The following is a 144,179-nucleotide window of genomic DNA, read 5'->3' as shown; positions in this document are numbered from 1 at the left end:
CCTATACTATATGGCCATACCAGGGGTAGGCTTTCTAACTGACAGCAACCTTAGGAAGATGTTTGAGATGATATGACGTCAGCTGCCCACAGCTTGTTGGGTATAACTATTGGAGAGGTACCTGGTGGGTTTTTTAGTCCATGTAAATCTATTATGCAAGTAATTGTGGAGATACCAGACCTGGTGGCTGGGTACACAAGTATCCAGTACCTTGCTGTTCCCACTGCTGGTTACTATGGCTTGTAAGTTTGACATCTTCTCACTGGCAATAGCATTGTCAGTCTATTTTGACCACCTGCATGAGAGTAGGAAAGACAATCTGGATCAGGCTAGTTACTCCTGCTGCCAGTTTTCGTGTATTTATCATTTTATCACTTCGATTAGCGACAGCGTGTTGAGACTCTCACTGTGGACTAGAGCCCCACTGTGCTACATGCTGTGCAAGGATAAAACAAGAAGATAGTCCTTGCCCTGAATACTTTACTTTTTCAAGATGAAAATCCATCCAGAGAGCAGAATGAGATAAAGGAACAATAGTTGTCAGCGCAATAGTGAAGCTTCAGGGTTATGGGTTAAGGATGTGGGTCTGTGCAGCAGTAGCCTTACGAAAGGATGAGGGCAGGATTGCTTTAGTCAAGCCAAAGCTAGAGAAATGGATCTTGCACCAACAGAGAAGTGAGATGATGGGGAACACGGTAAGATTCTCACTGGGTTATTGCTTCGTATTCTGTAAAATAAATTATGCAGAAAGAAAAGAGGGTGGAACCACGGGCAGAGCCTTGAAGCCCCAAAAGCTAAAGGAAGGACACAGAAGACTTTCCAGTTGCAGAGATGGGAAAAAACCACATTGCGAGTGATTGTGCCTACATTGAGAGTGATGGACAGGCCAAGATAAAGGAGGAGGAGAAGGGTGGAGTCCCGCCGTCTGATTTAGAACAGATCATTAAGGACTTGCCTGTAAATCCCTTGCTGACTCCTGTCTCTAGTGATATCTGAACACCAAAGATAGACAATTTCCATGTCCTCAGTTCCCATGTGTGAAGCAGAAAATGCTATTCACAGCCAGGTAGAATAAGCAGACATTTGCAGGGAAAGCAGCATCCCTGACTGAGGGCTGTGGCTGTGACTGTGCAGGAAAGAGGAAAGGGAGGGTTGAGAAGCAGATTATTCCCAGCTGCCCAGTGCAGGAAGGAGGGAGCCGCAGGGAGCTCTCCCAGAAGCCAAGAGCAGCCACAGTAATTGAAAGAGGAACTGGTGGGAGTCCAGGCATGATGCTGAGGTTACCAAAAGCATGTGGAAGAAGAAACATGAGAAAAACAATTGAAATGCCAACAATATCATTGGCAAGGTTGCTGCTGAAATCCACCAAGAGATCAAGAACATCAGGATGAGGAGGGAGAGGAAACGGTAAAAAAGATAAAGGGCAGGATCATGCCGACACATCCCTGTGTATGTGTGGACAACAGCCCCTGATTCCTGTGCTGTGTCCAACAATATCACTTCACTGTCTTCCCCAAGGAGGCTGGGCAGAGCAGACTCTGGATAAAGACCTCGACCGGGGCCAGAAGCCGCGGGGCTGGTGTCCAGTCAAAGGCTTGGTTCTGCTGTGATCTTCTCCCCCTGTTAATCACTCACCTCTGCCCCAAAGCACACACCTGAAATAGACCATTTTCTAGCTATTGTGCTTTTTTAACCTCATCCTACATTTTCCACTGATGGCTAATGACACAGGCCTGGTAGCATTCATATCCAGTTTTGTTTCTTCTCTATGTTTCTTCACATTTGGATTTACACCACAGCTTTGTGGTGTGTGAGATGGGGAGAGCCTTTATATAATATATGGCAGGCAATGTTTAGTAAGAAAAGAGAGAAAACGAAGGAGGAGTGAATGATTTGGTACAGCAACTCAATAAGCCAAAACGTATTTTACAAAAAAAACATCGGCAGTCGTGTAGTATAATATCACACACTGAGCAAAATTTGTGGCTATGCATAAGTTAGTGCACTACTTTGACAGATAAAAATATTAATGAAATCTTCTCTCTCTGCTCACAGAAAAAAATGATTCTCACGGACTCCCTTAAATCTCTCGTCGTTGCCAAACTCCCATTTTCCTTCTCTGTGAACTCAAAAGCTGGGGATGAAAAAGCATAGAGAAATTTTGCCAACCTCCAGCTTCATATTTTCTGGCATCGACATTTAATTATCTCTGCAGGCATGTGGCAGGCAAGTCTGTTGCCATACATTTTTTATATACAGAGGATGAAATTTCATGTGGTGATTAGAAGGTGGTACCTGAGGTGGGATGAGGCGGTTCATTGGCTTTTAAAATGATTGTCTGTGTATCAGCAAAAATGTGTAGGGCACTTTACATATGAAATAAGAAAATTTAGCTCACAGCAAGAGCTAAATATCTCAAGCCCCAGCTCTGCATCCATTCACATATGCACTCAAATTAACTTGCCTGTGCTGTTGGAGGTGACTGGGAAACCACTGGGCTCTATCCAGTAAGTCTCACGTTGATGTTTACAGCCAATTCAGATGCCCTTGGATAATGTGGTGGGGCTGCAGTTGGTGGCCTGGAGGCACCTGGGGTCCCCAGGCACTGCTCCACTTGCTCACAGTTTGCCCGTTTCTTGGGAACTGGAGAGGACCTTGGGCAGCACCAGAAAGGCCCCTGTCCCCGGGTTGCTTTGAAAGTCTAGCTGGATGGTGTTGAGCTCCCGGTGAGGGCAGAGGTTTTAGATGCCCACATGTGCTCGAAGTGCCTGGGCCAGACAATGGTTGGGGGACTGAGCTGGCCCAGAGGGTCAGGCTTTCCTCTGGAGCTGCTTTCACTTCCAGCCTGCTTTGTTAACACAGGGAACAATGATGGAGAGGGCTGAAAAGTGAACTTGACACCCGTTGCTTTCCCTTAGACAGGACCCAGCTGCAGCCTGGACAGCTGTTTTGTCTACGTTCTTGCTGGCTACATTTTCCTAAGCTGCTCATTGTTTTAAGTGCCCTGAGTTGTTTAAACCTTGTACTCCTTCACAGCTGCCCTTTCAGCAGCTCTATGGATTGAGAATCAGTTTTCCTTTGCTTTTTTTCCTATGTGAGAATAAAAATCGGAGTATTGAGCAGTTCAGTTTCATATTTACAAGACAGATAAATGCTGGCAGAATGAGTAGCTACACACCTTAAACAGTTCTCCTTTAGCACTTTCTGCCCCTCTTCCCCCAGCCCATAGTCACGTCTTTCTCCATGCAGGTGAAAAGGTGTCTTTCGTGAGGTTTGGTCCATTTGCCCAGAAGATCCAAATGATGAAGGAGCATGTGGCTACCACAAAGCAGCATCTGTAGTTTTTACGAAAGTCACACAGAGATAAATAGATGTGCTTTAGCAAACAAGACCCCAAAAGGGATTTTTTAAAATTTTGTATTATTTTATTTTTGGGTTTTGTTGTTTAAAAAATAACTCTGCTTTATTTGAATGTCCTTCCACTGGTAGTCTTTTTTTTTTTTTTTTCCCCCTGTGGAGGGAAAAAAAAAGTGAAAGAAAAGATGTAAAAATGTAAAATGATGTATTTTTCCCTGACGGAATAAACCAGAGCTGAACATTTTTAACCAATTCCCCTGACTCACATGGCTCTTTACAGTAAGTAAAAAGTGTAAAAATGCTTAACAGGCTCTCGCCTAGACAAATATAAAACAGTGAGCCCAAACTTTCCAGATGGGTGGGTCATGCTGTTATCCTGGTGTCAGGGTGGGCTGGGTGCCAGAACCATTTCTCATCTATCTGACGGGATCTCCTGCCGATGCATAATACAGTCTATTGCTGTAAATCCCAACCCCTCATCAAAGTATTGCACAAGCACAGGTCATTTGCAGTGCGTGCTGCTTGGGGACGGTGTGCAGTCCCCAACCCCGGCAGTCTGTAACAGCAGATTAGGTGAACATCTGACAGGGGGACTGTAGGTTTAGTATATGATGAAGCTTGATGGGCTTGATGGCTCGCAAGGTCCCTTCAACCATATGGTTGTGCGTGCTATCCACGATGTTCTTGCCATTCCTGGGGAGCCCCCAGGAGGTGGCCATCACTGGGACAATTAATGCTGCCAGGTCTTTACCACCCTCTTTCTGAGAAATGCCTTCAGAGCAGGCAGGCAGCAGTGCACTGTCTACTGTAGCTGCCCAGACAGCTACTGGGACAACTCCTCCTTGGTCATTCCTCAGAGAAAAGGTACCAGGATCAGGCTGTGGACCAGGTAAATAGTCTTGGTGGCCTGTATTTGGTCAACATACGAGCTGTGAGTTTGGTACTCCAGATGTGCATGCCTCAGGACCTCTCCAGGAGACTCACTAAGGTGCAAGTAAGAGCAACGCAGAGTAATAAGAGTGGAAAAGACCCACAAGAGACACTTGGAAGACAGACTTTGCTGGTGGATGTTGGGTGTTTTCTCGTCGTTAACCTAAGGAGTTAGCTGAATAAGTAGCTAGTGAGGAAGCTGCTCCAGAGACAAGAGGAATCAGGACAGATGGCACGAAGCTGGAGTGGGCAGCAGCATGCAGTTGTGCTTCTGGAAAAGCAACAAGGGAAAGAATTGAGGAGGAATGTGGTACAGGTATAGGGAAAAGCAGAGACAATGGGAACCAAAGTGACCTTTGGGATGTGATATAGAAAAGAAAGAAAAACGGTGCATAAGGTTCAGGCCTGGAGAGGACAAGGAAAGGTTAAAAAGCCAGAAAAAGAGGTTATCCATTATGCTGGCTTATGTGTGTGATGGATCAGGGAAGGATTATGGTTACTCTGTGAGGATGCGGGTGAGGTGACAGCAATAGCCCAGCAAGTGTGTGGCCCAATATGAAGTTGCAGGCTGTGTCCCTGTTTTAATGACTCTGAGAAACATCTGGCTAGGATTAGCATGTCCATGGCTAGGCAGCTCCATTAGCTGCCCCTTCAGGGTGGGCAAGCCAGTGGGCTGGCAGTGGCCAGCATGCAGGGAGAGGCAGGGATAGTGACTGAAACTAGTAACTTCATAGAATCATAGAAGGGTTAGGGTTGGAAGGGACCTCAAAGATCATCTAGTTCCAACCCCCCTGCCATGGGCAGGGAAACCCTCCACTACAACAGGCTGCCCAAAGCCTCATCCAACCTGGCCTTGAACACTTCCGGGGATGGGGCATCTACAACTTCTCTGGGCAATCTGTTCCAGTACCTCACCACCCTCAATGTAAAGAATTTTTTTCTTATATCTAACCTAAATCTGCCCTCTTCAGTTTGGATCCATTGCCCCTTGTCCTATCACTACATACCCTTGTAAAAAGTCCCTCTCCAGCTTTCCTGTAGGCCCCCTTTAAGTACTGGAAAGCTGCTATAAGATCACCCCGGAGCCTTCTCTTCTCCAGGCTGAACAGCCCCAACTCTCTCAGCCTGTCTTCATAGCAGAGGTGCTCCAGCCCTCTGATCATCTTCGTGGCCCTCCTCTGGACTCGTTCCAGTAGCTCCATGTCCTTCTTGTGTTGGGGAACATAAAGGAAGGGCCTTCCTCAGGACCTCCAGGCAGAACTTTAGAGGACCTCCCTGCTCTGCAAAGACCACAGGGCCATGCCTCCTGCCTCCAGCATTGCAGCATCCTCCGCCAGCTACACACTTCTGCGAGACTTGGATGGCTGGGAGGGCAGGCAGGGTGCCACACACTACCCTACCCCATCCCGCCTGTGTCAGTCGTTGATGGCCTTGCCCCGTCAGCACAAGCAACTGAAAGTCTTGGTCCCCTCATGGTTTTATGCACCCACATGGTTTGCAGAGAAACGGCAACACAAGTATCATCAGCAGGTCTGTCAACCCTGGCTTGGTCTGAGCAGTGCTCGAATTTGCAGGGTCCTTGATGAGTGCGTACTGCGGTAGCCAGTAAATGGTTTCCATATGCTATTCATGTTTGTATTGTTCTCCTGACAGGTGATACCTTTTTTTCCATTGAAATGGTATCCCTTCATTGGCAGGCTGTGGGTCAGCAAGAGGGAGACGTGGTCTCTTTCACTTAATTCTGTAATTGCCATCTAACTGCTGACAGAAAGCATTTGGGAAGCTTCTTAAGCAGCCTAATGATTTTACATTGTGTACACCTAGAGAAGCACTCAGCCTTTCCAGCTCTGCTGGTGCATTAACATGTCATATAATGAAACTATTCAGCTGAGATTAGAGGAAAGTTGTAGGGGCAGGCAGTGGGGAAATGGTTAAAGTTGCAACTGTGTCTTCCTGACACTTGTATTGCCAGGGTCGCAGAAGCAGGCAGAGTGGAGCATGAAATGAGTACATTGGTGATAATGTGTTAAAGAAAACGAATTGATATTAAGCCATCTAACAGAGAGAGTACAATTCCCCTCCAAACCCCAGCTATTGCAATGCCACCCTTATATTCCTATAAAGCACTTTTTGCTCCAAGATCTCAAAGCGCATCCTGGTCTGTGTGTTGTAATTCTCAGTTTGTGGATGGGAGTCAGGAGCTCAAGGATGGCAAGGTTTGACTGTTCACTGCCTGTCCACAACCTGAGAGCAAAGCTGGGCCTTCAGCAGGATTTTTGAGTGCTAGTTCAGTGCTGTAACTGAGAGGCCATCCTGCCTCGCTTGCCAAATGGGCAACAAATCATCTACTTTAAAGCACCCCCTATTCAATGATGTCCTTCAATTTGGACAAGGGTTAGCATTTCTGTACAGCATTCCTCAAAAACGCCTGCAGCTCAATAAATTGCAGTGGAATTAGATGGCAATTTCTATTCCACAACAGAAGCTCCCCCGTGCCTCGTTATTAATAGTTTTCAAATGTTGAAGTTAAGTCAACAAAATTGCAATTGTTTTTCCCCTAATCTTCCAGCCAAGGGAGGGAGTATTTACGCAGATATTGCTCAGAGTACTTGAGAAAATGTTTGTTTGCAGCTTTAAGTAAAGGACTGCAAATTTCCAGCAGAGCCCCCCATGGGTTATTTTACAGTCCTGTGCTTAGGGAACTCAGCCACGGTAGAGGGGGACAGCCTGCTGCAACCCTCGCAAGTGCCAGGCGGCTTGTGCTCCTGCCAGTAGCTCCCAGTAGATTCGAGGGACTATGTTTGTAAGCACCACTAAACATTCACGAGGATTGCAGAATTTGCCCTGGAAAGTCCAGTAGGGAAAACTCACCAAAGTGTTTTCTCAGTGCTCCAAACAGAAGATATCTTCTTTCTTTTGTTGTTTCATTCCTTCATTTCCTTCCTTCCCTCCTGTCCTCCCATCCTCCCTGGCTTGCTTTCTCTTCCTTCTCTTCTTTCTCTCTCTTCTTCAACACAGATAATTGAAAAACTGTCATTCTGGAATTCCTTTGTCCCTGCAGAAGGCACTGAATAGTGATTCCAAAATAGCCCAGCCTTTTCTTTTAATCCATAATTCATCATCCTAAATTGTTGTTCACTTGCTGCAACTCTGAACAAAATGTCACAGACGCAGCATAAAGAAAAGAAATCAAGCAAATGAAAAAGGGACAAGAGGAAATGCAGTAAGCCCCAGGGGTAACTGCAAAGAGAAATTATTTAATCCAAAAGGCTCCTCAGCTCTCATATAGGAAACCTGACTTATGCCATGTGTGTCACCATGTATTAGGGAAATGCAGGACCAGTCTTACGCCGAGATATGTTGCAGAGTGACTTAATGGGTGAAATAAAACAGGAACAGGACTGAGAAAGACACTAGGAAATAACTTTCTTTATACCTTCACAAGCAAGACTGCAGCGAGCAGCCATGCCTGGCTCTGTCATGACTTTCTCCAACCCACAGCAGACTCCCACCAACTGTGATTTGCTTCAGCCAGCACCAAGAGCTGGCACTGACTGAGCCCGACGGCTCTGCCCTGGTCCTCGTGAGGTATGTTAGCATCCATGAAAATGCTGGGAAATAGGGACAGCAAAGTGGGATAGGATCAAAGGAGGGGGATGGTGGTGTCTTCAGGCCTCTGAGACCTGTATCCAGAGCAAAACTCATCAAGCCCTCCCCAACATGCAGCGTGTGTCACAGTGCCACACACGCCAACCTGAACGTCATATTAATATGAGGTTTCTTGAAAGCACCTTCATCTGGAAGGAACCCAAAGAGGGCGTTTCATGACTTACAACCTGTAATCTGTCTTTAGCTCTAAGCACATCAAGCTCTGGCAGTCATCATTCGGAATCGGCTTCCTTCCATACCCTGTGTAGTGCCACTGGCTTCAGGAATAGGAGCAGTTTGGACAGGATAGTGAGAGGAGGCAGGTAGAAACCCAGTCAGGCAAGAAAAGATCTTGAAAGCTGAAATAATTGCATTAATATGTACGAGTCTGGTTGCCTGCTCCTGCTCCCATTGATGTCAGCAGGGAATTTTACTACGACCTCAGGGAAAACAGGATCAGGCGCACTTTTGGGAAGAGCAGATCGAAACCAGCGACAAAATGCTTGTACATGTGATTGTGCTGTGATTTGAATCTTGTTTTTTCCTGAAATGCCCATGCAAGAATGTTGGAGAAATCAGATTAAACAAAAAGATTTTAAGGTCCTCCTGACAAGAGAAATGGAATGGAGAAAGCCATGGGGTTAGTAAATGCAGTTATTATCCATTCATCCCAGTTATCCCCTTAGGCTTCTGACATTCACATTAGTTGTCTTTTATATCCACTGGTTTAAGGTAGTCTTGGTGCTCCAAATAATGCCAGCAAAGGAAAAAAAAAAAGATGATAAACATATTCAAAGCCTTTTAAAAGCTTGCTTAACTATGCGAAAGAGGGGTTAAGTCCTTGATCCAGCAAGGTTTTTAAACATATGCCCATATTTTAAGCGTGAGTGGTCCCATTGATTCATACTTAGGAATTCTGCTGAAGAGGGGGGTCTTTGGCCTCCGGCTCAGCAACGCAGTTACACACATGCGCGGCTTTTGGCGTGTGTAGCCCTGTGACTTTCCCGAGGAAACTCAGGTGCTTGGCCAGCTTGGGGCTGAGGAAAAGTCTTCAGGAGGTGGATGGCACTGCGACATGGCGAGCATTAGAGTGAAAAATGTCCCAGATCCGTGTCTCTGGCTCAGTCACCACCTCTCTCTTGACTTTTTAACTCTGTTTAACTGCTTGTAGCTTTGGGATAAGCCGTAGTGGCAAGAGAGTTTCTCAGGAAAAAAAACCACAAACTTTCACTCAACGTTTTGGCACTTAACAGTTCTAGCCTTCACCTGACATGGAAAAGAAAAGATGTAGCCAAGAAGTTTAGAGTCTTGAAGAAAAAGATACTATAAAAGTTTGGTTTTAATCAGGGAGAGGAATTTTGGGAAGCAGAGAGGAAACAACAATTTGGATCTAATTCTACTCTTTCTGACAAAATAGCCCCCTCCCGTGAGATCATTACTGTGGCTTTTCTCCAAGCTGATAACAGAAGTGCCTGGCTTGTACGCCTTGCTCACATGCTCAGATAAATCCCTTGCCAGTTTTGGGGCTAAAAGGGATTTCTCCTTCAGGTCAGACACTGACTTGGTTTCACACTTCTTTGGAGGGGAGGGCATCATCTGCTTCCCCAGATCGCTTAGGATGGTCTTCCAGCCCTTCTCCTGGGGCTGGCTTTCAGACTTTTACTACAAGACTTGAACTTATAGCGGGACAGTGGGAAGTATCGTAGGGCGAGGTGGACCATCCTTCTGCCCTAGGTCCTGCCATGTATCGCCTGTGATGCTGGGGCCTGGGCTCAGCAGCCCCAAGGTGGTCCCTTCCCACCCTATGTCCCTAAAATCCAGCTAACGTGTGTGTCACAGGGAGGAAGACCCATTACGAGCAGTAGCTGCTGGTGTGTTGGCAAGTAAATATTATCCCAGTAAGGGGATAAGGTGGATACATACACAGCATATGGTTTGTCGATTTGTTTTGACGGCAAAAATGTCTTCTGACTCACTGTCAATGCATAGTCCAAGCTCTACTTTCAAAGCAGAATGAAGCCTCTGTGCAGGGCACGCCACTAAAGCTTTGGTGGGAGCTGAGCAGCACAGGCAGCTTGATCAAACCACACGGAGAAATATCTGAGCACGCTGGGACACAGGAATGCTGGGGAAAGGATGATGGAGTTGTCTGGGATTCCAGCTCCTTGGGCCTGGCCCAAGATTTAACACTTTGTTTATATAATAGTAATCCCGAGCACTTCACGTGACAGATCCCCAGTGATACTTTTCAGGGGAGTTATGCTGATTTACACTGCCCCAGGCCTTGGCCTATATTTTCCAAAAGATTTTCCAAAATTTGCTAATGAAAAATACCAGACTGGTCTAATCAGCAGAGGGTTAGATTACCATGGCACCATGGGCTCAGGAGTGCAGGGACCCCCCTCTCCCCAGCACCCCCCAGGGAAGCCCTGGGTGCCATCTCTTCCAGCCTGCTGGGGGGTGCAGTATGATGTCTATAGGCACCCGGAGTTTATCTGCTGGCTCTCACCCCCTCTGGAAGGCTGTCTGTAATGCACTTAGCTCCCACTTTCAAAAGCTTTGAGGCACCCCTCATTTGGCTTAAGATTTAAAAGTCTCCACAATGATTAACTCCTTCAGCCCCAAACAGCACCCCAGAGATAGTCTCCTCCCTTTGCCTAAATTCAGCCCTGGGAGCAGCAGAAATGAGCTGACTGTGCTTTAGAGCCTACAAAACCCCATTCTCCCAAGTAAGATGAAGTAATAGTTGGGTCTTGACTTATTCTGCATGTTTCTGCTGCCGCACAGCTCAGAAACAGAGCACTGCCCTTGCCAGCGCCTACTGGAAGGAGCCATTTGGCAGGAGATAAGAAGGAGAGCAGGGGTGACCAGAGGGGTCAGAAGATGCTCTCTGTACTGCTGGAGCCTCAGATCCATCTCTATACATGAACAGCCCCGGCAGGTCAGCCTCAGGCTCCATCTCACCCAGGTTCCTGTTTCCAGCAGTGACCCTAGGTGAGCGTCATGCATACCAACCGCATCATCCTCCAGCTCCTTTTCCAAAACTTCCCCATGGAGTGCCGTGTTCCAGTGAGGTAAGGACCAGCACAACTGTAGGTAGCAACTGAGGATTGCTCTCCAGGTGGGAGGAATTTACTCCTGCTGCATTCATAGATCAATGGAGAAAGGGTGTAGGAGGAGAGAAGGGCTGATGAGAACACAGTATGAAATCTAAACCAGATTGTTTGTCAGGATTTCGAAGTCTGTGTAAACCATATTATTAATACCTAAACAAAGCTTGCTTTTTTCATTCTTCTTTTCTTTTTTTTTCTCTCTCCTCTCTTCCTGTTACAGGATTGCAAAACTCATTTCCAGACAGACTTCTTTCTTTCCTGTTACTAATAGCAGCAGAAGTGATTTATATGCACATTGGGGGAAAGAGCATATCTGAAAAGAAAAACCATCCATCCTTTCTTCCACCTGTATCTAAACTTACTGTTTTTTCTTCATCCTTCCTTCAGGGCTCAGACACGCGGTGCAGTTCCTGCTGTTTCTGGAGCTGCGGTGGTAACTTGATAGCCTGTCCTGGCCCAGGAAGAACCCAGCTTTAGCATTGTTCAAAGCAAAAGGTCCCCCTTTTTGTTTCAGTAGCTGGGAAAGGCTGAGATGGCAATTTAAGAACATTGCCAGCCTGCAGGCGGTGAGGTTTGGTCTGAAATTCACTGCCGCAGTAAGAATCTGTGTTGCTGGTTTTCACCTGGAATTCATTTCAATGATTACATCGTGCAAGCTCTAGCAAAACAAAGTTTATAATGGAAACACTGGCTTTGCTGTAGTGGGAACAATGAGAGGGTGATATCACTGGCTGTGATTATTTAAGCTTGTTTGGCTATTTTGGTTTTGGAAATATGAAAGTCTTCCTCAGAGGCCACAACCCAGCCTCAGATTGACATGTGGTGGCAGGGCCATGGATAGCACCTGTACCCATGATACAGCTGCTGGAGAGGGAGGCACAGAACGTGGCCAAACAAGCCCTGCAAAGTCAGTAGCCCTGCCTGAATGCTTTTCTGTGCAAGCAGTTTACAAACCAGTATAGAAGAGCTCACTGCTTGCACCATGTCCATGCAGTGGGAGAAGGGTCAGACTTAACTGAAAGGAGTTTCGGAGGTGAAGTGGGTTGCTAGGGAAGGGTTTTGTCAGGCTGGAATATAAGAAGATAACAGCAAGCGCTGTGCCTGATTTTGGTGGGAGGATTTTTTGTGTAAGGTTGGCAAGGGTATGTTAATGAGTATCATTTGAATTAGGTAACAACACGCTTCCATGTAGGGTTGCCTAACTCTCTTGCTGTGCTTTCAAGCTGAACATATGTTTTCAATTATTAACGTGATTAATGAGAAGGAGGTGGTTTGAATCCCAATGAGCTCTATCTTGCCATCACATGCAAAACCCACAATATGGGAATGTTTATGCAGTATAGAAGTGCATGATTTCCTACACCAAGAAGGGTCTTAGGAGGTCCAGCTGTCTAACCTTAGCAAGTTTAGAGATCCACAATTAAAGCCTATTGCTGTATTAAGTCCCTGGGCTCCTGCCCCTGCATCTCCAGGAGAGCGGGATGTGAAAACTCCTGTGCAGGAGCCAGTCCTCACTGTGGTGTCCCAGCTTGGCATGGGTTTTAGTCAGGAGTCTAAGAAGGGCTGGGAGACATAAAACCACCTTCTTCCCATTGTCATCTGGAAAAACCTGCAGGGTGCATAAATCTCTGGTTCAGCTGAGACTCTCCCACTGTTTTATGTGGACTCTGATCTTCCCTTTCCATTCGTGGTGGGCAAATTTTGCTAAGGTGTGCATCATTTTCACTCTGCCTCTTCCCTGTCTTTGGGAAGAGAATAAGATTCAGGATTTGGAACAAGAAAAACAGACCTGGAAATTCTTTTATTGTTTAATAAAACCGTCAGACCTAGAAATAATTATACTTGGACCCTTTTTTTCCCCATCAGTTAAGTCTTAGTCTAATTCCTTCTGATGTGATTAAATGTCACTCACCCAAAATCTGAAATCATATCTCTGGAAGTGAGACATTCAGCCCTTTAACAAACAGGAAGATGTTGGGTAGAAGCAAATTTGTACAGGATAAGTGTATTTGCTAGAAGTGGATGGAGGGACAACCTCCTTCAGATCAACAGAAACTAAGTTGTGCCATGAGCACTGGAAAGATTGGAGCCAGCCTTCCCATTGGTTCAGGTCTGGTGGTTGAGAGAAAGTTCCCATTTAAATTTTGCTAGGGTTGCTAGACTTTTAAATTTGCTGTCTCTTGCAGAATCCGTGGGTTAAAAGGAAGCTAAATTCATATTATAGCCTTTACCTCAGTCGTGATACAGATTGGGTCTTTCTTCTCTGTCTGGATGCCTATTTCTATGGATTCTGTAATAAACTAGCTATCTCCAGGTAAGGTTGGAGCTGCTAAAAAGGTTTGGGATTGCAAGGAGAGTAAGCAGGCAGAAGGAGGATGATTTCATAAATCATTATTTCCATGGGAAATGTGACTAAAATTGCTATACAAGTGCAAGTGCAGATGGTTTTTACAGTACCAGCAGTGTGCACATGTGTGTATGCAGATAGATGTACAGTATCAGTTAACATCAAGAAGCTATGTGACTAAATGTCCTTTTTAGTTTTGGAATATTCTCTCTATATATATGTACATATGCATATATACACATACATATAAATGACATCTGCCTGTCTGTCTCTACACGTATATATGGATGTGTTTTCCTGTATAAGCATTCTATGTATATTTAGACAGAGTATATAGCATTGTCAAATAGACTGGTGTATGATTATTTATCTTACCGCACTTCAGACGTATACATGCTTTTTCAGATTTACCAAATCAAACACATAGATTGCATATTAGGACTCCTGAATTCAGCCACTGAAAAGAGGCATATGTCTGTGTGTGTGTTAGTGTATGTGAATACGTGTGTGTAATAGGTGATGTACAGCCATACAAAGGTTGCACTCACTTAAGTGAGAGCCAGCTACAGGATATAAAAGCAGTAAGGCCACCCCAAATAAGCACCTATTGCCACAATGACTGCCACAGCCTGAGCGTCTGTGTGCTAGTGGATGGTCCCAAGCCACCTGTTCGTTCTCTGCCTTTCTGTGAGTAATTTTATTGTTAGCAAACACAAAAATTCATGTCATAGGTATAACCTGTGAGTGGTTATGGGTGGTATTTCCATGTGTGACTGTAACTGGGATCTGTACAAATGAAAACTTGCCTAGTAATATTCTGTGAGTTCTCAGACTGTAAAATACTTATAATTGGATCTGCACTCAACTGCTGTTTGGCTTGGGTGAGCTGCAGCGAAGGAGCATGGAGCATTACCAGTTAAGTAATGGCATGTTAGTAGAAAGCGTGGAATAGGCTCAACATCATTGCTGCTATGGGTGTGCAATCACACAGAAGTTGCCATCTAACAGGAACAATTTTTGGTAATTGCCAAGCACGGCGAGAGGCAATGATCCTCTATATTCCATTACCCATTCTCCCAGACATCCACTTTTGCTGAGGAAGGGATTTTAGAAACAGAACTTATATTTAAGGTCAATTGAAGTCTGAAGGGATTCCAATTTTTTTTAAAGTTGCTATTATTCAGTGTGATGCACTGCTGTGAGCATCTGGAAAAGGCAAGGCTGGGAGGGATGAGCTGCTCTTGGGCTAGGAGCATGGGCTGGCATCTGAAAGCAGAGAAGCTGCTTTTTGGTTGGGGCAAGGCAGGCCCAAACCAGGGACCTTAAATGAAAGCAAACGACTGTTTTTGAGAAAGCATGTGTCAAAGCGCGAGCCACTTTCCGCACGATGCTTCGCTTGCACCAGCTGGGCTAAAAAGGTTATTTATGGCAGGCTATGGGACTTCAAATGGAAAAGAGAAACTGCTTTAGCAGAGGGTGCTTGGGTGTCTCAGGCAGAAGGGCATGCTCTGACAAAGCGGGCTGACTCCCTCACGCTTGTCTTGTTTCTCTGTATGTAGCATGAAATAAATAAAACACGACAGCCTGGGTTTTAACATCAAATGCTCATCATTCCTGGGAGATGGGCACAGTTAAAGGTGAGCAGAGGGAGACTGTTGTGGGTCATGCAGCAGTGTTAGCTAGTGCCTAAACAGGTTGCAGGGTTTGTCCTCCTATTCTGGCACCAGTTTTTTGCTGGCAAACTTTCAAAAGTCTTGGTGCCTTTATGCCAAATCTTTGTCTTTCCTTATCAGCATCAGATTAATCTGGTAGTTGGACTTTTCTTTGACCTTGCCAGAACCTCAGTTCTTGAAAGATCTAAAGAAGATGGAGAAAGGAGGATTTCCAAAGATAGGTCTGAGGACTCATCAATCACACCAAGGCATGGTATGCAGCAGTGGGGGAACCACTGAGACCCCAAACCACCCCTGCTTAGAACCCAGTGCAGGCAATCCCCTGAGATGAGGGCTGTGAGCTGTGGTGGTGAGGAAGGAGTGGAGGCTGCTTTCTCCCACCCCTCCTTCTCCAACTCTTGGCAGGGGCTGGCAGCCCCAGCAAGTGGCCAGGGGAGAGCAGGGGGAGCATGGCAGCTGCTGCACGCGAGCCTACCTTTCCCACGCTTCCGTCACAGCCTTAATTCACCTCCAGAGTGAATTAAGATAAACTGAATTAGAGGCTCTCCATTTCTGAAGGAGAGTGTTTAATCTGCTGCTGATTATGTGTCAGCACCTAATCCGCTTCCAAAGTTAAATCAATTTAATTCTCCTGAATGTCCCCATACCAACAAGCCCTGAATGTGACTGAGATGAAACCACTCTTCTATGCCTAAGGTTGCTGGAGAGATACCAAGTTTAAGGAAGTTTAGGGCACCTGATGACCCTGAGGCAGATGTGAGGCAATGTAGTAACCTACTTCCTGAAAACGCTGTGAAGACTTCCCTGTGAAAATCCCTGTGTCCGTGTCGGTGGAGGTGTTCAGTGGCTTCAGCAGAGGAGCAAGAGCCAGAAGCCTGTGGGTGCTGGTGCTGGCTCGTGCTCAGCTCCAGCACTTCGCACGCCTGGAACACGTTCCTCCAGCTGAAGGCAGCGCCATGAACAAAACCACATTCTTCTGCTCACATTGTTTCCAGCTGCAGTAAATTTTAAGCAAAGTCAGATACTGTTTAATGAGGAAGGTTTACTGGTTTCACTTCTTCTTGCAGGTTTCAGTTTGCAAACAGTGCTTAAACCTCTGAATTAGAGTATTTTACAACTACGACGTGGCAGACCGTCAGCACAGCAAGTAGCGCTTTGGTGAATCCCAGTAGAGACATAGTGACCTGGAAGGGTGAAAAAGACCTCAAATTCAGTTCTGAAAGAACTGTGCAGATTTCACTAAAATACAGCTGTGTATCGATACTAATGTAGAGCTGACAATCTTGTGTTTGTTTGTTTTTTTTTGAGATAGAAGGACACTGAGAATACAGTGTTTATTACTGCCGTGCTGCTGTTTATAAGGGTCAAACTCAGCTAGTTCAGACAGAAGGATGAACTGCAGAGTGTTAGATGGGGAGTAAAAAGAAAAATGACGGTTTTGCTGTTGGAAAATGCACATCTACAACATCACAGCAGGGGACCTGTGTCATATTTTAAGTACTTTTAAATTAAATGTTTGTTTGAGAGTGCCATTTGCATGGCACCCCCTGAAAAGCCAGTAACTGCTCATCACAGGGCAGAACAGGGAAGTGTTTGGCAACCATCTTCGTAGCCCCCAGTAAGTATGTGTTGCAAGTTGCTGTGCGATGCACAGAGGGTAGGAGCGGTTGCAAATATGAAGAGGTGCAGTTCTTAGACAAACAGTAAATTTTCACTCAGAAAATAATGGAATTCATGGATGAGAACCGAGGCATTCATAAATTTCAGTCAAATTGGTCAAATCAAATATTTTTAAATACTTTGTGTTCATGGTTTTGAAGTTCAATGATTTGTTTGGGGAAATCTTGGGATTATTATTATTATTATTGTTGAACATCATTTGAGATGGAAACGAACTATTTTATTTCAAATAAACCAAAATATTTCAAGAAATTTCAGCTTGGGTGGGCTGTTATTTGTTTCACAAAACATCTAATTTGTTCTGGTTCACTTTTAGCTGAACCTGGAACTGTTTTTCTTCTTCCACCACCTCAGATTGCACACCACGCTGAAAATCCAGGTGCCGCAAACCCTAGATCCAGCTTACTTTCAGCTCTGTGTTTCTGCCATACAGTCCTCCTGGACTCAAAGGATGTGTCCATGACACAAGTCAGGTACGCCCTGCCTTCCAATCAAGGCAAACCCCACAAGCAGAAGGACTTGCCTCTGATGAGTGGATTTCATAAGACACCCTCTTTGCTGGTGCCTGGGTGTTTTGAAAAGAGCTGGTGGTTTTCATACTGAAGATCCCAGGTTCGCTCCCTCTGCCAGATGTTGGCCGAGAAGCTATTGTCATCTATTGATGTGGAAGTGCACTTTCTGAGATTCACATCATCTGGTCCAGACCCACCAATATATTGCAGCCAGTGCCTTTTATGTGAACAAGGTGAACAGGTCAGACGTCACCTACAGGAGATCTGCATTATAATCAGTGGGAGGTAAACATTCCTCTCTATAGAGTGATGGAAGACAAGACTGGATAACAAGTGATTTTCAATCTCAGCAGACGGCTTCTGCACTTTCTTTTCGCTCTCTGCTATACAGACAATAAACTTCTCTAACTCATTCATAAAAATACGAGTTCGTCCTCTGCAGATCTCCCTTCATGTGAAGTACAGAGTCAACTGTTCTGAGTAAATATTTATTAGATACTAATAACATGGTTCAGTATTTCCTAATTGTGTCTGCTAAAGAATAAAACTGTACTACTTGTGCCCATAACACAAGCATCTTATCACTTCTAATCCTTCTCTTCATTTCTCCATTCTTTCCTTATGTTTTTTTTTTTTTTTTTCTGGCACTTGATGATACGCCTTAAATCTGATTTAAATGTATTTGATTTAGAGACTTTTTCCCCATGTGCTTGTATGACAGCATGATTCTTGTCTGGCTATGGTATTAATAAGAATTACATGATATTTTCTTATCATCACAACAGGGAGGATATGACCCTGCGGTTTTACCCTGCCCCCAACGGAATTCTGTGGGAAATCACCCTTCTCTATGGCAGGAGCAAGCTTGAGTCCATTAAAATTTCAAGTCATCAGTATCACCCTTCAAGGTGTATACTGAGGGGCTCAGAGGTCCTGCTAGCTCAGGGCACAGCTCAGCTGCCTGGATGAATTTGCAGGGATGTCTTGTGATTTGTGCTGCTCTGGTCACAGCTGGAGACCAGAAGCTGAGCTAGAGGGATGGCTGGTTACTCGTTCCAACATAGTAATACTGGTTGCACTAGGTCAGTCAGTGGCTCTTAAATGTTTGCCTCAAGTGCCTGAATGTGAATAGCTGAGATGTCTATTGACAGCAAGTAGCTTCCAATCCAAGACACTGATTTGCAATATGAGATGCAGTTAATACCAGCTTGAACCAGCTGGTGTTCATCCGCTTGCCCGTAGCCCTGAATTATTTATCTATTACCAATTTCACAGCGTTTTATTGCTGCAGCTTACCCTTTTGTGCCTTGCACTCATTCTCAAAAGAATAGTACAGATCCACAGAAAAATCTCCCGTGTCAGTATCCTGCAACTAGAAATCCTTTGTTTCACTGCAGCAGTTTTGAACATGAGAAGAAAGGACAATTTCTAAGATAGATGTTGTTCCATCAGCACACGCTTTTGTACCTTCTGCACTCATCCAGACCTTTTATTTTCCCCCAGTCCTCTCTCACAAATAGCAAGTGATGCACAAGTCTGGCAGGTCATCAAGATGCAAAGGTTGGACTGTACGTTAAGAGAAGAATTCAGCTATCTTCAGTGCTTCAGTCATTATTCCCAGAACATCATTCTTTTGATTTATGGACCTACAATATAATCTGCCTGATAATTTATGTGCTATTTGACCTACCACTGTCTCAGATTATTGTTTTTATCACCCTGGAATAGCTGGTGAGAAGTAACAGTTACTTCACTGTAAGCTTCCAGTGGAAGTGTATTTCCCTGTGCTGAAGGCAACGTGCCATATCTAAGGGAATTCCACACACAAGTAATTTCTGTATATCGTTTTGGTTACGCTTCAACTTTTGTTATCATTATTTATTTATTGAGCATTGCCAATGAGCTCAGTTTTGTACACTGTGTAGGCAAAGCACACAGAGCCTGACTCTCAGCCAAGTTAAACTGGCATGTCGTACTCTGGTGAGTCTGGCTTTCACTCCCTTATCTTCAGGGCTTGCCATCAAAGGGTTTCACATGGGTGCATTAGGTACCAAGCTCTTCTTTGTTTCGTTTGCTAGCTGTACATTCAAACACCTTAGGGGATCTGGCCTTGCTGAGAAAATGGGACTTCAGTCAGCTGCAGTGGGAATTCCAGTACCCCATCCCTAAATCACATAGGTCTACTTTTCCTTTTATTTTCTCTCTCCAATTTTTTTTATCTCCTTTCTTGAGTGCTGAAAAGTGCTGTATCTTATCAGAAGCAAATGCCACAAGGCTTCTTTTATTCCTTTGAACACAATAGCAAAATTCCCCTGGAGATGAATAGCACAAAATCAGGGCACTTGGTGATGTGAGGTGTTGCACAATCAAAAAGTTAACCTGCGTTACATTATTCCCTGCTTGGACCTCTAAATCTTGCTCACCAAGGGACTACTAAAGGTCCCACTCCTCAGGGGATGATTATTTCCTTGTGAGCTCTGCAGGGTGCAGCCACAAGGCTATAATCCTGGGCATTTCGCAAACTTTGGGCAGAGATGTGCTGGGGTATCATGAGTTGTGGAGAAGGGATACATAAGGAAAGGGGGGGCAGTTCTCTCCACTGCCATTTATAGACAGAACCATTTCTCCTGGGAAAGACCTGGGAACATCCCCCTTTGGACTCCAGCAGAGTTTTTGTATTATTCAGAGTGTTCTGGAGCCATGCAGGATGGGGTAATGTACAGGTGGCTAAAGGCTGCCATGCCCTCATCCTGGAGGTGGTGAGCTCCCTGCTGTGCCTCTTGCAGCTACTTCACTATGCAAGGATGTGCTTACAGCTCACCTGGGCCTCCTGTAACTGTCACAGCATAGAGCAGAGCCACAGCTAAGTCCCCATGTGTTTATCAAGATACTGGACAGACTTTGCAGTCTAATAAACTCTTCCTAGCTGTAGTCCTACTGTTTTTAATACTGAGCTAATCTAAAACTAAGTGTTATATGAGCTGCAATTGGTACTCTGGCTTGTATCGTACCCACAGCTGGAGGGGTGGAGTACAGAAACTTATCTCAGCCTCAGGAGACATGAGCCAAAACTAGGAGCTGATGGGAAATGTGAAAAACGTTAGGGCTTCTGTGAGGACAATAACCAAAAGCAATAAACATATAAGTAAATAAATCAGTAAATGGCTGAAGAAACATATCCCTGGGTGTAGTTGAAAAGTAAGTGGAAGAAAGGATAGAACTAGAGAAAAAGACTGGAAGAGAAGGAAATGACAAGAGATGGGAAAAAAAAAGAGAATTTTACTGAGTGTTCATTTTTCTTAGGGGGAGTTTGGGATAGGGGACTAGGGAACGGGAAGAAAGAAAATAGAAAAATCAAGAGCTGTGAAAGGAATTAGAAAAAGGAAGATGCTTGAAGGATGTAAAAAATGTTAAAAATATCATGTTGAAGTTATGAGATGGGAAAACATAGACTGTGAATGGAAGTAAAAAGCAAATAGAATCAGACTTTACTGTCCTTACCCACAACATCTTGCTGTTCAGTGTGAGTAAGCCAGTGAGCCCAGGAGGATGCTCTACAGAGCAAAGGGCTTGTTTGCATGAGAGAAGGGATCAGAATCTGGCAGGAGGGTGAGGTAGATGGAGAATTGGATAGCTGAAAAAGTGCAAGAGAAAAGAAAAATCGATATTAATGTAGAAAGGTTGATGCCAGAATGTTGTGGAAACAAATTTTGATTTTTCACTTTCTGCAATGCATGACTGAGAGGCAGAAGAACTGGGCAGGTCTGGTGGTGACTGAGCGGTGTGCGCATGAGCCCCTGCACTTTGCGTGCAAGTGTGAATCTTCCTTTTCAGAAGTTTCCTTGAGCTTTCTTGTGGTGGTTAGGGCTCACCTGAGGGCATTCATGCAGCGACTTTTCTTGGTGCACACTGATGTCTCAGAAACTCAACAGCTTGTTATGAGCAGGTCGGAGTCCCACCAGGAGCCTTCCTTTTTTCTGAATTAAAATCTTTTTGGAACTAATAAAGTCTTCTGAAAATACAGGCAATTGCATGTTTTTTTATACTTTCCAAGAAAAGAATTACTTGCATGAAAGCTTCTACATTTTGCTCTACTACCTCTTCACACAGGTTTGGCTGTCTGTTGGAGTGAAGAGAGGATATTCTCCAACCATGACAAAAGCACTGTGGTGTGGTGCAAGGGGGATCTCCAGTCTGTTTACCTGCACAGATCTCAACCTTGAGGTTGCCACTCAGCTTTGCTCTCTGTGCTAGTTGCATTGCTGGGGTTTTCAGGCTGTGAACAAAATCATTTGTAAGAGCCACAGTGATGCAGGCCAAATCAGCCTGCGTGGTGCTTCAACCTCCTGCAGCTAAACCGTTTCTCATAAGTTGAAGTTATCTCACATACCTTGATACTGCACCACAGTCTGCAGCACACAACAGAGCAGAGACGCGGACAAATATTGCCCTTATTACTTCCCACCACTAAGCCAGGAAGGTGATGGTAATATCTTCGTTTTCTTGCCGCACAGGCACTTCCTTGTGCTGTATTACAAACCTGTGTGGAGGAAAGGATCTGGTCCTTTCCTCCAGGTCCCTGGATTGTAAAGTTGTTGCAGGTCTGCAGCACAGTGAGAGAGGGTGGATTTGCCAGGGGTGCTGGGCATTCGAGCTCTGGCAGAGACCTTTGTTTTACAGGACCCCTTGTGAAGCTGCATGCAGGGGACAAACTGGAACTATGCTGTGGATTCCTTATTTTCTGGGCCCCGGCAGGCAGGAATGTAGGACTCACAGTAGTTCAGGGCTCACACAGTACCTGCACAGCAGCCCATGGGTCAGGCTGGGAGGCTGCAGCATCCCACAGCTCAGGCTTTTCCTTCAGCAGGGTTGGTCCTGGGGTAGAGATTGAAGCCTGAGGGTCTTCATGGACAGCTGACCCCTGAATAAACCACCTCTACTTTCAGCGACAGAGAGGACAAAAATTCAGGTTGACCTAGAAAATGTTATGAGTAGAGTCTCATACCAGAACAAGATCTAGGAGTGACTGGAAAAGAGAGTATGTGTGGCCACTCAAGTGCACCCATGTCACATAACTGGAAACATACGCAGTGCACTGGGGAGAGAAGAGGGAATGCAACCCCCTCAGGACTCTCACTACTGGGAAGCCCATGTGTGCAAGCAGGGAGCAGAGTTAGATGATGAGAATAGTCCCTGCTTGTCCAACAAAAGCATGTGGAAGGAAAGATAGTCTGATCCTGAATTTGTAACTGCCAGAGTGTTGAAGGAACTGAAAAGCACCTGCAGCTCAGCTTCAACTCTGTGCTATTGCAAACAAAAAGTAACTGGACGGAGCAGTTGATGAAATAGGATTAAGAATGTTGAGAAGCTATATGAAACCACTGAGATAATTTCCCTCCTCCAAGTGGGATCAAATATACCTGTACAGCACTGCCAGATCTGTTCCTCAAATCCTCTGCTAGCATAGAGTCCCGAGTCTCCTTAAGGATTATTAGCCAGCCTTGAATTTTCCTGCAATATTTGACTGTCATTCTGCAGCATCTAGTGGATTCTTCCCTTGAAAACTGGGCAAGGGGAATAAATGATTGTTGTCCTTTTTTGGACAGTCTTTCACATACTGGAAAACTATTATCAAATCTCCCTTCTGAGCTTCTAGAGTGACCACCCTCATTATCTGAGCTGTTTCTGATAGGCCACATTCTCTAAATGTCTTATAGTCTTGTTGCTCTTTTTAAAAGCCACCCAGAACTAGATCCAATACTCCCGCTGGGTCTTCACCAGCGCCTTGCAGAGCTGAATAGTTCCCTGTTGCGTATGACTCTTCTGTAATAATACATCTCAGTATGAGATTTGCCTTTCAGGAAATTTACCTACTTTGCTTATATTTGCTTTGAGTCCTGCTGTAGCTCTCACATCCTTCTTTTTCAGTCCTTCCACCTCTTCTGTGATTCCTCATTTCATATTTGCGCATTTGATCTTTCACTTCTTCATGTATTGCTTTGTACGTGTTGTTACTAAATTCTGTCTTGCTAGTTTTACACTATTGCTCCAACATATTGAGATAATTTTGAATTCTGATCCCATCCTCTGAAGTGCTTGCATCCGCTCCCACCTTGGTGTCATCCACAAACTTTATAAGTGCACTCTCCACTCCATCATCTCAGAGGATGGCAAGAAAATACTGAACTAGATAATAAAACATTCTTTTTAAACCTTGCAAAGATAAATAGTGAGTTAAGCTCTGATAAAGAACACTTCAAGATGAAAAAGGTGTGAATATATCTTAGCTCTAGGACTTCTAATCCTGGTTTGTGTGAATAGTTCGCATGTGCTATGTGCTTGAGTAAAGATTGGAAAAATGCAATCCTAATTTTTGTGAGACGTTTTCTTCCTCTACCAGCCTAACCGCAAATAAAAAAGAATGCTGGTAAACTCAAGTATAAAAAGAGCCATATTGTATAGCACAAGATAGCACCAGAAAGAAGTTTAGTATTCAGGGAATGTACAGCACTAAAATACTTGTCAGTGTTGCAGTATTTTGACATATAAGTGGGACACATCTGAAGCCTTATCTTTGCCCTCCATTGCCTAGTGCAAAGAGTTGGCACAGTGACAGAATTCATCTTGCTCAGGAGTCAAGATATTACAAGAGCCATCTCTAGCAAAAAAAAAAAAAAAAAGAAAGAAAAAAAGAAATGGCAACACCTATAGATGTCTTGCAGCCCTGGATTGGCAATTGCATCTATCCTTTTGACAAGCCTGGGAGGTTTTGTCTGAACTCAGAAATGCACAATTTGTGAACTTGCTCTCTGAGGAAATGTCAAGAAGCACTGGACGAAAAGGATACTTTCCTTAGCCTTTGGGATGTTACCAGTTCTCCCAAACTGCTGTCTACCCTGTCGCTGCTTGTATGATTTTCCCATTTGTGTAATCAATTGACAAAATGTATCTTTTTGCTTCCAGAAGGTATTCATCTGCCCTTTACTTGATGCTGGTTTGTCTATGTAGGGTTGAGATCTAATTGGAACTATGAGATGAAAATACTGTAAATTCCAACTAGATCCGTTCTTTTTGTTTGTTTGGGTTTAGCAAATTTAATGGTTCTGAATGGTGCGAAATCAACAACCTCTGAAATGGTGTTGCTCTTCTTTTCCACAGAGCGGGTACAGGATCAGTGCTGGCTTTATTTACTAAGGCTTCCTTACTGGAGTGTATCTCAGCTCGGCAGCACTGAGAGCAGTGTACTCGCTCAGTTGTGGTCCCTGCCATAACTCAAAACACAGGTACCTGTTGCAAGTGCTACTGTCGATCATAACCTGCGCTATGGACTCTGATCTGCTAAGAGCAGCCTGAGACCAGCCCATTTCACAGACAGCTATTGAATGGCTTTGAGAGACTGAGCAGCCCAGCCAGTTCTCTCTGGCAGAGACTGGGAGCTCTGTGTGTTGTTACCAGCTGCCTGAGGCTGCCAGCTCTCCCAGCAGATGCGTGGAGAGCCTGCTTGTGGCAGGACCCGTCTGAATGCTTCTGGGCCTTTCTCAAGGAAGCAGAGGAAAATCTTGGCAGGGAGATTTACATGGGAAGAGGGTAACTGGTTACATGCCGAAAAGAGGCCTTGGCTCAGCTGATTTATTTATTCAAACTTTTCTCAGCTCTAGGTAATGTCGCTCCCCATGGGGTAAGAAGAATAAAAGCACAGCTCTGGCAGGGTTTCCTACATTGATGAGGTTCCTCTCTGAAGACTTCATTCTTCTTGGAAGGAGAAACTTCTTCACCTGGTAAATCACAAATGCAGATCTCTGTTGTGTTTGTAGGTGTGAGCCCTTTGGTTCTGCATTTCTTGGGATGTCAGAAGCACATTGACTCCTCTCAGACGTGTATCAGCTACTAACTCAAGAACCCACCAGGACCCAGCTTCCTTGGCTGAGGTAGTGGGGTATGGGAGTCCTGTCAGGACCTGTTCTGGCTCTTGGAGGTCCTTTATTTCAAGTCTTTTTCCTGTGCAACAGCACAGTACAATTTTTTAAGAACTAAAAGAATGATATGCACACTGACCCTGACAAGTGCTCGAGATCTGAATTTGTTCAGGTATTTCAAATGAAAACTCCCCATCTTTCCTCTCTCTTCATGAGCAATGATAGAGCTCATGGCTGATCAAATTCAGCAGCTGAAGTACCAATGAGATCCTGAAGTAATTCGGTGTCCCATCAAATTATTTGATATTGCCATACAACAGCTCAATGTTTTAGTGAGTAGAGGGAAAAAACAGCTCTCTTGAGTGTATTGGGCCTGCTGATGTTTTTTTGGCTTTTAGAACAGAAAATCTAACTAAAATAATAATCTTATGAACTTCCTCACTTTTCCTGTTTATTATTGTTACTCAAGCACATGGTATGCCTGAAGATAACCTAGCCAAGAAAGCAGTGTAGAGAGCAAGCAAACGCTACGGAGAGCCAGCACAGAGCACCACAGTCTAACCCAGGGAAACTCTGTCTGCTGGATTAATTATTGTTATTTAGTCATATGCCAGAAAACATGCGATTAACTGCAGTAAGAAAATGCACTGCCCTTCGTCGAATTTAAAAGGAGTCTGCCTGCCAGGAAGAAAGACAAAATATGTGAAGCCCATAAACTGAAAATGAAGCAGGAAAGAGCAAGATAAAAGCAAACTGTGGCCCTATGGCAGCTGAGGCTTCCCATTGCATCCAGCCCTTAGCAGGGTCCCATCAGAAAACAGGGAAAACCATGACACCCAGGCACAGAGGGCATTGCTTTTGTTCTGGCTGAAATCCTGTACCGGTGGCTTGACAGAGCCCTGAGGAAGTGTGGGAGCGCAGGGAGACATTTCTTAAGTGTAGGATTTCTCTGCAGGGTGTAGGCGTGTGCCCGGCTAACATGCAGTGACACAGTCCTCTTCCCGACGGGATCCTTGCCTTCAGGTGCGACGATGTCTGCTGTGTCTAGCTGCCAACCGCTCTGCACTCTCATCAGCAAGAGCTCTGGGTCTCAACCGCTCCAAGGCACATAGCGTGCAGGATCCTGAAAGGGCAGATGACTCAGACAAACAATGGTTTAGGTGAGGCAGTGCTAGGTTTGGCAGCAGCTGTACTGGTTAAAGGCAGATTCCTGCTGGTGCTCCGCATGGCATACGACCGCCAAGGTCAATATTGGGTATGCACATTTGTCTCGCCACTGTCATGCTGTACCTCTGCGGGTACATCTGTGCTCCTAGGCAAGCATTTAGCGAGCTCTTCTGTAACAAGGACGCACAGAGAATAGCTGGTCAATGTTTTATACTGTGCAGTACAGCCAAGTGACGTGTGAGAGGCTACAGTGTGAAGGCACATCCCCCATGCTGGGCTTCCTGACGCAACCACTATATGCCTGTACATAACCAAGCTGAGGGCATGTCCTCTCTTTTCTGATTCTCCCCTCCTCCCTCTTCCTCTACCTGTTCCCCTTCCCCTTCCCCTTCCCCTTCCCCTTCCCCTTCCCCTTCCCCTTCCCCTTCCCCTTCCTCTTCCCCTTCCCCTTCCCCTTCCCCTTCCCCTTCCTCTTCCCCTTCCCCTTCCCCTTCCCCTTCCCTTGCCTTCCTTACCATTGCCTCCCCTGCCACCCTCCCTCCCTGCACAAAACCCTTTGGGGCTGACAGTGGCCCCAGGACCATTTCCATGCACAAAGTCGCCTGTGGTGACAGTTTTCACCGTTCTGTGCAAAATATACATAGAAGTGCAGCACTCTGTGCGAATGCCTTTTTTTCTCCTCTGTGTGTTACCACCTTTCAGTGACAGAAGGAGCTATATGGGAAACCTGATCTTTTTCTCAACTTACATCAGTTTTAGCCTATTGTAGTGACATGGCCTTCCACAGAGTTACTCCCAATTTACACCAGTACATGCGAGATGACAACTGGACGAAGTATCTCTCTCTTGGACTTGTGGAAGAAATGAAATGACCTTGCTGGGGAATTCTTAAGGCCAAAAATGTTATTCCAATAGGGGCGGCCTAATTTACACCTGGATGCGCTGGAAGAATCTAATTTACAAGTGAAAGTAAAGTCACTATTTGACCATCTGTCCATGAGGTCCATGTATCTCTCAGTTCAGAAATAGTTTTGAAAGCTAGTGAAAACAGTGAGTAATATTCTGGTAGAATGAGAAAGGAAAAAGGATCTTAACCTCAGTTCACACACCCACAGACCTTCAGCTTACAGAACCGGGACAGAAAGATTTTAATTTGCCATTTGACTTCTTGGAATAAAACATTGGCTACTCTACCTGAAACCCTTGAAAGAACAAAGGGAATGGAAAATATAGGGTCTCTGCAGGGCAATCACAGTTTCTCTTCCAAATTATTTTGTTCATTGTAGTTCGGTCGTGTTACACAGAGGGTTGATCAGGCTACTTCTATTGGAAGAGGAACACTGTAAAACTGATTTCTCCAGGTTTGTTGGTTTTGGCCCTGTTTACAGAAACAGTGTCTTTCATGATTTCAGTAAATGATGATAAAGGTTTGAAGCCAAAAGGGTCATGAAGGCTACAAACAGGGTCAATTTCCATACCCTGTGGTAAGTGAGCCTATTTACTGTCTGTTCCAAAGTACTGAAAGATTAAATTTGGGAGAAATCAATATATGACTTCTAGAGGATGTGTGAACTGAAATAGCTGTGAGCATCTCTTTTTCCTCTTGCATGAAATACACTCCTGAGCGTGATACAGAAGACCTGTGTAATTTGTTATAATGACTGTGGGATTCAAACAATGAATTTTGCAAATTGGCAAATGTGCAAGTGAACATGGTAAAGTATTTTTTGATGGTATATGCTACTTGAAAAGACTACTTTTAATTGCATAGAGCAAAATATTCTGTAGCAATATCCAGGAGTACAATCTGTAGTGTTGATAAAAATACATTGCTGGGGTTTATATGTTTAGCCACAGCTGTAATGCAACAAGCAGACAAGGTGCTAGAGCAGGTGTGTGGGGAGCGGTGTCCTTCACCTGGCGTAGAAGAGCCTCTGGGGACGCACGCTACTGCTGACTGTTATGCTGTGCTGGGCCCAGGAGGAATTGCGTGGATAGGTTGCTATGGGCAGCATAGCACTTTTGAGGCATGGGCTCCACTGTGTGTGCCTAAGTGCGAGCCTATGGCACCAATCATTCTTACCCAGCTGGACTGAGTTGAATTACTAATCAACTCAAGGTACCTATCCTGCCTACAAGAGGCAGGCCACTTCCTCCTGGTTGTGGAGGATGCAACAGCATCCTTGGTGCTGCAGCCCAGGCTGGTGAGCAACAACTGGTGACCGTGACGTGATAGATCCGTGAGACCCTGGGAAGCCCCGACTCCCTCGCCGAGCTGGGCTGCGGAGGATGCAACAGCGTCCTTGGTGCTGCAGCCCAGGCTGGTGACCGTGATGTGATAGATCCGTGAGACCCTGGGAAGCCCCGACTCCCTCGCCGAGCTGGGCTGCGGAGGATGCAGCAGCGTCCTTGGTGCTGCAGCCCAGGCTGGTGAGCGACAACTGGTGACCCCGATGTGATACATCTGTGAGACCTTGGGAAGCCCTGACTCCCTTGCCGAGCTGAGAGCCCGAGCCAAAAGAGCCGGAGCCAGAGCCGGAGCCGGGAGCTCGAGCAAGAGTCCTTCGGAGAAGAAGGTAAAGCTGCAAGCCCTGATGTGGTATTTGCGGGAGGGAAGCATGCTGGAGTTGGATGAACGGACTGGGTCTCTGCTCACCCATAAAGCCTTTGTGAAAACAAAAAATGGTAAAACAAAAAGGGGGAATTATGGCACCAATCATTCTTACCCAGCTGGACTGAGTTGAATTACTAATCAACTCAAGGTACCTATCCTGCCTACAAGAGGCAGGCCATTTCCTCCTGGCTGCGGAAGATGCAACAGCATCCTTGGTGCTGCAGCCCAGGATGGTGAGCGACATGAGCCAACATGGAAGAATGATTGTTTTTTAAAAAAAAAGATTAATCAAAGACATCTGAGCTGTATTCAGCCTGTCCATTATGGCATCTCTGGAAGTAACTTATCATTGTCAGTTATTAGGATGCTTCTCCAGAAAACTGGACACCTGCTCTCCATGTCTCAAACTGAAAGCACTTTCTTTAACTCCTGTTGTAAGGGAAGTGGGGAAGAAGTAAGGAGATGCTTTCTACTGACCAGCTGAAACTATTGTATAGCAAGGAAAGATTTTCTCTCTCTGCCCCTCTGAATCATACACGGTCACTGCAGAGAAGCATTTGCAACACCTAGGTTGAGCACTCGCTAGGCATCAGCTTCTCCCTGCCACCTATATAAGAAGCCAGGGTCTGACATCCTGAGAAGCTGGCGATCTGAATCACTTGCTAGTCTTTTCAATTCAGACACTGCAGAAAGACACTCTGAATATGGTGCAGTAATTTTGGAAAGGAAAGGCCTATGTTGCTTCCTTGTACTCTCACCTCCCTTCCTACCCCATCTCCTTCATTCCTCTACATTCTTTCTTTTTCCCTTTCCCTACTTTCCCTGTGGTGAGCTGATGATGGTGCAATAAGCTAGGAAAGACTTTATTTGAAGAGATAAGCAAAACCTGCTTCTCTTTTTTTGACCTCCAGGAATGTTATTGCAGGCTAATTTAGCTGCATTTTCTATGCTTTGCTGTAGCAAAGCTGTATTGTAGATAAATAGATAGCCTCAAATTACTTGGCTGTAGCCTTACTGATCTAGATTATGAGTTTGAATAGACAAAGTATCAGTTGGGATTACAGCACCATTGTATGATGTGTTCACATTTGTCTTTGTTGCTCAAAAATAGACTTTTGTATTATGCATTAGCACATAGTGTTTACCCCTAGCCTCAAATGACTTACAGTACTACAGCTGCACACCACTGCAACAAAGTCTTGCTCGAGAGGAAAGGATGGAATTTCCTGCCCTGTCTCAGACCATAGATCATCAGTCTTTACCACTCCTGGCAGCTATGAAGAATCCAGCATGACCCTTGGAATTCAGATAAATGCAATGAAGGGAGATCAAATTACCTCAATCAAAGGTGAGGTCATTGTTTCAGCAAGTTTCTCTTCGCAGCAGATTCTCTCTTTCATCTATCATCACTCTCCTATGAGAGATGCTTCTGAGTCGTATCACATTTTGAAATCCGATCGTCAGCCTACAGCACGCCACAAGAGGTTTGTTTTAAGCTGCTAAAGTTCAGCCCAATACGCTAAGTGACTCAGCTTGGGAAGAATAGTTGGCAATGGGACTGCAGTTTGTACTGGCTTCTGCCATCTTTAGTGGGAGGCCTACCAAGGGCTGAGTTGTTCTTTCTTTGTCTTCACCACCCATAGGAAAAGAATCTGTTTCCTCTCTTTGTAGAACCGAACAACTCCAAGGAATGTCGAACAGTAAACCTTATTTAATAGAGAGGAAGGACTTCCAGATTTGGATCGCTTGCCTTGGAAGCATGAGGACTTGAGCTGATACTGGAAACCTGTGTGAGAAAATGCAGCGTTTACAATATCCGCATCGCATGACGTAAAGTGTTGATCGATCTCTAATGGGGAAACAGCATTAAAAAACTGCTATCAGAGGAAATAGCCACTGCTTTATGCTTTAAAAGTGAAGATACTACCTTCTCGATATCAAAGTCTAGGACAAGAGAGCTTTTATTCTAGAAGGCCAGAAAGCATTCAGACCTTGCACAGCAAACCCTGTATAGGTCAGGCAGGGAGACATACTATTTTCAAGGTAAAATGTGCATGGTACAATATTTGCTGCTTGGGGTTTTAACAGCTCAAAAAACATTCTTGGAGGGTAACAAGATTCTCTGGAAGTGAGCCACTTTCAAATGCTATTGCCAGCACGTCTGCCTACTCTGGGTAGCATCAGAAACTGTGCTGAAAAATTAAACAAACATAGTTCTTGGCATCTCAACAGATGGGAAAGGACATGTTGACTCCCAAGTCTTTAGCTGAGGAGGTAGTCTGTTTCTCATTGTTAACCACTGTGCAGTGAGGAATTGCAAAACACCCACATAGATTTTCAAACCTGCTAGCTGCACTTAACCTTTAATCCTGCAAGTACTCAGCCATGAGCATATAATTTTAAATGTCTGAGTAGTCCAACTGACTCCAATGGGAATACACACTGAATGAAGTTAAACATTTGCATAAACGTTTGCAGGATCAGGATCTTTCACTACAAACACAATTCTTGCACTACAAACACAAACTCATCTTGAGCTGAGTACTCAACTCAAGCTCTCAAGGCATTAATAAACCTATATCCTCTACAGATGTATTTTAAATTTCATGTTAATGTGTGATTTCTATGTTATAAAACATCTTACTTTAAGCTAATGAGTGACCTTTCTCATGAGAGAGGAGGGATAGTATACTTTCTGACATAACTGCATGGTTTTGAAAAAAGGTAATCTGAAAAGGATCAGCAACATACTAGCTTCTGTGTACCAAAGAGGTTCAGACAGCTTGTTCGGCAATTGGGCCTTTTAAAGTTTTTAAAACCTATTTTCTGAGTTTTAGACCTGCTGTGAAAATCCTCTTTCCCGTCTTTGCAAGGACAAGATTGCTTGCATGAGTAAGGGATTGACTCACTTATTCCTAAAGGTGAGGACTACTTTCCATTCACGCTCTAGGAGGATTCGTTCACCTCCCATTAGGTCATTTAACTCCAGAAAAGGATGAGCAACTTTTGCGGTCTTTAGTTACAAGGAGATGAACACTGACACTCTGAATTACACTCTGTTCGCTGTTGTGTCTGGTTTTATACCCACTCTCAAATAAATTCAGTGAAATTGCCTCTGGTTTACACCCTAGCTAACTAGATCAGAATTTGGCCCATCGAATCTAGGTATCTGCATCACAGATCAAAGGCAAAGTTTTGATGATTCCTTCTGCAAATTTCACTCCTATTTGTACTCTCACATGCTTGATCTCTCTTTTGTTTAAAGGGCTGTGGTTGATACAGAAGCGTTTATATTCTGTGAATCATTCTAGCGAAGCTGCTCTTAAAAGATGCTAATATTTTCTTTTGAAATGCACTGGAGAAATCATTTAAAAATATCTTACATTTTTCTTGAATTTCTTGCTTTAATTGAAGTGGGTTTTTTCAGTTTTGCTTTGCTGACTAAACACAGTAGGACTTTTGAGGCGAAGAGGTATCTGCAGGAGAATGCGTAGTAATAGAACAGGCAGCTTTTCCTAGAGTCAAAGCAATGTAACATTTTCCGTTCTAAACCTCTGTGTTTTCTGTGGTCTCTGAAATATAAATGATTCAGGATGAAATCTGCCAGATTGGGACTTTGTCCAAATGTGAATATTTTGGAAAGATTTGAACAAAACTGGTTCAGCCAGTTGAGAATATCAGGAGAGTGGAAAAAAATGCATTTCTCAAGTGAAATAGGTTCTTAGAGCCTTTTTTGAGCATTTCTCTATCAGCAGAAGGCTGAAAAATGAGCTCTGACATGGCAGTAGCCTTCCTTGAAGTAGACGTGTATTTGCTTGTTTGAGAAGAAATTAGTTTTGATTTGACTGAGTTATAAACCTTTGAAAATTGTGATTGAGCATGTGCAGTGGATTATTTCGGTAAGCTTGTGAAGTGTGCAGCTACAGAAGGATTTTCTATACATGCATGGCTGGCTAATTTTGCTGGAAAGGGAAAAATCTATCGAAGCACATTGCTAAAATCAGTGAAAATACCTGGGGCTTCAGCAAGACCTTTGAAGATCGTCCCAAGATCTTTTAGACTATGAAAAGGGTGAGAAAAGATTCTTCAGGCTTTGCAAGATGTTTAAAGAGTAAGCAGCCTGCAGATTTTGTAAGGTTAAATGGCATTATGGCTCCAGAATTGAGCACTTTACACATGTGAGTGTGTGATGTTTTCTGTGGGGAAGCATGTGATAAACAACACCGTCTCCCTCAGCAGATCTGCCTGGTGAAGGAACTCTGCAGCAGCAGGGAAACTCACTTCTTGCTGATGGTAGAGCTTAAGTGGCTGGAGTTTATCAGTGTGTTCACAATCTTGGGCTGCTGAGAGTGCTCTGAGTTATATAGAAAACCTTGCTAGGTAAAATTAAGCTTTGAGGTGGGGGGGGGTTGTGTGTGTGTGTGTGTGTCTTTTTAGACGCAGGCGCAATCGGTGCTTTTGCAGGAACCACTCTCACTTGCATCAAACAGACTTTGAATAAATGGAAAACTCGTCCAGAACATCTGCGTGTCTCCCGGCAGCCCATAGTCTCCAGTGTACCTCACTTCAATAGATGCCAGTTATTTGATTCCAAAACTTGTATTTTGCACAAATTAGGTGTCTCTCTTCAACTCTCTCCAAAACCAAGAATCGTAATGCTGAGTTTATTGAAAGAGTAATTTGCTCTGAAGAAAGAGATCTCTTTATTTTACATTCCCTGAACAAATAACTTATTTAGGATTTCTTCCTTTGTCTTTTCACCCATTCTATCTCTCCATCAGGACTCTGGCAGGTGGGAAGGTGTGCAGTTATTCACTGAAATCTTTACATGCCAGACAACTTCTGTCCAGGCAGTGCCAACACTGACATGAATCACCTCCCTGACGAGACCGTCAGTGGAGTGACTGTGAGCAGGTGGGCTTTTGATGCCATTTCTTCTGGCTGCAGGATCTTTTCCAGCTCATGCAACAGAATTTCTGCCAGACCCCTGGCCCCTGCCACATCCTGGCACAGCTTGGCTTCCAGTCTTCTGGAGAGGCTCTGAAGCCACTGGTGTGTCTGGACCGGCAGAGGTCTGACAGTGGTATAGATGGGAGGAGCATGGAAACATGGGGTACAGTCAGAATGGGTGGCAGTAAAACAACCTATTGATAAAACCTGGTGAAATGGCAAGGAAAACCTTTAAAACCCAGGAATGTTCTGCCTTGAGTGGATACCGTGGCTCTGAAATACAGGTGCGTTTTAATTGTTAGGGAATGTGTCTCTTCACTTTTTAGTTTTGCGTTCTCATTTCTTGATGTCTCACAGTGGGATAAGATAGCAGCAAATGCCAAATGACAGGGAAACTCAGTGGCACGGAAAAAGAGCAGTGTGAGCGGTGCATGCACAAATCAGTGAACCAAAGTGAGAGCCAGCAGCAGTGTAGCGTCTGCCCTGACTTGTTTAAGGCTGGAACTGGGTAAGCAGAAAGAAAAGTAATTTTACCAGGCAATGACTCTGTATCAGCAGACCAGCCTCTAAGAGTGGAGCTCTCCACTTGGGTCAACCTCCGGGGAAGTCCCAAGCAGAGTGCCCCAGAGGTCCCTTTAGGCCTGCGCAGGGGTGACTGTGCTTCCAGACCGGGCACTGCTGCCTGAGTAATGCAGTGACCCCAGAAGCTCCAGGGGAGTGGGTGCGTGACCTTAGTGGTACGACATGCTTGTCAGACCTTGATGTCTCCCATAAGGCCACAGAAGAATCTCTTAAATAACATGAAAAAGGTGGAGACTTATCAGATGAGATGCAGATCCTGTCATGCAGAGGACACTGGGCATTATGCAACATGGCTTTGCTTTCTCACTTTTGAGGTTTAATGAAGACCAGCTCAGTACCTGCCACAAGTGACTTCAAGGACACCATCATCATAAAGCCTGTTCTCAACAGGGAGAGAGACAGAGACACGACTTGTGGTGTCCAGCCTGGAGTTTCTCAGACAATACGGGTGGGAGTGTGACAATCCTAAAGAGGAGTGACCAACACATCCGTGATGTACTACAGTGCTCGGAGACTGCACTGAACGCGGATGCAGCCACCAGCAAACCCTGCGATCCGGGACCACCCCTCACCCAGAGGTCCCAGTCCCGGCGCTGCCCATGCCCCGGCTGCGCAGGGAGCCCATCGACCGCTCCACGGAGCGCGGCCGCGGACACTTCGCCACTTTGGGCCAGAGGCAGGCTGGGCTGGGAGGTGGCGGGACGGGGCCCAGGGCGCACCGCGCCCGCCGGGCGGCCCCCAGCGCGGCTCCAGAGCCACGCCGCGGGCGCGGGCCGGCTGCTGACCCCGCCCGGCCGGGGACGGCGCAGCCGGTGGGGGCGGCCCCGCCGCCTCAAGGCGGTGAAGTGGTTGCCTCCCGCCGCTGGCCGCGAGGCGCGGAGCGGCGGCAACGCGCGCCCCTCGGGCAGGCGCCGAGGATCCCGCCGACCGCCGGCAGGGAGGGCCCGGAGGAGCCGGCCGCGGGCGTGGCGGGCTGGGTCGCGCCGTGCCGGTGCGCGCCCCGCCGCCGCGGAGCGGGGAGCGGCCCCTGCCCGCGAGGGAGGCGGCGGTGGCGCGGCCGGCGGCCTGGCGTGCTGCAACCATGGCGACGCCGGTAGCCCCGCCCCGCCCCGGCCCGCCCCCCGCGGGGCCGGGCGGCGCGGGATTGGTCGGGGGGCGGGCGTTCGCCCTCTGCCCCCTGACCCTGCGCGGCGGCGGCAGCAGCGGAGGCGGCGGCTGCTGCTGGCCGTTTCCTGGTGGCCTGGCGGCGGCGCGGGAGGGAGAGAGGGAGGATGCGGCGCAGGTCTCGGCTGCTGCTCTGCTTCGCCTTCCTCTGGGTGCTGGGCATCGCCTACTACATGTACTCGGGCGGCAGCGCCGCGCTGGCCGGCGGCGGCGGGAGGAAGGTGAGAGCCCACCTCGGAGCGCAGCGCGGGGCGGGCGAGGAAGGTGCGCCCGCTCCGCGTCCCGGCGGCGGGGCGGCTCGGGCCGAGCCGGAGCCGGCGCTGCCCGGTCCTCGGGGCGGGGGCAGGGTCGGCGGCGGGGTCTCCTCACCCCCACGGGGCGGAGGGGCGCTCGCTTTCGGGCGGGGTGGAATTCCTCCGGGCTTCTCCTTCCCGCTCGCCCGTCGTTCCGCCCGCCCGCCCGCTCTTCCCCAGCTCGTTTCCCGGAGGCAGATGGCTTCTTCGTGGACTTCAGACCGGTTTCAGCCTCGTCACGGCGCTGGCTGTCCAACGGCGGCCGGCCACGTCCCGGGCCGGGGGAAGTTGGTGTGGGAGGGGAGCGCGGGGCGGGCGGCGGCGGGAGCCTGGACTGCGCTCCGGGATGGGGCGGGCGGGCGGGGGGGTGGGGGCCGCCTCGGCTCCGCTCGCCTCCCGGCGGATAGCGTCTGCCCCTTCCTTCTTTCCCCCACCAGCACCGGAGTCGTTTGGGCTTGTGTTCCCACCTAGAGAATACGCGAGGATCCGAGCTGCAAATGCTTTTTCCCCTTTTCTTTTCCCTCTTGGATGCACAGCGATTTCCTTTCTCCTTAGCGCTACGCCTGACAGATACAGTTTTCTGATCGGCTTTGCGATGTTTGAGGAAATAGCTGGATTTGTCACATTTCATGTCTGTGGTGTAGAAGGTCTGTCTCTTCCTTTTTTTTTTTTAACGACTCAGTTACTAATGTTTACGAAGTTGTCTATTAACAGTACAAGAGTAATTTTGCATTGTTCTGTCCATCAACTTGTCAAATAAATTTTTCAATGTGTTGTAGTAATTCATTGATCAGGAAAATAGCTGGAAGTTAAGTGCGTCATAGTTCACGTTTGTGTCAATCAAAAGAGGTTTTTCGTGGTGTGATGTGGCAAGTGGCAACTTTATCTGCTAGCTCTGCTTAGAAAAATTAATTATGAACAAGTGCTTCTTTTTTTTTTTTTGTGGGCTTTTTTACCCCAAAGTCTAGCAAAGCCAAGACCTTTTAGAAACTGTTGCCAAAGCCTTATATTTTGGAATAGAACAGGTGAAAAAGCATCTCATAATTGTGTCATTTTTCAAAAAAATCCAAACAAACCTAGAAATGCGAAGACAGCAAGTAAGCTGCAGCTAAGCACTGTTGTTTGCTAATAAATGGCAGTCTCCTGTTAAATGAAAAGTAATGTTTCTTAAGTCTAGCAGTGTGTAAGAAGAGAACTCTCTTTATGTTGCTCTGATGCAGTTCGGTTCATCAGTGCATGTATTCCTGGTAAAAATCTGCTGATGACTGTTCCCGTGGCTGGTTGTGGAAGCAAATACTTGCGTGGTTACTTACAAGACTACTTACGTGAGCAGGGGTCTAGAGAATGAGTCACTACTCATTGATGATTGGCTCTCTGTTCTGATGTGTCCTGTTTTATTTTCTCTCCGTAGCTTAGGAATGTGTTGAACAGCAACTTTTGATGTCAGACGTTAAAGTAAGCGTAAAGTGTGTGTTGCTCAATACATGCTCTTGGTCCGTCAGAGTAGATACAGTAGCAGAAATAGATCAAGCATGTGATAAAAAGTCAGGCAGTAGCCTAAAGCCTTTCTTGAAGAACCACCAGAGTGTATTTAGAAAGTAAAAGCAATCTTACGCTGCTGCTGATGTATAATGGGATAAAGAAAAGCTATCTAAGGCAAATATATCTTCAGGTAGGGAAATACACTTTTAACTCTTACGGTGTGTTTCATTTGGAGTTTCTAGACAAATTTGCAACTCTGTTCAGTTCCTTTTCACTGCTGGGGAATCTGCAGTGTGGGGATAGTGATTTGTCCAAGGTCACCTAGAAGTTTAGGTGAGAATAAAATAGAAAAGAAACCAGTTTTTCTGAGTAGGAGTCTGATACTTCATCTGCTAGAACCTGCTACTGTTTATTATTGATATTAGTAGGAGTTTTTATTATGGTTTCAAGAGATCTATGATCCTGATACTTGCTTCAGTAGTATAATTTGCTATCGTTCTGCGCACAATTTAGTAAATCTTAGTGGTCTGGGTAGTTGAGAGAGTTAAGTAAAGATAATTTAAAGAAAATGAGACATTTCATGGGCCTGAGCTGAAGCTTAGTGTTAGGTTTAAAAATGTGAAAGTTTTAAAGTAAGACCATGGTAAGGAAGAAAGTAGGTACTATCACCACAAGAAACAAGTGGGGAAATTAACAATTATGTGTGGATTGGTGATTTAAGATTCTATTTTCTGTCAGCGAAGCGTAAAATTTAATCCTGGGCCTCAGTGTAGGTTAGCAGATATAAGTAGAGGAAGATGTGTGTAACGTAATAGCTTTTGAATCTCAATGAAAGGCTTATTAACTTAGTGTCAGACCCTGGTATAAAGCAAAAACACAAACTGTCTCAAACTTACGAACAGAAACCCTGCTGTAGTAAATTTCTTGTTGTGTATGACTTCATGTAGCCCTTATTTCTTGTCCACTCTTTCAATATAATGGAAACTCGAGTTGCTTACAGAACATCACTTTTCATAAACTGAAGTCTCTGCCGTGTTCAGTTTATAAAATTACAAAAGCCGGGAGGGGATAGTTCTTCATTTGTATAAGTAATATGCATGTTCATTACAGATCTGGCTATACAAACGGAATGTTTTTTTTCCATAAGGAATTTTTTTTTTTCCATACACAGACCTAGTGTGTTATCCAGACATACTAAACTTATTTGGTACGGCAGCCAGTCCTGTGATGTGATGAACGCCACCAGTTCCCTTTCTCTTCAGTAGAGTTGAAGGTGTTTGCCCTTTGCTAGGATTGCACCCAAGTAAGAGAAGGGAATGATTTTATTTTATTTATTTTTTCCTTTGCTTTTCTTATTAGAGTAGTGTCAGAGTTAATGTAAGTTTCTACTTATTTACCACCTTTCTAATGAGATCTGTGAAGCCATTTGGATGTTGCAGTGTTCCGTACAGCCTTGCCTAAGTTTTTGGCCTCTGGCAACAGTGTTAGAATTCACAGCCCTGAGTGCAGTGCTCTGGCCTGGTAGGAGCTGAGCAGGTGTGAAATGGTCTAAAGCACACAAAGTAGGAGTTATCGCATTCATAAATGTGTAAATAATAATAACAAAAAAATAGGAAGGTACAAGGATTCTCATTCTGGGCATAAAAACTGTAGTAGAAAGGAATGGTGTCTTCCACATCTGGAATTTAGAGTGTGACAGCCTTTTTCTTTTTTTTTATTTTTCCTTGAAAAGAAGGAAAGGGTAGAGTTGAAGCCTTTCATTCAAAATGTGCTTGGAGGGGACAGAAATGACTTTTTTCTTCTTTTATTTTCTTTACTTCTCTTCTCCCCTCTAGTGAATCTCCAGTTAAAATGTTAGTAAGCATGAGTGTGCCGTGGATTCTGCTCACTCCTTTTCCAACCAGATCACTGGGTTGTAGAGTGGAAAGAGCGAGTCTGATTCACTTGTTTAAAGGTTAGAGAAACAGTTCTCAAAACAGAGGCTGTGACACGGAAGAAGGCAAGCTGCAGACTCAACAGTTGCGAGACTGAGAAAAACGTGGGCTACTTTTGTGTTCACCTAATGTGTTTTATATTAAAAAGCCTTTGGAGTGGAGACTGGAACTTTCCTTCTTTTCGTGGATGAATTTCCTAACCCGTAGCAAAAGCAGTTCATGCTCTGTGTCTCAGGCTTACAGAAAATGGAGCAGCTTTTCCAAGATGGTTAGAAAGCTACTCATGCCCTCCCAAGCCAAAATCATCCTGATGATTTGATACCGTCCTAAGACTGGTGTGAATTTGGATTTGTGTGTTTTTCACACAAGTTTTGAGTTCTCTAACCACTAAACTCTTGGACAATAGAGTGACTGGATTGAAGGAGGGGAAAAAAATAATAAAAGAGCTGAACCCTCCAGCTGTTTTCTGAAGAACTTACTCTTCTATGCATTAAGAAAGTAGCCCTGTGTAATTGAGCCCTTCAGGCAAGACAGAGGAACGTCTGCATCTTGTTGAAAGCACAAAACGCTTCACCACTGCCAGGAGTGAAATCCTCCTAGGTGTACACTGAAGGAGACCTGTAGGCAGGAAGGGGATTTACTGCTGAAATCTAAGGTATTGAGAGAGGCCTGATAGGTTTGGAGCCTTCTGGATTTAGGTGCCAGAGTGGTAACAAGCTTTTGCTGCCATGTACAGAATGTCAGTTGTTTTTTAAGTGGGGCCTCTGTTCCCTCCCACCTCTTCTTTGCTATCTGGAGAAGGAGGCTAAAAAGCAATCTTTCAGTAATGAGAGATGGATAACTTTTGCCAGTGCTTCTTAAAGTAAGAAACCTCTTTCTTTTTCATCAACTCTGTCCCCCCCCGCGCCCCCTCAAAAAAAAAGAACCTCCCCCTCACCACAAAACCCAAACAAAAAAAATCAAACCCCAACAAATGCAAACCCTCAAACCACCTTGAACTGGAAGCTTGTTACTCTTAGCTCACCAGATTTACTGGGTGTAATGGAACAAGTTGGAGAAATCTAATTTAGGGTTAGTTGAGCCACAAGGAGGCATGCTTCTCCTGAAGAACTGGTTATTGCCCTGTACATAGTACTGTTTTTCCTTTCTGTATTCTGGTTTTGTGTTGTTTGTTGTTTTTTTTTTTTTTAATTTTATTTTTTTATTTTGAAGCAGACTTTTGATAGGTGGCTGTACCATGGAGCTAGCTGAGATGAAAGCAACACGAAGGTAAAGGGTGATGCTTTGCCTTGAGTATGTGGCTGATTAAAAGTAACTCGATCACTTTGGGGAAGGCAGGGGAAAAAGAAGCAAGCTTTGTAAGTTCTTGTTCTACAAGGATAAAACTTTAGAATAGCTCCTTTCAGCATACTCAAAGCTTTTTTTTCCTCTTTCTTTTCTCCTTTTTTGGAATCCTTGAACTATTTCAGCTACTGTTAAATGAAGCTCTTATTGCCATTTTGCATAATGACGTACATAGGAGAGCAAGAGTGCTACATATATTACAGATTTAGTGTACCTAAGTTTCTTTTTGAAGGTTTAAGTAGGAGGAAAAAGGAAATGTGTTTTAACTTTAGGTGCATTAACCTGTTTTTGTTAGAGAATGAAACTGTGGAGTGTAACTTCCTTTGACTGTTTCTCTCAAGGTGCCTGAAGGCAGTAGAGCTGCTTTTTGGAAGGGTTACGAAGTAACCTCCCCAATTCTGTTGTTTTCTTTCATCTGAGGAAGGCATTGCCCGTTTTAATTGCTAAATACGAAGTTTATTTTGCTGCATCGTTTTTAAATGTAACTTCAGTCCCTTATATGATGTGATGTTGGATGTGATTTCTGATCTCTTGATCTTTAGACAAGTGAGGATACCAAAGGTTAAAAAATGTCAAATTAGCATATGTTCTTTCTATGGATTTAACTTCCTGGAAGGTGCAAAGAGACAGAAAAGGATGTTCCTCTGTGTAACAAGTTACAGTTTCTACTAACAGATGTTTTTCTTCTATACAGTTCTATAATAAATGGGAAAGAAATTAAATGCCCAGGCACTTCAATAATTAAGCTGTCATCCTCTATCTAGAATGTAAAAATGAGTCTCTGAAGTTTGTTGTACATGTATGTTTTCTAAATCTAACATATGTCACTTGACAAAATGACTGTCTTGGCAATTCAATCACTTGCTTTTGTGGATTACTTTATAAAATTTAACTCTGAGTGCAATAGAAAGACAGTCAAATGCAAATTTTGTGCAATCTGTTTAGGTGTATGGTCGTGTTGGGCACTTCCCTTTTTCTCCCCTGCTATTTGAACTGCTTCAGTGGGGATTTCCAGTTGATGTAGAGGGGTGATGAGAAATTAATTCTTAGCTAGAAGACTGTTGTGTTGTTCCCTGCAACATGCCAGACAAGAAACTGATGACTCTGGCTTTGGTAAAGATGCTCTTGCTCTTGAATTACTGATAGCTATTTTGTTTCATAAATGGAGAAGCAGAGCAGGGCTGTAGTAATGGCAGAAGGGGTTGGGGAAACAAGAATGACTTCTTCAGTAATTTCATATGAAATAGGTTAGTTAACCCGCTTTTCCCTCTAGTTTTTCCTTTTCATGTGGGTATTGTAGTAGTTTGCTGTGCTTTTCAGTGTTACTCCATTGTTACTCTGGTTTGCTGCTCACTGTGATCTCCATGTACAAATTTTGAAAGATGTAGTGATCTGTCTTTTACAGATATTGTTTAAAAATTAAGTAACATACTAATGAAGTGTGCCGTGTACCTTGCCTGTTCCGGCTTGTTGGTCTTGTGTTTTGAGTTGTATTGCAAATAAATGCCAATCTTTCTTTCCACGTGTTCTAGATCCTTCCAAAAACACAACATGAAAACTGCTATAATAGCACGTTTTTCTAATTTAGGAAAGGCACAATATTACTTCACATGAAGTAAAAGAATATTAAAAATCCATCTCAGTGGTGATTACCAAACTGAAATTGTCATCACTTGATCTTTAGACCAACCTAGAAAAACAAAATATAAACCATTTAAACGTGTTTTAGAGAACGTCAATCTCGGTCTTCAAAATTACATGATAATTTCATGTGTTTTTCCTTACAAATCCTGATTATTTTTCTTTTTTTTTTTTTTTTTTTTGGTCTGTTCTTTTTGTTCTTTTGGTCCTTTCCTCTTCGATTTACAAAGTTATGTGGTATCCAACTGCTTGTGTATAACTGATACTGCTTTGGTAAGATGATGGTAGGTCAGATCAGAGACGTGGTATTGTCTGCTAGAAAGCTGCTCACAATGGTGCTTTATCTCTACTGAGTGTCATGAGAGACTAGCCCTGGTTGCGTGCTTAGAAACTGTTTAAAAATAATAATTTCAGCAGACAGCCTAGGCTAAGTTTTTTTAGCTGGCTTTTTGTTAACTACGTATAATTTATAAATAATTTAATATACGGTACTTTTGGTTAAGTTAAATCTATTTGAAAAGAAAACATTGGGACACAGTTGATCCTGTACAACTCGGGTGACAAATATAAGTTTTTCAATTAAAGTCAGTGCGAATTATAAACTTGTATTTTTGTTTAAGTTGATTTGGTCTGCTTAAATCTTTTCTTAAATAACCTACTCTTGACAACAGTTTAGCTATAGCGGTACAAATCCATGCATAGCCAGGTGTTGTACCAGGTTTTTTAACTCCTTAACCGTTGATAACTTGTTATTAAATGTGATTTTTATTAGGACTTAGTGGAGAAAACGTATCTTGCCAATACATTGGCAGGGCCACGTGTTGGCAATATGTTCGGAATCTAATAATGAATCTGCAGGAAGCAGTGAGAGATTTGCATATTTTTTCTTTCAGGCATATAGGGCTGAATGTCATTGCCCGAATATATCGGGATAATGTGGAAACAGCGTATCAGCGTGGGTGTTACAGAAGGAAACGCTAAGCAGGTTGTTTTATTGCTGTTATGTAATTCAAAGTGGTGGTATCTTAAGCTCTAAAAATTTTAAAGCCTGGGTGCGTTCTTTCATGCTGTTTGTTTTGATATGGATAGGTGCTCATCTTCTCTTCAGCTTTTCCCTTTCATGTAAGCTTTCAAAGGAATGAGGGATAGATTGAGGAGAGAGGACTGAAAAAAAAAAAAGTTATATGTCCACATCAAAATGATCATTTTATGTGTTTGGGAATTTAAAGACATAGCATAAGATAGTCTGGATAATGCTAGAAACTGAACCGTTTCATGTTCCCTCTGGGTCCTTAAAGTTCTTTCACAGAAAGCTTCATATGGGAGACCTCTCCTGCCAAGTGGAATTGAAGATTTTTAAATGTGTGGGGGTTTTTTTCTCTCCATTATTTGGAGAATGAATTATTTTATGAAACCTGTATGTTAGTGATGCATACCTAGTACATGCTTACCTGTCATTCTCCAAGTGTTTATTTGTCGAATAATCTTACCCTGAATGAAGCAGCTCTAGACTATTTATTGTGTCCTGTGGCAGTTGTTAGTGATCAAGAAAGTGGAAAAAAGTCAGCATCTGTTTTCCTTCTGTAAACTGTGACTGATACATCCCCTGTTGGAATGTGGAGTATTTTAGAATTCCATTGTGGCTTTAAGGTAGGCTTTTTTTGGGGGTTGGTGTGGGATTTTTTTTCATGTATTGTGGTGGGTTTTTTTTGTGTATATGTCTATCGACTTGCATGTTAAAGTTGTTTTTCTTCAGAGAAAACAAAGTAACTTGTTCATATGGCAGCCTTCCAATGTAGCTTGTGCTAATTACTGTCAACACTTTTTTCCAGTTGCCTTTTCATCTCTAGCCTGTTTGTTTTCCCCCACCATCCCTTTTTTATACACTGTTTTTGTTACTTGCCCAGGGTACCTTTATTGTCCTTTAAACAAGTTAATATATGCTCGTTCAAGTAGCTCCACCACCTGACAGAGCACATCTGTGTAAAGGGACTATTCAAGCAGATGCTAGTTTTGAGCTCCATTTATGAAATTCAAATGGGAAAGGAAGAAGACAGTAAAAGAACAGAAAGTCTGAATTTTAGAGCATTCCATATATCCCCAAAACTGCTATGTAGTGCACATCAAAGGCAATAATTTGGATTTGTCGTCTTTATAACTGCAGTCTCTTACGGGAAAAAAAGCCTATTGAAAAGGTTGCAGGTTCAGTTGTTGAATAACTTTTCTGAAGTTGTAAAATTGTCATAAAACCTGGGCACTTTTTCAAGGAAAGCAAAGAATAACTAGAGATTCTGCAGAATTTGGGTGTCAGCAAAGTGCAATAGACTGTTCTGAGTAACAGATCTGCTTGAAACAAAAAGACTTTAGCCAGGGAAAGATTATACAAGGAATTGGCACCAAGCTAATGCTATTGTGTACAAATCCTCAAAGAGCTATGACTTGATGAGAAGAAAATGTTTTCTCCTTGTATGAAGTTCCAAATGTTTAGCCACCTTGGAAATAATCAGCAGAGCTCAAATTAGTTTTGGTTACTAAAATAAATTTGCTCTAGCTGTCAGTTTAAGGATGGCAAATAAATATATGAGTATATATACGGATATATGCTTTAGTGAGATGAAATGTTAAGGTTTTTAGATAGCTTGGCTTTTCTTTTTCTTGCATCTTTAAATGAAGTGAAAAAGTCTGTTCACTCATGTACACTTGGGCTCTCCTAAGACCTTGTTAAGGAAAAGGAGAATTTCCTTCTCATTAATTAGTTTGGTAGCAAGCTGCTACTGACTAATAGGTAGCTAGTTATATAGGGCTAGCCTATGCACTTACAGGTTGTTGTTCAACCAGTGGGAAACGTCCCTGTCACAAAACCACTGCTGTGGTAGGGAGACCTACTGAAAATGTGGGGGCGATCGAATTACAGTATATGTCTGCTGGAGTGTTTCCACAAAATCAGGGTTATGTTGTCCAGACAGTGTAATAAGCTCTTGTTATGAGGGGTGACATGTCTCTTGCTGCAGTGAAATGCCTCAGTCCTCCTGGTTACCGTACTAGACCATCCATCCATTAACAGCAACCGTGCTCGTTTTCTCCAGCATTATCTATCTGGAGCCAAACGGGGTGTTCTTTAGTCCTCTGGGTTGTGCTCTCCCAACACAATGTGGATTTGGGTTTTTACCCTATCGCTCTGCCAACAGCTGTTGACACAAAGGTGTGCTCTGTCATTCAGTCTCAACGAATGGTGAACTGACTGTTCTAGCATGTGGGATGGTTATTACCTGTATATGCTATGTTAGTGAATACTTTCTGAAGTTTTAATTAAGGAAGTGTTCCTTTTCGTTCCACTGATGCAGCATCGAGCTTGCTTTCTGTATTCTCTGTAGGTGGACCCCGTGAGAGAGCTAGAGCTCGGCTCTGTCACTTGGTGCACTTTTAAGAACCATTCTTAATACTCTTAAACTGATAGATGTCTGTCAAAGACAATCCCTCCACCCCATTAGCTAAGCTGTGTGCTTTCTGTTAATAAGCATGTCATAAGAACTTGCAGGTGTTGGTAGTTAAATAAAAAGGCATTTGGAGTCTGAAAGAAGTATTTCAAGTAAAAGTAGTGGGTAGTGGCCTAGCGAACAGCAGTGCTTGTTTGCATCCTTAGGTTTCATACTTAAAGCTAATGTGCAAAAAGTGCAGGGGGAGGGACAGGGCTTCTTTGTACAGTAAAAAATGTGCGTAGAACATTTTTCGAGGAAACTTTTTTCTTTTTTTTTGGTCTTTATAGAAACATAAGCGTGAGCATTGTTTGGCCTGGTAGATTCTTAGTGGGAATACTGAACCAAGCAGAAGATTGTTGATACCACCACTGAGGTATCATAAGGGTTAGAAATACATTAGGGCAAAACTTATACTGATCAGAGGAGAAAAAAGTTTTGAAGGACTTGCCTGCAGTGACTGTCAGGTTTGTGAGAGAGACTTGATAAGGATGCAGTACGCTTCATTAAGGTACAATTGTTCAGTTATTGTCAATACTTTCTGAATATTCTCTAGAAAAAATAAGCAAGAGATTGATCTTGATGTTCCCTTTAGCCTAGACCTGAAGTACTTGACTTTATACACAGCAAAAGCTATTTGCTTAAAAATCCATTTCAGTTACCTACTGCGGTAACTAATGCGGCTCATAGTGGTGTTCTAGGAAAAATATTACTTGTATCCTGGGAACAATAGCTAGAAAATCAAGATGATAAAATCACTCTGCAATCATTTAATGTTCTCTCATGTGTGCTTGCAATCTCAAGAGCCAGAAACTGAGGCAAAAACTGGTCTTATGCACATGGATGGTCTTGGAGTGTGTTTTTTTAAATTTTTTTTTTAAATTTGTCATTATTATTCCTTAGTGGTTGCAAATGTTCTGAATTTGTCTATAATTGTGTCTTTATCTACTGATTTGCCAAAGCGGTGTGTGTTTTGTTTTTTGGGTTGTTTTAAGCATGTAGAAAATATTTTTGACGGTTTCAAGAAGTACATTTGCGAGGTTGTCTGTGTAGAAGTAATCCTTTCCTTGGTAAACTTGGCTATTGTAAACACTGTCTGACAGTATTGGGAAGTCTGGTGAAAAGATGCCACCACTTATTTGGGAGACTTTGGACTGTTGTTGCATTATACTGCTGTCTAGAGTACCAGTTCTGTTGTGCAAATGATAGAATGGTTTTAACAGATTATTTCTACACCATGAACTTAGAAAAGGGCTTCCTCCTAATATGATTTAGGTACCTGTGTGTGGATGTTAGCTGTGGTCTTACAATAGAAATTCTTGTGTGGCCTTTCACTCAAAACCAAACCCTTTTGTCTATGTGTGTCTCAAGAAGCTACATTAGAGAACTGGCTTTTATGACTTAAAACTCAGTAATTGAATGAACTTTAACAAATGATAATGTCCTAACGTACCCATCGTATAGAAAGGATAACTCATGCTTTCAGTCTTCAGCATTTAAGTGTGATGGGACTTCATGCTGCCAAGCTTTCAGCAGAAACAGAGTTAGAATATATTGTGGGTCTGGATCTGATGTGGCAGTCGATCTATGCAGTGAACCACATCTAGTGTCTAATCTTAGTGTGGCTGATGTTGACCACTTCTGAAACCTCTAGTTCACGCATGTTCAGTTTTGTTTAGAATTGTGATATTCTAATGTTTATTTCCAAGAACAGCTACGGCTCAGATGCAGGCAACAGTTTGGAAATACCATGGCATTTGTTCAGATTAACTGTGTTTGTGGCTGTCATCTCATGATGTTATCCCAGTTACTGAGAAAAGTTTCCAGTGACAGATCTGGATAAGTACGCAAGAAAATTGATGTAAAACTCTTCTACTTGCTGTTATGTGTCCTGTAATGATTTTTTTTTTTTTAACTTATAGCAATGTCTTTGGTCTTCCCAAAGGTGTATTAAGAAAGCAATTTAAGGTTGTTGTTCAATGAGTCCTGGGGTATAGGAGTAGTTTGGATGTTACTTCCTTTGAATGCCTGAACTGATTGCTTTTCAATTGTAAATTTCTTTGAATTTTTTTTTTAAGGGAACTGCTGCAGTAAAATCTTGTGGAGATTTATAAAAGTATGTAAGAAAACATTGGTTTTAGAGCACCTAGTTTGTGATGAAAGCCAGTTCATAATGATGAATAAGCAAGGTGTTGGATGTTAGTGGGTGTGTGAATTTGATAGTCTTCCAAGATGTTATTCTTTTTTAAAAGACGTGAGTAGTAGAACTTAAGTAAAAACTCTGTACCTAAGATGGCAATTTCTATTAGAATAATCCATAGAAATACTGAAGTTATGGCAATTTCTCAAGACTAAGTACTTGTTTATGTATGCAAAACAAATAATAAGTGTCTGCAGTTTGCTTCAATTATTAATACTTTTCTATGTGAGTGTTATATACCATCTTATTTTGAGTTTATCCCTAATTCCCCTTAGCTATATGACTGTCACTTTCCTCTTGTACTGTCATAATACTTTGTTAGAACATCATGGCATAGCGTGGATTTTTTTAAACATAATTTCTTAGGTAAGCCAGGTTTCTCAGTAGAGATTGTGTTTTATTATACAAGCGAGGATAGATGTAAAACTGTTTTTGGCAAAATGTATGTGTGTGATTTTTGGTTTTGTGTTGTCTTGTTTTGGTTGTGTGTGGTTTTTTTTAAACTAAAGACAGTGCCCTTTATGTAGATACTGATGCTTTGTTTGCTGCTGTTTCTCATAAAATATTTGAAAAAGTCTGACTTTTTTTTATGCCTAGGAGTGTGAACTTTACAGTGACATAGTTTGCTATCTGCATTTTTAAGTGAGTTGAAGAAATTTGTCTGCTTTTGTCTTCTGTAGGTTAAAGTAATGTGTGGCTTTTCCTGGAGGGAGGTGATAGAGGGGGCATTAAATGATCAGTTTGCAAAATGTATTTCCATGTAAGCATCTTATCAGAATAATTAAAAAGAATGTTTTTTTTCTGGCTTTTTGTGATCGGCTACTGCTTGCGGATATCAGTTTTCTAGCTCTGAATTTGTTTAGTTGGGTCTTCTGTCAGCTGAAGGAAGAAGAGTCTCCAATGGGAGAGGTTTTTTGGAAGTATGTCAGTATAACTGTTCTTCTGGCAACTGCACGATGTTTTCATTTAGACTGTTCTTATGCTCTTACTGGCAGTAGGCTGTAGCAGCTGGGATGTCAGCATGTTTGCTTTCTTGTGACAGGGTTTAGTCTTCTTTTTTCAAGCTTATCAGTTTAAAACAATAATTTTCTAGTCATTTCTCCTGTGTTTGAATGGCCTTTTGCTGTTACACAAGTAGTGACAAAAATGGCAGTGAAATGATGGGAAGTGCTAGTACTGGCTTTCCTTCTGGTTTTGGAAGTTACAGTTGTTGTTGCATGCCTGAATGCTATTTTTTTTTGCCCATAGTCCAATGATCAAGCAGTCAATTCTCTTCTTCCCTCTCTTTGAGTTCTGGATTTTGCCAGGAAAACAAAGCTTTTCCCAGCTCTGCCAGCAGTGCTTGCCAATTAATGCAATGATGTTAGCATGGCTAGAACTACTGTTGAGGTTGGAGAGACACAGATTAGATGTGTGGACCACTTGGTGGACAAGGAACTGTCTGGGTGGTTGCACTCAGAGTTGCGGTCAACGGCTCGATGTCCAAGTGGAGGCCAGTGACGAGTGGTGTTCCTCAGGGGTCGGTACTGGGGCCAGTGCTATTTAACATCATTGTCAGTGACATGGACAGTGGGATCGAGTGCACCCTCGGCAAGTTTGCTGACGACACCAAGCTGTGTGGTGTTGTGGACACGCTGGAGGGAAGGGATGCCATCCAGAGGGACCTTGACAGGCTGGAGAGGTGGGCCTGTGAGAACCTCATGAAGTTCAACAAGGCCAAGTGCAAGGTCCTGCACGTGGGTCAGGACAATCCCAAGCACAAGTACAAGCTGGGCAGAGAATGGATTGAGAGCAGCATGAAGGAGAAGGACTTGGGAGTGCTAGCGGATGAGAAGCTCAACATGAGCCGGCAATGTGCGCTGGCAGCCCAGAAAGCCAACCATATCCTGGGCTGCATCCAAAGAAGCATGGCCAGCAGGTGAGGGAGGTGATTCTGCCCCTCTACTCTGCTCTTGTGAGACCTCACCTGGAATACAGCATTCAGCTCTGGGGATCCCAACACAAGAAGGACATGGAGCTGTTGAAGCAGGTTCAGAGGAGGTCCACGAAAATGATCTGAGGGCTGGAGCACCTATGAAAATAGGCTGAGAGAGTTGGGGCTGTTCAGCCTGGAGAAGAGAAGGCTCCGGGATCTTATCACATCCTTGTAGTACTTAAAGGGGGCCTACAAGAAAGCTGGAGAGGGACTTTTTACAAGGGCGTGTAGTGATAGGACAAGGGGCAATGGCTTTAAACTGAAAGAGGGGAGATCTCGATTAGATACTAGGAAGAAATTTTTACAATGAGGGTGGTGAGTCGCTGGAACAGGTTGCCTAGAGGAGTTGTGGATGCTCCATCCCTGGAAGTGTTCAAGGCCAGGCTGGATGAGGCTTTGAGCAACCTGGTGTAGTGGAAGATGTCCCTACCCATGGCAGGGAGATTGGAACTAAATGATCTTTAAAGTCCTTTCCAACCCAAACCGTTCTATGACTCTATGGGAATTGTCCCAGTTGTACTGTTTGAATAGGTGGGTAATATGGTATGGGCTGTATTTCTGCTGTTCCGTTGAATGCTAACATGCCTAAATATGTGCTCTTAATTTGTCCCCATTAACTTTAAAATTATTTCCCTAAATACTTTAGGCAAGAGTATTCTTGTTTGCTGTTGAAGAAAACTGTAATTACTAGCTCATGTCTAGTAAAAATGCAGATGCCTTTTAGCATTTTATAGTGGGAGTAATTAATCTCTACCATGATATTAGTAATCACCGTTTTTGTTTACTTATCCTAGTATAATCTATCTCACACATAGCACCATGTAGTTTTTCAACTGTTAACTTGATTCTGCCTATTTTTTCTGGAAGTGCAGTTCTAGCTCTTATGCTCATTCTGATAGTAAAGGTGACTGATAACATACACTGCCCTCTTACTCCTTTGAGGATTGAAGATGTACAGCAGAAGTTGTATTAGTTCTATTTGCCCAGTTTCTGTGCTGTGCTCTTGGGTTTGTATTTGCATCTCTAGTGGCTGTACTCTTTATATCTTAGTTGAAAAAAAAAAAAAAGTACTGTGTAAATAAATTGCATGTTCTCTTTTCCTTGCAAGTTTGAAAAGCTACTGGTATTGACACAATGGTATTCCTGCCTTGGAATAAAGAATGTATGGTGAATACTTCTTGGGAAATCTGCTATCTTTGCAGGAGCTTATAAAGAGCAAGTTAGATGGTCACTTGATTATTTTCCATTAATTAGAACTTTTAGGATCCTAGATTTAAGCATTAAATAGTTGTATATGAAGAAGAGCTAAATGTTTCTGGTTTATTAAGTAACTTAAACTAAGAACTGTCTGCTTCTGTTTCTTCTGCCCAAAACCAGAGCTTCCGTGGAGGACGAAGGGCCGCAAGAATCTAATAATTTCAATAGTATCTGGCACACACCAACACACCTTTTACTTGTGTCCTGCAACAGAAAAGGGAAAGGTAACGATATAGGCTGCTATTTTGTTTTAAAAGGCATGATGTCTGTTGTACGTAATTTTCATCAGTCACCAACACAGCATCCTGTGTAAGAAAAGTAAGAAACAGGGTGAAGATAAGCTGCAGGTCAAAAAGCAAAGAAAAGTATGCTAAAGAAGCATAGCCTTTTACTTCCCTTTTCGCTGTCTCAGGAAGTCATCACAAGCCCTAAGAGAACAAATGTGTTTTATACTAATCTTACCATTAGCATAAAATGGTGCCTGTATTACCTGGTTTCAGATGAAAGTCAAATCCAGTTAAACTGAAGGAAATCTGGGGAGAATACCATGCTGCAGATGGGTTTTTTTTTGGTTGATGTTAATTTATACTAATGGCAACAATGTACAATTTGAGTTATCCCATTAAATTCACTTAGCTTTGATGTTTATGAAACAGTAAATAGTCTGTGCTGAGAATAACAATGCAGTTTTAGACTGAGCTGTTCAGTATACCCGTTTACCAAGTTTACCTGTAGACAAAGCCAATTATTTCCCACTAAGAGCAAATATTAGTGGAAAGCTGTTCCCTTCATGTTTATATTTTGTTGTTTGGGCTGTTGTATCCCTCTCCACCTGACCATTCAGTTGCTTCTTCACAGCTCAACTGATTTATTTCTTTTTCAGTCATGTTTGGGTTTTAATGACGACAATCGGGGTATTTTTTTTTTGTAGACTGAATAGTGAGGAAATGGAATCCATCAGCTGCCTTCAGATTTGCATTAACAGAGAAGGAGACTTCTAGAAACAGAAACCACATCCATCATGATACTAAGGAGTCTTTTTTGGCAGCTGTAAAGTGTGGTGTATATATAGAGAAATTACATATATAACGTAGGGGTGTACAAAACTAAGAAAACAGTACAACGGTCATGGTGCTTCATCCTAGGATGCCAGATGATTTGGATTGTAGCTTTTTTTACATTTCAAAAAAACTTGCAAGTCACAGTAATCTAAAAATCTAAGTTTTGTGTAGCCACAAACCATGCTTCAAAAATCATTAGAAGGATTCATTTGGGTAGGAGAATCTGCAAGCTTGAACTGTGGCAAAACTAAGGTACCAAAAATCTTTTAAGAGAAGCATCAGTTTACTCTGTAACTGTCACTGTGACTCCAACCATTGAAATACTGGGTTTAGGTTATGTCTAAAGCTAGAATACATGTCTGAAAACTAAAATGAATTTACTTTTTTCCATCGATGGCTGTTTGAGAATTGGCATTGTAACTTTTAGGGGGTAGTGAATTAGGTTCTGGCAAGCATGGGCAGCCCATGGCTCCCACTGCATTCAATCCCTCTCTGGTACAAAACAGTTAGCGTTGAACTAGTTTTTCAGTCTGTTTTTCTTCTTGGGCCATCACTTCTGCTGAACGAGACCGGCACTGGAAATGTCAATGCCTGCCCTAATGTTGGACGACTTCAGCTTATTTCAAGATTGTGAAGGTGTTTTGAAAGGATATCTGCAATTATGAAAGGGAGATGAAATTACCAACGTAATTTTTTCCTGTGGTTGAGTATCTACATATTTTAACTTGTTTTTTTATTTTACGGTGTGGTTTTCAAACTCTCCTTCAGTGGTAGACTTGGGCTGTTCATTGAGAGAAGCTGTGTATTTTACAACAATGTTCATTTGCCAAGGCTCTGTTTTGCAACTGCCTTCTTAGAGATACAGTAATTCTGAATATGTTGCATGTTCAGCATCCCTCTCCATCCACTTTTGTTAATTTAACCAAAACCTGTCTTGTCACGTTACTGTAAAAGAAATTGGAATGGAGATTTCTACTATTACAACAAGAAATAACAAGCACAGTTTTTCCAAAATATTTTTACCATTTGATATAAACATGCTATTGTACTTTATAAACTATTTGCATTGAGTGCAAGTGGAAAGTATTATGTCTTATAAATAAAAGCTAATTTAATCTGCTTGTGATATTTTTACCATTGTACTGTTTACAATCTTTAAGACTTCTTAAATATGTTGGAGCTTGTTTCTTTTTGAGGATTGCAAAATGTGTCTGATTATCTTTCAACATCGTTTACTCTGTGCTACAGTTTGAAGCAACAGGAGTGTCAGAGCCTTCAGTTTTCTAAGTAAGGCTGCAGACCAACACCTTATTTTCTAGATCTCAAGTTACTCGACAGTTATAGTTGAACATGTTTTCCAAACCAGAGAAATGCTGACCTGAAATGTCACAGAGATAAAGACACTGTAATAATTTTCTCTGTAAAGGACTGATGCAGTAGAGTAAAATCCATGTGGACAGGTCATTCGCACTTTGTATTTTCTCCTGTAGACAAAAATACTGTTACTCAACTATCTCATGGCATGGTACTGTGATCATATGGTCATGATTAATGCATAAGTATACTTAATTACAAATTTGACAGTCCTTTTTTCTCTTCATTCTCTCCTCATTGTATAGTGTTAACTAAAAGGAATGAAATCTTAATATATGGAATTATTTTCCTCCTTGAGACTTACAGAAAGTGATAACCTTTGGGAGACCAAGTAGCTCCTGGGAGTTTTTGAAGAAGCATGTTGTTCTTTATAACAAAATCTTTCTTCTGCAGAGCCTGAACAGCGTCTTCTGTATACAGTCGTCGTAATAAAAAAAAAATCTTGGTGCGTAGCCAGTGCTTGCAATTCAAGTAAGGTTTAGTAGGCTTTCTTTGTGTCATTACATAGCAGTACTACAGAGGCTACTAAACTTACAAGTTAAAATTAATGTTGAATTTCAAGATGATACGTAAAAAGAATCAATTCTGTATTCGGAGGGTTAATTCATTGCTCTGCTAAGGACCGTAGTCAGCCCTGCCCCAGGAAGGGAGCTTTGATTTGGTTTATAAAGATCACTGAGTAGGTTCTCCTTCTGTGCTGACTGGTTTTCTTTGCATCTGGTAACGGTTGTGTTATCCCTCTGATTTCCACCTCCCCCCCGTTTTCTCCCTTCCAGCTGATACTTGACTACTGCAAATAAGTAGCCATGCAATTCCTGTCCTGTAGAAAGTTATGCTATTCTGTTGTTGCAGGTTTTAAAGAATTTGGCTGCCAGTAGGATTGTAATAGGTTATCTGTTTTACAGTAGTTCTTTTTCTGATGCAACCCATACATGTAGACACTAACAGAGTTCTTGCCTGTTGAGGTTTCTTGGCCACCAGTGCAGACCAGTACCCTTTGGGGAGGAAATTATGTGAAACATTGCCATAAACCAAGAATAATTTCGCTCCCCGCCCCCCCCCCCCCCCCCTCCTGCTTAGAGAATCCTCAAATTAATGTGAAAAAAGAGAAGTTCAGAAAGAAAGAAAAATAACATGGTTATCTTTCTGCTGGAGGGAAGGTGTGACACAATACTGTGCTGATGGTAACCAGAGCCCAAAGAATATAATGATCGTACAAAAAAAGTAATTCTTCAGAGTGAGAGTGTGTATTGGGTGGTGGGAGGGTGGATGGCAAAGCTTCAGTTTACTGCTTTAAGCAATTTGATGTTTCAAACTGAACTTGAGTATGAATTTATAGCAAAGATTTTTGAATGAAGGTTAACTTCAAGATGGCCTCACAAGGACATTTTGACAAACAGTTTCTGCCAGATCTGAATTTGTTGTCATTGTGGGCTTTTTTTTTCCAGAGAAATCTGCTCTAGTATCAGTCTTGGAGTCTGTGTTCGTGTGGCATGGCATATCTCCAAAGGCTTGGGAATTTGTTTTTGAAGAGTGGTGATGTAGCTATTTCTTTATTCTAGTTGCATACAAAATCAACCATCTTTGTTCTGCTCATTCTAATATATTCATTCCATAAAACAGATATAACCCTCAGTACTTTTCCTTGAAACTTCCCTGCCTTTGTGACATTTTCAGTTGCTTGACTTGAGGAACTGGTTTTCAAACCCAGGAGTTTGTATTTACTGAGAGGGTTATAAAACTTGGCATTTCTGCTTTTCGTGTCCGAGATTGTCCGTAGCAGGTACTGATGACAAGAGTACAGTGTGTGAACTGCAGGGATATATGCTCTGTTGGTGTGGATTATCAACACAGATGTATGGGTAGAAATTACCACCATGTGGAAATCCTCTCATACTTAGCCTCTGATGCTTAAGCTATAGGTCAACAGCTAGATTCAGAAGTTGAGATGTTACTTGATTGTTATAAGCGGTTGAGAGCACCTTCTAGATTTTAAAATCTTACTTCAACATCTTTGACTGTAAGCCATACCTTTGTTGTGCTTCTGTTCAGTGAAGCCAGTGTAAGCATTGGTTTGATGCAAGAAAAAAGCAATCTGTTCAGTGACTTTTTTTTTTTTAACAGCAACACACAGGAATTCTTGCCTGCCATTGCTCCCTCTATGTGACTGCTTTTAAGAGTTTTTGTCAATCTGGTGTGGTTTTCCAGTGTAAAGGAAATTTTTCAAGCAGTCTTTCCTATTGCCATAGTAGTAATATTGCCATACTCTTCAGTAGCTTGTTTTCCGATCAGAAGGTGAATCTTACAAAGTACTGGATGGGTACTTATCTGTTAAATGGGTGAATAAGCGGTCTCAATTTGTGCAGAAAGCAAATAAACTGACATAATTATTTTAAGATTTTAAACATGCCCAGTTCACTGTAATTACTGATTGACTAGTTCAGTAATTGACTGCTTCTGCAGAAGGTGTACCTGGTAGCCTCAGACTGCTGGTGGAATGGTCTTTGTCTTGAAGTTTTGGGAAATGGGACACTAATTGTCAAGCTGCCACAGACTCCAAAGGCAATAACTCTAGAAAAAATGTTTCTAAACCCAAAGCTTTCTAATTCTGCACACAGAATGAGTGCACACAGAGTGGAATTTGTATGCCGAATACAGTATTGGTGCTCCTGTGTTTAATAAACTAATGTTTTTGATATTTTTAGCTGTTGTTAGGTTTTTGAAGAGTGTGCTTTGAAGAGCTGACTAATCCTTCACAACTCTTAGGAGACTGAGAATTTTCACTGTATTTAAATTTCTCTTCTTCTCAATATTGTCCTTTAAGGGGGTAAGAAGAGCTGTTTGTCAGTACAGGGTATGTATGAATGAAATTTTTCTTTTCAGTGCCTATAACCAGCCCCCAGTATTGTTACTCCCCCACACTTTCCTCTTCTCTTATTTGAGGTAGATTGAATTAATTGCTTTTCAACAGATTTTTAGCTATAAATCCTTGTGGCTTTTCCTGTGGAGGAGGGAGAATGTAAGGAGAAGAAAGTCTGAAGAGGAGTGTTAACTGGATTCAAAGGGAAGTCTGGTGCTGGACTCTAGGTTATTTTTCCCACTGTCTTGCTCAGACAACTGTGCATGCCAGAGTATGTTTTTACAAGCAGCTATGAAGTTCTCTTCTTTTGGGGATTGAAGGAGGCTACATGGTTGCAGATATTCTTATTACACAATAGTAGTAATATTTTTTTAAATCCAAGTAGTGAATTTCAAAATTCAAGGGCTGAATCTGTCAACTAATACTGAAGATGCTTTAGTACCTGTAAAAGTAGCATCGCTTTGCTCCTGGGCAATCTAGACTTCCATTTTCTCCCTGTTTTGGGGGTATGCAATGTGATCGGTAGCATCTTGTATCTTATCTTGTATCTTAGTCTGTCTGGTTAGACTCCAAAGCAAGCCTATGAACAACTTCTCAAACTTTGTGATTTTGTATTATGTTGGAAGCTCTTTTGCTTTAAAAAGGCAAGCAGTGAAGAAGAAAGCCTCAAAGCGAGGCTTACAAATACCCTTCTTCTTTGGTTTTGCTGTATTGTACAGTAATGAGCATAGTGTATAAAAAGTGTTCTGTTATTTTTCTTAGCATCTACTTGCTGTGATGCTTCTTTTTCTAGTAATGTGACAATTTTCCATTCTTGTATCTATGCTGGGATATGGATAGGCTATGTTCCTCATAGCTGCAAATGTCCTAGTGAGGGCCGTTGAGAAAGGCCGTTGTAGATGGAAATAAGTTAAAATCATTGCTGTTGCTTGCAAGTTTGACTGCACTTTCTGTGAGATTTTATTGTCAAAAGGACTGTGAAGTGAGTCCACGACTACAGTAGAGTGCAAGCCCACAGGACTGCAGCAGCAGACATTGGTAGTGCCTTGGAAAAACAACAGCATGTCTGTATTGCAATGGAGATTAGACCTGCTCTTCCTGCCTATGAATGACTGAGTACTGTCAGCCTTGGCTCTCTGAGATGAGTGGGATATGTTTGGCTGTTCTCTACTGCATTAGGATGGATTATAATAAGGTTTTGGAGATGTGGCTTACGCTGTCAGGAAGATTTGAATCTCTAGTCCATGATAAAAGACTGGATTTGCATGAGAGTATTGTAGAAAAAGTACTTAGCAGCACAGGGTAGAAAGGAGATTCTGGAAACAGCAGAGATGTTTGAGGGCTATTAATTTTCAAGTCAAATAAATAACTGTAGCTCTTCATTCAGCTGTGCTCAGTGTGGTGAGTTAACCATGTCCAGCCATGAGGTGACCACCAAGCTGCTCTATCACTCATCCTTAACAGGGGAAGAAAATACGATGAAAAGCTTGCAAGCTGAGATAAGGACAGGGAGATCACTCAACAATTACCGTCATGGGTAAACCAGACTCAACTTAAGGAAATTAATTTATTGCCCATTAGTAACAGAGTAGAATAGTGAGAAATTAGAGCAGAAACTAAATCCACTTTCTCCCCCTCCTCCCTTCTGAGGTTCAACTTCACTCCTGACTCTACCTCCTCCCTTCCTTTTGTCATGCAAGAGTACTGTAAAACTCAGCTGTTTTTTTAGTTTTCTGCTTGTCCAACTCTTAAGTGAGTAGAAACTCATGACATAACTTAAAAATGTGGGAAGGTATTAAGGCAAGAGAGTAGTCAACAATTTCAGTGCACGGTTCATGTGCACGTTTATGATGTAGTAAAAAATGCAAGCTTGTCTTGAACACAGGAACTATGACTGGAGATAAGACACTTCTGTATCATTACTAGCACAACCACAGATCTCTGACGACTTTGTACATTTTTATTGCAGATGGTATCGGCACATGGGTTAAAAGATGTAGATTGCTGAATGAAACGGCAGTGATAATCAGAGCAATAAGTGTGTGGGGAAAAAAGCGTATGGAAAATCTAAAAAGATGTGTTCACTCTTATATTTTGAGGAAATAAAAAGCGCACAGGATAGCACTCTTGTCGCAAATAGTTGCTAGTCTTGCTAGAGGTCCAGTAAGCATGCGTGTGAGGCCCGTCATGTCACAACTGGGTTGTTAGACAACTGCAGCAGAATGTGTTAAGTGCCTGTGTCTCTACCTTGCCACGCTGTTAAACTTGGATTGCCTTACAGCATGTGTCACTAACACTTATGTGGTTTTGTAGCAGTTTTGAGCTCTTTATCCATCAGTCTGCCTACAGACCTGTCAGTCTGACCTTCGCGCTGGGGAAGGTTATGGAGCAGATCATCCTGAGTGCCATCATGTGGCTTGTACGGGACAACCAGGGGATCGGCTCAGCCAGCAGAGGTTTATGAAAGGCAGGTCCTGCTTGACGAGCCTGGTCTCCTTCTATGGCAAGGTGATCCACTTAGTGGATGAGGGAAAGGTTGTGGATGTTGTCTACCTAGACTTTAGTAAAGCCTTTGACACTGTTTCCCACAGTATCCTCCTGGAGAAACTGGCTGCTCATGGCTTGGGTGGGAGTACTCTTTGCAGGGTAAAAGAACTGGCTGATTGGCCAGACAAAGGGTTGTGGTGAATGGAATTAAATCCAGTTGGTGGCTGGTCACAGGTGGTGTTCCCCAGGGCTCAGTATTGGGGCCAGTTCTGTTTAATGTCTTTATCAATGATCTGAACAAGAAGATTGAGTGCACCCTCAGTAAGTTTGCAGACAACACCAAGTTAAGCTGGAATGTTGATCTGCTTGAGGGTAGGAAGGCTCTGTAGAGGGATCTGGACAGCCTGGATCGATGGGCCCAGGCCAATTGTATGAGATTCAAGAAGGCTGAGTGCCAGGTCCTGCACGTGGATCACAACAACCCTGTGCAACACTACAGGCTTGGGGAAGAGTGGCTGGAAAGTTGCCTGACAGAAAAAGACTTGGGGGTGTTGGTCTACAACCTGCTGAATATGAACCAACAGTGTGCCCAGGTGGCCAAGGTGACCAACAGCATCCTGGCTTGTATCAGAAACAGTGTGGCCAGCAGGACTAGGGAAGTGATCGTCCCCCTGTACTCAGCACTGGTGAGGTCACACCTCAAACACTGTTCAGTTTTGAGCCCTTCACTAAAAAAGACATTGAGGTGCTGGAGCATGTCCGAAGAAGCGCAACAAAGCTGGTGAAGGGTCTAAGAACAAATCTTATGAGGAACAGCTGAGGGAACTGAGATTGTTTAGCCTGGAGAAAAGGAGGCTCAGGGAAGACGGTATCACTTTCTACAACTGCCTGAAAGAGGTTGTAGCAAGGTGGGTGTTGGTCTCTTCTCCCAAGTAACAAGTGATAGGACGAGAGGAAAGGGCCTCAAGTTGCGCTAGAGGAGGTTTAAACTGGATATTAGGAGAAATTTCTTCACCAAAACAGTTATCAAGCATTGGAACAGTCTGTCCAGGGAAGTGGATGAGTCACCATCCCTGGAGATATTTAAAAGACATGTGAATGGTGGTGTCTAGGGACATGGTTTAGTGGTGGACTTGGCAGTGTTAGGTTTACAGTTGGGCTCTGATCTTCAAGGCCCTTTCTAACCTAAACGATTCTATGATTCTGTCTTTGTCTATGAATGCTGGTAAGACAATGTATCGTTTGGAAGCAAAGCAATAGTGATAAGCAAACAATTTTCTGTTTTACCTTGTGACTGCCAGTCTAACAAAAAGCAGTCTGGCTCAGGTGTGAATTGATTGCTCTAGGCTTTTGCAGGGACCCTCTTTTAATCAGCTTATTAACATTAATAGGTTTATGTGATCTCTGTTACTGTGTATCTATACCTGCTTAGCAAGAACAGATAATTTAGTGGGCAGTACTACTGGGCTAGTAAAATACACTTTGCTAGACCCAGCTGTTCTGCAATTCATAAAGCAAAGAGGGAGGAAAGCAGAGTCAGGGAAGGGAGCAGGAAAGAAGCTCAAAAAAACCCGTTAGGGTTGAAGGCAGCAGAAGAAAATATGAAAGGACATATACTAAGAGGATATCATCAATACAGCACAGTAGGAATAGTTGCTCTGCTTTAGGAGAAAAGAGTTGGCAGAGCACAAGGAGTGGGCACTGTAGAGCTGAAGGAGCAGGTGGGTCTTAGCGAAAAGCAAGTAGATTGTAGAATGAATTTAAAAGTGTTATTTTTGATCTTGTGCCTTTAAAGTGACAGTGAGTAGACCAAACACCTGGTTTTTATTATCACTTTTTAGGAAATGTAAATAAGCCTTAATGTTAATTCATTTCTAAAACTTCACCTCATCTTACTTCTGAAATATTTGCTGGTGTTTGCTCTGTACACAGATGGGGTATTTTGAGGAAAAACAAGGTTTCTGCAAAAACACCCCCTCCAGCCCTGACAACCTACTATAACATAGGACAAGTTTAGGAGTTGGTTTAGGAGTTGGTTAGCCTTCTCTTCTCCAGGCTGAACAGCCCCAACTCTCTCAGCCTGTCTTCATAGCAGAGGTGTTCCAGCCCTCGAATCATCTTCGTGGCCTTCCTCTGGACTCGCTCCAGTAGCTTCATGTCCTTCTTATGTTGAGGGCTCCAGAGCTGAACACAGTATTCCAGGTGAGGTCTCACAAGAGCAGAGGGACAGAATCACCTCCCTCGACCTGCTGGCCACACTTCTTTTGTTACAGCCCAGGATACGATTTGCTTTCTGCTTTCAAGTCCAGTTGTTAATGTTGACCATGCTGGCAGTCTGTCTGCATTTATTATGTCGTTGCATCTCCTGAAATCATATTACTTGCTATTGTCTTAGAAAGGAAATTACGTGACATGAATTTATTCAAGTCCCAGGAGATGGGTTTTATTTTGTTTCTGACCAGGATCAAAGGGTATAGTTGAAAATGTGAGTCCGGTCTAAACTCTTACGTTCAGTAACTCTAAACTACTCTGTTTGTTGGGGGGGGGGGGGAAAAATGCTTCTGGGGTTAAATTGGAAAGAAACAAAACCACAAACTCGGTGACTAAAAAAATTCCCTGAATGTAGGCCTTGCATGTTGTCTGTGGTGATTCTTCTGCATGTGTATGTTGTTTTCATCAGCCATCAGGGTATACATGAGTATAAGCCTTACAAATTTACATAGAATCATAGAATGGTTTGGGTTGGAAGGGACCTCAAAGATTCATAGATTCATAGATTTCTAGGTTGGAAAAGACCTCAGAGATCGAGTCCAACCGTCCCTAATCCCCATTAAACCATATCCCTAAGTAGATCATCCACCCTATTCTTAAACACATCCAGGGATGGGGACTCAACCACGTCCCTGGGCAGCCTATTCCAGTGGCTGACAACCCTTTCAGAGAAGAAATACCTTCTAACATCCAACCTGAATCTCCCCTGACTAAGCTTATACCCATTTCCTCTTGTTCTGTCACCCATCGCTAATGTAAAGAGCCGTTCCCCTACCTCCCCACCATCCCTTCTCAAGTATTTGTAGGCTGTAATCAGGTCTCCCCTCAGCCTCCTCTTCTCCAGGCTAAACAGCCCCAACTCCCTCAGCCGCTCCTCATAAGTTTTATTTTCCAGCCCCTTGACCAGTTTAGTCGCCCTTCTTTGGACTCGCTCCAGGAGCTCAATATCTCTCTTAAAGCGAGGGGCCCAAAACTGGACACAATATTCCAGGTGCGGCCTCACCTAGTTCCAGCCCCCCTGCCATGGGCAGGAAAACCCTCCACTACACCAGGTTGCCCGAAGCCTCATCCAACCTGGCCTTGAACAGAAACAAGTATTACTTTTTTATTTGATGTTTGTTTGCATCTTCACAAACTCCTAGCACTAGATCATTGGATTAATTTCTATGAAATTAGAACTCTGAGATTTCTATAAGGTACTGCTAGCATTAAGCTACACAACTTGAAGCTGCAATTTTTCTAATCATTCTTGATTAATCTTTGTTTCTTGTATGTCAGGGGTAATTAAACGTTGACTAATTATAGTGCTTTAGTTTTTTGCTGACAAAACCTTCTTTAGAAAGTGCAAATTCCTGTTCTACTGAATTATCCTGTTCTGTTATCTTCTTCCAGGCTATATTTTAACACATAAAAATATCACTTGGAGACTGTCTAAGCAAAAACGAAAGCAATCTGAATCGCAGTGTAATTGGCTGCCCTGAACTACAGTAAGCTGTAGAATTAGCTGCCTTGAAATGATGGTACTTCATAGGCACGTCTTTCTGTACAGTTCTTTTTATACCTGCCAGTCACTTCTGCGCTTCTCTTGCCGAAGTCCAGGGTAGCAAAGGGTTGGGCCAGAGTAAGTGGGTTTTAATTTCCATTGGTGGGATCTAGAGCATACTCTCAGTAGAGAATTGGGTGGATATGTAATGGTGTTGCCTTCCAGAAGTTTCAACAACGTTACTCTCTGTCACCTGCCATCCCAAAAATAATGGGCAAACCATTGAAATTCTAGGTATACATTTCTTTTTTCTGCTACAGATCAGTATTTTCTGCAGGGTACTTACTGACTAACTGAATTCAAGTGATGGAAAGTTCAGTTACATTTCACAAAGCGGCATACGAATCTGTGGTGCACACAGCTGGAATATGGAACAGCCATAAATGAGATGCGTAGTTGTGAGTTGGCAAGGTAACATTGCACTTCATTGTGGAAAGCAGCTACCTGTGGAAACTGCAGGGAACTGATTAGTATTTGAGAACATCTTTCAGAAACCTAGAAGAAGAAGAAGTTATGGTGACACTTTTCAGCATTTTAGAGTGTAAGACTTGATTTTTGTTATGCCAGCTGGCATAACTCACTTGTATACCTGAAGTGAGTCTCTAGAGGAGTAGAGGATAAAAGTTGATACTGCAGTTTGTCAATACACTTTTATGATGTTCTGTTTATTAACTTGGCACGTGTTTTCAAGACTTAAGATAGAAACTGCTTAAGATGCACCCTTAGTTCTCCTAAACTAAAAGGAAGTTTTCTGGAAATTCAATCATGAGTATCTTATGTGCAATACAGTGAGTTACCATACTTGAATGTCTTTTTTTAATGATTACAAACCCAATATCTCATAGTATTTCTGTAACAATTTCTAAAAAAGTATCACGTATAGTCTTATAGATTCAAAATGCTTCTTCACTTACTGTGAATATATAGGGTTATAATTTTAGATAAGGTAAAATATTCTTGGCACTTCTTGTGATAATACTTCTGTAGTTGACTCAGAAAATAGAGATTGCAGTGATTTCATGGCAGAGTGACCACAGAAAAATTATTCTTAGTACTAAAGCAGATCTTAGTTTTGGCTCTTTTGTTGTTTTGCTATCAGGCACACTCACAGAAATTGTGAAAATAAAACTTTACTTATCTAGCCTGCCTGGTGTGTTAGAGGAGTATTGATTGTTTTTGAAACTGATTTAGAGATACGGCTTTCTGCATGCCTCTCTGATGACTATATACAATCTGTGGGTCTGTTCTAAATGTTGTGGTGGTGGTGTTTTGTTTTGTTTTTGTTTTTGTTTTTTTCCCCAGTATTTGTATTATAAACAGCCTCCTGACTGTGCTGTGATGCTGCTGTGTGTGTTGCCCAGGAAATGGGGCAGTGCGAGTGTGCTTGCTGAACGTTTGCTGCAACCCCTCACCCCCCACACCTTGTGAGTGCTAATTTTCGAAGCAATTTAATGGCCCTGTATTAGACATCGAAAGCAAGTATGAATGCTTCCGTATTCCTTAATGGCTTGCTTGTAAAATTGTATCAATACCATTTTCTTCGTCTAATGTTTTGCAGGAAGTTGTATCTTGTTTCTGCAGTTTCAGAATGGCACTTTGTCTTCAGTTAACAAACAGTAGCAAGACAGTCATGCACAGATCTACCGTTTTCTCAAAATGTTTTTGTCAATTAAAGTTTTATTTCTATCACTGAAGTCAAATGCTGTATTTTCCCCTCTACACTGTTGTCTCTTAAGTGATAAGGGACATTATAACCTAAGGGATGTAGTGGAGGGTGTCCCTGCCCATGGCAGGGGGATTAGAACTAGATGATCTTTGAGGTCCCTTCCAACACTAACCATTCTATGATTCTTTAAGCTTTGAAAACTTGACCATTAGTTAAAACAAGAATTAGGGCCTGATAGTCTAGTTGGAAATGCAGCCAAGCTTTTTTTGTTTGGGACCTATGAATTCTGTGATTTTTATTTTTTTTTTTTTTTTTAACTGGATGATTACAGTTAGTGCAGTGTACTGCAATTTGTCTTTGCATTAATATTCTGACAACTTGTATTTTGCTTTCTTGTCTCCCATGGTACGTTAACTCTTCTTAGTTACTTAATCCCTTCCTCTCTGTCTTTTTGTGCAGGAAAGAAGCTTGGTAGGTGCGTATAGTCAGCTCTTCCCTTGACTGACAGGTTATGTTGTTGCTTAACATACTGGCTGTAAAAGCATCTGTGTTCAATCAGTTTCCTGATACTGCACCTGCCAACTCCAATGAATGTTTCACAGACCTTAATGTTTCGGAAGACTCCGTTAGTAATTGGCAGTACTAAACAAAGGTTTGGTGGTTCTGATCCTGGACTGTCATTCTGGGAAGAAGTGTTTTTTACTGTCACCTCCTTCTTGCTGAGGCTCCAGAGGGCTGCCCAGACACCCCAGTTTCTCTAGGTTCCAGTAGCAGTTATAGCATCCATCTGAGCTGCTGCTCCATCTGAACAGTGGAAGTGTTGTGTGTGTTTGTTTTTTTTTCCAAGGTTGCTGGAAAAAAGTGTCTAATCTAAAATTCTGTAACTGGTTTTTATAACTGTTGCAGCTATAGCTACTGACCAGAGTTTTGTAGGTTCCGTAGTTTCCCAGATGACTAATAACGTCTTTCAGATAAGTAAATTCATATTTCTCTAGCGGTTTGGGAAAGTTTTGAGCAAGAATACTGCAATTTGAACAGGGATGCTGCACTGTAAATTGGCTTTCTCTTACCTCCTGAAAGATTATATTTAGGAAAGGACAAATCTATTGTCTGACCCCCAAAGCAAGGTGAGAGATGCCCTGAGACTCTTCATCTTCGAGGTGACTCTCTTAGTGATCTGTTGCTATTTTAGAAGTTCAGAGGGAATACTGTATGATCTAGACAGCAGCCATAGGCGAAAATGACTACCTAGATAAGAGATGTGCTTGCGTGTTTAAATGCTTGTTGCTGAAGGCTTGTTCTGTATCTTCTAAATTTCTTTGAAGAATAAGGTCTGTAGGAAATAAATTTCTAGAGCTATTTGAAGTTCTTTGATAATAGCAGGAGGAGGAAAATGGTCAACAGTGCAAATTAATATGAAAAATCAGCAGAAATTAAAATCTCTTTATATGCAATTCTTGCTTTGCCTAAAATTGTTATTACATCGTTTTGTCTGTCCTTCTTAATTTGTCTGAATACTTGAAAACTGCCACAGAAATGATATACCCACCGAAGATTAAACATCAAAATGCAAATGCCCGTAATGCTTAATATTCCTTGTATTAGTTCCTGATATTGTTACCCTTTCATACTTTATTTCCCATGAATGATAAGGTGGTCTTCCTGATCACAACTTTGTATGAATATACTTGGTTTTGAACTAACATGGATGCCACTTCCATGATGCTTTAAAGAAGTTACTTTTTTTTAAGGCTATCAGCTTCAAAATGATATTTTGAAAGAATTTTGGTGAAAGATATGACTTCTAATGATTGTCAGATTTTTTTTTTTGATGGAAAGAAACCTGCACAAATTAAATGTGTGAGAAACATGAGTGTATTCCTACCACGTCTCTGTAAATAGTGTTCCAGGCTAAGCAGATTCTATTTAACACAAAGCTTGATGGTTCAGATTATCAGATAATTAAGAGAAAAGATGCACATAGTCTTTCAGTTCAGTGAGGGAAGGAATGACTTCTTCCTTTACAGTTCAGTGAAGAAAAATGTGTTTTGCTCCTTAATGTGAAGGCACACTATTTTGAAACGTTTTGTTCTTTACTTCACAACTCATAGTCTGTCCTTTGACAAATCTGAAACCACCAGAACTTGATGTGTTACGCTTTGTTCTCTGATTTAAAAACTTAGGAAAACTTTTAGGGCAGAGAGCCGTTTTGCAAAAAACCCTCTTTTTGGTCAACTTTTAAGATGTTCTATTGAGCAAGACTTCACTTGGAAAAACTATTGTATCTCATTTCTTGCTGTTCTTTTATTGAAAGTTGTTGGGAATAGCGTTGAAGGTATCTTTGAAGTTTATTTCTTCTTGAAGCCGTGAAATCTACAGTGGTTTGGATTCCTTGTTATGAAAACATTTGTTCAGAGCATGACTGATAAATTAAGACAAAGCTTCCTTCCTTAGCTTAAACAGGAAAGGAATGTGGTTACTTTTGAAGACTCAGGGGGGCCTAGGTTAGCTGGTATAGAACATCTCTCTGGGAGTTCTAGTTAGCTTCTTGCAAAGATGTTTCTTGAATCGCATGTGGAGAAGGAAATACCCTTTCACTTGCAACTTCCTTCACTTGTGCCTGCAGGAGAGAAGAAGTTGTATCTCATGAGTTTATTTTTGATCTGTACTGAAACTTATGGCAAAGATTGCAATGTTCCAGTGGCTCTCAACAACTTCTTTGTAGAAGCATGATAATTATTCATTTAAGGTATTTTGTGCCTTTGTAGGTGCTGGATGCTTTAAACATCTTCCTGGAGTTAAAACAGTTTATAAAACTGCTGCTTAGCATTTCTGGACTGGAGTCTTATGTCTAGCTTTTGTGTGCATGCTTATAAATCTCTATGGTTAATTTGCAAGTTATTTGTACTGAGATTATGCCTTGTAAGAATCCATGGTATTGTCTGATTTTTCTTCTGTTCCTCATAGTCATACTCCAAAGGCACCACAGAGAGATCAGGTTTTCCCCAAAGCAACTCTGCAGAACTGCAAGTTATTAGAAACATCATAGTACTAATCTTCAATATTGCTTCAGCAATTAGGTGGAACTTAAGTGCTCAAAATCTCTTTCCCAATTAATGATGACAAACTGTTAACAATATGCATCTCTGAAAGGAGTTTTATGTGCAGGACCTGCTTATATATAATAAATTACTTCCAGTCTTCTTGCAGAGTAGGATTTGGAATGCTTCTTATATAAAAGGTTTGTCTTAAACTTACACCAAATAGGCCTAATATACAGAGTACTCGAGAGAGAGGGGGGTGTGTGTGTATATATGTATATGTTTTTTTTCTTTTAACTATGAAGATTTGAGTATCATATCTTTTTTATCACACGGGTAAAGATCATTGATATTTTTGTGTGTGTGTTTGTGTAACTATATATCAGAGTTGTTTTGATTTCTTTACCCTCCCCCAAATTATTCTCAGTATTGGCTCATAGTTTTAAAGTAGAATATTTGTTATAGCTCTGCTTTTACTTCCACCTCCTTCATGAATGACTTCTCTTCATCAGGAGCCCAACTGTAGCAAATCTCTAAAGCTTTATTACTTAGGCTTTTTTATTAAATTTCATCTAACTTGATATGTGTTTTGCATGATACCGTAAGCCAAATAGTTAATATTTTCAAGCTTCAAACTTCTTACTGTATCTCAGTCCAAAACGGTTAGATTAGAACTGTTAGTTTTGTACAGATAAACTGTTGGTGGGAGGGAAGTGATGTAGCAGTTTAGGGAGAATTGTTCATTTAAGATGAGAAGGAGCTGTCTTAATTGATTTCTGGTTACCTTTTTGTCTCCATCTGTGTAATGCTGAAGAAGTTCTAACTGACTTTTTAATTTTGTCTTTCTCTTATCTGGAGACCTGCCTGCCATCTCAACTGTTATCTGAGTTATTCCTTTCCTTAAAAGTATGGCATATATATTTGTAGTGTAGCTCTCTGTCTTTTAATGGTACAGCATTTCCTGTAATCAAGATGTCTGAAAATGAGACTAATCCGTCCTGCCTCCCCAAATTGTTAATTAATATAGGGAACTAAGTCACATGAAACAGTGATGTAGTTGTCTTAGACTTTGTCTTCTAAAAGTGCTGTACATCTATTAAAGTAATAAATAAAATACTGTAATGCAAAATTTGTCTTTGTAGTACCTTTCTCTAAACTTGTGGAAACTTAATTCTGCAGAGTTTTAATCTTTCAATCAAGTATTTCTGTGTAAGTATAGAAATGTTGCCTTTATTAGGAAAAGTTGGCTTCAAAAAAGTAAACCTTAGAGTAATTGGGAATTTTCTTTCCTTGTCAACATGAACTAATTAGTATCACATTATTTGGCTTTTAGCACTTGCTAAGTGAGATCAAATTAAATTGCACATGTCTATTTGTTTCCAAAATAATCATTTTGGGTGTTTGGCAAACAAGCTTGCCTTTATCATTCACACTCATTCTGGTATAGTTTCCCTGTTCAAAATGAGAATAAGGCTGCCTGTGAATCTAAATGGAAAACTAGCAAAGTAACTTTGTATTTAAGTATTCAGTAGAGCTTAGGCCCCAATTATGTCCTTAAATATCATTTAGACTAGCAATACAAGTTAAGACAAACACAGTATTTCATCTTCTGAATCTTCATCTTCGCTGCTTATTTGAGGTAAGACCACAGCCCTGTGCAGGAACGCACACTGTACAGTGCAAGATGGATTGCTGAACTGGCAGTTAGTCTGTCTCCTGCTTTTTGTGCTATTCAGTTAGGTATTTTTAACTTCTGTACATCAACAGGTGAGTCTGTAGGCCGTGCGATGTAGGCCGTCACTAGGGAAGTGAAGGGTTGCCTGGTTTTGAGGCATGTGTATTCAGTTGCATTGATTGCAACTGAGGAGTATATTTTTCTAACAATTTTTCTATGATGTATTACTGATGTAGCTGATGAGCTGATTGGAGTTCAGGCTAAAGTTGTGTTAGTCATGGATAGACTCACAAGAAGGGGACTAGGTGCACAGCAAATGTGAGGCAGGCATGTCCAGACACTTCTGTGTTGAAACAGTTAAATGTCATCAAAACTGCACATAATCGGTTTGAGCAGGCTAAGTGTAGCAGTGGAGCAAGACTGATGTTCCTCCTGACTGCAGTAAATTAATACTAGAAAATACAGCTGGAGAAGAGCAATATAGTCTACAGTGCTTATTGCATTTACAGATATCTTTAAGAAATAATTGGTTATCAGTCTGCAGAGTAACAACTCCCTTGGCAGAGCACATGGTTGAGCTGGCTGGCAGCTCTGAGCAGGCGTGTATTGCCAACTTCTGCATGGTGCAGGGGATGGCCCATGGCCAAGCAGTGAGCTGTGAACTCAGGGGATAGTTCTTCTGTGGGGTACTGTGGAGGCACTGAAGTGAATTCTACCCAGAACTCTGCCTTTTGAATTAAGAGGAAAACTACTATTTGCTTGAGTTCTTGTTTGTGCTGACAGATTGGCTTAAAAATTTAATTCAACTCTCACTCTTCAGTTAATGCCTAGAAAAGATATGAATCATGTTGCAGTATGGGGCTGTCATGCCTTCATTCTGAAGTCTTAAAATTCTCTTGCAAAAAAATCAATGTCAAGAGTATCTGTTCTTTTTTGCCTTAAAAAAAAAAAAAGGGAAAATTCTAAATGTAGTATTAAAGTGCGTGTGTAGAGACTTCAATGTTGGGAACATTTTATAAAGAGATGCTTAAATCCTCGACACAGTGCTGAGAAAGTGGATGGGCTAGTAGGTATTAACTGCACAGAAAAGCTAGCTGTTGCTGTAATATTCTATTAGCTTTATCTTTTAGATAGTTGGACTAATGTCTACAGTATGCATTCCTCCAAGAGTTTAAAAACAAGAGTTGAAAATCCTTTTCTTTACAGTCACCTTCTCAAGATGGAAAGGAATGTTACTAAGTAATATTTTTATGAAGTAAATTAGATAGCTCTTGACAGTTTTGCCAAGCTATTCTTCAATCATCCGTAAAACAAAATTGTCTTAGCAAACAATGCCTTAATTGGTAGACCAAGAAGTGTATCTAGTGTACTTCTAATAAATCTTAGTTTAAGCAGAGTATTATTCAGAACAGGAGTGGTGTCAACCCACAGATAAGCAGTCACACGGAAACTAGGGTTAGCATGTTTCTTGCGTTTTGCCTATCTTCTTTTGATAAAGCACTTTTTCTTATTTACATCTGTATAAATCTTATCAGTAGCAATTTCATGAAAAATCATTTAAAAGATGAAGATTTGCTTGTTTGGATGTGAGTCATTGGAAGACTAATGCAAGAACTTGATAAGATCACGAGTAGGAGTTAAGAGGAAGCCAAACTTGGTTTTCTTACACTGCAGTGAAACTTGGCAGCCTGAGGATTCTATACTTTTCATTTCTTTATTAATACATTTCTCACAATGGATGACATGCAGTATGTTTTTCTAGGATAAGAGAAGTGTTGACTGCCAGAACAGCTATTTTATTTTCCATTCTCTCCCCTGTAACTCTTTTTCCTATGAAAGGACTATGTTTCCTTACAGTTTGCTAGTTGTGCAACAAAAAAGCTGTTAATCTAATAATTATTTTTTTGTTGGCCAGGGGCTCATTATGCGTCTGCTATGGTATTTGACTTTATTAAAGTACTGTGAGGGACCGATGGAAAAGGAGAAATATCTTTTTTTTTTTTGGTTGTATTAGTCAATGTTGCTGTGTAAGGCGCTGTAGAAGAATTAAGAATGATTTCTCATAGCCTGCGTTAGCATCTGGGAAGGTAGGCTCTTGAGATGGAACCTGTTTTTACTTTTAAGCAGAAATCTTGTGATGGAAATCTAGTTTAATCATAGAATCATAGAATGGTTAGGGCTGGAAGGGACCTTCAAAGGTCATCTAGTCCAACCCCCCTGCAAGGAACAGGGATATCTCCAACTAGATCAGGTTGCTCAGGGCCTTGTCCAACCTGGCCTTGAACGTCTCCAGGGATGGAGCATCCACCACCTCTCCGGGCAACCTGTTCCAGTGTTCTACCACTCTCATAGTAAAAAATTTTTTCCTAATATCCAACCTGAACCTACCTCCCTCTATTTTAAAACCATTACCCCTTGTCCTATCATAACTGGCCCTCCTGAACAGCCTCTCCCCATCTTTCTTGTAGGCCCCCTTGAGGTACTGGAAGACTGCTATAAGGTCACCCCGGAGCCTCCTCTTCTCCAGGCTGAACAGCCCCAACTCTTTCAGCCTGTCCTCATAGGAAAGGTGCTCCAGCCCTCTTATCATCTTCGTGGCCCTCCTCTGGACCCTCTCCAACTGGTCCATGTCCTTCTTATGTTGGGGACTCCAGAACTGGACGCAGTACTCCAAGTGAGGTCTCACGAGGGCAGAGTAGAGGGGGAGAATCACCTCCCTCGACCTGCTGGCCACGCTCCTCTTGATGCAGCCCAGGACGCGGTTGGCCTTCTGGGCCGCAAGAGCACATTGCCGGCTCATATCGAGCTTCTCGTCCACCAGTACTCCCAAGTCCTTCTCCTCAGAGCTGCTCTCGATCCAATCACCACCCAGTCTGTATTTATGCCTGGGATTGCCACGACCCAGATGTAGGACCTTGCATTTGGCCTGGTTAAACTTCATGAGGTTGGTACGGGCCCACCTCTCCAGCCTGTCAAGGTCCCTCTGGATGGCATCCCTCCCTTCCAGCGTGTCGACGGCACCACACAGCTTGGTGTCATCGGCGAACTTGCTGAGGGTGCACTCCATGCCACTGTCCACGTCACCGACAAAGATGTTGAAGAGGGCCGGGCCCAACACGGACCCCTGAGGGACGCCACTTGTGACCGGTCTCCACTTGGACATTGAGCCGTTGACCACTACTCTCTGAGTGCGGCCATTGAGCCAATTCCTTATCCACCGAGTGGTCCATCCATCAAACCCATGACTCTCTAATTTAGAGAGAAGAATGTCGTGCGGGACAGTGTCAAAAGCTTTGCACAAGTCCAGGTAGATGACATCCATTGGTCGACCCTTGTCCACCGATGCTGTCACCCCATCGTAAAAGGCCACCAAGTTGGTCAGGCACGATCTGTCTTTGGTTTCCAACAGATTCTTGTTTTCTTAGTTCTGTACTTAGTGCTCTTACAAGGAGGACTTGTTTGAAACTTTACTTGTAAGTGGTAGACACCTGGAAAATGAATAGGACAAATGACATATTTCAAAGTTTTTTTCCTTTTGTAAGTGTTAAATACATGCTGTGGTTCGGTTTTGCCCAGCTCTTCAGTCTCCATTGTTCTTCTGTGTATGAAAACTTTTTTAAAAAGAAATTAAATTCAGGGCAATTTTTGTGTAGAGGATAACATTCTGTTGAGGAAACACATCCCTTCTTTAGATTCAGTAGGGATCACTAAAACGCGAGTGAATTTACTTATGTACTTTTAAAAATGTCTTGCACATCCATCTGCTGGGTTAGTCTAATAGATGAGATTTAGCTGTTCTTCCAATGTCTGGAGCGAAAGAGAACAAAACTTCACAGGGCACAGACTCCTTTACTTCGAAGCTCTGTGGGCTGTCAATAGGGCTGTCCTCACAACCATGTTCTCCTTTTGATGGTTTAAGCCTGCTACCTTGGCTGGACCATGTTCTCCTGATACATTATCTGTATATGCTGTGACATTTTTGCTGTGGTGTGTGTTTGGGTGTGCAAGCTCTGCCACGTGAAGAGGACTGGTGTAACTGGTCTAGCAGAACAGGCTTGTGCTGACTGTCTGGGTTCTCGTGTCAGTACTTATGCACGTTCCAGCTTCACAACTCAAAAAGCGCAGCTTGGACTCCAAAGTGTCATGTAATAATGGTCACTTGGAGATGCTGGAGCCCATCTTTAGTGGAAAATGAAACTGAAAGCGGAAAAGTGGTGCTCTGTTGGCTTTTGATAAGAGATTAATAGATATCTAGATGAAAGACATGAGAAACTCTGCTTGAAAGCATTCTCTAGCAGTTTTGGGTCACTACTAGAAGAGCTCTATCTGTCAAAGCAGCAGAGTTCTCCTTCCTGCTCTGTTCTGCAGAACCCTGATGAAGAGCTCTGGAACAGACATGTTCTTCTGTGTCTGCCAGCTCTACTCCTTTGCCTTAATTTCCCTTAGTTCTTCTGGCTGAATGGGCTGATCTTTTGGTGGCATTATGAGTATGACAAAAACAGGTTTGTTTTTCTTACGTATTCAGAACCTGAAGCTTGTTAAAAATAAGCTTTAAGGGTCTTTTGAACTGTTTTTCAGCTGTAACTAAGCATATTGCCAATATGCATGTGTAACACATCCTTCTGTGTGCTGAACCAACATAGAAAGCAGATTAAGAATGCAAACTGCGTAAAGTCTGGTGCAAGAGCAGGGAAAACTAATTTTAATCTAGTCTTTCATTGAAAGCCAGACATGTCCAGTTTGTCAATAGTGTGGAGAGGAGGAAGGTGGCTTTGTTCTCTGAGTAGCATTCTCATTTGGATTCCCTGACACTGGGTGCGTTTCCTTCTTCCTACATTGTATTTCTTTGCCCTAGCTAGAGAAATTCATGCTTTTAGTGTATGATTGGCGGTAAAGACATTGTTCCCTTCAAAAGGTTACAAGATTTCAGTGTAGTTTCTGGAAAGTTCAGAGCCCTGCAGCTCATACTGATCTTCTCTGAGCAAATCTGTTGTCATCTGGGATGCAGTTCTCCTTTTAAGGGGACGAAAATGTAAGAACTCAAAGTTAGGTAAAAATAACCGGTATTTTATTTCATCTCCAAAGGAATGATTTCATTAAGAGAACAAATATTTACTTTCTCTCATCTGGAATATGTATTATTCATACTGTTATATAGTTTGTAGATATTTGTGATTAAGATTCATTTTGGACTTCAAAGCAGGTTTGTTTTTTCTTGATCCTGCTGGTGCAGATCTCTAGGTTTCTTTTAATTTTAGAGAACCATTCCTTATGATCTCTGCTGCCTTCCAAGACTTTATGGTAGAAATACTCCCAAGATGCTTTTCTTTTCCATAATTATACCTGAGTATGCAGCTTCTTTTTTGTGTGTCCTTAGATGTGTGTGTTTGGGTTTTATGAATAAACAGTATATTATCATTTTTTTCCCTCTTCTTCCTCCCACTCTTGATAGTTCAAGATGAGCCTCTTTCTTCTGAAAAAATCTCTTGACTCTGACTCTGTCAGTTCTGCAGGTTCTGCATTTTTCCTCAAATTCCTTTATCTCTACTCTCACTACAGAGTTTACTGAAATTTACCCTGGACAGATCCAAGCACATGCGAAGGACTAACCTGGTTAAAAAGTAAGAGGTATTATCTTCTCTCGAGAAGAGGGCCCTCTTGATATTGCATCTGAGGGCTGGTAGGTCATATTCTCCAGATCACCTTTTGTATTGATTCTCCTGCCCCATATGCTCACCCTCCTTGATATGGTGGAGATCTTCAACATAAAGCGGTGGTTGGTGATGGTGGTCGTAGATGTTTCCCAAAATTATCCCTTAGAATTGCCATCAGGTATGTAAACTGTTTGAGAGGTACTCTGTATTTTTCTTTGAGGAGGAGAACAAGGAAGAATAAACATACGAAATAAAAACTGTTACGGAAGCAGTCTCTCTATTTTAAATCATTCCATATAGAAAAGTGGATCAAAAAAAATAAATTAACCCCCCTTTTTAATCCAGAAACCTAGTGGAGTGCAAGATGGTAGTAAAAACCTGTTAACATGTAGGAAAACTGGGCTAAGAAATCTAAATTAAACAAGAGTGGGAAAACGTACTACTGCAACTTGAAAGTGTTTAATATGAGAAGATATGGGCATAGGTTCATCCCTGTATAAAGGGATACTAAGAAATACAAGGTGCTGCTTGCTATTCACAAAACTTAGTGTGGTTACCAGTGAACTGTTTCCCAATACTAAATTCACTAGATAAGTCTTGAATAATTGTCATAAGACTTTGTATCCTAGCCTTAAAAAAATAAATCTACTCTGCTTTTTATTTAGTGGCGTCAAGGGTATCTCATTATTTCGTAAATACAACTTTACCATTAATTATAACACTTCTGAAAAACAGCATGAAAGGATGTTTGAAAATCTAAAAATTGAATTGCCTTGTTTCTCATCATTGATGCTAGCAGCAGAGGTTTGTAGTCAGTGGAATAAACTGATGCTTAAGACAGAATCAATATCTTCTATTAAAGTGAAGTGTAAACTGCAGTGTAAGAGTTTCTGTGTAAGTTACTGTTGCTTCAAGTATGTTGATTTCATAAATATAGAGATCTTCCTGTGTCCAGAACTAATCAATAAAGCTATCTGTGTGCACTGCTTCAGGCTTACTGTAACCAAGCAATGAACCAAGATTATTCTGAAAGTTGTTGTTTGTAGTCATGCATTTAATAAGACATTCTTATTATTGTATCTGAAAAGCATTTAAACTAATAGCCTGATTAAAAAACAGTGTTACTTATAAAAGTGTTCCTTAACAGAAAACATTGTAGGTCATGAATTTTAACAAATATTCAATATGTTATTGGTTTTCACCTACTTAAATATGCTTTTAAAATTCTAAGTTCCTGCTTATGTCTGACAATTCACTTATCTCATCTTTAGTAATGGGCCAGTTGTTGTTTTCAGTAACTCCAGCCAAAAGGAGAATTCCTTTGGTAGTAATGAAAGCAGCTGAGAGAGGAATAAACCCAATAGTAATTTTGTACAACAAATATTCCAAACCAACTTACTATGTTGCCAGGCTGTTGAAGGGGAAACTCTTGCTCAGTTACATTTCTCCCTGTATAAGAAATTTTCAAGACTACTTTTATATGATCTCAGCATTATTTCTAAAATATATGCCATTGCAACAAATGGGGAGCATTGAGTGTGGAGCTGACAATGGGTTTTTGTTTTCCCTCAAGTGCTCATGGTAAAGGAGTCACAAGCACAAGAAACTGCAAAAATGGTGGTTGCTGGGTGCATGGCTCTGAAGCAGTAGCAGAAATTATGTCCACAGTGTTTAGCACTGTCTTAGAACTGAGTATGGCCATCGCAAATAATAATACCTAGGTTTTTCAGGCGCAGCTAATGCTGACAGTAACTCCTTTTTATAATATCAGCAGTCAAAAACGTATGGAGAAAGGGAAAGGAACAGCCTTGTGAAATACGGAATCGGAACAGGTTTTGATGTTAAGCTGAGGAAGTAGTGCTGGTGGCTTTCCAAAGCTGTGTAAGAAACTACTGCTCTAACTTGCTCCTGTTCGGTGTTGCAGCGTGATTCAGTGGCACCTCATCAGTTTGAGCATCAAAGAATTCAACCCTGGTTTTGATGACTTGATTCATCCTCTTAGAGGAAAGAAGTGTGAGTGCATGAGTGAAAAGGAAAAAGGTGGGAAAGATTAGAGTCACCAAGCAATGTTGCTTGGGGCCGGCAAACAGTAGCAGATACTTGGCTTTCGGAAAGTAGCATTCAGTAGCTAGAGAAGTTAACCTGTGTCTCCCTCTCCTTTCCCCTTTTAAATTATTTGTGAATGTTGCTTTTAGTGCTTGTGTGAGTTTAGGGGGTTTTATCTTTCAGAATTTTCTTTAGCGCTTCATTTTTTTTAACTTTAATCTCAACAGGTGAATAATATCCATCAACAGAACTGCACAGACTTTAAGAGCAGGTAACCTAATCTATGCCTCTGTCTTTATCTGTGTTTTACTGCAAGTGCAAAATAAATGAGTTTTCAAGCTGTCTATGTTTTTAATAATAAACCTTTTCAAGTTGCTGTTATCTGCAACATATGTATCGAGTAGTGAGAATTAAATGTCAAATAAATACTTGCTTTGAATTGTTGCTTGGTGGTTCCGAAGTCTTCCTTCATTTTCTCTAGGATTTTTTTTGCATCTGTGTATGTGAATATTTTTTTAGCCTTCTTCCTACCCCAGAAAACTCTTTTGATGGACTATCTCATTTCTTTCCTTATTCTTCTTCTTCTTTCAGCTTTTGAATCTGTTGTTCAATTAAAAATAAGCTTCAATATTTCATCTTTGTCAAGTTTTTTGAAAGTAGACAATAGTAGTAGATAAGGACAGATCAGATTATGACGTCCCTGAAGGAACAGCTGTATTGCGAATTGAAATATTTGTAAATCCTTGTGGGTTAAGATCACAAAGCCTAGTTTCTCATGGCCTTAGCTTATAAATGCTGCTGCTTGTTGTCTATTCTAGTCTTACTGAAGTCTTAAATGATGGTAAAGCTGCATTTTGTCTGCAACTCACCTATTAATCTGGCTATGTGAGTCAGAATTTAAGGAATTTGACAGATCATATTTACTCATTAGTCTAGAAATAGCTTTTGAATTATTAGCACAGTCATACTTCTCACTTACACTAAGTACTACGTCTCTGAAGCTCAGTTTCGCTTGTATGCTGTGGCTAAATATTTTAGTGCTTTTTTCCAGAATGCAAATAAAATGGCTTAAGAAATTAGAGCAACGTATGAGGGTTTTTTTAAATTTGGTGACTTTAATTTTTGGATAGCATGAATGGTCTAAAAACTGATGCCAGTTGACTATACCTGGTTTCTTTATCCATACCATTAAAAACAAGTCATTAGGAAGACAAGACAGTATCTGAGAACTTCTGGCTCATGTAGTTTGAACGACTTCCTTCCTATTCTCTCCTCTAAATCTTTTAGGTGAAACAAACTGTTCTAGGACTTAAAAAATACCCAGACAAGTTGTTTTGGTTTGGGTATATTTTTTTTTTTTGGTTTGCCTCAGAGAATCTAGCTTTCAGGCTTGAGATACTGGATGTCTACAGCTATAACCTGTTGTGCTCTCAGAAATATTATCATTCAGCCTTGAAGTGAAAGGACTGGCTGATGAAACTTGACACTCGAAATGCCTCATTGTGATGAGGAATTATGGATTATTTGAAAGAACAGTGATGAAGGAAGTTGTTTAAAAAGCTAATGATGCAACTGTCTTACTGTCTACATGTGTTATCTCATGTTACTACTTGTTCCCTTCATCCCTGTGTTGTCTGAACTGTTGGGGCTGGACGTTTGTTTTATGTGTTTGTAAAGGATAAGCCCGTTTGAAGTTCTACATAAAATGAGACTCATAGAATGGTTAGAGTTGGAAGGGACCTTAAAGATCATCTAGTTCCAACCCCCCTGCCATGGACAGGGACACCCTCCACTACACCAGGTTGCTCAACACCTCACCCAACCTGGCCTTGAACACCTCCAGGGATGGGGCATCCACAGCTTCTCTGGGCAACCTGCTCCAGTGCCTCACCACTCTGAGTGAAAAATTTCTTCCTTATATCTAATCTCAATCTACCCTCTTTCAGTTTAAAGCCATGGCCCCTTGTCTTATCACTACATGCCTTGTCAAAAGTCCCTCTCCAGCTTTCCTGTAGGCCCCCTTCAGGTACTGGAAGGCTGCAATAAGATCATCCCGGAGCCTTCTCTTCTCCAGGCTGAACAGCCCAAACTCTCTCAGCCTGTCTTCAGAGGAGAGGTGCTTCAGCCCTCGGATCATCTTCATGGCCCTCCTCTGGACCTGCTCCAGCAGCTCCATGTCCTTCTTGTGCTGAGGACTCCAGAGCTGAACGCAGTATTCCAGGTGGGGTCTCACAAGAGCAGAGTAGAGGGACAGAATCACCTCCCTCGACCTGCTGGCCACACGTCTTTTGATGCAGCCCAGGATATGGTTGGCTTTCTGGGCTGCCAGCGCACATTGCTGGCTCATGTTGAGCTTCTCATCCACCAGCACTCCCAAGTTCTTTTCCTCAGGGCTGCTCTCAATCCATTATCCACCCAGCCTATACTTGTGCATGGGATTGCCCCGACCCACGTGCAGGACCTTGCACTTGGCCTTGTTGAACTTCATGAGGTTCTCACAGGCCCACCTCTCAAGCCTGTCAAGGTCCCTCTAGATGGCATCCCTTCCCTCCAGCGTGTCCACAACACCACACAACTTGGTGTCATCTGCAAACTTGCTGAGGGTGCACTTGATCCCACTGTCCATGTCACCGACAACGATGTGAAATAGCACCAGCCCCAGTGCTGACCCCTGAGGAACACCATTCGTCACTGGCCTCCACTTGGACATTGAACCGTGACCACAACTCTTAGAGTGCGACCGTCCAGCCAACTCCTTATCCACCGAGTGGTCCATCAGTCAAATCCATGTCTCTCCAATTTAGAGACAAGGATGTCATGTGGGACAGTATCAAATGCTTTGGACAAGTCCAAGTAGACAATGTCAGTTGCTCTTCCCTTATCCATCAATGTTGTAACCTCATCATAAAAGGCCACCAAATTAGTTAGGCAGGATTTGCCCTTAGTATAAAACAGAGATTGAACAGTCTCTACAATCAGTAAAAGTGGAAAATATAGCATAGCAATCCGATTGCACAGTCCAGTGCTGAAAATGACTTTTTGCTGTGAGGAGATGTCTCTGGTAAATTTAGTCAACACAGTGGCACTTCGTAATTAAGTGCAAGACTGATTTAACGACAGCAGTCACCTTTTTAGCCAGAAGGAAGGTTGCTGTCCAATAGAGATGGTGTTCTAGTCAGATAACGATTGGACGAGTAGATGAGTCAGATTTCAGATGTGTAGTGGTGTTACTGCTGTGCAAAACTGAGGACCACATCTGCAGTGTATGTGAGGACGTAAATAAAACCAGTGTTTTCAGACTGATGCAAGGAAAGAAAATGTTGCTGTCTCAAATAATACACTTTTTTTTCCTGAGTATTTTGCAGAATGGCCAATACTAAAATAATCTTCATTCCTTTCCCACCACGTCAGCTATTTCATTTTGTCAGTTTTGCTACAGTTTTGGCTGTTACAGAAAACGAAATTAAAAAAGACGAGAAATAAGAAGTAATATCCTATTAACGAAACATAAAATCTTTACGATTGTGAGAGTTGTGCTATTTTTGAAAAATGATTAATAGATACTTACTACGTTACCTATCTTGCTTGATCGACCATCAACATGTGAATGAGTTAGTATGTTTACACAGAGTAATTAAAACATTTGCAGCAGTGCAGTATATGCCAGTCAGTACAAGCATCAAACTGATAACCATGTTCTTAGTGGAGCTTATTTGTGATTTGGAGCTGCTTTCTATTGTATAGACATATGTTGTCTTTCCTGAGTGTTGTGTAGTCCTTACTCTCTCATCTTCAAGGACTTTTCTGATCCATGTGACAATGTATTTTTCAGGAAGACGAACACAGCCTTTTATTCTATCAGCTAGTCTGAGAATGCAGCTGTGGCCTGGGTACAAGACTCATTTCCATAGTTTTTGTGGTATCTTTTTGCTTCTCTTTAAATTTTTTTCTTTGGGATAATGTATCTCTTAATTTTGTTATTTGCTGTTGTGCTGTGATCAGGATTTCAACTCTTCTCTCACTTGCCAGAGAACAATTGTTATTTTTTCTCTGTCTTCTAGTGGTAGCTCAAATTGCTTATTAGGATTTCTGTTGCACTTTTGAAAGTGCACTTGGTCTCCCACCTTGTGCCTGCCCCCACTTTTCTACCACAAAGTAAGTCTCTGATTTGAGTTCACTTCTGGCCGCTAATGTGAAAGGATACTTCATGTGTAAGCATGTTGTGTGTATATATTTTCCTGTGTCCATATGTGTGTATATATGCATACATGTGCATGAATTTAAGGAGTCTTTCTCCTCAAATCCTTTCTTTATTTTCTCACTTGCTTCGGGATGACTTCTGACTTAAATGTCAGTGTATGGGCATATCTAGTGAGAGGAGGCAGAGCGCTCACTGCTGAAAATAGTGGGAAAGTGTGTATTGTGGAAACAGTAGGTGATAGTAGTGATGTTCTGCTCTTCTCTTATATATACCATTCATGACTTCCAAAACAGATGATAACTTTTACTGCATCTTTTGGCATTTTCCATCTTTAAGGCTAATATTCCATTTCCAAGTTGGTAGTATAAAACCTTTTCTGAGCTAATGAATTCTAGAAAATGGTAGCTCATAAAATCCTGCAGAAGCGTTTAAATTTTGACTTTGAGAAGTTTCTGATAGTGTGTGAGTTAGGCAGCTTTAAAGTGGAATCTGAGTTGGAGTAGTCTTTCCTGTGGAGTCTTTTGATTTGTTGAGTTCCAAGACTTTTCCTTACCGGTGGGTTTGAGAGCAGCATAAAAGCTTTCTGCGCTGCACCTGGTTTAGCCATCATGCTTGGATCAGCCTTTAGTTCTGGCCCTCCCCCTCTTAGGTCGGTTTCTATGGTAAGGGCTTTTTGTGGAGGTTGTGTGAGATCTCCGCTAAGGGTGCAGGTTTGGTGACCTCTCCTCTGAGGGGTTGCAGATGAATAGGCCGTAACTTGAGCAGATATTAGCCCTTATGCTCTTCTTGCTAGGCCTTAACATCTAGGAGGAGGTTTCCCACTTCTTTTTAGAGTGAGATTAACTCCGGTCAGTGTGCCTGTAGAGTGTGAAATCGCCCTCCAGTCTGCTGCTTGCAAGTGTGCAGAATTCCTGGGATGCTTTGGTAAACTGCCCAGTCCTTTCTGAACGTCTTCCCTTCTGTCCTGAAAGACTCATTTTCCTATGAGCAGGTTTGTGTATTGTTAGCTTTGTCTGACAACTGAAGGTTGTGTTCTCCCAGGTCTCATAGATACATCTGGTACACAATGGAAATGTTGAAGGTTTTGCACACAGGACCTCAATCGTATCTAAAGGGCTCCGTTTACACACTTGGTATAAAATTTAGTTGCATAAAGCTGCTGCTCCCCTCTGCACCTCACTCTCTGCCTTTGCTCAGGACTGAATAAATGGGATCCCAACTTGAAGGAACATACTTTCTCAGAAAATACAGACAAACTAATGAGGCACAGTTTGGACAAAAAGCAGTGCTCTGTTCTAGGAGCAGAACGTATAGCAGCTTCAAGGCGAAATGCCTGATTTCCTGCCTTGAAGCTGTGGGTCTGTGCGTCCGCAAAATTTTACTAATAGAGTGCTCTGACATTGGTTTCCTGTAATAGCATCAGTTTGGGTGTTAACCTTGGTAGACAGAAAAAAAGCAAGCTTTTTTTTCCAGCTAGTGCCTTATTGCAGAATGGTGTCTTCAAGAGGTGTAATGTTGTATAGTTTTGTTCTGTGTTAAGCAGAGAGACAAAGATCTGCATTGCCTGCTTCAGATACAAATCTTAGTACTAAAACTTGGCAGAATCTGAAGGAAGCATAGATGTCCCTTATCTCTGTAGTGATTTGTATTTCTTCCTCCTGATGCAGGGATCTGTCTTTCACACTTCTTGTCTGGTTTGTGATAGGCATTCTTTTCTTTGTGAGATTGAGCTTTGATTTAGTAGTCTATAGAGTATTTCAGATGAACAATGCTATCTAGGTCCGGTAAAACTTAAAGATGTTATTGGGAGTTATCTATGTGAATTTCGTACTATGGAGCCTTTAATATTTGAATGCGTTAGTAGATAGCCTTACTGTGAGAATTTTTGGACTGTACTAAAAGTTTACACTTGCAGTGGACAATATTTCTCATTTCATATTTTTTTTTAAATAAGAATCTGCAGTTAAACAGTGATGCTAAATAGTGATACTATGAGTATTATGTCATGTGCCCAGAGCTGCCAAGACTTGTCCATAAATCCTACTGTTGGATGGAAGGGAAAATATGTGGAGTTATTGAATGCAGAAGTCATCTGTCAAATGCAAGCTTGTCATAAGGTTATTTAATTAGAGGAGTTACTAAGTAATTTTTCAGACTTCTGGGACTTATTCCATCTATTTGTGTTCAAAAATGTGTTGCTTGAAAGAGATAGAAGGAAATATTTCCCTTGCTTTTTCAGTGGCTCAGTTTCTGAATCTGAAGATTAACCTTTTTCCCTTAAAATGGTCAAGGTTTTATGTCAATCTTGCTTTTTATTTTCCTATCGCTTTCTTAGAGAACAAAGCAATGCTTTTGTATGCTACAGAAAAGATCCAAGACACAGCAATTTTAATTCCCTTGTCTCAACCTATGCCTGTGATAGGTTGAGAGTGCCTGCAATAACCTTCTGTTAGGGCTGAGAAAACGTGGTGTAATGTTGTGTTGCTTCACTGCATCATAACCCTGCAGATCTGATCCAGCAAAACACTCAACCTGTTAACTATATCTCATTTTTTTTTTTCCTTTTTTTTTCCCCCCTCATCCAAGATAGCTCTCTTGGCTCCTATTTCTATGTTGGTGTGTTATAATAGTCACCTTGTTCACTTTACTATCAAACTGTGGACATGACTGCCACAGCAGTTTGCCTTTACATACACTTGTATTTCTGATAAATGTATATCCTTTTGATCTCAGTTACATTTGCAGGGTTAAATATTTATAAAACAAAACTAAGCTGAAAAGAGTTTAGTTCTAATTGCTTCCCCTTTCTGCTCTGTATTTCAAGATGTGTGTAAAGGCATTGGAGTGTTTTTTATTTCCATTCTTTCCTTCTGCCCCGGCTGGTTCTTATATTGCAGCTGAGGAGTTGCCTACTGCTTCAATCAGAAACACATAGATGGAGAATTGGAAATACATGGGTTACTGGAATACTTCAGTACACTTAAGTTATTGGATGCTTACATTTTAAGTTGAGTTCTACTTATTTATTCAATCCTTCACTTTTCTTTTAATTATTGAACTTGAGTTTCCTAGACTTTCAGAAAATATAAGTCTTTCTCATGTGTGTAAATATTAAAACAAAGCACCACACTGTTTGCTTTCTGTGCTTTTTTTCCCCCTCTCCTGTGGAAAAGCCTTTTTTTTTTTCTTTAGTCAATCATAGAGCTATGAGAAAGCAGTGATGAGGTGAATTCAAAGAGGATTAGAGACAGGACTTAGAAATGCAGTCTAATTCATCAGACGCTTCTGATATTGTAAAATTAACAAGAGACGGCATTAAATCATGCTTGAGCATTTGTTGGGGTAATTGCCTTCTTTAAGCAGAAAAATGTGTACTGGTTTTGAGTGATGGGTGGTTTAATGTTGTAACTAAACTTGTAATCCTTTACTTGTAATTGGAACACCCTTTTCAGCACACTTTTCCCTGCTACGCTGGCTGTTGCTTCCCTTGCATTAAATACCTCAGATAATTTAGTGGTTGATCTTGCGGTTTAAAAAAAAACCCCAACCAGTGAAATAATACATCCTTACATCCATACCCCCCTGCCCTCAGCTCACTGTTGAGTCTGCGGACTGAATCGAGTCACCTGATCTGCCACACCAGTGTCTATAAAAGAAGTGGGGATGGTCCAGCAGCTCGGGATGGAGATGTGGTGAAGTGTGAACAGCCCCTTTCAGGAGCAGCTGACTTGTCAGGGTAAGCAGCACCAGCTACATGCCCACTTTGCAAAGTGTTGCAGCACTTCAAGATTATGTTGTCCTTCTAGTTTTTTCCCCTTGCTGGGTTAGTTGTTCCATGGTATCTTTCATCTGCTGTAAGTAAAATCAACTGGAATTGTTGAACAGGTGTTTAGTCTAATCTCATTAATTTTTTGAATGACTATTGTGCCCACTGTATCTCTTAGATCTGAATTGGAGTCTGCATACTTGTATTAAGTGACTTGAATGTTCAGATTTCACGTCTTGGAAAGCACTCAAGCAAGAAAATGAATATGCACAGTAATTCTCAAAGAAGAGCTATGGACTTTGAAAGAAATGCAGTGGACAGATACTGTTTGTGTATCAAGCCATGCCCTACTCTTTGGGACTTGTCACCACTTTTTCTGTCTTGTCCCATTCCAGAAACTGATCAATTAAAACAAGCAAACAAAAATTAAAAAGTTATTTGTCAATGTTATAAAAGTGCGGGAAAAGCAGTAGGTATGAGATAGGATGCTAAAATTAATGCTACTGCCCGAGTATGTACCTCAAAACACTTACTGACCCATAGGAGATGTGATGACAAAATGCTCCCTGGAGGTGAACATACCAATAAGATGCTTTTAACAAGTTGCAAATGATAAAGTTTTGTGATGTCTTCCTGACTTCTTTTTTGCTGTTGAAGGTTTTTTTTTTCCGGGCATATGTATAGCAGATCAGATCACTCAGCTCCTTTTGATTGATGAGGATTTATGATTAATTTATTCTTGAATTTTTTCCTTATCTGGCACAACTAAAAGAGCAACGTAAACACCGTTACTGCTGAGCGTGTGCTTACTGTGTAAATTGTGGAACTATGCGCCTGCACTGACAATTTCAGTCAGTGGAACAGAAGGCTGTTTTAAACATTATTTAAAAAAACCCCATGAATTAACTATTGAAAGAAATGTCTTATTTTGCCTCCATCAGTCTTTCCTTTGGGAACTAAAATTGAGTGATAATAGATTTAGATGTTATCTTTAATTTAAATAATCTTTGCGAATATTTTGTGATATTTTATTTCCATAGTATGTGACAAGTAGTGCAGACAAGTGAGGGTTTTTTTTGAGACATGGTATATTTAACAGGAAATACTGAATACAGTTTCTGACTCCCTGCTGCCTGCCATCCTTAGAGATGGTTATTCCTTGCTTTTCAAAGTTACTGGTGTACTTGAGAGTTTGCCCTTCTGTCAGTCCTAGTACCCTTAAATGTTTCTCCTCTTCTTTTTTTTGTTTTGTTTTTTTTCCCCTTCCTGCCATCCACCCTTATACTTTTACACAGCTTCATGAATCATGAGGATTGAATAGTCTTAGAAAAAAAAAAAAAAACAGCAAAGCCTTTTAATAGCTCCTGCAGTGTTTCCATTGCATTTGTGTTCTTCCTGGTGTATGAAACCTTCCCTTCTCTTCTGCTGTTTCTGTGGAGAGATGACAGTCCCTCCCATGAGTCAGAGCGAGATTCTGTTTTGCTTTGTGGTCCTTGGGCACTTCACAGTGAATACTGGTCCTGCTTCTGCTTGTGGTAGCCTCTAAGGAGGTTTTTGCTTGGTTGGCAGGGCTTCTTTAGATGTGGTAGGCTTGGGTTAGCTGATATTGTTAGAAGTAGCCTCTGGCAAGAAGGTGTGTTCTTATCCACCATGCTTTATCTGTGCAGGAGTGTGTGTTATTGCACAGTCTTGACTGTCCTCTCAGTCTGATGACCATTTCAGCTCCAGCAGTGTTTTTTTCCACTGTACAGCTGAAGAAAAAACGAAGGGTGTGTTGTAGTTTTTTGGGGTTGTGGGTTGTTTTGTAGTGTTGTGTATTTTTTTTTCTTCCTCTTTCTGGTGGTATACTAGCTTACCAGTTGTGGAAGGCAAGTCACTTTTAGTTTTCTGCTTTCTTGGTAGGTGGTAAGGTTGACGACTTAGTTTAGACACTTACTATTAGAGTGAATGAAATCTCCAGGTGAAAAGGAACATGGTTTAGTTGAGGTCACCTGGAGCAGGGTACCTGAATTCTCATAGAGCTCTAAGTGTTGAGGGGGGTTTATACCTTTAGAATCACGTTAGATGATATCAGGTGTTTACAGAAGAATTTATCATTTGTTGTAAAAATATTGCAATACAGTCTAAAGCTGCATAGCATTTGCAGGCTAATAAATTCAGTCAGTGTATACTAAACCAATGTTGGCATTTGGGTGATAAGTCATGCTGTTACTCTTAGGTTATCTTCAGATTTTAATTAGTTCCCTAAAATACACTGAAATGCAAGTCTTTGTATTTAACAGCTTATCTATACTTTAAAGCCTGCTACCTGAATAGCCCTACCTGGGGGTTTCTGTTGCTTGGTGGCTCTTATCAGTTGACTAAGTTTATTGTGCCCAGAAATCTTAAATGAAGTTGAACCAGAACTTCCAGTTGATCCATTTGCTGTACAAGTCTGTCTGCTGCTGCAAAGCTGGATTAGACCTTCCTCAGAGAATATGTATGCATGTATACCAGAAAGTTCAGATAAAATGTTTTTTCTCTAGTCTATTCTGGGTTTACAAAATATCAGGTTTTATAGTTACTTCAGTACTCTGAATAGTGCCTGTAAGCTCCAAAATATGTACTTTGCCCTAAGTAAAGCTAAAATTTACAGAGAAGATGGGGCACTAAGGCATTTAATTTTGTCTGGAGACTACAGCTTATAGTAATTGGTTTTTCAAAATGTTTTGAGTGAATTCACTGAGAGTATATCTAAAAATATTTTCTGTGTATGGAGCTGTTAAAGTGTAATCTTGATACTTCCCCGCCCCCCCCCCCCCTTTTTTTTTTGAGAATTTAAAATTTCTCTTCTATACGTGAGTAGTATGTGTGTTTGTTTTCCCCTGCAGGAAGTTTCTGGTTTTGTTTTGAATATTCAAACATATGAAAGGAATGTACCTCTGGCAGCAATTTACTTAAACTGATTAAAGGAATAAGAATGAAAATTAAATCATCTTTGCTGTAGTAATTTCAGACACTATGTCCAACAGTGGTAATCAAATATTGCAAGGTATATATATTTTCAGTGTTTTTTTCTGTTTATTTATGCTTTGCTTCTTGCTGTTCTTGAAAATGTCTGTTTTACTAATGCTAAGCAAGTTGGCAATCAAAGGAAGTCAGCATTTGTTTATGGGAGATTTCCTGCTCATCTTGCCTGTAAGAATCAGCATTGCAGGCATTTTCAGAGCACGCTTTATCTCAGTTTCGTAAAAAAAAAACAACCCACATTTTTGCTGGCAAGGGAAGACATGGTTGCCTCGTAATTACATTAAATTGCTAGAGTGCTTGCCTGACGTGCGGGAAAGCTGGATTCATTTACTGCAGCAAGAGAGACTTGGAGTCATGTTTCTGAAGACCTCTTGGAAGGCAGCGAGCGAGCGTTGGGTCAGAAAGCAAGCCAACAGGCTGGACTCTGCTGAAGGTTCTCCTGTGTTAAGAAGAGGCCTGCTTAGCTGTTCTATAAGCATCTAACGTGATGTCTAATTAAAAGATTGTAAAGTGAATGGCGGGGGTGGGGGGGTGGAAATGGCAGATACTTAGTGCCAGCAGTAGCAAAGAAGATTGGGTTTTGGCTGTGTCTGTGGCTTAGGCAGCTCTCTGGCTGTGCTTGGCTTGGAGTCCTTTTCTTAGGTAACTAAGCTCTATAAGGAGCATTCATGCTTGGTTTAGGGATCTGAACTGTAGCAGGCATTAAACTGTTGCAATGCCAAGTGCTGTTCTACATGACATCAAAGTCCTTCTGTATATCTGGCCCCAAGTACATGATCTGAACAGAAGTACATGAAGTGCTGAGAGGGATGTCTGCCGCAGCAAGAGCACGCCTTCCAAAATCATCAACTGATTTGACTGATCTGTACTGCATGATGCAGTGAAGCCTCGTATTAGGCCAGCTGGATCAAATGATGCTCTTTGAAGATGCTGCCAGTTTCCTCTTAGAACATCATCATCAGAAGAAAATCTGTCTGCAGTTGGCTCTTGGCCAACATCTTAAAAGCAAGTACCAAAACAGATATTAAGCCTTAGCATGTATTTTGCCCCGTGAAGCCACTTTTCTCAGCTATTCTGTCTGAGCATATGCTACCAAGGCAAGTAGAATTTTGTTTTATTTTGTGTAATTCCCCACTTTGTATTCTGTGTGAACTTCTTTGGAAAGTTGTGTTGGTACATGGCGATGAGCAAAGCAGTTGGTTTGACGTGTCTAGGATAGCTGGACAGCTTTAGCCCTTGCATAGTGATGTGTGTTAGCCTGTGAGGTGTTTTCATCTGGCTCGCTGCCGTTTCCATGGAAGAGACAGTGAACAGCTGTCCAGGTAGCACGTGGTGCATTTGTATCTCCTAACCCTGCCCTGTGCTCGAATGTTGCGTGTTCCTCAACATCTGGGTTGTCTGAGACAGGAATGGCTGGTATTGGAGACGCACTCAGCTCCCACTTAAGATGTTTTCAACCGCAGGAGCTTCGCTGACGTCTGAGTTGACTCGCTACTTGTAAGGCGTGTGATATCTTAATATATCTAGTGTTGTTACATGTTGGTAAGTTGTTATCTTGTTGATAGGAAGCCAGTGTAGGATAGAAATCTCAGCTATAATGAGTTCTAATACATAGCAGTTAAATGTCAAATCCATGATACTTGAAACTTTTAATTAAAGAGAAAAAAACGTATTGGAAGAAAGAAATAGGAAAAACAGTAGTGGTTTTAAGTGTTTTTTATGTAGGAGCAATACCTAGACACTGGATCAGTTTAGTATCTTTTTTTTGGTGCCAAGTGAAATAACAATTGACAAAACGCTAATTGCTCTGTAACGCTTGTAAGGAGTATATTATTCAATACAAACAAATATTCCAAAACCAGAAGGGTTAAGTGGTCTGGAAGATCTTAGTAACGTCAATGAAATTGTCCTCTAATGTACCTCTGTATAATTACAGCTTTTTAAACTACAACGACACTAGTATTAAATTTCTTGTTGAATACGATCATGTCTTGTAGATGTGTAGAAATGCTGTAAAAATGTGTTTGAAACTTGCTTTGCATTTGTACTGCCTCCTCCTCCCTTTCCCTCCACCAGTAAGGGCAGCTGCAAATTTGTAACTAATCATTTCATGAAACAATTTTTTTGAGTCTGATTCTTGAAACTGGAGTTTCATACTGCATCTTTGTCATATCTCAAAATCAATCTACTGTGTAGTCTTAATGGAGTGAATGAGTTGAGCAGGAAAAGTGGTAATAGCAAGGTTTCTAAACTGATGTAAGCTTTCTGAGGCGTAGAGAGAGTTTACGGTGTCCTGAAAGAAAAAATTGCTGTGCTACAGTAATTAATCAGCCTAAAAAAATCCCCCCAAAACCAGCAAAACTTGTTCAATTTAACCTTAATGAATAGGGATTATGATTTGCAAGGAATATTTTAACCATTTGATAAGCGAATGTATATCACATTAACTTCTGAGCTTTTGGAGTAGCAAATTTATTTCAATAATTGGATTTAAAATTATATTTAATTTATGCTTATTTGGTACATTTAAAATATTACTACAATACTGTTGTAGAATTTCCCACTCAATGAAGTTGAAAGATTGCAATTGTGTTTCTTCGCATGTCATCTTGGTACTGAAGTAGGAATTAATGGGAAACAGTGACATGACGTGTAAAATTATTGTATGCCAAATCTCTGCAACATGTGCATTATAGTTGACACGTACTTATTTTGATGTTACTATATGTGTCCTGGCCTGAGAAATTAACTGCATGAATAATGACCTCAAATGTGTTACTGTAGTGGCATTCCACATGCATCTAATGTTTAGTTAGTGTCTATGCTAGTTGGCCAGCTACCTCTTAATTTTTAATAAGCTCAAAATACTTGTCCAGGCGTATTTACAACATTTACATATTTAGATTGTAGCCTGATACTGTCAGCAAAATAATATTTTAAAGTATTAAGTGCTAATAGTATTTGACTATAGAAAAGGCATTAGCTTTTTCTTTTTAATTTTTATTCATTAAATCTCTCTTGTGCTCTCATGGTTAAAGAACTGTGCCTCCTCTTAAGCGGTTTCCGTTGCTTTCAGTCTTGCCTTAAGCTTAGCTTTTTGTATGAATGACTTGTTGGTGCAAGCATTGTTATCTTCTACCAAGAAGATTACTCTTCAAATGCAAGTGGCTTTTTCAGGTCACACTGGAAGTTAGGATTTTGTCTCACCCCGAGCAAGCTGAAAAATCAGCTCTGTCCTGTGATGATGACAACATAGGAATGTCATTTGACCATGTGATTCATTCATGTATTCCACCAAATTAACATGCTGAAGCAATTTTACAGTCAGAGTTGTAAAGAAACTGTTTGTATTTATATTTATGGTTTTAATGTCTGCCACCTTCTCCTTTAGTGCACTGGAGTTCTCTCGAAAGGATAGAATGTATTGTTTGCCCCTTAAAGGCATGAGTTGCCCACACGTACTTTCCAAATGCTTTATTGGGTGAAAACTGGTGCTTACAACAGAACATCAGTTTTAGCTGAGTAGTCTGTTTTAAAAATAATGAAAATAGACTTCTTTTGGAGAAGAAAACTACCACAAAGCTCTAAGGTAGGGCACAAAGGTTTGAAGTTAATATCCCATACTCTGCTGTCGCTACACTGTTTTAGAGAGAGTCCTAGGAGGCAAGTTGAGCATCCAGCAACCTGCACTGGGAGCTTTCATCCTGACAGCTTGACTCTCCTCAGAATGTCTGAAGACTGTAGCCAAATAGTTTCCTTGAAGCCTCAAATTCTAAATCTAACCTTTGCCTTTGGTAGTTTTGTGTTAATTAAAAAAGCAACAAAAAATCCCCCAAAAACAACTAACCAAAACCCCCAAACAAACGAAAAGAAAACAACAACAGAAAACCTCAAAGTGGAAGAACTTGATAAATAATCATGCTTAATTGCACATACTCCTCAGCTAGAACGATTAAGGGGAAGACAGAGTTTTCCCCTAAAGACTTAAAGAGGTGGGGAGGGAAAGAGAATGAGGAAGCACTCAGTAGTTATTCTTTAACTACAGGAGAAATCCCTGTGATTTTTTCTTTTTTTTTGGTTGCTTAATGGCTGTCTCTAACTTGTTTTTCAACTTCCATAGTTTTGGGTTTTTTTTAGACTCATTACATTAATTTGACAGTGTAGAGCTTGGTGGAATTTTGCAAAACTTGACATTCTTACTGGGAAAATTTTTCTTCCAACTACAGTTGATACTTGCACTTATTGTTTCCATAGTGTTGCTGTTTTTAACATGGTGCACAAAGCCAAATAAGTAGTGAAATACAACTTTCCAGAACTACAGAAAGTTTCTATTTCAATGTGCTGGTGGGACTCAATGCACAGTGAAAGGTACTTTCCCTCACGAGCATAAGCCTTGATAATTTTTTTGAAATGTGGTCAGAGTTTTTCTTTGGTTTTTTACTTACTTGTTTATGCTTATTGCCTTAATCTTTAAGCAATGTTATTGCTCTCCACAAGGCCCAGTAACCCAAAGCATGGACCATATGGTGAATGTAGTAAAAGAACCTCGACAAATTCTCTCCCTGGTGTTCTTAATGCCCAATTCTATAAAAACCATACATTTGTAGGATTTCATTCTTAACTGATTTAGTGTTTATATGACTGTTCTCTGAAAATGATTAACAATTATGAAAAAGCATCAGTATTCAGTTCTGCATTTCAGTATTTTATAAAGCCTTTTTTAACGTATTTCCAGCTATTAGTGCCTACCTGATGTAGATGCTTAAGCTGAATTTACACTGGAAAATTCAGACGTGCCTGGGGACATACTGAAATGATATAATTTCATTGAAATGTTCCATAACATTAGTTTGGCCTGTTCCAACTGCTTGCTATTCTAACCAAAGAATTCCCAGATGTGCCTTAAGCGCTGGGATGGCAGAGACAGTTTACAGTCCATCGTCCTGTTCTGGAGACTCAGGCAGATTCCTAGAAGAGGAATGAACCCTTCTGCACTGCTTGGCTTCAGTGCCTGGTAACGTTTCTAGGCACACTTGATTTATTAGTATAGGCACAGTATTGCATCTTCTTACATGATGTAGCCAAGGTGGGGCTTTGGTGGGGCTTTAGTGGGGCTGTGCAAATAAAACCAATATTGTAACTGAGACTTCTTCAGTGCGGACTTAGAAAAGGCAACAATTCAAAAGAATTTCTTTGGCAAGTGTGTGAGAATAACAGAAGCTGGTGGCACTTCACTCAGTTGGCTAAATTTCGTGTGCAAATCCGCTACAGTTGCTAATTACATCTGTTTTTTCAGGCAAAAAGTTACTTTCTTCTCCACTTCTTCCAAATGCACAGTATAATAAGGACCCAATTGAGCTTGACGTCTTGTATGTTTTTTGGTAATGAGCATACAAGAGTGTTTTTTTTCTATTGAAAGGAAAGTAAGATTTGCAGATTTAGAATCAATGTTGGGAATTGTAGTAGAAGGAGATGAAACTTATTAATACTTCCTTCTGCCTCCAGATGGGTATTATCAATATTACTGGAATTACAAATCTGGCGGAGTTGCCTGTGAAACCCATGATAAGCTCCACTGAAATGAACACATGAAAATAGCAACTTGCAGATATTTTGGAAGGCTTTTTCCAATTGGAAGGCTGCTACTGTGGATATAACTGCTAGATAACCTGACTTGTCTTTTTCAGATAACTTTTCTATTTGGCCTATTGCTTGATAGAGCAGGACTTAATTCAGATTTTGTTTAATCTTTTTGCCTGCCTTGCTCATTTGAGTATTACTGATCTTTTTTATAAAATCAATAATATTATTTAATTTTTTGTAATACATTTCCTTTTAAAATTATTCTTTTTTTTTTCCCCCAAGTAAGAATTGCTGCATAAATTAAATGCAAAAGCCTGTCTTAAATTTTGTTCTGTTGATTACGTTTTTCAAGTAATGCAGGTAATAATAATCCTTTCTCTTAAAATCCAGAGTTAGCTCTCTTTGGGTTTTAAACTCATGAAGTGGTCACAAAGCTTAGTTATTGCTGTTTGCTTTGAAAACACAATATTTAAATCAATTAAGGAGATTGTTTTAATGATTATGTACTTTTTTCAGGAGGACCCAAATGATATCGACCCCAAAAGGAAAGACGTGCATGGCAGTGATGGGGAGGACAAAGCACAAAGTGTGGAGACGCTACCTCCAGGTATTGCAGTAATGTTTGTTATGAAAGATCCGTAGCCGCAAAACATTTATCCTTGAAAGCCATAAAACATAGCAGTTGTTCTGATTTGTTCTTTGTAGTTTGGAAATGCCAGGATTATTTTAGCAATATGTACTTCTCTGTTCTTAAAACTTCGACTTCCTTAAATCTTACCTGCTTCACTGCTCCTTTGGGTTTAAAACCATAGAGAATGTGACTCTTGGCGAGTACGTTTGTATTGTCCTGCAGTAGGTCTGAGCTACCATAAAAGCGGCTGTTACAAAAGTAGTCCATTTCTCTCGATGGATAGCGCTGGCAGGCAACAGACCAGTTGCCTTGGGACTGTGCTTCCAACTGAAGATTCAGCTGAAGTTCATTCTTTAAAAATTTTGTCTGGCTTCTGATGTGGCAGTTTTTCCTGAGTGCACTGATGGTGTATCTTATTTTTCTCATACTTGCTCAGTATTTGTCACATGCTGGCAAATAACAAGAGCAACATGAATTTTGTTTAATGCAATAAAATGGTCATATGCCTTGAGGATGAGCTAGGAAAATTAAGTGTGAAGGAACTTTCATTTCATATGACTGCTTCCATAAAAATTTGTTTGCTGCTTGACTGTTTCACATCAATGAGATTTTGTATATAGCTAGAATTGATGTACCAAGGAATACAGAAATAGTAAAATGGATTTGAATATTTTACAGTGTATTCAAAAAATTTACCATACAAGGAGGACAACTTCTAATCAGATGGCTTCACAACATGTTTTACTCTTCTTCGATTAATCCTAATATTTGGCTTACAAATTTGTCTTACCCAAACATCTGAAATACTGTGAGGTCTTGAAGAAAGAACTAACCAAGTTAAACTTGCTTTTAAGCAGCTGGAAACTTCCATCGCTAATAATGTGTGAGGTATGATTTTTGTTTTACAGTCTTAGACTCCTGGTACAGTATAAACTGTTTGACATTCGTGGCTTTTTTCTGTAGCCTTTGGCCTACCTTGTCTTAGCTGCTTTCTGGAAAGAGGAAACAAGACTCTGGTTATGTACGTATGTTTTTTTGGCAAAACCTTTACTTTGTGTATGAATCGGGAAATAAATCATAAAAAGTTGAAAAGCCTGGCATATTTAACTTGATTTCTGGCAGATCTTTCTATGTATTTTTTTCCCTTAGCAGAATTCTCTGCAAATATTCTTGCTGGGATTATAGGTCACCAATTTTGCACCTTTCAGCTACTACTCTTATTTCCTCTTTTTGAATGTTTATGTATTCTGGGCCAAACCCTACACATTTCCTCCAAGACCTTCCTTTCCCAGTGGACCTAAGCAGCCATTTGAGTATTAAAAGAAGTGGGAAATGTCCCAGGTTGAAAGACAGAGATATCAGAAGCTGAAAGGGTTGAAGCTAGAAGTCAAATTGAGTATAAAGTAGAACAGGTCAGAGTGTTTTTCATTTCATCTGTTAATCAGTAATCCCTCGTGGCTTGATTTAACAGTCAGGAGAATCTTTACTGCAAAGTTGTATGAAAGTCTTGAGTCAAACATCAAAGGCTACACAGACAGAATTATGCACTTTTAAATCACTATTTTGATTATTTTCAATTTGTGTAGGCAAACTTACGAATTCCAAGCTTCATTGCCATAAGGTTTCAAATTTCCATAGATTCTTTGTACTGTTTTAAAGCAAAGTGATCAAATTTTAGGAGAGCTTTGGTTCAAAACGTTCTTGCCTTTCCACTGAGGTTAAGAGACTTGTAGTTTAGGTTTCAGCATTATGTAGTATAGTATCTTGTAAGTACCTATCTTGTACCGTAGGGGCAATGGCTTTAAACTGAAAGAGGGTAGATTTTGGTTAGATATAAGGAAGAAATTTTTTACTTTGAGGGTGATGAGGCACTGGAACAGCTTGCCTCATCCCTGGAAGTGTTCAAGGCCAGGTTGGATGAGACTTTGAGCAACTTGCTGTAGTGGAAGGTGTCTCTGCCTGTGGTGGGGGGCTGGAACTAGATGATCTTGAAGGTCCCTTCCAACCTAAGCCATTCTACGATCTTTCAGAACTTGTTAGAATTAAGGAATTGTTTATTATCTTTATCTTTAAAATGGCTTTAAAGATTAAACTGTTAGGTTTTTACCTTCTGTACGTTAAAGTGTATCTATCCTTTGTCATTTTTTGACCTTTTCTATATGCTGCAAAAGTCTATTTCTTCTTTTCTGAAAATAGTGATGTTAGCTGTTGTAGTTAGAAAGACTGGCCCTGAACAATCTACATGGACAACCAAAACAAAACAGTATAACCCGTTCTCTGTTAACGACAGGAGTTTCAGCAGTTACTCAAACAGCTCTTTTTGTTAGTAATGAAGATCTGGAATCCTTTAATGCCTGTAAGTCAAAATAATCATATTTATATCGAGTATCCTACTGCTTTTACGCTGTATTGAGTCAGTAAGAGGGAGTGTAAGCTATTTAGGGGATTTCGTATCCATCTATTCCTACTCTGTTGCCTGCTGCTTGGGTGTGTGCAGATTTATCTGCTATGCTTTTTTCTTTGATCTCACTTTGAGCTTCTCTTACTTTATCTGACTTGTCCCTAATAGATCTGATTCACATTGCACATGGTTGACAGGGCCTTCTGCTGGAGCCAGACCCAGGCTTTGGCTCCTTCCTGGCTCCTGAAGTCAAAGTCACCTGTTCTTACATTCTGTGAACTGTCACTGCTTTTTGGTAAACTTAGCCCTATGAAGCAGTCTCCTTTCTTTCTTCTCAAATTTAATCTAGGCTTTCTGGACTAGTATTGCATTTGCTGGTTTTAAAGTCTTGGAAAATGATAAATGATACATTTTTAATAATTATGTCAAGCTCTCCTTGGATGGAAACTAGAATGGAATAAAATGTACCAAACTGGCACTACTTTAAAAAAATACAGCTACTTATTACAGAGGAAAAATATCAAAACGTGCTTCCTATTTAAAATCAACCAGCAAATTTTTTTTTTTAAAATAGCAGTGAATTGCACTATTTTTGTCGATTTGCCTTCTCCAAGTCTTCAGAGTTGGGAAGTAACCTGTGACAAAAAGAAGCAGCTTCACTAGATTTCACCGTTTTCTTGTTTCTAATCAGCTTCTCAGGCTCAGAACAGTCTGTAAAATAAGCACTTCTTGTCAAAACCAAGTCTAGAACTGCACTATACCCTGGTTCCAGGTTCTTAGCTGGATCAGTGATTTTTTTATTTTTTTGTTTGGCTCTATTTTACTCTGGTAGAAAACTGCAGTTCGTTTACTGTTGAGTTTGAAAAATTGATTAATTAGGTCTCAGTACAAGTAAACACATTTGCATGAATTTGAAGTTACAAAGTTGCTTAATTTAAGTTTGAAATAATGTAACTGTGTTTTCTGATACTCATTTCACTTGGCAAAGTCCTTGAAACTTAGGAAACTACAGAGCCAGCTAACTCCCCAGAAGAAATTAAATCAAACCTACTCCTATTTTTGTACCCTAGGGAAGCATACAACAGCAACTATTATTGAAAAAGATTTCGTTAAACCACTTCTAACTTCAAATTTAGTTGATAAATTATCAGAAAGGCAAGCCTTTTCAGCAAAAGTAAGGCTGGACAGTATAATTAGAATCATAGAATCGTTTAGGTTGGAAAGGACCTTGAAGATCATAGAGTCCAACCGTTAACCTAGCACTGCCAAGTCCACCACTAAACCATGTTTCTAAGCACCACATCTACACATCTTTTAAACACTTCCAGGGGTGGTGACTCATCCACTTCGCTGGACAGACTGTTCCAATGCTTCACAACTGTTTCAGTGAAGAAATTTTTCCTAATATCCAATCTAAACCTCCTCTGGCACAACTGGAGGCTGTTTCCTCTCATCCTATTGCTTGCTTTTTGGGAGAAGAGACCAACATCCACCTTGCTACAACCTCCTTTCAGGCAGTTGTAGAGGGTGATAAGATCTCCCCTGAGCCTCCTTTTCTTCAGGCTAAACAACCTCAGTTACTTCAGCCACTCCTCATAAGATTTGTTCTCTAGACCCTTCACCAGCTTCGTTGCCCTTCTTTGGACACGCTCTGGCACCTCAATGTCTTTTTTAGTGAAGGGCCCAAAACTGAACACAGTGTTCAAGGTGTGACCTCACCAGTGCTGAGTGCAGGGAGATGATCACTTCCCTAGTCCTGCTGGCTGTGCTGTTTCTGATACAAGCCAGGATGCTACTGGCTTTCCTGGGCACACTGCTGGCTCATATTCAGCAGGCTGTCAACCAATACGCTCAGGTCCTTTTCCACCGGGCAACTTTCCAGCCACTCTTCTTGAAGTGTTGCATGGGATCGTTGTGACCCAAGTGCAGGATACTTAGCCTTGAATCAGCCTTTCATTTTCCAGCAGTTGACTTGAGCCATTAGCACTTGTAACCATGTGGATAGCCCATGTTGCATGTTGTAGTTCATAAAGAACACAACCTGTTTAAGGAGAATGCTTGTGATGGCATCACCCATACGACTGATGTGATGCCCTCGTTACATTTTGTGTTTCATCTACTCTTTCCACTGGGTTGAAGGCAACTAGAGGAGTAGTTGAGGCTGGCAGTCCTGAAACAAGCATAGCATTTAAATCCCTTGGAAATTGAGAGTTTTTGAAGGTTGAAAGTCCTATATAAATGCATTTTAAGTGTAGATTATATTTTGTAAAATGGACTAAAATCTTTATATTTAGACTGGAAAAGCAGTGACATGACATGTCCTGTGTTTCAGAAAATACTCAACATATGTTCTAGATTTAAGCTATATTATGAATTAAAGCAAGGGTAATAGTATGGTTTAGTTATCATGGAGGTTGCAAAAGCATTGGGAAGTGCTAAGGGAGGGAGTTATAGGGAGGTGATCTTGTGATCTCTGCTGTTTCTTCCAGTTTCCTGAATCAAGCCACTCTGCATTTTGTATGGTTTTGTTGCACGTGAGCTTTGGTGTAATTTTTGTAAACAATTCTGTATTGGGTTATTTGTAGTGTGGTAGCTGGCTGAGGTATAAACTTGTTTTCAAAGTAAGTTCCCGGAAGTGTTTTGAAGAAAGAACTTGAAAGGCTAAGAAAAACTCTTGGCAGTCAGTGGGCTACCAAAAACAGCTGGAAAGCTTCCTTTTTAGAGTTCATTCAGTAACTCAAATACATTGAAAAAATGGATTTCTCCCTCCAGTTATTTTCATATAGTTTTCCCTCTGGGCTGCTTCGCCAAGTGTCTGTTAAATGTTCTACAGTCTGTTTTAGTTCAGCTTTCTAGTTCTGGCTTCTGTGTGTGTGTGCATGTTTTAACTTATTTAGGATGATAATTCAGATGTAAAAATAGTTATTTAGTGTTAACTGGCTAGCTCTTAAACCAGTAATCCAAAAGTATGGGCACTTTTCTCTTACTCCATGACTTTACTTGGAGGTTGGAAGTTTTTTAAAAACAAACCAACCAACCAACCCAAAACCAGCTGCGTGCCGCCGCCTCCCCCACACCCCATTCCCCCCTTTATATCTTGCCTTACAACCTCCACTACCATCTGATAAACAAATCATACCTTGGGTGCAAATTGCTTTTGTAGATGAGCACCTCGGATGATCCTGAGATTACAGAATTTTTAATCAAGTTGGTCGTATTTGTCTGGTTAAAGAAAAAGCAATTAATTTGTTTAATGATGGAAAGTGTTCTTTTAATATCAGAATCTTCTAGCAGGGGCAAACGCACGATAGTTGGGGCATGGCTTGTGGATAGAAAGCTGTAACTGAGGCTTGCCTTAGTTTCCATGCTTAGTTTCATGCAGGTTGAGAGACCAAGGAAAAGCAAACCTTGAAACATCCAAGAAACTACTCTGACTCTTGTTAGTAGCTGTTAGAGTAGTATTCCCTTTATGTGTATCAGCTTAGTTTAAGATATGCTGAGCTGTAATATTTGTCTGAAAGCTGAGCTTGAATAGAGTGACATCTCTGCAGCCTGCTACTTACTGAACTTATTTGAAAGTACCTCAGAAACTTTGTATGTTAATTATGGAAACAATGAATATTAACACCTCTCATCTGTAATAAACAGTGACCTTGAAAGACAGCTTTTACTTTGTATGTTTTTTAATGCCAACAGCATACTGTGTTCACCACAACATACTTGCAGAACATTCTCATATGCATCCATGTTAAAACAAGAATGTCTGTATTGCATTAGAAATCGAGCTCTGATTATTTTTTTTTTATGTTAAGGGTGATATAAATCTGCTGTAGGTAGCGCAGGTTTGGCTGTCAATAGGCAATGTTCATCCAGAGGTAAAACCTGATAGTTTTAAGATGTTTGGTAAATGTCATACCATTGTTTTACACTTGAAGATGGTGAAAGTCCTGAAATCTTGTTCCTGGTGGCTGGATGCTAATCTACCTTTCCATGTTAGGGCCAGTCACATAATAACACAGTCCTCCTTAAAGTGGGATTAATCTGTGAATCAGTTGTGACCATAAAGGAGGATGCAGTTATGTCATATTGGAGAGTGATCTAGCACTGTGCCTCCATGAAATGCTGGTTTTTGAGAATAATGCTGTCTTGTGCTTCTAAAAAGCCTGATCCTCAAATGATTTGATTATAACTGACTGTGGGTTTTACTTATGTAATGATACAGTAAACTAAATTATAATGTCTTTGAAGTCTGGAATAGATCTTAAAAAATAAATGTTTATTGGATAACTTTATAGCCAGATCATCTGCCCTCTTGATACGTGGAGAGTTTTTTCTTAAAATGGAAATCGTGGCAGTTGGGATTAAAAGAAACAACAAGCAAAACAGACAAGATGAAGCATGATCTGGTATAAACTTAGTATATCCTAACACTTGTGTAAACTACAACCTTTAAAATTGTTCAATTTTATATTAATTCGCAGGATATTCTAGAGGATTTAAATGTGCAAAAGTGACTGTTGATGTTACACTTAACAATACTGTTGAGTTTTAATTACTTTGTTGCAAAATTAAAAACCAAGCTATTTCATCAGTTGTGTTTGGATTGCTGAATGCTGTTCTTTAAATTGGGAAGATTAAATTGGATGTTTTCCTGTTTTTCTGTTGTAGGAAAAGTTCGGTGGCAAGACTTTGATCAAGATGCTTATGTTGGCGCCACCATGGTGCGATCTGGTCAGGATCCATACGCCCGCAATAAGTTCAATCAGGTAGAAAGTGACAAACTGCGAATGGACCGAAGCATTCCTGACACTAGACATGATCAGTAAGTGCCATACTGAGCCATGTGTGACTTGGATTAACCTCTTTGTATTTATGGCTTTTGAGCAGCATGTGCTTTTTCTAAAGTAGGAGCTCTCCAGCTTTCAAAATGACAGGAATGAAGAAGAGTGGTATGATCCTTGAACAGTGGATTAAAGAACAATGAATGTTGTTCAGTTTTTTCTGTTTCCATGACTTCCATCAGTGTGTATTCTATGTCCAAACTGGTGCTGCATTTCAGTCTCTTTTTGTTCTTGTTCATCTGATAGCTCTTCTTGGTTTCTACATTTGTAAGTCTCTTTCACTGTGAGGATGATCAAACAGTGGAGCAGGTTGCCCAGGGCGAATGTGAAGTCCCTGGGCTTAGGGATATTCAAAGCCAGATGCACAGCCTGCTGCGGTTGGCCCTGCTTTGAGCAGGGAGTTTGGACTAAAAGATTTCCAGGGGCCCCTTCCGATATCAGTCACTCTGTTCTGTTCTTCTAAGCATGTGATGATTTTCAACTCCAGACCTAAAGGAATCCATTTATACACACCCCAGTGAACACAGGACAGAATTACACTTCAGGCACTTAAAAACTTTTGTTATGTCAGGCTGTTTGTACAAATTCAGGAAAAATATTATTTTCTTGTGAGTAGAGAGAGATTTTCATTTTAAAAAGGAGTTTGAGTGACTTGCACTAATCTTGTTTAAGCAGAATTGATTGATATTAAACAACAGTTGCTCATTAGAACTTCCATAACTTAAAAATAACAAAAGCAGCTTGAACTTGGCTTTAAAAACTGGCAGGCAAAGTCTCAAATCATGAAATGAGCCAACTTTGTATAGTTAATTTGCTGAACTAATTCTGCAGTTAGGATAAACGTATGTTTACAGCTTTGTAGGTAGAAGAAGCTGAAGGAGACGTCAGAGGGAGAGAGAAAAGGAGGGTGCCTGTTTTTTCTCCATAAAGCTCTTTAATCAGAAATGGCATAGCAAAGGAGACTTGTATAAAAACTCAGACACTTTTACTGTTTAATTTTTAAATCCCTTGTATAATAGCATGGTTTTAGGTTCCTTTAAGCGGATGACTTGTAGATAGAGTAAAGCAAGTCTCATATAATTTGCCATTAATTGAATGGAAAAGCAGGAAGAATCTGGTGTTTCAGTCATTGCCATGAAAGCAGTGAAAAGCACGATGCCCATGCTGTACTGAGGAGTTTAAAATTACTTTTGAATCTTCTTCATCACATATACTTTTTTCCACAAGAAATGCATTCTAACTGTTTAGACCAGGTATTCTTTTCCCACAAGAGCAAAACTCAGCCACCAACTTATAGAAGTTTCTATGATTCAGATATGCTGAATTTGGAATTTTTCTAGATATTTAAGAACCTCTTGGGAGGTTTCTTACAGACAAATACTCTCCTTGAGAAGAACTTAAATACGAGAGATGACAGGAGACAAATCATATTACAGTGGCTATGTTTGTTTTAACTCTCAGTGTTGTGATTATTTGCTGACCTGCCTGTTTTTTTTTCACTAAATGGAGCTGGAAAAGAATGCTGAGAGAGAGAGAGAGATGTTTCTTGGGAAGGGCTGTGTCAGTGCTGTGATTATTACTTATGTTGCCATGGAGCAGTTTTAAGTGCCCATCAGTCTGTAAATGGTCATCTTGTTAAAGAAAAAAACAAACCAACCAACCAAAAAAACCCAAACTGAAGCAGTCATTCCTGCAAATTGTCCTTTGATGCTTTCCCTGCCACGTTGCAATTAATTTTCCTTCTGTTTGGCAAAGACATTCACTGCAGAAGCTGAAAAAGTTGCGTGAACCATTTGTTTGGGAACTGTCCAATGGAAAGAGCAAGAGCAATAGCCATAGGAAGAAGAATATATTACAGATCTGAGCACGTGACACTTGGAAGCATGTTATTTTCAATAAAATTGGAGGTAACTGTGTTAAGATGAAGAACTCTCATGGAGCTGCTACAATCTTTTTCTTTAAGAAAAGAAACTGGGATGAGGAAATAACTTATTTCTACTTAAGCAACTTTTTATTAATTGTATTGGTGTATCCAAGAGGCTCTTTGACTTTAAAATAACTATATTATAATACTATTTAATTGTTGAAATTGTCTAGGCTGTTTAGAAGCAGTTTATCAGGATTCTACATTAGATATGTAAACGTGCATGTAATTATGCATCTCTTTTAATACTACATTGTTTAGTCTTTTCTGCATCGGACAAACTTTTACTAGCAGCAGGTTAAGACCAAAGTTTTCTACTTGCTTTTTGTGAAAGCCTGCCAGCGGTACTACAAAACACTTTGGTTTTCCTGTTTAAGCTGCTTGCCTTTTTTTTAAACAAAAGGGAGACGTGAGAAATAGGCAGATACAACACAAGACAGGAAGCAAAGAGAGGAGGTCTGAGCTGGAACGCAGATTCTCACTCCAGTTGATGCTCACAACTACTACTTCCAACAGCTTTGAGAAACCTCTGGGTTTCCTTCTGTTGCAATCTGTTTACGATGTGTAACTGCGAGCTGTCCCTGTCGTGGTAGATGTTGGAAAGCCAGAAAGTGAGTGTCACAGTCGTAATAGGAAACTTCCAGACCTGTCCTGTCGGTGTAAAATAGTATCCCAAGTGGGATGAAGGGTAAAGTACTCCATGGTTTTTGTGGACCAATGTCCACCATGCTTACTTTGGACCAGTGATTTCTGATCACATCTCTTACCTGATGTGTCAGCTTGATTCTTGAGAATTACTTGTAAGTACTTTGGCGGGACTAAACTGTATTTCTTATTTGGCAACTATCAGAAGCTTCTGACCTTAAGTTTTGTTCTTAAATAAACAAAATCAATTTTCTTGTGTCTTTGATACCCAGATATCTGAGGTGAATGTTCTCTGTGCACTGTTTAAAGTGGATATTTCTGTCAAAAAAATGATTTCGACAAACCACAGAGGTTTCAGAAAATTTGTTAATGATATGAATGAGTCCAGTGACTTGAATTTCTGAGGGAAAGAATGTAATTTTCATGTTTTAACTGATTTTAACGACCTATGCTAAGTATTGAAGGTCTAGATTGAAGCGTTCAGTTCAAATTCTATTTTATCCAAATGTATTTTCTCATTCTGCATGTAAAATTAAGTGCTGCAACTTGAGGAAGGAAAGTCTAATCTCTGTACCAAAAGCGATGACATGATTTCTTTGGTTTGGGTTTTATCTGTGGTGCTATCGACATAGAAGAAAAGGAGGAGGACTGCTACTGAATCAGTTAAAGCAAGGAGTTTTGAAGAGCTGAGAGCAGAAATACTCAGTGAAACATTCCTTCCGTTTTATTTGGAAGTCTAAAGATCTTAATTTCTCCCTCAGAAATATGCAATAGTGCTCTTCTCTTGAGTTTTCTTATAATTGAGAGGCTTCATTGCCGTGAGTAATTGCACCCTAAGATGTGCTCTGGCTCAAGTGCTCTCTCCTGCAAGGAGATCAGCATAAGTTTAATGTGACTTTTTATATTATTCTAATGTAAGTGCTTTATGTGATAACTACTTGCAGAGTAGGCTTGTCCTCTATAGGCAATTTGAAAGTTAGCAGAAGAAATAGTATCTTTTTTGGCACCATAGGCTTTGGTGTGTAATGGCTGGATGTCTTGCAGCTGTCTAAATGAATTGCCGGAAGTTCACAATAGAAAAGGTCTTAATCCTTTACTTTCCAGGAATGCATACACATTTACAATCTATTGCTTCAACGTTGGGCGCTAGTGACGAAACCATTTTGTCTGCGCACTGTTTGAGGAACAAAGCTAGATAAGGCCTTGCTAATCTGACGTGGCAGTTGTAGGGTTGGCATGGGCTTCGTTTTTCTTCAGAGTAAGTGAGGTCACCATGGCACAGTAGTGAGGGGTTTTTTTCAAGGCAAGCACTAATGTGTGTGTCATTATGGGTGCGTCGTATCGAAAACACTGCAGGTCCTTGGGGTTTTGTAGGGTGGGCAAGAGCAAGAAGTGTGCTGCCGCTTGCTCTCTGATTCTGAGAAGTTGAAGGTTGTGTGGTTTGTGATGTGTATCGCAGATGTTTAATCGGGTGTAGAGAGGCCTTTTATATAGGCAAAGGCCTAGTTTTAGAAATTTAGGTAGCAATGTAACTTACCACTCTTCCCTTAAAAGCTAGCTTGATTAATACTGCACAGAGTACAGAATTACTTGCTGAATTTGCTACAGATGTGCGCTAGCTGAGTTTATCCCCTCTGAAGACAACTAGGGCTGTTAAAACTCTACCCCTAGTGTTAAATAAAGGATATGTGAAGAAATACATCACTCGTGTTTGTTACTGCGTAAATGGCCATCGCTATTGTGACCTGTCAGACTGTAATGCTTTCACCATAAACTCGATATACAGTGTTTTCTAGTACTGTTAGTTTCTAGTACAATGAGTAGTGTCTTTTTCAGGTTTATCATTAGTGGCTTTAAACAGCTTAACTTTATGTGGTCCTGCAGGAAGTACTTTGAGAATTTCTTCTTTTCGCTTATTATATTAATTTCAGGCTATTAGAGGTGATGGAAAATGAGTTGACATAGATGGAATATTTCATTATCTTTATGGTTTGGAAGGATGTGGTTCTGTGTTTAGCTGTCACAGCTAACTTTGTTTTTCAGATTCTGAATGTTGCAATCCATACAAATTCTCATCAAAATAGAAAAATGTTTTTATCTATGGGCAGGACCAGGATGACACAGGAGCTTTAAAAATAAGAGGAGAAGTGGACATGTGCCATTCTAAAGAAGAGATATATGGTAGCCTGTGAACCTGTGTGTTTTCATTCAAAAATATGCTCATTTGCTTAGATTTATTGAATGCTTTCAATGTAAAATAAACACTCTGGTTTCATACTCGCTTGCATGGAAGGTACTTATGACATACTGCAGTGATGATAGTCCAATGACTTTTCTGAACTTCCCTGTATCGTGACACTGACTTGCTCATCTCTTCTGTATGAAAGCAACTACCAAAAGTGGCAGAAGAGGAGTTGATTATAATCTCACCTGCAAACAAGATATTTCATTCTTCCTAGGTAGATATAGTGTCTATATGAGTTTTTAATAGATAACTGCTTCATGATGAAGGCTATCTGCTAAGCCTGGGATGTAAACATTATATTTAAATGACAGGGTATTATGTCTTTCAGGTGTCAACGGAAACAATGGCGGATAGATTTGCCAGCCACTAGTGTGGTGATCACCTTTCATAATGAGGCAAGATCAGCTTTGCTTCGAACTGTTGTCAGGTATACCTAAGAGAGACCTTTTTTTTTTTTTTTTTTATATCCCCCTCCCCACCCCCCCTGGGCATTCACTAGTGTCGAATAATAGTTTATAAAGAAGAGAAGTAACAATCAATTATGCTTTTCTCAACCATTTGCAGAGAGAAAGCTAAGCCTTAATTTCATTGATGCTGCCAGTTCTTATGTTCTGAAATAGCAGCATTAAACAAACAAAATCATTCTCCTTGACTACAAATGCAAGAAATTGTGGAACCGATTACTAGAGTATGTTTGGAGGTTGACTGTATAACTGGTTTCAAGAAAAACTCAGGGGATATTTGACCTAAAGCTATCTGTAAGACTTGCATGTTACAAGTTGTCTAATCCACTCATTTCTGGAGGCTGGAATTTTGAGGGGAACAATTCTACATGTGCCTCTCTTCACAAATGCTTTCTGTTAGAATAAGTCAATAGCTCCTGTTGAAGATAGGATCCTTGGCCAGGTTCTACTGTGGCTTAACAAAGTAACCACTTTTATGACATTAATATGGAAAATTAAGACTGCTTAGTATTGAACACTTTGAGTTTTTGTTCTATTTCAGTGTCCTTAAAAAAAGCCCATCACATCTTATTAAGGAAATCATACTGGTGGATGACTACAGTAATGATCGTAAGTACTTTTACAGGGTCTTTATTTTATTCTGGTGAGGCGTTCTGTAGATGCCAGTAGGTGACTCGGTTCAGAATAGGTCACACGAACAGGAGTTTGTGGAAACTGATCCAGAACCAGTTCTTAAGTCTTTTGTATCTGTCTTTGTGGAAATCTGAAGAGTTCTGATATATGCTTCAGGTATATTTTATTAGTTCCTACTAGCTGAAGGAGCAGAGTATATAATTGAAAACAGCCTTTACGTAGTATGTTGTCTGATGTAAAAATAAAACCTGTGGTGCTTGCACAAAATATTTTTGTAGCACTGCTTTAAATAGATGCTGATGTCCATCAGTCTCTTGGAAAAATTCTTACTGAATCTATAATAATCACGGTTTTATAAGTAATAGGATATCACAATTGAACTATTGAAATGGACCTCTGAGTAACACTTTTTAAAGGAAGTTAATGTCTACATTTGCATTGTTAGTTTATAGCTAGTTAAAGGTAGGTTTAAGCCTTAATGTTGACGAAAAAGTGAACCTTCTTATATGCAGAGAAAAAAGTTTATTTACTCCTATAAAAGTTCTTTTTTTCTTATGCAATGTAGAAACTGCCTAAAGTAAGCAAAGAGAATATCATTAAATAAAAATATTTCATGAAAGTAAAATTAAATTAGCTTTAAATAATATAATGAGGATAGTAATTTCTTAGTGTGGTAACTTTTCTTATTTCTGGTGAGACAAATAGGTTTGTTTTTTCAGCAGATGTCTTATATTTAACTATTTATGACCAGCAACATTTTCCACTACAAAGCTTTTGTTTTTCTTTGAAGACAGCATCTCTTATGGTATACAGGATTGGATATAAAACTGGTTCTCATAACTTGATTATGATGATGATGATGATTATTTATTTTTTTAAAGCTGAGGATGGTGCTCTCTTGGGAAAAATTGAAAAAGTGCGGGTTCTTCGAAATGACCGCCGAGAAGGTAGGCTCACTCCAGGGGAAGGAAGATACAAATTTCACTCTGCTGCCTTGTCTGTTAATCTTCATCAAGTCTTTTAAAAGAATATTCTGCTATACATTCTATATTGGAGGGGGGATTTTCACTTTATAAATCAACTTACTAGTGGAAAGAATAAAAACAAATGCATTTGTGCAAGTAAAAACAGTAATTCTGATGAATTCCATATAATTGTGTGCACAGTTGCCTGTTGTTGGCTTTCACCGACTTGAGAAATTGCCTTTCACTCTCAACCTCTCCTTTCTTTTGCTATACTGAATCCTCAGTTAAGCTGCTCCTGTTGTACGTAAGGTCTCTCTGTAAACTCCATGAATGTTTGAAATGATCCAGCTTAAAAGTAACTCTCCTCTTTTGCTGGTTCCCTTGCTATTTTAAGGATCCGGTTGATGGACAGCCTGGCAAACAGTTTGTTTGGCAGACTTGAGGGCGTTTGAGCAGCCAGGAGGGTCGGGACCACGAATGCCAGTTTGGCTGAAGCCAGTGTGCCGTGCTACAAACTTGCCTTGCGTTTGTGTTTTCCTCTTTGTTCCTTTGTGAATTACGGTCTCATGTCACTGAGCCCTTCAGTCAGCAGCTTCCTGGCTGCGGAGCTTAACGCATTACATACAGGCAACTGCTATTCTACAGCTGTTTGAAATAATAACTGAGAGTTGACAGTTGAAATAGCTGACTGAGTTAGCAGATACGTGCTTGTTTATTTTTATAGACACTGTATCTTCTAGGCTGCCAGCCTGGCCTGAGGAGCAGCTAGAATCATTAGATTGTCAGAAAATGGAAATGACATGCACAAAACCTGTGCTGTCTCATAATTAGTTATCGCAAACTGATGGGCTCTTAGTATTTAATATTTTTTTGAAGGCATATACTTGTGAATGAAGGCTTCTTAAGAAAGCAGGCCTCTTATGACTTGCCATGGTTGCAGGATTCTGAGAAAGTTGATACCATTCGTCTGATCAGTACAGCACTTGAAGATGGAGATAACACTAATGGAAAAATGGAATGAAGTAACACTTTTTTATTTTTTTATTTTTTAGTAATTATAAATATTTTGTACTGCATACATGGAGGAACTGAATTTTCATTCGTAGTTAAAAATATGCATCAGTATATCTGAAAGCGAAATAGGATTTGACAGATCTTTTACTATGTCAGAAAATAGTGACTATTTGCTAATTGAAGGCACAGGACTGCCTTGTTATTTTTGTGAGATTAGGGTTAAATTACTATGTGTGGGATCTACTGTGCTGTTTATAAAGTTTTGCCTGGGCATGTGTATGTGCAACCAAAGTGATTTTTTAAATTAAAATATTTTAAGATTTCATTTGATTACTGTCTTATTATGCTTGAGTTTGATACTTACTTCGCTTTTCATTTTCAAGTGTGGGCTGATGCTGATATCTCAGACACATATAAACTAAAATTTAAAAGAATCAGTAAAATCGTTAGTAACACATTAGTATGAACAACAGAGGAAAGCTGTGTATTTTAAAATATGAATTAAAATAAAGGAATAGTGCCTGTGGACAGGATGACATTGACTGCCTTGCTTTCAGAAATATGTGATAGTAGCTTTTGGTCTTGTCTGTAGGACCAGAGTTTGTTATGGCAACAAATGTGTTTTGGAGGGCATGGTAGCCTGTGAATAAATGTTCAGGGAAACCTCCTCAACACTATTGTAAGGTTGAATGTGAGCGTAGAAAACTCAAAGACCCAAGCAGTCAACTCAGTTTTAGTGAAAAAAAAAAAAAAAAGGAAATTAGAAACACTAATCTGTGTGTTTTCTATGGAAGGAGAGCAAGACAGTAGGTTCTATAAGAATGTAAGTTAGAAATAACGAGTTCAGGAAGGGAGGAATTGCAAAAGTAAACCAAGAATAGCCAGAGTGCTTGAGGAATGGTTTGATGTAGAAAAACTGAACATAACAGCTTCAAAAGTTGGAATTAGAGAGGCAGCATAAAACTGATGAGGTATGGTTAGCTGCCAAGGTGCAATAGGTGAGATGTAGAAAGTGCTGTCCGAGGGCATCAGCACAGTGTATATCTACCACAATGAAGTACCACATTTGTGGTAAGAGATAGTACAAGGATCTCGATGAGGCTGTTTATTGCTGAATGTTGAACAGATCAAATAAGCTTTTCCTCCTAAGCATCTTGTATTCTGTTTGGCAGAGTCATATTTTGCAGGTTTGTTTTTGTAAGGGGAATGGAAAGAAATGGGGTTGACTCTTTTACAGTGTTTCAGTTGGCGGTGGGGGGGAAGCAACCAAAACCAGAACAGACTTGGTGGGAAACAATGTAGAAAGAAAAAGGAGAGGGGAGAAAATAAGTATTACTTGGCTTTGGTCTTGAATGACAATGAAATCAATGAATTGTGAGTAGTAAGAGAGAAAAATAGGGAGGAAGTTTGTAAAGGAATGAGAGGAAGTTTGCTGTTTTCTGTATCGGAGTAAATGGTGGGGTGTTCTGGAGCATGTGTGTAAATATAGCAAGGGATTTTAAGGAATGACGAGGCCATCTGATGAACAAATATTAAGAGAGAAGGAAGGAAAGGAACAGGGCCAATCAGTGAGGGGATCTGTGTAACTGAGGTGTAGAAAAGAACCTTTTGACTTTACCAGAAGTTTCTTCCTAAAAAAATCTTTCCAAGATGAGATTAAAAGACACCAAAACCCCACCAAACCACAAAACAAGAGAGCTGCAAGAAACACACGGGAAAGACAGTTGAAAGGGGTGGGGAGAAGACTCTCAGACATGGATTAGTGAAGCATGGTTATTTCTGGAAGAAATTGACAGAAGAATGGACAGACTGTGAGGAGAGCTAGGATGGCAGGGGGGTGGCAAGAAGGTGGACACGGTAAGTTAAAGGCGGTGCTTCCCTCAGTTCTATTGTAGAACTGTAGGAAAAGTTATTTGTTTTCAGGACCGATCGTGAGTAACGTTTATCAGTATAAATACCACTTATTGTAATGCAGACCCAGCTGTACTTTTCTATCACTTTTTTTGAAAAGATACTTTAATTCTTCTACTTAAATCATATTGAAACCTTTAGACTAGGGTGCAGCAGGTAAGAAGCTTGCAGGCTGTTTGTTGTGAAGTCATTGACTAGATTTCCATTTTGATAATGGAACTTGTGTGTTTTTCCTGTCTGAGTTAGAGTAATTTAATTCATGACTAACTTGGAATGTAATAGTTTCTCACTACTGTAACTTGGAATGTAATAGTTTCTCACTACTGTTGATTGTTTTCCTCAGTAAGAACTTTAAACACATTATCTTTACTTCTCAGGCTTGATGCGCTCCCGTGTCAGAGGGGCAGATGCAGCACAAGCGAAAGTACTGACCTTCCTGGATAGTCACTGTGAATGCAACGAACACTGGCTGGAACCACTTTTGGAAAGAGTAGCTGAGGTTAGTAAAGAGTCCTTCTGAAGTAATTTCCTGAAGGAGTAGCTTTTAAATTTTAAAGCCATCTGGTTTATACTACATTAATTTTACACATTTTTCGAAGGAAGCTTTGTCTCTGAAGTGAGATGATGGAGATGATTGGAGTGTTCTGTGATTAAAACTCATTTTTTGTTCACTTAATCTGTGAACACAGGAACATAAAATGCGAATATTTATTATTATCTTTACAAGCAATTCAAATATATGGTTCTTTAGGGACCTCCTCAGTAAGTGTTGAAAATCTTTAGAGCAAAGTATAGTTCTCCTCAACCAATATCAGCTCAATGTAATTCAGTTTATGTGAGTATTTATGCTTCATTAAGATTCAGTGTGATAATAGGAGAGAGGTTGAGCTGTGAGACGAAAATTCTCATGGAAATTAGCACGGACTGTGGGCTCTCAGCTTCTATGAAAATGATGCTTAGTCTGTGTCCCGGAAAAGCAATTGAGAGGATTGAGAGTGAAAGTATACTGTTTTCTCCAGAGGATGGTTATACTTGTTAACTTGCTCTGGAGGAACTCAACTGAAGTGCAGAGTGAATCAAGTGTGATCCCAAAAGCTCTGGGGAACACTCAAGACAACAGGGTTTTTCTTCTTTCTTAATTACATTCCCTTTCTCATAAACTCCCCTTCCTGGAAAACCTTTCTTTCAAAATGCTTCTGGTCAAAATGGTTTTGCTAATCTACTCTCTTGTTAATATCCATTTCTTTGTTTATGCTCCCTATGCTTCCCTTTGCATTTCTCCCTAAAAAGGAGAGGGGAAGAGGGGGAGGAAGGGAGTAAACCCCATACACTCAATATGCCAATGGAGAAGCTATCAATTGATGACTGATTTTCCTTATTCTTTTTGATTCTATGATGCTTTACTGTGTATTCCAGAAATACTGTAAGTTGCCTAAGACATATCAGCAGTTAAAATCTTATTTTGGAGTAGAAATAACTTTAATCAGCCCAAACTTGGACACTGTTAAAGGACCTAGAGCCTACAGAGCCCTTAAGTGTGAGTAATATAGCACTTCCTTCTATTTTTGTGCCTGTGTTGCAGCCTCAGAAGGATTGGGATAATATCTCTATAATTATTAACTAGGAAAATAAACTTGAAGGCATAAAATATATCTCTGAAGGAAGTGGAGAATGCTTGCAGCTGAAGTACTAATGGATTCTAGGATGCAGAAACTGTTTTCAAGCCTTTTTGTGTAAATAGAAGCATCTACCGATTCAAGAAATTAGAAGAAGAATGGTAGTTTTGGTCAACAAAACCTTGCTTTTAGTAAGACAGCTATTTTGCCATTTATCCTTTTTGTTGTTTATGACTTTTTTCAGGGCATACTCATTTAGCTTTCTGAAACCGATATGGGATAGGGAAAAGTGTTACATTCTGTTAAGTTGAAAAGGTAAAACCTCTTATTAAATTGCTCCCGATTTCATGAAGATCGAGCATTACATGTTGTGTACTTGGTGGGAGAAACTGGTGCATGTTTTGCTTTCTGCAGCTGCTACTTTCTAGCAGCACATGAATTGTTAGATCTGTCAAAACTTGCTCCTCATGATTGTCACTGTGATACACACTAATCATGTGTGCCATTGAATAGTTTTCAGCTGTATGAATAGTTTTCCACTTGTAAAAGCTTGATGTACTGTTAAATAAATAATTGATGTGGATTCCCAACCAACAAGTGTAGGGTTTGATAAAGTAGCTGCTAAGCTTTCTGCTTGTTCAAAAAATTAAGGCTTGTTTACATATAGTATATGATAGTTCTTTGTTATTTTAAATGGATTGCTTTTGCTCACAGTGCAGATGGTATGTTACTTGATGTTAGTTGGCAGCATTTTCTTGATAGTCTCGGTGACAAGAAGCTGAATAGACATGAACTCATTTCTGCTCTGGCCTCAAAGGTAACTTTTTCAGGTCAGGACTACTATATGTTAATGCAGTATTTTCTTTGTGCTGCTGTATCTAATCTATATGCAGTGAGAAGTGTGGGTGTTTTCTTTTCTCCTTTTGTCCCAGAATTGCCCACTTGGCATTTAATTCTGTCGGAGTTTTGAGGGATTAGTTCTGTGTGTTACAATATGAAAAATTTATAGCTTCCAAGAAACAGTCTGAATTGAATCACTTCTACAATACTCTGTCTGATGTGTTGTAACCACTTTAGAAAGCTGTGTCTTTGACCTCTTGCTTGTGTGAGGAGCACCTGAGGCATTAAGCTCTCCTCTTCAGTTGAAGGATGATCCTTCCCACAGCTTTCTTCTTTGAGGTGGTTTGCTGGTTAGAGTGTCTTTCTCTATTGACTGTGCTTAGCATTCCTAAAGGTGTCTGACACTGCTAGGGATTTTTCTTCAGCAATTTGAGCAAAGGGTTGAAGCAGAAGCAACATACATACAAGGTGAATATTTTAGTGTTCAGAACATCCAGATACTTGTGTAACCTGGAGCTGGTATATCTTTTCTCTCTTTACTCCCTCCTGGAGAATGGTTTTCTGCCTGATTCCCTAAGGTGACCTTTTATGCCCTCTAGATTTTTTTTGTGTGTACATTGGTTAGGGGAGATTGAAGGAGGAGCCGGTGGAGTTTAACCCTTTGATTCTTCAAAAATGTCAACATAGTAAAAAGCATACACAATCTCAAACATTGGTAACTACTGGCTATTTCATGCACATTCATCTACTTGGCTTTTTCACTTTCCAATTTCTAATCACTTTGATGTTCTTTTCTTACATCAGCTCTGTGAGAAAAATAAAAATTGGAAGATTCTGGTGCAGAACTGAACTAATCTATTTCCATAGCATAGCTGTAAATCCTATATCACTGTTAGGAAGGTATTTTTAAACAAAGATCATCTTAAAAGGAAGAAAAAAACAAGATTAAGAAATGAGATGTGAATTCCTTTGTCATATCTGTTTCGGGTTTTGTGACCTTGAATGAGTCAACCTTTAACTGGCACAATGCTGAAAGGAAAATATAAATATTTTCTCTTAAGAGTATTGTGAAGCTTAATCTTTGAAGTGTCTTGAGATTTTTAGAGGGGGGAGGAAGCAATGTATGCAGAATCTTGAGGATAATTTCTGATGGTTTATGAGAATAATATATAATAGTCTAACTCCCTAGAGCATATATAACCTCCTTATGAAATATTAAAACGAAATAGTCTGCTACAAATTTCCAGGCACTAGAGACATGCAGTATTCACAGGCTATTTCTTTGCATTATCCTCACCAAGACGCACATGGTTTTCCAATTGTATATTCCATTATCAGTTACAGTGTTAACCCTCAGAGTGAAATAGGAGATTAAAAAAAGAAGAGTTCCTTTTTGCTTGTGTTTTTATTTCTAAAGTGCACATCAGATTTCTACTTTAATCACACTATGGATAAATAAATCTCTTGCTTTAGGATAGTTTAAAGAGAGCAGCTGCTTTTTAGTTTTTTTAAGTGAATGAACTCCTTGTACTTTGGAGACCCACAAGCTCTTTTTAGCAGTCTCTGCATTAACAACTTTGTAGTGCCCTGCAAAGCATCACCTTAAGAATGTGCAAGTCTTTTATCTGCTTTGCTGCTGAGCAAATCTGTAGTTTAAAATCATAGAAGGAATAGCTTGTTTCCAAGCCAACAAAGTGGTGGTTGTACATCGAACTGAATGCTCGCAGCCTGAGTATTTGTCCATTGGAGAAACAACTGTAAGTTGTTTAAATAATGTTAAGTGTAGCAAGTGGTGTTTAGCGTGGTGTCGCCCTGATATTGATAGAACTAATCACACCAGGAGTAAAAGCCTGAGGAAATCCCAAATGTGTAGAGACAGTGTACTACCTGCTTACTCAGCATGGTGGAGATAAGTTGAAGCATAACTAAAACTCTGCCTAATGTGACACCTGATAGCTTGGGCAGCTTTTACCACCAGGTTCAGCTGTGCCAAGTACAACCATCTGAGAAAATGTAAATTTTTGTCAGAAAAGGTTTTTAGAGATTAGCATAGATACATAAGCCATCACAGTTTCAGCTAAGGGAAAGAAGGAGAAAGAAAGGAAGGGCGGCTTAATTTTTGTATTTTATGATGATGGGTATATTGTGAATAACTGGATAGACTGGATATCTTCTGTCTCATCAGTCTTTAAATAAAGGAGTTTTCTAATTCTATCACTGTCTACAGAATGCCTAAAATAAGGTTGAAGTGCTTTAGTGGCATAGGAGGGCGCACACAGTTAGTGTTTTGTAGTTAAGGTGCAATAAATCATAATTGCCTCCCAAGTACAACATAGCAAAACTGTATGCTTGCCATTACAAACATGGACTTGGGGCTGCAGCTAACAGAAGCAGGAGCTAAGGATGTCGTTGGTGGAGGAATAGGGCAGGTTGGTCTTTTTTATGTTTCTAGTTTGCTTTAGACCAAGCTAACTAATACTTAGAAGCAGAGCTGATTAGATGTTATATTACATCCCTCATAAAAGCAGATATTTGGCCCAGGTAGTGTAGCAGCAGTGATACTTAAAAGGAATGTAGAAATCAATAGTGAGTCTTCAGCTTTTAGCTTAGTCTTCAGCTTGGATTCTCTTGGATTCACTTGGATTCTCTTTTTGACTGATACAGAAGTTAATGACCTTTTGCTCACTCAGGCAGAATGACCTCATAAATGCCAACTGTGTAATTAGGGCTTATTAAAATCAGCACAGATTGAATAGTTAAGATTTAATAAATAAAAATGAGTGTTTCATGTCCTTGTTGGACCAAGCAAAGCAGTTGCTTTTAAGTCTCTTGTTATGAGCTCAAGCTATTCTCATACGAGTTCATTTCCAATCCATTCTGTGTAATACTGATTAGTAAGGGGGATGCATTGCTGAATTGTTGGAACACATACGTATGAAATAAATTCTTAAAATGGAGGTGTTTAGGTTGGGATGGTTTTCTTAACCATGAGAACTGTTTCTCTGTAACAGTTACCAAAATATCTCCTGTATGTTCAAAACATTTTTTATATTTACAGATTTGGTGATACACTGTTCTAATGCTATCTGTGCTCTCTGAATGATGTTAAATTGTGGAGCTCAAACTTGTATTTTGAACTCGAGCAAATCGTTCCATCAAACTACCATAGAACTTATGCTTCAGTGTGTAAATGTAACTTTCCCCAGTAAGTCATGGAGACAAACTGGCTTAACCGTGATATTGCATTTCTAATATTAGATGAGTCTTTTTTTAGAATACTGATGTCTTGTGATCCTACTGGATGATGCGTGTGGAGTTGTTGGAAAGATTTTTGTTTTTTCTTCAACTGTTTTGACAAAAACACTAGAATCTTGGCTGTTGGAGATTAATAGCATGAACTAGTTTGAGGTGTTCTTAGTTTCTCTTCGCTATCTAAGTATCTGATTGTGAAGTGTGATTGTTCTCGTGTGAAATGGGTTAGCATTAACCTAAGTCTCTTTTGATTGCAGAAAGGCCTAAATGTTCCTTAAAAGTTGAAATAATAAGACCGTAGTACACTGTGTGGCTAGAGATTTGCTATGGAAAATATGAATTGCCTGGATGCTTTTTTTCTTTGAGCTGGTTTTAAAAGTAAGAATGGAAGTGCTGTTTGCTCGACTGCTTTTAGAACGACAAGTTTTCTGCCTTCTTCAAGTGCAAGTCAGAAGAGGGAGATTACTTGAATATGAGTAGCCTAGAATAGAAAGAGGATTCCCAGCTCTATAGAGTGGTTTCTGCTTTCTGAAGCAGTGATGAGCCGTGCTGTTCACAGCACTGGCTATTCAGAGCCACAAGGTTGAAGTAGGGGGAGAGCTGGGGGAGACGTGCTACTGAAATCCTGTTGAACTGTTCAACATCTCATCCTGCCTGAACCTTTATATCTTGATTTCATTATTTCAATATTACTTTCTAATATTTATTTTAGGACAAGACCAGAGTTGTGTCTCCTATTATTGATGTAATTAATATGGACAACTTCCAGTACGTGGGGGCGTCAGCTGATTTAAAAGGCGGTATGTACCTGTACTGGAATATAAACTTAAAAAAAAAAAAAAGGCACCAAGAATCAAAGCTCATAAGCACTGCAGTTGTGGAATGGGCAAATAATGTACTTTTCTTCCCTTTCATGTATCTAGTTTAAGTTCTATAGGTCAGTTGTTTCTAGGCTTGGATTTTAATTGGCCTTATTGTCTTCTGCTTTAAACCAGTTCATCTTTATTATACTAATTCTTAAAAGTTTATGCTGCCTTTTACTAATGTGCAGTACTCACTCCAATGTTTGTAAGATTGTATAAAAGTGTCAGAAGCAGCTTATGCATAGAGCTTATGATTCTCTCTTCAGATAAGTTTTAATTGCTCTCTAGCTTAGAAGCCCATCAGCAATGCAGTGCCTATGAGTTTTTTTCAAGATGCTGGTTTGCTTAAAAAACTAAACTCTTCTGAATAAGCAGAAAGCTTTGGAATATGTTGAAAAAAAAAGAATGTTTTTGTTAGCCATGATCTATATTTGTGAAGAGAGTAATGTGTGACCTTGAAAATTTGTAGTGTTCACTTACAAAATTTTCTGTTAAATTGAGTTGAGAAGTACTACAGTTTCACTTTGTCTAGCCAGTGTAAACTATTGACAGCAAATAGTAAAAAGACTTGTGCAGCCTTAAAAAAAAAAAATAAATCCTCCCTTTTCCTTTGCCAAAGGGGAAGAGGGCAACCACACACTTTTTTACTCGTTATGAAGTTTTTTCACAATAAGCCAGAATCTAGCATTTTAAATAGCTCTTCTTTGCCCTCCCCTTATTTTTTTAACATAATTGTTCCCACAACACTGGAAACTGAACTGCCTGTACAAATATATAAGATGAACCACAATACAGAAATTATGCAGTGCTGTTCCCACAGTGTTTCATCTTTTTCTGAATGGACTTTCTTGGGTGAGAAAGGAAAGAACAATTTTGAGCCCGTTCTGTCAGTTACTACTGACTAACTGGCCACCAAGTGTTGTTCCAGTAAGCTAAAATAAAAGCAATATTGCCATAATGTCACATATGCTTCAATTTCCCGTCAGTGCTCTGGAGGTGAGAGGTTCTATATCCTTTTAATTAATGTTCTGAAATAACACCTACAGTGCTTATATTCACAGTATGCTAATATATAGTCGTGTGCTATTATGTGTGTGCCAGCTTTATTAAAACCTCAAGGCTTTTACCCAATCTATTCATTATGTCTTGAGTATGGAAATCCCTATACCATTATGTGGCTTTTATTGTTGTCTGCAGTAGGAGGAGGAATTCTTCCATTGAAACCTTTGATTGGTTCCTGCAGGGTTCATGCTGTTTAATTCTTTCCAAGTGAAGTGGGAGAAGATTGAGAGATCATTTCATTCGTTACTGCTTTTCATGCTTTGTCTTTGGAACTATGCTTCCCTTTTCTTTTCTTTTTCTTTTTTCTTTTTTCTTTTTAGTGCTCATTTTCTCCCTTTGTACACAGTAGAAATATATCTTACTTTTTTTTTAAAAGTGTGCTCTGTACTTCTGGACTGAGGAATAAGAAGCTTTTTTTTTTTTAGTGTTAACAATAGACATTTCGCACATGCTAGCGTTTAAAGCTATTTGGGGGTCCGTTCAAACGTGACTATATTTCTTTTCAGTTCCCAGAGGACAGCTTACCACGTTAGAGGCACTACAGCATTTGGCATCACAGGACACTTTCACTGGGGCCAAGCCTAAACGTGGAAACCAAACTATGCTTTCAACCTTAGATACAGTATCTCTGTGGCTGAAGCATGGAGAGTTGAGACAACTGGGACAGCATTTGTGCCTGCTCTGTTTTGAAAGGACTTAATCACCCAAGACAAGCAACCTAGCAAATGCTACAAACTTTTAAAAGTGGACAGGGCTGAAATGATTCCCAAGTCTGGCCAATATTAAATCCATGCACTTCATGTTACAGACTTTTTTTTTAGAAGGAGGGATTTGCAAAAGTGTTTGTACTGAGCTGAGAAACACTTTAATTACTGGAATAAACTGTAGTTAACTGAGATCTAATAGCTTAGAGTGTGCCTATGATGCAGTTTACACTGGATAGAATTTCATATTGGATATGCACTTGTGTTCAAAAATACTCTTTTTACAGAGTTACTGATATTATCTCATTGAGTGCAGATTTTTCCCAGAGTCAGTGAAAATGGAGACGGAAAACCAGTTTTTATGGGTAGACAATTTATACACTTGTTTGGAGTTTGTAACAGAGTGCTGTGTTCCAAAAGAGACCCCTTGTGTTCACTGGAGTATATGTAACTCTATCTCTACTGCTTCTGCCAGAGAACAGTTGGTTTTTTCAAGTTCTCCCACATGCAAGTAATTTTGCTGGGTATGTACGATGAAATGCGACTTTTTAACTGCATGGAGATATTGGAGCTCATTTTATTTCTCATGCCAGAGGCTTTTCAGTGCTATCGATTGTAGCCATTTTACTGTTTTGCTGCTTGGAGTTTTAGAGTACTTAGTCTTTCATTTTTACAGTGCAACACTTCATGAAATACTCAAACATGGAGAGAAAGAGTGGGCATGCATGCTGTAAAGACTGTTCAGGATAATTTCTGTATTGTGTGGGTGAAGTATCTTATGAGTTAAAATGAAAACTGTTTCGTTTTCAACTCTGTGCATCGATCACTACTATGCACATTTATGGATGCAGACAGACAGTTTGTAGGACTGTAATTTTTGTCTGTTTACCTTAGCTTTTTCCCCACTTCCCCACAAAGTAATTGCTTTATCTTTATGCCGGAGAAAGAAAACTATTGACATCTGTGCACCAGAAATCTGGAAATCATTCATGACATGACCTCATAGGATCTAAATGTGTTTGGCAGCAGGCAGTCTGTGTAAGGCTGATTCACTAGGTGTACTGGGAGAGGGCTATGGACCTTGAGTAGTTTTTTAATAGATGTTCATGCTGCTGGGCATAACCCAGCTCAAAAACTGTGGTGAAAGTTTTTCCTATAGGAAGTTTGTTTTACACCAGCTGTGTATCGTTGCCTAAAGGAGGTAGTTCAAATGGTCATCAGGTAGAAGGCTGCTGTAGGGGACCTATTGGTCTTGTCTATTTTAGTGATCTTTATGTGCTTCTGTGCTTAACTCACAAAAGGACCAGACCAGCTGTTGCTGTGTGTACACACATATATGTACATACATAAGGGAAGTAAGATTTTGGTGCTCTAGCGCTTGCCTCAGGTTTAAAAAAATGATACAGTTAGAAGCATCCGGTGGCAAAGCAGGAAGTTAAATGAAAGTTAATGAAGTAAGTGGGAGCTACATAACCTCTTGCGACCTTCATGATAGAGATCTCCTGCTGATAGAGTACCACTAAGAGTACTGCATAAAGCCTGTGTAAACATAAATATGTGATCATTTGGTAAGAGTTGAAATGCAATCATACAGTAAATACCGTTGGGAGCATTTGTAATGGCTGGAAGATCTTCATATGATGTTCTATTTGACAAGAGGATATGATATGTTGAATTCATATTAAGGCCTTTGCTTTGTCACTTGTTGACTGGGTTTCTAACTTTATGTAGTAGAGGACAAGAGAAATCTAAGCTATTTTGTATTTGCAATTACTTCTTTTATTGTCCTGTCAACTTCTTTACCTTTCATCTGAACTCTTGTTTGTTTTAGTTTGTGGAAGTTTAAATTTTTAATTTAAATTACAGTTCCTGGTGTTTTCAGACAACGTTACGTTACTACAAATTGAATGATGACCACAGTCTTTTTAACATCCTACTTTAATTTTCTTGTTGAAGGCTTTGATTGGAACCTGGTGTTCAAGTGGGATTACATGACACCAGAGCAAAGAAGAGCACGGCAGGGAAATCCAGTTGCTCCCATAAAGTATGTCTGTACCACCACTTCTCCCTCTAATAGATTATAGTTTGCAACTAGATAAAGTTAGAAATCATCTTCTCTAAGTCTGAAAGGGGATCTTTACTATAGATTTCATTAATATTGAAATTTCATATTTATGTAGCATTGAGACTCTCAGAAATAAATTGTATTAAAAAAATACTTTAAAGCACACTGACAGATTATTTACCCTTAACAAAAAGTAGATGTCTCTTTGTTTAAAGTTGGTGTGTTTTGAGGGCTAAAAGTACAACATCATTTAACATTTCATTGCTGGCACAAGTTGCCACTCTTTACATAAGGAACTTGTGAGCCAAATGGAGATTTGGAAGCTGCCTCAGAAGATGGTCATAGCGCTGTATATGCCATCGAAATGTGTTCAGGCAACATTTGAAGTGATAGATGCAAAATTAGCTACATTTGAGAGTGTTGAAAAAAATTGCATTTTTAAAAATAAATATTTAATTTATTTTTTTATTGTCTTTTTAGGACACCCATGATAGCTGGTGGGTTATTTGTGATGGACAAGTCCTACTTTGAAGAACTAGGGAAGTATGACATGATGATGGATGTTTGGGGTGGAGAAAACTTAGGTATGTATATTATTTACCTTCGGATCTGTCTTGAAAGAAAGCAGATTTCATTGCCTTTACTGTCACGGAGTCATGGTCTTCCTGATTTGTGCAAAGAGGGTTAAAATCATTGTTAAAACTTCACATGCATTATTGACAAAATCCAAAAGGTTTATTTCAATGAAAGAATTAAAACAAGATAGGAATTATATGCTGAATATGAGACAATAAAAGAATTTGTTCATTAAGCAGTGAAATATTTTAATGGAAGTTGGCTGATAAAATATAGATGGGCAATTACTTTCAAAAATGCTGCCTTGTTTGAAAGTCACATCCTGTTCTAAAGTTATTGATTAAAATACAATAATGCTTAAATGCTGACAATGTAAGGCGTATTTTAAGATGTTGCTGAAATTTAGTCGTGGAAAGTAGAACACAAGAGTTTGTTTCATATTCTTACGTACAACTTAGGAAATCAATTAAAATTTTGACTGAAGAATAGTACTGCCTGTCATCTAAACTTAGTGAGTTTTTTAATTTTATACCCCTACTTTAGCCCTATGAGTTAATTATGGTTGAGAAGACATTTTTGCTGTAATTCCTATTTTCAGGTGTTTAAGTGAGTGGGATTTAGGGAAGAGGGAGGAGCGACTGAGAGAATTTGTGCTATAGCCATTTCTTCTTTGATCTGATGATTAGATCTGGCTTTAGTAGGTTTTTTGGCTCTTTCCATTACAGTATTGTACAAAGTTTTTTTCCAGTTAAGACCGGTATACTTGTGTTAAAACGAAAAAGATTTGGGAGGAGGAGAAATCCACAACTTATCAAGACTTCCAGTCTGTCATTAACGTAGTTTTTTAGGGTAGAGATACATCTCAGACATTCTAAGTAGTGTGTTTTAGGACCAGTTCTAAGGATAGAAACTTCTCTACTACACGTGCTAGTTGCAAAATCCTAAAATACCTTGAACTTGTAAAAACCCATGAATATTTTGAGTTACTGAAATATGCATATATGCATTAAGCATATGCTTGGCCTACAAGGAAATGTCTGCTGTATACAGCTTGCTAAGTATGGAGACATGGTAACCAAATGTTTAACTCTTCTGTGAGAAAATTAAAGGCTGGAAGAGGCATCCTTACAGTCCAGTCTCTGACCTTCCTATGCAATATTCGAAGAAACCTCTTCTGTTTTTTGGACAATTACTTTCTGTGTTTCTGTTTTCTCACTATTTTGGCTGTATGTTGCCAAACGTATTAATATGAATATAATAATTTTTTCATTTTTTAAATGTCTTGGAAAGCATTGGATAAACTTACTACAGTAAAACTCGCATTCACTGTGAAAACCTCTTTTGCTACTAAAGTGCTTAAATATTTCATTAGCTGCAAGCGTGTACTTGAGTGTGTGATTTTTTTTTTCTGAAAATTTAGCAGCTGCTTTTATGCTTTGATAATTGAGGCCTTGAGAGCAGGAAAGGGCACAAGCAAAGCTCTTTACTTAAGGTGAGAATACTGCATGCAAAAAACTGTTTGTGTTGCTCCTGCTGCATTCTGTTCCCCCTTCTCCATGGGAAGGAGGAAATGGAGACTTTGAGGTGTCTTTTCTCTGCTCCCTGAAAATACAAAGTCAGTCAGTACAGCTGACAGCTAATGATTTGTTCATAGCTGCCAGACTAACTGAAGAGAAGTGAAAATCACATGATGTATGATTTAATTGGCAATAAATGACACATGCACCAGATAGATGCCGGAAACCTGTGATGTGCAGTTTAAAATTCAACATACACACTCATCTGGCCTCTTTACTCTCGAGCATGTCTCTGGATCAGGGGCTTGATGTTACATGCAAATAACCTGCTAGATGGACTTGCAAAATAATTCTATACGTTACATTTATGCTTTACAAAACTCGGCATTTATCCTTTAAGCATGTAGAGGGCAGCTGTTATATGAGATTTTATTCACAGGTTAGCATAGTGTCAACTTTACGAATTTCGAGATGCGCTTGTAGTATTTGGCCTAAGCTAGCCAAGAGACAGCTCTTAACATGAAGATACGGTGCGTTTTCAGGTTGTTGCTAAATGTGACTGATACCACGTGCTTGCTGTACAGAATGTGGACCAAGGTTTGTTCAGTCTTGTCTTGAATTCCTATCTCTAATTCTCAGAATCTTTGCAATGCTTTTTGATAAGCATAGGAGGATCAGAGTACACTGGGGAACTGGATGGACCATTAGAAGGTTTGAGTCCAATTTAAAAACCTAGGCTTTTCTTAATAATTTTGCTAAAGTCAAGGAGTAAGCAAGACATTCCTTGTCTTCTATATCGATGACACGCTACAATAAAAAGAGCAAATATCTCAGAGAGGTGTAACATAATCTCATGCAACTGAAGAATGTTTGACATACTGTTTATGCCTATTTAATGAAAAACTGCGCCCACTGAAATTGTTACAATAGTAAAATGTCTTCTCCCACTGTTTGAGTATGGCAAAAAAGATGTGTTAAGGGAGTTGTTGGGTTTTTTTTTTAAGTTTTAGTTGCAGTACATTTCTTTTTCTTTAAAAATTCATACAGGTTTTAGAAGCCATCTTATTGTATGTAAGAATTAGTTTGCTTCTCCCTGTTTACTAGTCTCTGGCTGCCTTTCCCATAGACCCATTTTTCATTGTTTTCACTTTTTTTGAGATTATTCAGAATCTAAGGTGCCGGAAAGCATAAATGCAGGTTTATGTTTCTGGGAATTTATGGAGGAAGAATTAATGAAATTAATGTACACAGTAGTGGAAAGTATGAATAATGAAAAAAGTTGGCACAAGATACTTCTAAATTACTTCTAAAACAAAAATGCTTTTTCAGTGCCTTACATACGTTCATAGATGACAGCGACTTTTTGAATTAAACCTTCAAATGAATCATTTAAAAAAGAGCAAGCTTTAGGCGTGTATTTACTAATACTTACGTAAGTCTAATACTAGATTTCAAGCATTTAGTCTGCCTTTATCTTTCATCAGATCTCCCTGTCTTCTTTCACTACGCTGTCCTCACTGAGTGCAGCATCCCCTCATGTTGGACTAAAAATTGTATGAACTTTATAGCAAAGCTCCATAAATAATATTTTAAAGTGGTACAAGAGAACTTTTACTCCTCTGCTTTCACAATTTGAGCAGTATGAGAGCAAATTTGAGCTAGATATGGTGAAGTCTGAAGTTTTCTTTCCATGTGTAATTTATTCTGGCAGAAACACAGAAGTGCTTTTGTTTATAACTCATTTAAAAGAAGTGGTGACTGATTGCTTACTGTGATTCTTTTTTTTTTTTTTTTTCCATTAAGCTCAAAATAAGAGATGTAAGACCGAAGTCAGGACTGTGAAAAACGTACAGCAAGAGCGTCTTGTTCAGTTGCTTTAAGAATAACTTTTGCTTATTGTCCCATGTTAATTCAACTGGAAAATCAAGACCATAAGTTACTGGCAAAGACACTATAGTCACTAATATTTTTGGAAGATGATCTGTCTGTAGACTGGACTATGTAGACTGTCTAGGATCCACGAATATGCCTAATTGGCCCCAATGCATCAGAATTTATCACTGAAATAAAACAAATAAGTGGTGACCCTTGTAAAAGCAATGACCATTCAGAAGAAAGGCAGTTAACTTGCACTGCCAACAGCTGAAATCATAGCACCTCTTTAATTTTTTTTTCTTTTCTCTTTCTCTGGACAGACCATTGAGAAGACATGCTCTCTAACCTAATTTTAAAAGTAATGCTATTTTTATGACTGACTTTGTGGGAGGAAGGCTTCTGAGGGAAGGAATGGCATTTAGTATAAGTCTTAAAAGATAGATGCTGACTTTAATTTAGAGCTGCTTAGTTTGGTGGGTTTTTTTTAAATCTATGGAAAGATACTGAATGATCATGAAGAGACTTGAAACTAAGGGTAGCACTCAGTAACTGGTAGCAACTGCTGGACTAAGGGGGGAATCGTCAAAATTGAAAGGGTGCTATTGGAAGCACCCCTCTTATTGTGCTGATTTGGAATGAATGGGGAGAAGTTCTCTGTCAGCACTAGGTGACTTCTGCTGTCAACGGTCTAAATTGAGGAAGGTGTATAAATATTTCTAGACATTCTTGTCCTTGTTAGCTGGGTCAGCTCACTAGACTGACTTAGAAGTGTACTGTCCATAAGCTTCAGTTTACAGAAGTTGCATCTCTGTTCAGTCCATCTTCAAATCAAGATTGACTTGATGTAACTCCTTCCATGGCCAGTGTTTAGGAGTGCTTGGTTACCTGCTATAGTACGTCAGTGGCTCAAATCCATTGATCTTTTTTTTTTTTCATGCCTTGATTTTGTCCACTGTGTCATTCCACCTTTAGCTGAAAAAAAAAAATATTATAAGCTAGATCATTAATTTATCTTTTAAATATATCAACTGTTGCTTACCCTTTAGGTAACGCGTAGTAATGGTACATATAGACCTGACTTTGGCAAATTGCAGCATGACATGAATTTGGGGAAAGCTGGTAACCTCAGATAAGAAAAGACATACAGTTTTGCTTCCATGTTAATACAATTATTTCTCATGATTTTGGAGAATAATAAATGCTTAGATATACCTTTGTTTATCTTGGAATTTCTCAGAAACTTATCTTATTGATCTTCTCAGCAATAGTCAATAAAAGCCTTCTCTGTAAATACTATACTACAAAATTACAGGATTTTATGATGTTGAGCTTTCATTCATGTTTTTATTTCAGAGATCTCATTCAGAGTTTGGCAATGTGGTGGGAGCCTAGAAATCATCCCTTGCAGCAGAGTGGGTCACGTATTCCGCAAACAGCATCCTTACACGTTTCCCGGTGGGAGTGGTACCGTATTTGCAAGGTAACCGTTAAGTCAAGTCTTCAGCTAAAGAGCAATGTTTGGATTTCTTCAGATGATCAGCAGGTGGCAGTAATTTCATTTTAAGGATCTTTTCTTTAGAAATACTTGCCATATTATCTAGCATGGGAAAATATTAATTAAAAGGTAGCTAATAACTTTGAGGCAACTACACAGATTGAGAGAAGACCCTGAGAGTTGAAAAAGGGAAACTTCTAGTAGATGCAGCCTGAGAATCTGGAAAAGAAGGAAATGCTTAGTTTGGCATTCTGTCAATTTTGAGAACTTTGTGTTTATCTGGTTTTAAAGAAAACTTTATTCTCAGAACTATTTCCTAAATCTTCATTTTTATAGTTTCATCATTCACTAAAAGCCAGAATACACTTAAGTTATGAATATGCTTTGCTTGCTTTTTGTTAATACATGATTAGTATGTGATTTACAAATAATTACATAGACTGATTCTGGCATTTGTTCCAGTCTGTTGACAGCTTCCTTCTATATCATATTTGCCTTTCCTGTGCTATGTTTAAAAATGTTTTTTTTTCTATAGATCTAAGAAACTGCAGTATTAAGGGCTTAGATTAATATGCCTCTTAATTTTGCTGTTGATTCAATATACGGTGGTAGCTGAAATATTGAGCTATTTCCTCAGTTTCTCCTCATAGAATGAGAATAGCCATTCTGATTCATGTTGATAGTGTTTTTAAGTAACAGGGACAAAGGTATTGCAGTAGTGTATGGTAGATTTTTTGACCAAGGCTTCATCAATTGTAGCTGAATAATCACTGTAAGGTTTGTTTTAGAGAATTGGACTTGTCGCTCAAAGGGCTGAAGAAGTACAAGTCTCAGCTAAAGGTTCTGTGGATTAAGAGCTGCGAATAAAATTGTTTATTTATCCTTGAAGGCATATGAATCCCAAACTCTGTTTAACATGAAGCAACACAGAGAGCACAGATGTACTTTAATTCATAAGAATGTTCTAAGCTGCTGATATATTGGGACTTGTGTTTCACCTTAGATTGAGGAACCTCCTTAGGGATGTAGTTGTTCTTCTCTTCCATGCTGCTTATGCCACCAAGATGAGACTAATGAATTTAGTAGTCACTGTCCTGTTTCTTCCAGTAGTTACAGTAGAGATTTGTCTGGTCCCCTATTATTTGAGTTCTGTATCTTATTCTACAGTGGAAAATGAATAATAGTACTTATGGGAAAACAAAAGCTAGCAATGAAATATCCTCTCAATACATCACATCTCTATTCCAGTGTTTATAGCGTGCATCAGGAGGGTAGAAGGCTCTGCCAATTAAACTGTATTACATAGACTTAGGATGCAACTGTTGTAGTTTCATGGTAGCTTTTAAAATGGCAATGTCGTAACAAAGAGTGTGGTTAATAAAAATAAATACACATATAAAAATTGTGCAGTTTTCCCACTCCTCTGCAGCTTTTGTATCTTTGGGCTGTTGCCAAGATGCTGCTTCTTGGGATGTTAAGAAGGTACTTGCACATAGCTCAACTGAAAAGTAGGAAAAGTGTGGCTGTACGCATGCAAGGTTACAGCAAACATCAGAAAGGCATCATGTTAGGGTTGAAGATTCTGCGTTCATTCTGGTATGAAAGCTTTGGGATTCTGTTGTGAAGTCAAGTCATCATTGTGATTTGATCACTCAGGTGGCCCGACAATTACTATGACTCTTTTTTTTTTTAAAGTTGCATTGTGTTTTCCCGTCATTTGTGTTCAGAATGAAAAGATCTCATGTGTACATGAACGGTGAGGACAGCTGAAGCCTGCAAACTAGCATTTTGGGTACTTGCATCCCTCTCTCCAGAGATCTACCTTTCTCTGCAGTAGTTTATTACCTTTGTCTCTAGCTGTCCAGCTGTCTCAAATTCTGGAATGTCCTTAAAATTCTTTCTTTCATTTGAATTATTTTTTAATTGACCTGGAAAAGTTGCGTGTCACTTAAAAGCAGGGTTGACAAGTTGCTGTATATTTGAAGGCTTCCTCCTCAGTTAGCTTTCTTGGGTGTCAAACCCGTATAACAATGCCTTAAAATCAATTTAGCAATGAAAGAATGTGAAACCTAAGGTAATGTGATATCCTTGTAATACAGGTATTATCAGATATGGGTAGGACCATGGTGCCAAGAAACTTGATGCATGGAATCTGTGCTGGTCTTGCAGTCGGGACTTGTTAGCTTATACCATCCTCTGTCCCTTGACTGTATGCAATTTGTTCTGGAGCACTCTGAGTGAGTGTCCTACTTGTAGCTGGCTAATCAGTATGCACTGCCATTTGGTAGCCAAAACAAATTAGCGATTCTGGATGAGAGACTGGGCATCCTGTTTCATGAGAGGGGCAACCACATCTTGGCTGTGTAGTGTGGGCAGATACAGCTTGTGTCTGGAAAGATTTGTTGGACCAGTATGCGCTGCCTTAATACACCCCTTCAGATGAGCTAAATAAACTCTGTGGACTCCAGTCTGCTCCATGCAAAGCTACCTCTGATCACTCAGTGCTAGGCTTCAGTAGCTGTGGCTCAACGTAAGCCCTGAGTGCACCCTACACTGTGTTCCACAGTACCCTGCCTTCTTTGCGCTCTTACTAGTTTAGACAGTTCTCAGAATCTACAGTTTCCGTATTCGTGTCGCACTAAGCTTGAACTGATCATCCTTGAGTATGGGGAAGCATGATGCAGGCGTGTGTTCTGGCCTTGAAATTGCCTTTGGAGTCATTAAGCCCTGGCAAACCCAACAGTTCCTCTCCCACCACCAAAATCCATTTGGCCTGTGGACAGCCAAGCTGATGGCTGAGCATGCAACAGGGGCCCGTGCTGAGTGGCTGGCTGACACTCACCCAGGCCTGAGAGACTGCACGTGAAGATAAACTGAAATAGCTCTCTAATGTGGGATGAATGGGATTTTGCTTACAAAAAATTTAAAGGAATCTTTGCAAGGAAAAATCGGTCCTCAAACAAAAAATGATGGACGTCTGTCTTGTGGCTTTTTATTCTTCCTCACGTCCTTCTTTCTCAGCGACCTGCAAGAAGAACTCACTTTATCCTGGCTACTTTTTGTCTTCTGAATTGGAAAATCATATTGAAGAAGTTATTGGCTGACTGAATTTACTCCATTTGCTTTAGATGAACTTCCTGCCAAATGTAAAATAAGCTTTAGAGCATGGCAGTTGCAAGTGAAATAAGACTTAATTTTCTAAGGATAAAATTACAAACAATAGAAGTAAATGAGTTTTACATGGAAGCCAGGGGATGGAAAAAGACATTACCCTCCTTGCAGTCCAAAAGGAGATTTAAAGACACTACTAACATAAATACAGAAATGTTAGTTAGAGATGTGTTTGATTAGAAGTAGAGAATTTGGGTTAGTGTTTTTCACATTTATTGCAATAATTAATCTCTCTTGAATTTTAAAGCATTAAGTTTTGTTCTAATTACTGGTTCTCCCCTGTTACCTCAGCTACAGCAATCTTGCTTGGTTCATAGCTTTAAATGTCAGGACAGCTTATGTCTTTTTGGAACTTTGAGTGCCCTGTTGATAGGAATAGGATGAAGACTGAAAATATCTTTTGCCTATGTTAGCATATCTGTGTTCAGAATGGTAAAAGACATTATTAAATACTGCCAACTGTTGAGATTTTTATGTTTCCAATTAGCTTGCTTATCCAGGTGATCACTCACTGAATTTGGCTTCTGTCAAGTTACTCTTAAAAAAAAGAAAAGAAAACCCAACAAACAACTTCCATGACCTTTGCAGAAAAAACTCCAAGATGTGTATTAAATTCTGGATGAAAACATGAAGCAGTGATGAGTGTGGAAAAGACATAACTGAAATCACTGCATTTAGAATTAAATTTATGTTTCTCTCTAATGGTTTTCTATTACTTGGGTCTTTAACAGGGAATCTTCTGCCTGTCTTGAGGCAGCTGACTGTGTAGTACTAGCAAGGATTAAAATCAACTCAAGGATGAATGACATGGTTTAATTGCAGCTATGTGTTTCATGTGATTGTCCCTAGAAATACACGCAGGGCAGCAGAAGTCTGGATGGATGAGTATAAGAATTTCTATTACGCAGCAGTGCCTTCAGCCAGGAATGTACCTTATGGCAAGTAAGTCACATGTGCTTTTTTGCCCTATTTGTTTTTTCTTCTTGAGACAGCACTTTCTGAGGTAAAAGTGGTGCTGGCTCTCAGGTGTTATCTCTCTAAGATATAGTTCTACAGTTCTACTGTTCTTGAGTTTTCTGTGTATTCCTTAATGTATATGAAGACAGCAGCCTTTGAAAACTGCTCCTTTTTTTTCTCTCTAGTATTCAAAGCCGAATGGAACTCAGAAAGAGACTTAGCTGCAAACCCTTCAAGTGGTATCTTGAAAATGTTTATCCTGAGTTACGGTGAGTTTTGGCTGAATCAAAGGTACTATGGAGTTCTTTTTTTTTTTTCGGTCCTCTGCAGAAATCATCAGTTTCTTTCTCCTTCCTTGGGTGTAAAGGATGGTTTTTTAATTTATTTGTGGAAAGCATTGCCTCATGTGGGCTTATTTGCTTTTGGTTTTTATTAGTTCTACTTCTAAAGAGCCGTTTTTCCTTAGTAAGCTGCTTTTTCTTTTTCTGCTTACTGCAACTACAGCTGCAGTAGCAGATATTTTAGAGAACAGTGTTGAAAGGACTGAACTTCTCTGAGCCTGAAGTTAGTCTCCTATATTAGCCATTTGCTCAAAAGTGCACTGTTTCTGTATCCTGTTGTCGTCCTCTTAAAGCTTTTGCTTTCACCTAAGCACGTGCCTAGTTGAGTGAAGAGACTGAATCTCAGTAGAGTAGAAGTAAGCAGATGAGAGAGCCTTGTATGTTTGGCAAACAAGGATAGATGCCTAAGACTCTTAAGAAGCTGAATCTTCTGCTCTTTCTATCTCTTGTTCTCTGTCACTGGATAATCACTAACTTTTTTGGGGGGGGTGAGAGGAGGGAAATGAAGGGTAACATTGCTAACAGTTTTTGGAACATCAATGCATCCTAACTAATGAAAAATCCTGGAAGAGAAACACTTTTTGAAAGGATAAAAAGGTTTTTGTTCAATAAACCGTTAATAAGTGCGTCTGTCAGATCTGAGTCTATAAACTAGTTTATCTGCTGTCAACTTAATATTGGTAGTGCAGTGGTAAGATACGGTGTGTGGCTTATGGGAATACTCGTTTTGTTCCGGGGGGCACTTCATGTCAATAGAGTCGGATAACTGCTAGTGGCATACAGGCTTGGAATGCAAAAGCACCAGCCGTTACAGCCCTAGAGAAACATGTACAGAACCGCACATACTAAAGAGTCTCATAAACCAGGATGATGCTGAGGAAGTAAGTTATTCTTTATTTTCTCTTAAAAGTGCCAGTGGATATTTATTTTTGTTTAGTTTGTCAGAAAAATTATGGCTTACAAGCTCTCCTGGAAAATGTGCTACCATAAGCATTACTTAAGTATAGTATCATGTTACTCTGTGTCATCTCTCATGCTCATTCTGCTGCCATTATTATACTTGTGTTATAGTGTGAAGTTTTAGAAGGAGCTAATATGCCCTTGCTTTACTATTTGACATGAACTCATGGACTCTACCCCACAACTGTACTTTTGTTGAATGGATTTGCCTAGATGTTTCCTAATATATGAGTGCACTTTATGTACAACCAGTAGAAAACAGATGTTGGCAAAACATTGATTTTTTTAATTTCTTTTTTAAATTTCTAACCCTTTTTCTAATTCTTCAGTAAAAACAGTCTGGGAAAAATGCAGAATATTTCTACCACAAGCTAGGTTGGCAGAAAAAACAAGAGGGCTTGATGACCTTAACTAATCGCATTAAGCTTGAGTGACCTTAAATGATGATAAGTCATCTTTAATTTGCTTTCTGTGCTGAGTTTGCATGTTCATCCTCATTCTCTAGTACAAGTCTCTTTGTATTCTGTCCTAAGCTTGCAAGTTTACTCATGTTTGATCAGTTCATGATCAGATAATTGCCTTTCCTCCTCAGAAGATGACTGAGATTTTGAGATAGTAGTCATCACTCATCTTTAACCTGTCATCTTAAAAATACTCTGAGTAAAGACAAGAAGTTAAAGAATATTAAAGAAACGGAATTAAGCAGATATTTCTTGTTTTATTTTAGGGTACCTGATCATCAAGATATAGCTTTTGGGGCTTTGCAGCAGGGTACCAATTGCCTTGACACTTTGGGCCATTTTGCAGATGGTGTTGTCGGAGTTTATGAATGTCATAATGCCGGGGGAAACCAGGTGTGTATGTCATTAATTTTTTTTTCCCCATAGTGTGTGATCTTTTAAAAAAAAAAAAGTGAAACTTTTAAACTCAATCAAGTGCTTTGTACTGGTGATAGGAAGATGAACCCAATTCAACAGATCAGTTGATATTACAGATTGACTAAATAACTTCTCCCTCAAATAGAATTTTGCATTTTCAGGATTAGAATCTGAGCCCAGAGATTCATTTAGTGTGCATCAGATGATCCCCTTCTTTTGTCCCTATTAATATTTGCTTTTACACTAGAGGCTGGTAACTTCCTTCCCAGGAATTTTATACTTGTATAGAAAGCTCTTTTTCAATTAATTAGTGTGTTTGATTTTTGGGAGGGACTTTTACTTCAGAAGAGATTTGGGTTATATTAAGCATATGGCCTGAGGTCAGTAAACCAGAAAAATGCTTTACTGTGATGCCCTATTAGTCACTTCCAATTTGCAGTAGCAGGGTATAAAAAAAAAAAATCTGTCTTAAATCCCCGTTTGGCTCTTCTAGAAAACAGAGGTGCTTAAATATCGTATCTATTCACTTGCAGTAAAGGGAGTGTTTTGACAAATCTTTTCTAATCCCACACTTTGCAAACTAATTGCAAATGTGCCAAATCTGTAAATGAGAACATTAATTATTTCAAAGAATCTATTTGTGCAGTTGTGACTTCATTATTGTTCATGAAACACATGCATACGTGCTCACTGTTTTGTGTGCTGCTTTGTCACTGAACTCTTTTCAGAATCAACCTGACTGTAAATCAAATATAAAATTAATACTTCAAGTACATCTGTTAAATAGAAGGCTGACCAATTACAAATCTACTGTTGAATGAGTATCAGAATTTTGCTCACTCTGATTTAACTTAGAAGGGGAAAACCCTAAAAATCAGATGAAGCCTAAAATAAAGAAGTTATTTCCTGCAGGACGTATCATGTTGATTTGAATGCATCACTGTCATATGTCTGAGATATGCCTCTCTCCTGTATCATTAAAGAGAACGTATCTGGGGATGCTTTTTCTGTTACCTTTTAGAAAGTACACTCGTCTTCTCAGAACGCCACAGTGCTTCTTAGGAGAAAGGGTAGACGTGCCTTGGTGCAGAAATCTTGGAAGTTTCTTGTGATGTTGTGTGTTCTTTATAGATCCACAAAGTTATCTTCCTCTTTCAAACTCTTCTTCCCTGAATCTGACCCTCTTTTCTGTGTAGTTTCTTCTGTGAAGCTGACCTTGACAAACCAGTATACACTTGCTCTGAACAGGTCCCCGTGAGAGACAGATTAAGAATCATAGAATGGTTAGGGTTGGAAGGGACTTCAAAGATCATCTAGTTCCAACCCCCCTGCTATGGGCAGGGAAATCCTCCACTACACCAGGTTGCCCAAAGCCTCATCCAACCTGGCCTTGAACACCTCCAGGGATGGGGCATCCACAACTTCTCTGGGCAACAAGAAGAGAAGAGGCAGACTGGGTCAAAAACAGGCTTTATGTCCAAGCAGAATTTGTGTTGGATTGCAGGGAGTGAACAGCATGGGAGAAGAGGGATAGGGAACAAACAAGAGTCTTTAAATCTATACTATGTATTTTGCACCTACTCTTATCAGAAGGATTTGGAGGGAGGTGGGTGGGATTAAGAGTACTAAGATATGATAGGCTGTGAAAACCTTCACCTACAATTTGTAGAGTGTACTCTGGCTTACACTCAACACAATTAAAAATGCAAAATTTAAGTCAAAATGGGATTTCTGGAGCCCCCCTGCCCTAACAGGTTGGTAGAATTCAGTGATTAAAAATGTAGATATGCATCTCTAAAGGACTGAAGAAATTGTGGTGGTCTGTTTGACAATCATGTACAAATAAGCGGGGTTATGATAAGGAGCTAAAGGTAAAGCCAAGTGAACTTAGGTGCAAGGGGAATGTTTCAGGTTAGTGGTGTTCTACTAACTTTATATTCCTGGTTTATGACGGGTTTTTTCAGATGTCCTGATTTTCAGATTGTTACTTATAGCTATCCTATTTCCAGCCTGTGCCCTGAGAACATACACTGCTTGCAATATTTCTTCTCTCCTGGTAGTGGAACTTGCTTAATCTTATCTCCGTTATAGCTGGTCATAGTTTCTGATCACTGGAGGAACGCATCTATGCATTGTGTTTCATACCATGAAGGGCCGTCAGGTAAACGTCTCCGGCAGCAGAGCTTGGAGCTTTTGTGAAATAGTACCTTTGCCTTTTAAATGCATTAATTTCTTGTGCGATTTCTGTTGTGTCTGGGCCTCTTGCAGCCTTTTGAGGGAAGGGTGAAGATGTATAAAGCAATATTTTCAAGACACTAACTTTCTCTGATTGCAGGGTTCTCAAACACAAGTTTTACCACTTCCATGGTAGTATTTTCAGCTGTCACTATTCAGTATAAATCATACAAGAAGGCCATCTGTTTCAGGGGCATTTGTGATTCCTGATAAGCTGTGAAAACAACTTGCTAAGTTCCCTAAGTTTTTAAAAGTGGCCATTAGTGATTCTTGTTGACATCTTGCAAACTGGACAGAACGGAGAAGGCATGTAATTTTGCTGTCATTGGAGATTAACATATTGAGAGTGAAAGGAAAAGTTTTCAGTTTAAGGGTCTGCGAGACAAATAAAGGGATACACAGACTTCTGCTGCCTTTGCTTTGTTTTGCACAGTTGTCATTATCCTAGTACTTGCATAATGTGGTCCCCATCTAATGGCTTGCTGCCTGTACAATGGCGATTACTTGTAATCATGTGGGTTAGAAGTTCTAGTTGTTTCCTGAGCATCTGTTCTTAAAGGAATTTAATCATTGTTAAATGTGCTGAGTTGAAAAATGATTATGCAAGCCAAAAATCCAGTTATGGTATCAGAAAATAAGTTTAAAAAAAAATGGGATGGGATTAGTCATTTAATTTCTTTCTGAAACACTGATTGCTTGCAAAATAACATTTAAATGCAGCCAGGCTTGGCCCTGTATAAGTAGGGTTTTGTATTATACAATCCTCTGTAGTCACTAGAGAAAAGCCAATCGTGCCCTTTTAAGTAGCGACAGGCATGATTCAGATAATTAGTGTGGCTTTGGTTGATAGATCAGCTTCCTTCCTCAAAGGATGATTAGACAAATGAAGACCAGTCTGGATCCTGGAGACCAGACTTTGGGCAGAAAGGCACGGAGAGAGCCTGAACATCAGCACAAGATGAAGCCCTGCGTAGAACGATGCTGAGATCAAACAAGCTGGGCAACTTACATACAGAACAGCTTTTCTTTGAGCAGGAGTTGCGTGTTTACGTGCGTTTAAAGGAAGTTCTGTTGTATGTCATGCCTTGGGTCGGAAGTAGCATTCTCACTCTGCCCTTGAGTTTGACCCTTGTGAGTACTGCTTGCTGGTGCTCTCTGTCACATTAAGAACCCCTGTTTCCTCACTGCAGTACATAGCATGTGGGTTGGGTGGCCGGTGGTGCTGCAGAGCAAGCTTTTAGGGTTGTAACATATATACTAATATATATATATTGGTTTTGACATATATATAAATCTCTCCTACACAGAAGATAAGGGAAGGAGGGGGGAGCTGTAACACGGAGGGGGTGGGGGGCGGAGTGGGGGAAGAGGAGAAGAGACATCCATCCGAAACCGTAGCTGGACCAATACCGGGACGAACGCTGCGGCCCTGCGCGGCTGTGCCCGCTGTGCCCGCCTGGCGCCAGCGGAGGGCGCGAGCCGCCGTCCCGGCGCGGCGCGAGCTCCCGGCTGCGGCAGCGCTCGGGGTGTCCCAGTCCGAAAGGGACCTTCTTTCCTCCCCGGCTCTGTGGGAAGCGATGAAGCGTTCTAATGCTCGTACGTAGCTGTTTACAGTGCACCTTGTCGATATGTTACTATTCCCAATTTTGTACCTTTTTTTTTTTCTCTTCCTTTTTCTAGGAATGGGCTTTAACAAAGGACAAGTCGGTGAAACATATGGATTTGTGCCTTACTGTTGTGGACAGAGCGCCTGGTTCACTAATAAAACTTCAGGGCTGTAGGGAAAACGACAGCAGACAGGTTAGTACGTCGTGGACGCGCTCTGCAAGCAGCGGGGAGAACGAGGGCTGAGAAGGAGAACGCGAGGACACGCGCTGGTGGTCACAACTTCTGTCCGTTCTGCTCTTCGCTCTGTCTCGCTGTTGTTCGTGCGTGTAAAGCTAGGATGCATGGCATCTGGGTGGAGAGGCAGAAATAAGCTTGGCTGCTGAGCTTTTTCTTTTCATAGACGGGTGACAGTCTTCTAAGAACACATAGAGGTTTCATCCCAACAGTGGCCTTATGTAAAAGTTTCACCCCCGAGCATTGATGTGCAACAGTCTTCAGCTGCCACATCTGTTTTCTGAAATAGAGTGTCTATTCCACGATGTATTTTTGAAAGGTCTTATTCAGTGAAGTTTAAAGATTATGTAGCCTGTGTCTCAGAAGAGTATGGTCTGGCTTTCCTTTCTTCAACTGTGACCTGTTTATAATAGCACTAGACTCCTTCAGTTCATTTTTATTAATGCAGCATTGTAACTTCATTTGTTTCCCATGCCTGAGGAAAATTGTGTTTGCAGAGTCATACCGTCTCTTTGATCTAGCCCTATAACAATTCATCTCTTTCTGCTAAGTCATCGGATCTGATTATCTGCCAGCTTCCTTGCTTCTGTATCTCTGTTTTTGCAGACAGATAACTGAAATGCTATTCCTTGATGAAGGGGGAATATTCTTGCCACTTTTCAGAAAAGGAAACTAAGGAAGCAAGGTTTTCTTACTTTAAAAGTTTAAAGGCACAATATGTCAGAAATATAACACAAAAAACTTTTTTTTAACATTCTGTATTTGATATTTACTCTATCCTTGATATCACCTTGGGCAAAGAGCTTCTGACAGCACGGATTGACTGGTGGTCTTCTGTATTGTTGAAAGGTGTCTGACAGATTCCTAGATTTCAGTTGTCTTTAGTGATCGTGCCTCTTGCTTCTCTGTTTTCACAATTGTAGTATTAGGCGGATGAGTTGTATTGTGTGTTGTTTTTTTATTCCTTCAGACTGAAAGTTTCACACAGGTGACATGATGTGACAGCATATTTGAGAAGTGCTGAAGTAGAGGAAAATGATCCATTGTATTCTGTATCTGTTGCAGTGTGTTAGCTGAATGAACAGTTATTTTGGCAAGGCTTACCGCAACTTATATACTCTTATTCAAGGATCATCTAAACTGTGTACTGTTACTGCGGTTTTCATAGCTTTCCTAAGCACAAGCCAGGGAAGCTGATGAAGACTTCAAAGGATAGGATATAGAATTCATCCTTTTCCTGCTTTCCCAGCTCAATAACTGTGTTTTCTCTTTCAGAAATGGGAACAAATTGAAAGCAATTCTAAGCTGAGGCACGTTGGCAGCAACCTCTGTCTAGACAGCCGAAATGCCAAAAATGGTGGTCTCACCGTTGAGATCTGCAGTCCTTCTTTGTCACAACAGTGGAAATTCACACTCAATCTGCAGCAGTAGAAGGACTTACAAGCAAAATGCTGTTTTGATTCACAGACCTTGGGCAAAGTTTTGATTGAATTACTGATGTATTTCTTAAAACTTTCCACGGAACTTATATACCTCAGTATTCCACCTTTATCTGAAAGTAGGAGGGTGCTGAAGCAGACACCAGGGACCCAGGGGACTTGGAGCACTGCAAAGATGTCGCTGAACCTGACTGCAGCACAATTCCTTCTTGGTGTGAAGACTTCAATGGTTCCTTTCTGTCTTCAGTTATAGACTTGCACAGCAGATAATTAACTCTAGGAACAACTGATGTATGATAAAAAAAGGATCTGAAGAAACACCTGCGGGGAACAGGGTGTGGGAGGGAGGGTGGGAAAAATTACTAGGAGAAGGTCATTTGAAAACTCCATTTGCATAGAAATCATAGTTTGTCGTTTCCAGAAACAGAAGTGTCATTTTGAAGGTTTTTTTTTCTCCTGTGTGTACTTGGTAATTTGAATATGAACTTTTCTATGATGGACTCTAAATATGAATATATAAAGTATATATATTGTCAGCTCCCAATGATTTATATCAGTTTTCATCATCCTATAGTTATCAACGAAGCGATTGACATATATATAACCAGAAATTGGATTGGAATGCTAGGAGAGTGAAACTTTATGAAGGTGCGGATTTTGTGCTGCTGAGCATGATGTCCGTGCTAACACTGGATGCTTTTGCTTTGCAAACTGGATCTACTTCTTAACACTTTGCCCTCACTGGAGATCGTGAAACTCAGGAGGAGAAAGAAAATAGCAGAATAAGCCAATGCACCTGCACAGATGATTGCTGGGATTGTTTATTCCAACGTGGAAACTCATTACGTGTGCTCTGGATAACGTTAAACTTGTACTTGATAATTGTGTTGATAATTTCTGTAGTACTTTGTCTTTAAAATACTTCCTCCTTTGTTACAAAATTATATAAACAGTGCAGATGTTTCATGCAGCCATGTGGGTTCAGCACAGTTTTATTCTGGACCCTAATGAGAAAAGGTTTTTTGTCTCAAACTCCCCTTTTGAGTTGTAGAAAGAAGATAGAATAGTAGCATCACTGTCAACAGCACAAGATCTGAATTTTCATTTGCAAGGATGAGCAGCTATGTAATATCTCTGAATTGCACTTGCTTAATTTGTAGACTTACTACTGGGGAATTTTCTTCCATTTTGTTTCTTTAAATGGAGCTTTTGAATGGATTCAGGCTTGGCTCTGGGAATCAGCCTGGATACCAGCAGATCCTTTGTGGTTTTAACCATAGAACTCGTGCGTTTTGTAGCTTCAGTCCAGCTGATGTCATTTTTATATTAAAATAATCCTGTCAAAGTTAACCCCAACTTTGACCTGTCCTTTCTTATGTTTGCATAGACTATATACTTTTTTATTAAAAGCAAATGCTTTGATGAGCTTTTAAAATGAAAAGGAAAGGTAGATAAGTACTAATAAGCGAGACAGCATTGACAAAAATGAGTGCAGACACGCAGTGCTAGGCGGTGGTTTTGGTAAGATGATGGATCTCAGAAAAATGTAAGAGTTGATCATGAAGAGATGGAAAACATCTGCTGTACTGTAGTATACCAATACAGTTCCCCTCTTTCTCTGTTCCTGGAAGTAAAGTAGTTCCCAATTTTTTTTTTTTCAGTTTCCTTTGGCTGCGTCTATGCATTAGGCGTAGGGGTGGTACTCGTCTGGGCAAAATGGCTTTAACTGTGCCAGTCTGTGTCCATAAATACCTTGTGTGTCTGAAGTTATGACTTGCAAGTAACTGCATACGTTTTGGATGGGGGCATTAAATCCAGTTTCTTCCATCTATCATCTGAGTTTTTAAATGAATAATTAATACTTTTTTTTCCCTGCTTCTTCACAATCCACTCTGTCCAAAACTTGCCTGTTCTAGAGGCCATACCGTGGATAAACTATTTTCAGCTTTTAGTCTCTCCCGATCTGTGGCAGCCTTTTAACCTAGCTGAGAACTTGAAGAACGTGATTCATAAACATAGCAGTAAATTTCTTCATATTCTGGAAAAATAAATGCTGAAATATGGGCTCGGCAGCAAGTCAATTGTTTGAGGTTTTGAAAAACAGAATTTAAAAGAAAAACAACAACAACAACAAACCCAACCACTCAGTTTCTATCATGGAGGTGTTTCCATTTGCAACTTTGATCATAGTGAGGGCAGTACTAACTGAAATCAGCAGTTGCAACTCTGAATACTGACCTGCTTCTTATCTCTGAATCAGAATTGCTGGTAAAAAGAGATTCATATTCCACCTCTTAGGTCTTTAATGTCAACTGTTGTTGTATAAAGTAGGAGTGTTTTTGCTAATTCCCCACGGATGCTGTGCATAGGGGTTTTAATATAGTAGCTGTATGTTGCTTTTCTTTGAGAGAACAGACAAGAAGTGGTATCCTTTTGTTATGTTTACATGACAGTGTGCCAAAGTTACTTACTGTGATTTTAGGGGTATTTAATGTTGAAGAAATTTGCCCGTTTGAAAGGTAAATTAAGAGCCCTTAAAGCAAATTGCGATGGAGTCTCCTGAGAACTTTTCTTACCGTCTTCAGAGCAAGAATGGTGATATTGTTTGTTTTGCAGATTTTCGAAACATAGTTTGGAAACTGTTTTTTCAGTTGGTTTGAAAAGTCTGCTGTACAGAGCTTGTACTTTGTTCATTTTATAGATGGAAACCATCCTTGAAAAATTGTTTAACTTAAATAAAGAAGAATGCTTTATAGATAAACGTGTGGCGATTAATATAACTGAGTAAAATCAAGAAGTCTGCCTGGAGCTTGTAGGCTGAAGTAATTCTCAAATGCTTCAGTTCACTTGGTCATTTCATATAGTTCCTGTTCTAAAAGTGTCTATATGTGGGTGTGTATTTGCGTTTATGAAGAGAGAATTTGTGTTTAATTAGTATGACAACTTTGAGGAAGTTGTCTTATTTTAGAAGCTGCTTTACACTGAAGAGTGAGTTAACACTGACTGTAGTCACCTGAAAATCCACTGTTAAGGCACAGCCCCTCCTGCCCTGTTAGGCCAAATCTTCTTGAGACTTCCACTGTCCCTCTCTTTGCTGCCAGAAGCCACCATGCCAAGTGTGACAGGACCTCCTGCAGCCTGTGGGACGGCAGCAGCAGCTCTCATAGTGGGTCGGGGTGCCTGTCCTTTTCTGCTCATGTTGTCTTTCTGCTCTCTCTTCTGCCGCCGAGTAATTCTGATGTCTGTGGTGTACTTGAAGCTAGATCTTAAATACTTCTTATTTAAAACAAACAAACAAAAAACACTTTAGTTTTTTAAAAATAAAGTTATTAGGGCGGCAAACACTTCAGAGGCCTAGTTTAGAGAGCTTGCAAATGAATTTGCAGTGGCAAAGTTGAGGAGGGAGCAAATTCTCCATGGTAGGTGATGGGCAGCTGTGGAAGTGTGAGATTCTCCTACTGCTGCAAGAGTAAGCGCGGCAGCAGCCAGACCACCGTGCTCAGCTACGGCATCATCTTGGCAGAGGTGGGCTGTAGGCAGCCTAACAGGTAGGGACAGTACTGTGCTCTCCGGGAAGGTAAGTGGGAAGCAGGAGAATGAATGAGGTTCTTTCCCAGTCTGTGTCATACAGGACTAGGATCTTTGCTCCTAGTGTAAGAAACTTAGCTTTTTAGCCTCAAGGGCATAATCAGCTAGCACAACCTGCAGAAGCATTTATAGGAAAGGTTTAAACACTTCTACTCTTTTAATTGTACTGACAGGAAGATTTTTACCTACTAGGCTGTAGGAAAGGAGAGTTCTTGGGTGCATGCTTATTCTCCCTGGATGCCAGAAGTCAGTGACTAGTTGTCACCTTTCAAAAAGTCTAAATTAAATCAAGCAAATAGATGTTTAGTATTTATGGTTGGCAAAAATAGAAAGGCCCTTTCAAACTGCAGTGAACAATAGAAGCAACCTTGCACTTGCAGATTATAGCTGAGAACTCAAATGAGGATTCTCCATCTTAAATGCCCTTTGACACCGGTGAGCTGACAGGTAATACTAAAAGATAATTACAACAGGCTTCTGGCAGTAGGAGCTTTTGATGTAATCCAATGTTAAATGTAGAAGTCTGTCTCGTGTCTCTGCCTAGTCTTACATGTTTTCTGTGAGTACAGAAAACTTCTTAGTATAATCATCAGGACCGAATGAACCATCCAGCAAATTTGACATTACTTCTGACCAGAGCTCCGTTGTTTCCTTTGCCTTATACCTAAGTACGTATATGAAAAAAGGTTTCTCATTCAGTGTAATTTATTTTCTGGAATTTCAGGTCATGCTTTTTAGCCAGTTTCTAATCATGGGTTTATTCTGCTTGCCTGTTACTGTGCATAAACCCAGACATGTTTTTACCCCTTTTATAAGGGAATGTTTAATCTCTCCTCTTTGTGGATTAACAAAAATGTATTTTAAATCCTGAATTTTCAAGAAGATGCCTGCATGCGTTTGGAAAAGAAGCTGAATATTGGGAGAAATTAAAAGGCTGTTACCTGCTTGAGGTAAGGACTGTTGTCTTGTTTAAAGTGGGTCCCACAGACCATTGTCCAGTTCCTATCTGGGATGTTACTGCCATAACCTTAGTTATTTTTAAATGTTATATTTTTGTACACAAATAAAGTCTACTTTAACTTAAGTGTTTATTAAATATAGACACTCCGTAAAATTTATGTGGTCCTGAGTTGCATGCATGCGTCACCTGTGTCCTCATGCAGCCTGAACCACAATGAATGATTTCATAGCAATAACTTGTTGTAGAACATTCTAGCAAGAGGCTTATTCCTGTTCAGAATGATTTCAAATGAATAGAAACCACTGAAAAAATAGTCTGGGATAATAAGCTGTGATTACAGAATGAGTATAAATGTCAGGGTTGCATCTTTTGTTAGACTGCACATTTTATTTACAGCTTAACATCCAGTAGCTATTTTAAGATCTGCTAGTAATCAAGCTTAAAAATTGGGAATAAAGTCAGTCCACAGATGTTCTCTCTGTGCAGCCCTCCAAGAGGTTGTCTGAATGGGTGCAAAATACCCTTTTGATTTGATTTGATTTCTTGCAGCACAGCAGTGTGTTGCTCTGTATGCAGGAAGAGGGACCTGTTTGATTTCAAGTTTCTGTTTCTACCCAGCAGATGGTTTTAATCCAAGGATTTATTTTGTTTTTCTTTTTTTTTTTTTTCAATTAAAAGGGATCTAGAAGTAGCAAATAGCTGTATTTTCTGCCACACCTGTAATTAAACCTCACCTTTGGTAATGTGGGCAGTGTGGTAAAAAAAGGGGTTGGAAA

At 40.4% G+C, this 144,179-nt stretch overlaps 1 protein-coding gene across 2 annotated transcripts; it reads left to right on the top strand.

Moving 5' to 3' along the window:
* Positions 1 to 35,760: 35,760 nt before the first annotated feature.
* GALNT2 (polypeptide N-acetylgalactosaminyltransferase 2) lies at positions 35,761 to 138,895 on the top strand. 2 transcript variants are annotated; one of them, XM_086627324.1, is made up of 16 exons: positions 35,761 to 35,874; positions 94,009 to 94,099; positions 101,193 to 101,346; positions 106,508 to 106,606; positions 107,185 to 107,252; positions 108,158 to 108,223; positions 111,544 to 111,665; positions 117,587 to 117,674; positions 121,460 to 121,547; positions 122,049 to 122,152; positions 126,890 to 127,016; positions 131,052 to 131,144; positions 131,345 to 131,428; positions 133,188 to 133,314; positions 137,254 to 137,373; positions 138,691 to 138,895. In XM_086627324.1, the coding sequence occupies exons 1-16, from the start codon at positions 35,761 to 35,763 to the stop codon at positions 138,844 to 138,846; spliced, it is 1,701 nt and encodes a 566-aa protein (XP_086483450.1). In that variant the 3' UTR covers positions 138,847 to 138,895. The 2 variants fall into 2 exon arrangements, with proteins under 2 accessions (XP_086483450.1, XP_086483443.1); XM_086627317.1 differs by having other exon boundaries at positions 35,761 to 35,919; positions 94,012 to 94,099.
* The last annotated feature ends 5,284 nt before the right edge of the window (positions 138,896 to 144,179 follow it).

Source organism: Tauraco erythrolophus, chromosome 2, assembly GCF_009769465.1.
Source record: "Tauraco erythrolophus isolate bTauEry1 chromosome 2, bTauEry1.pri, whole genome shotgun sequence".
Lineage (NCBI taxonomy): Eukaryota > Metazoa > Chordata > Aves > Musophagiformes > Musophagidae > Tauraco > Tauraco erythrolophus.
This window is presented reverse-complemented; position numbering and strand designations above follow the sequence as displayed.

Excerpts from the sequence above, each read along its gene's own strand:
- GALNT2 (XM_086627317.1), top strand. The coding sequence starts at position 35,761 with ATGCGGCGCAGGTCTCGGCTGCTGCTCTGCTTCGCCTTCCTCTGGGTG. Across the intron at positions 107,253-108,157 it reads GGATGACTACAGTAATGATC|CTGAGGATGGTGCTCTCTTG; the intron begins GTAAGTACTTTT and ends ATTTTTTTAAAG. Across the intron at positions 131,429-133,187 it reads AATGTTTATCCTGAGTTACG|GGTACCTGATCATCAAGATA; the intron begins GTGAGTTTTGGC and ends GTTTTATTTTAG.